The following is a 138,432-nucleotide window of genomic DNA, read 5'->3' on the forward strand; positions in this document are numbered from 1 at the left end:
TAGCACAGGTGCTGTGTAGTGAGATGGGGTATACCAGGCCACCTCCCTGATTTCTTTCTGATTATCCCTGTCTTGTTCCTTGTAGCTGTTTGTCTAAGCTGTTCTGTGAATGTTCTAGTGGTTCAGTTATGGGGCCCTTTCTCCCTAGTGTAGTGTGTTGGGCTACTTGACCTTGGAACAATCTAATGCTGGAGGGTGCCACCTCTGCTTCAGCTGCTAACTGCCTGCAAGTTAGGTATATAGCCATATTCCTGCTTCAGTTCCCAGGCTGCATGGATACCCAGGTGTCCTGTGAATTTGCTTCCTGGAGCTGCTGTAACTAAGTGCCAAAAACTGGATGGACTAAAGTGAGAGATTACTGTCTGCTGGGTCTGTTTCGTGGTTTAATCTAGCTGTTTGCTACCACAGACACTGCAAGTGCTGGGTAAAGGTGCTGCAGGGTCAACATCTGGTCACATTCTGGGCTCACTTACGCATTGTTTCAGACTGCAGAGGGCACACATTAAGTCCTCTGCATGTTTCCAGACTTCCTCTTACATGAAGAGCTCTGTAAAGACCACATATCCAAAAGTCATGAGTTACTGGGAATTGAGTTCAAATACACATATTTTTGCCACATAGTTGGATCCACAAGGTCTTAAAAATCTGAAGCCTGTTACAGGAATTTTCTTGAGGGCTTCTGCATCTATTTGAGATCGTGTTTTTCTTTCCCTAAGCCGAAACTTCTTGGTCCCAGTACTTAGCCTGACTCTATCGGGGTTTTTGCGGTCCTCCGGTCGGTAGGGGGCGCAGAATCTCGGAACCGGAAATGTCTTTCCGAGGGTGGGCCGTGTCAGGGAAGTGGAGAACCTGTGCAGTGGAAGCACCTTTTAGTTCTGGTTCAATGGCGGGCAGCCGCGTGGGCACCCTGCGGGCGCTGCAGACAGTAGACACTGAGCTTACTGCGGACTCCGTGGAGTGGTGCCCAGTAGAAGGCTGCCAGCATCTAGTGGCCTGCGGAACCTACCAGCTGCGAGCGCCGCAGGACCAGGTGCATGGCTGGGAGGGTGAGGGCCGGGCAGGCGGAGAGGGGCTGCTGACTGGGCCCAGAACTGTGAAAAGTAATGGGAAGGGTAAAGTAGGACCTTCAGTACCGTACCTGTTTCCGGAAGGTCTCACAAAACCAGCCTGTGACCGCAGGCACTGTCAGGACTGTCCTGGCTGCACTGGGTCTGGATGAGGTACCTTGTTCAGGAAGAGGTTTTTTTTTTTTTTTTTTTTAATCAGAACTGAGAGTTTCTACCTTAGACGCTATTCTCTGCCTTGGCCCTCCTTTTTGTCCTAGTTAGGTGGCCCATTCTTTGTGGTCTCAATATCTGTTAAGGTAATCAGGACTATATATGTGTTCTGTAGCCGGCACCGGACGCCAGTGAGCCTGCAATTCGCTTAGGTCGTCTCTACCTGTACAGCTTCAGGGCGGACAACACGGCTAAACCTCTGGCTGAGGTCCAAAGGAGGGATTCTTCTGCCATCCTGGACATGAAATGGTAGGATTTGGGTAACCCCTCCTGGTCCAAAAGCCCGGTGATGCCCCAGGGGCCTGCAGTGAAACAGGCAGCAACTGGACTCTGGGTTCCATCTTTTGCTGTCCTTGGGAGGTAGTCACTCGGCATTTCCCTGGTCCGTTTCCCAGCTCCAGAGTCAGGATTAGTCTGGGAAGCAATGTGAGTTCTGGTTTTATAATCTAGAAAGCCTTTGTGTTGAGACAACTGTTGGCTCTAGCCTCGTTTCGGAAATGAAATATAATAAATCACTTGGATTCATGAGGTGCTTCCAAGCTGTGAGTGAGTGCATACTCTTCTGTGTTCTCCCATCAGGTGCCATATCCCAGTGTCTGGCCACGTGCTTTTAGGCTTGGCAAATGCCAGTGGATCTGTAGAGCTGCTCCGACTGACAGAGGATGAGGTCAGTGATGGACCAAGCTTCATGAGAAAGGGACTGCAGTGGAGAGTGTTGGTGAGGAGGCCATGCTGTCTTCCCTGGCAGACTTTGTCATGCAGTCAGCTGGGCGGAGGTAGCACACCTCTTCAATCCCAGCACTCTAGTGGCAGAGCTAGGCAGAAGACAGCCTGGTCTATAAAGCAAGTTACAGTATGGATGGTGCTGACTGAGGGCAACTGAGCACCTGGGTAGAAAGTTAGTTGTCTTTCAGGTCTGTACAGTGCAGCAGGAGGACTTGGCCCAAGGATCAGATTTCAAGGCAGGAGCACAGTAGTGGCCTGTTGAGGAAGTCAAACACTGTTCAGGTGGTTTAGATAATAAAACTCACAGCGATCCTTGCTTTTGAAACAAGGGTTTCTCTGTGTCACGCTGGCTGCCGTGGAACTTGCTCAGTAGACCAGGCTGGCCTCGAACTCACAGAGATCCGTCTCCCTCTGCCTCTTAAGTGCTGGGATTAAAGGCGTGCGCCGCCACCACCTGGCTGAGAAGCAACATTATAATCGCTGTTTTGGCTTCTGAGGAAGCAGTAGAGTGTCTCTGTTTTCCTTCTCTCTGGGAGGAGAATGTACCAGGATTCTGAGGGCACGAGCGATGCTGAGCGTGTCCCAGCCGCAGCTGTGGAGTCCACAAAGGTGGCTGATGTGTCTAGGAGCACACAGATGCAGCACTGAGGAACCTTTGCCCAGAGGTTACATATATGGCGAAGTTCTTCTTATGGTCTGAGCTCCCCATGTCCTCAGGTCCTGCCCTGTGCTTGACACATAGCAAGGGCTCACAGTTAGACGAATTGTTCGTTGGGGCTGACTCGTGGCAGATTGCTTGCCTAGTGTATATGAGGGAGGCCTCCAGCTCCATCTAGCACTGGTGGCACATGCCTTTAATCCCAGCACTCGGCAGGCAGATCGCTGTGAGTTCGAGGCCAGCCTGGTCTACAAAGCGAGTCCAGGACAGCTGAGGTTAACACTGAGAGACCCTATCACGAAAAACAAAAACAAACAAACAAACAACTATAAAAGCATAAATAACAACAACAAAAACCCAGACCAGGTCAAGCCCACCTCTACTCCCAAGTACATGGGGATCTGAAGTCAAAGGACTGTTTGAATGTAAAGTTCAAGGTGAATCTGAGCAGCTTAGGAGACCCTATCTCAAAGACCAAACATTAGTAGCTATCTGAGCAAAGTCCCTGTTCATATAGGGAGCACCTCAGGGAACGGTGGCTGCCCAGACAGTAGTCTCCCTTTTCTTTCCAGTAGAAGGACAGTTATGCCCTACAGCCAATATCCAGCCTTACCCTGGAGGAGAGGTGCTTGTCCTTGTCACTGGATTGGTCCACTGGGAAATCTATAAGGTAAGGCCAGGTTTGGTGGGGATCTCAGTCTCCTGAGGAACAGTTCCTGTTTCTGTTCCAGAAAGGATTAAAGCTACCTTCTGCTAGTTTGGTTCCTCAAACTTGTATGTCACTGTCAGTCCTAATCTCTCTCTCTCTTTTTTTTTTCTTCGAAACAGAGTTTCTCTGTGTAGCCCTGGCTGTCCTGGACTCAAACTCACAGAGATCTGCCTGCCTCTTCCTCTCAAGTGCTGGGATTAAAGGTGTGCGTCACCACCCAGTCTTCTTCTTTTTTTCCTGGCGGGGGGGGGGGGGGGGGGGGCAGGGAGTGGTCAATCCTAATCTTAAAAACATTTTAGATAAGTTGTGATGATGCTATTATCAAAAGAGGCCAACCATGCTTTCAGTGATGAACTGTGTGATAGTTCTGTCCTTTGCTAGATACCCAAGAGGCCATCTTGGAAGCTTGGTTACATGGAAATATCTCCCGGGACGTATATAGGAAGTAGAAAAAGATGGTTGTGATGTGTTACAGTAAAATGTATTGGTTCGGCCTAAGATGGCTAATAAATGACACAGAGTCTGAAGCGTACTTTAAAGCCGCGGGCACTACGCTGGGCAGAATCTAAAGTGATACAAATCTACTCCTAAACTAACGTAAACAAACTACTCTAAACCTCATAACATACATATACCCCGAGCACTTGCCACTATGGTGATCTCGCGCCCTTTCCTGCCCCCCCACCTCCCCCAAATGCAAACTGTCCATCCCTCCCAACTCCTCTCCAGGAAGTCCTGCCTTCCCCCTCCTGTCCTTCTGCCCAGCTTATTGGCTAAACAGCACTTTATTGACAGTTGTTACATTCATTCAAGACATTCCTCCACAGGCTCTTGTAGTGCCATCATGCAGGAGGCTGAGGAAGGTGGATTTCATGTTTAAGGCCCACCTGGTCTGCATGGAACCTGCCTCAAAAACAAACAAAAAAACCAGGAAAGTATGGTAAATGGAGTTTAACAGCCTTCCCATTGGCTCCTTGTTTCTAGGGCCAGAGGCCAGCCCTTGAAGATCATTAGCAGTGACTCTAAGGGGCAGCTGCACCTCCTGACGGTGAGTGAGGGAGCAGCTGAGCTGCAGCAAGTGGCCTCTTGGCCAGCCCATCACTTTGAGGCCTGGATTGCTGCCTTCGATTACTGGCAGACAGAACTAGTGTATTCAGGTGAGTACTCCTGGACATCAGTGTAGTCATCTCTGAGGAAGACTAGTGAAGGCTGGGAGAGAATGGGGCTAGGTCCAAGTTAGGGGGCCGCAGAAGGGACACCCTCTGGCCAGTAGCACAGCCTACTCCTCAGGGAGTGTGTGCAGTTGGCCTTCGGCACTGAACGCTTGTGCTGAGTAGGTGCTCTTGCTAAGCTGCCCTGCTTTGTGTGCTCTCACCGTGATATCTGTGACCCCTGCTCACACTTTTGCTCACTCTCTGGAGACTTTGGCACGTTGATCTCAGGTCTGTCCTCCCCAGAGCAAAGGAAGCATGAGGGAAATAGGCAGATTTCCAAAATTCTGAGGTTTATACTTTGGAGCTATTTGTATGGGAAAGAGAAATTAGTGAGATTGGCCATTTTGGGTGACTTTTCTCCCAGGTGGAGCTAAATCATGTGAACTGGGGAGAGCTGGTCTTAGAAAAGACAGGATAATAAAATTTAAAATATTTTATACTTCCAAGGCCTTGTGTGGTCTGGTCCCAGCTTCTCTTTGTTTTTTGTATTTTATTTATTTATTTATTTTTTTTTTGAGACAGGGTTTCTCTGTGTAGCCTTGGCTGTCCTGGACTCACTTTGTAGACCAGGCTGGCCTCGCGCTCACAATGATCCACCTGACTCTGCCTCCCGAGTTCTGGGATTAAAGGCGTGTGCCACCACTGCCCGGCTCTATCTTCTTTTTGGACCTTTTTGCTTCATTTTGTTTTGGTTTAGAATTTATTTTTATTTTATTTGCATTGGTGTTTGCTTACATGGGTGTCTGTGCGAGGATGTCAGATCCTGGAATTGACAGTTGTGAGGTGTCATGTGGGTACTGGAAATTGAACCCAGGTCCTCTGAAAGAGCAGTCAGTCTTCATCACTGAGCCATTGTCTTTTTTTTTTTTTCCAGACGAGGTCTCTCTGTGTAGCTTTGCCTGTCCTAGACTCACTTTGTAGACCAGGCTGGCCTCGAACTCACAGTGATCCACCTGCCTCTGCCTCTCAAGTGCTGGGATTAAAGGCGTACACCACCACGCCCGGTGAGCCATTGTCTTTTTGAGTCAGGGTCTTTTTATATAGTCCTGCTGTCCTGGAACTCACTATGTAGCATGGCCTTGAAGTCAGAGAGATCCACCTGCCTCCGTCTCCTGAGTGCTCGGGTTAAAGGTGTGCGCCACCACACCTGGCTTTTGGCTCTGTCCCTAAAGAGGGGCCTGCGTCAATGTGACCTTCACCAGCTCAATCCGTGTATTAACTCCTGATAGGCAGCATTCAGCATCATTATTATTATATGTGCAACACTTATTTTTATTTTTCAAGGGTAGGGTCCTTACCTGTGTTATTTTCTTCATACTCTTGACTGCCTTTTTTTTTTTTTTTTTTTTTTCTCTCTTGACTGTTTGGTTTTTTGAGACAAGGTCTCTCTGTGTAGCCTTGGCTGTCCTTGAACTCACAGCGACCCACCTCTGCCTCCCGAGTGGTGTCGAGGGTTAACACTTTCGGAAAAGACGGACATGGAGATGCAGGCTGTTCTCCTCTAGTATGTCCAGTGAGTAGTGTGGGCCTGCGTGAGACAAGAGCAGCCAGACGGGAGGCAACAGGGCAGCCGCAGGGCTTTGCAGGCTCCAGGACGCACGGCAATGAAGTGCAGTGACTTCAGGGAAGAGACATTTTCTGATCCGCTATCTTACATTCCCCTCATATCCAGCACCTGCACCCATCCACTTATTTTGTTTAGTTTTTCTTTCTTTCTTTCTTTCTTTCTTTTTTTTTTTTTTTGATTTATTTATTTTATGTTATGTATACATTGTTCCACCTGCATGTAACTAACACCTGCAGGCCGGAAGAGGGCACCAGATCTCATTATAGTTGCTGGGAAGTGAACTCATGACCTTTGAAAGAGCAGGCAGTGCTCTTAACCTTTGAGCCATCTCTGCAGCCCCTATTGTTTAGTTTTTCAAGACAGGGTCTCTCTGTGTAGCCCTGCTGTCCTGGACTCGCTTTGTACACCAGGCTGGCCTCAAACTCACTGCAATCTGCCTGCCTCTGCCTCCCAAGTGCTGAGATTAAAGGTGTGCACCACTATCCCCAGCTACAAATTATAATTTAAGAGGCTTTCTTGTTGGCTCTGTTTTTTTTTTTGACAATTAAACTGTATTATAAAACCCAACTAGCTTACACAAGAGGGAAAAGAGGTTAAAGGGAAAAAAGAGTGAACCTTCTGGTATCCATTCCACAGGATGGCTCCCTTGGTGTTTCTGGCCTGTGCGCTGGTCCGGCCTGTTCACTGATCCTCTTCCTGATCCATGTGTGCTCAAGCTCGCTCTGAACCTGCTGCTCCTCTCTGTCCTCTCCACCTGCCTGTCTCTCACTTGCAAGAGGCGGTCTCCCTCTCCCATTGAGGGTCGATTAGAAACACAATAGTCCAGGTGGAGTCCCTCTGGTCCCCTTCCTGAATTCCAGGCCCAGGATGGCTCCACCCAGTCTATCTGAAGGTTAATCTCAGGGAGTATCCGTGGTATGTCCAAGGGCAAAGCCCGCCAAGACTGCTTTCACCTGTGACAAAGCTTACAGTCCCTTCCCACAGTCTCTGGTTAATTATAGATTATAAGACAGGAGGACAGAGAGCCTGGAGCCTGTTAGCCAGCGGAGGATAGGAGTGGCTAGTGCTGGAGCCTGGCAAGATGACTGCGTGGTTAAAAGTACTTGCTGCTCTGGCAAGAGGATCTGTGGTCAGTTCTCAGCACTAACATGGCAGCTCACAACTGTCTATAACTGTCTATAAGCCCTTTTCTGGCTTCCATGGGCACTAGGCCACAGTATGTACACACATACTCACATGTAGGAAAACACATACATAAAACTTTTCTTTTGTGAGACAAAGTTTCACTATGTAGCTCTGGCCATCTTGTCCTGGAACTCACTATGTAGACTAGGCTGGCCTCAGATTCATAGAGCTCTGCCCACTGTGACTCCCAGTCCTCTTTTGGGATTAAAGGCATATACCATCAAAGAGAAAAGAGAAAGCGTGGTTCATACTAAGTTGGAAGAAGTGGGATCCATGTGAAGGTAGATCTAGTTGGATATTTTTGATAAAGATGGGATGCGTGTCTGTGCTAGTGTATAAATGTAGTAGAGCAAGGGCAGAACATAGTCCTCCATACAGCAACCATGACTTGTACCTGACGTTCACCTGACTTCATGCTTAGCTCGGCTTCTCTGCTGTTCCACTTAATGACAGACCATGTGCTTGCTCCATACCTTTTGTGTTTATTACAGAGATCTACAGCATGTAAAAGCCTGTTCATTAGATGGGTATATCGATGGTGGGTGGGTGGTAAGTGGGTAGGTGCTGGGTTTGTGGGGAATAGATGAATGTAAGATGGCAGATGCTGCATGGTGGGTAGACTGATGTGTGGGGGTGATGGGTGGGATCCTGGGTGGATAGTGGATGGATGGGTGAGTAGTGAGCAAACACTGCCCAGCATTTTCCCTCTGCTCTTCCTCACCCTCCTTTTGGGCCCTGCTCTTGAGCCTTTCTTCCATGCTTCTATCCAGGCACCATTTTTTTTACCTTCTTCTTTGGCATTGCTTTTCTTGAAATGCTACTTAGTTGTTGATCAAGAAGCAAGTTGCCAGCCGGGTGTGGTGGCACACGCCTTTAATCCCAGCACTCGGGAGGCAGAGGCAGGCGGATCGCTGTGAGTTCGAGGCCAGCCTGGTCTACAAAGTGAGTCCAGGATAGCCAAGGCTACACAGAGAAACCCTGTCTCGAAAAACCAAAAAAAAAAAAAGAAAAAAAAAAAAAGAAGCAAGTTGCCTGGGCTGGAGAGATAGCGCAGAGGTTAAGAGCACTGTCTGTTCTTCCAAAGGCCCTGAGTTCAATTCCCAGAAACCACATGGTGGCTCATAACCACCTAGAAAGAGATCTGATGCCCTCTTCTGGCCTGCAGGTGTACATGTGGGCAGAACACTGTATTTATAATAAATCTTAAAAAAGAAAAAAAGAGGCTAGTCATCCTGTTGTTTCTTTTAGTTTTCCTAAGACTAGCAAAGGGTTTGGTTTTTTTGTTGTTGTTGTAAGATTGTAATGTGTGGCCTAGAGGTGGTGGTACATGTCTTTAATCACAGCACTCAGCTCCTGGGAGGCAGAGGCAGGCAGATTTTGTAAGTTCAAGGCCAGCAAGCCAGAGCTATACAAAGAAACCCAGTCTCAAAAAAACAGAAAAAAAAAAAAAAATCGTGTGTGTGAGCATGTGCAGGCCCTGTGGCGGCTGGATGAGGACATGGCATCTCCTGGAGCTGATGTCACAGGTGTTTTTCAGCTACCTGCTCTGGGTGCTAGGGATTGAACTTGGGTCTTCTGTAAGAGAAATGTATGCTCTTTTATTTTTGCAGGGTTGGGTGGGTGTTTCTCTGTGTAGCCTTGGCTGACCTGAACTCAATTTGTAGATCAGGCTGCCCTTAAACTCACAGTGATCTGCCTGCCTCTGCCTCCTGAGTGCTGGGATTACAGGTGTGCCACATCTGGCTGAGATACACATGCTCTCTTTTTTTTTTTTTTTTTTTTTTTTAATATTTACTTATTATTTACACAGCATTCTGCCTGCATGTGTGCCTTCACACCAGGAGACACTAGATCTCATTATAGATGGTTGTGAGCCACCGATGGTTGCTGAGAATTGAACTGACAGACAGTGCTCTTAATCTTTGAGCCATCTCTCCAGCCCCTGAAATACATGCTCTTAACCACTGAGATACCTCTCCATCCCCTAGGGTCTTTTTTTCCCTTTCCCCTTTTAAACTCGAATAGAACATTTCCTTTTACAGCCCATAAGAGTGTGCTGAAGGATCCAGAAGGAACTACTGCTTCTTTCATGCTGCTTCTTGGCAGGAATCTTGGATATGAACACGCTGGCCGTTGAGGTCATGATACTAGAATCTTCCTTGAAAGTGGTATGCCCGGGCTGGAGAGATGGCTCACAGGTTAAGAGCACTGACTGTGCCTCAAGAGGTCCTGAGTTCAATTCCCAGCAACCACATGGTGGCTCACAATGTGATCTGGTGCCCTTTTCTGGCATGTGGGCAGAGCAATGTATACATAATAATAAATAAATCTTTAAAAAAAAAAAGAAAGTAGTATGGCCAAATAGAACTCAGCAGTCATTCTCATGATTAGGACACCTGTATCGTACCACCTTTTTGTTGTTGTTTTTTGGTTTTTTGAGACAGGGTTTCCCTACGTGGCCCTGGCTGTCCTGGAACTGACTCTGTAGATCAGGCTGGCCTCGAACTCACAGAGATCTGCCTGCCTCTGCCTCTGCCTCCCGAGTGCTGGGATTAAAGCCATGTGCCACAACTTGGCTAGTCCACCTCATTTATGGGAACCCTTATCCCAGGTCCAACTGCCTCTAGAGCAGTAAATAGCACTTTGATCTTTTACCCAGGTCCCCTCAATTAGAAGATCGAGTGCTTGGTGACTGTTCTTGATGTCCTCTCTGGGGCTTTCCTAACTAGTGCTACCACACAACCACACGAGAAAGGCACATGCCTTAAGAGACTTTCTTGCAGATTCCTTATCATTAATGTTTTCTTTGATGACATCTGTCTTTCCACAGGGGGAGATGACGGTCTTCTGAGAGGCTGGGACACTAGGATGCTAGGCACATCTGTCTTCACTAGCAAAAGGTAGAGGTGCCAGGGTCAGGGCTTGGGCGTGGCCCCTCATGCTCCTGTCTTCAGATACTTCCTTGTTTGTACCCTTTTGCCTGCAGACACTCCATGGGTGTGTGCAGCATCCAGAGCAACCCCCATCAGGAGCACATGCTGGCTACCGGCAGGTGAGTCCCTGGCGTGCGCTTGCTAGTCTGTGCATTTCTCACCTCTCCATGAGGACTCCAAAATTCAGCCTACAGCTCTCAACCAACCCAGTCCAGAAAGTAGGCTCACCTATGTCCTTAGAGATAAAGGGACAGACAGGTTGTGTAAGACTTTAACCTCAGGGCCACTAGGGAGGCAGAGGCAGGGGGATCTCTGAGTTGGAGCCAGCCTGATGTGTATATAGTGAGTTCCAGGTCAGCCAAAGGTACATAGTAAGAGCCTGTCTTTAAAAAATAAACTTAGTGGGACAGGACTTGCTGCTACCATGAGGTCTTGGGAGAGGTGGGAGCATGAGCTTTCCTGTATGCCAATGTCTGGGTCGTTCCAGTTATGATGAGCACGTTCTGCTGTGGGACACCCGGAACATAAAGCAGCCACTGGCAGATGTACCCGTGCAAGGAGGCGTGTGGAGACTCAAGTGGCACCCGGTTCACCACCACCTACTTCTGGCGGCCTGTATGCACGAGGGCTTCAAGATCCTCAACTGCCAGAAGACCAGTGGTAAGTGGGGACAGGAAGCTGACTCCAGGGGAGGGAGCTAGGAGATTTTCTCCACAGGCCACACACACAACTTGGCCTTGTGCCTGCTGCATTGGACCTCAATTTCCAGAACCCACTTTCACCCTGGCTCCCCTGTGCCCAGCTCACTCGTAAAGGTCTTCCATATTTTGCAGTTCTCTAGCCCACTGGGACCCTGTCCAGGAGCATTGCCACTTGTCACATGACCCTCCTTGCCCTGCCTTCTCTGATTTTCCTGCCTTTAAACAGCTTGGACTCTGGTTAAAGGCCTGACTCGCACATGTTGTCTTCCCCGGTTCCTGCTCTCATAGAACCTGGCATTAGTTAAGCCCAACTCTACCTGTGGCTGTAGGGTGTGCTCTAGGATCTTCTTGGATTTGCTTGGTGACCCACAACTGAACTCACATTTTCAGAACTCTCTCTCATCCCTCTCTTTCCACGCCCTAACTCCTTTCTCTCTGCAGTCTCAGATCAGTGTCTCTTGTGTATCCCCTCTGCTTCTATTCTCCCTCTGAAAAGAAGCAATTGTCTACCTCTGCCTCCCGAGTGCTGGGATCACTGCCATGAGCTACCGCAACCTGGGTTCCTTATATCTTTTTAGTTGTCTTTCTTTTTCCCCCATCCATCCATCCATTTATTTATTTTGGTTTTTCAAGACAGGGTTTCTCTGTGTAGCCTTGGCTGTCCTGGACTCACTGTGTAGACCAGGCTGGCCTCGAACTCAAGTGATCCACCTGCCTCTGCCTTCCGAGTGCTGGGATTAAAAGCATGCACCACCACGCCCAGCCCCCCTTTCTCTTTTTAAAATAGGTACATTTTAAAATTGTGTGTGTGTTGCAGACAGGGTCTCATTTAATACAAGCTGGCTTCAAATTTGATAAGTATTTGAAGCTGCCTCCTGAATGCTGGGATTAAAGGTATGCGCCACCATGCCCGGCAGAATGCATAATTTCTTTTTTTCCTGCCCACCTGTCCACATCTCCGCTGTTCTTATAGTCTTGCCAGTTACGCAGGGAATGTGTGCTGACTGACTGGTGACGTTTAGGAAGCCACAAATGGAGGCTGATTAGCTTTGAGTAATGCTGTTTTTCCTCTTGTGTCTCTTGCTGCAGAGAAGCAGGACGTGACTGTCTTAATCTCCCACGAAATGCCTAACTCATTAGTATATGGTGCTGACTGGTCCTGGCTTCCTTCCCATTCCATGGAGCCCACACCTACCTGGTCCTTTGACCACTATGACATGGGAGCCAGAACAGCAGACCGCTACAGCTTGAAGGTTGCAGAGGAGCCACCAGCACCTTTCAGTGAACAAACAACAGTGGGCCACCATGTGGAAGGGCCTGCTAAAACTCACAGAGTTGAATCTAAGGCCTCTCTCCTTCCATTAACTGAGGACATGAAAAACAGCAGCCAGCTGTACTCCTCAGCCAAGGCCTGTCATCTCAGCCTCAACTCTAGTGGACACAACTTTGACAACACCCTCCTGGCCACCTGCTCCTTTTACGACCATGTTCTCCACCTCTGGAAGTGGGAGACAAAGCAAGCTTGAGGCTCCATTCTTTGCAGCTGTACTAGACTGTGACTTGGCGAGTGCTGGCCACTGAAAACAGGCAGTAAATGGGGGTTTTCCAGCTCTACAACTAAATGTCTTGAGTATATTTTATCTTTCAGTTCATTTGTATTTAAATCTGTTTATATTAAATAACTTCTCAAATTTTTTAATTTTTAAAAATTGTAATTGTGTGTTTGCGTGTAGTGTGTGTAGATGCTGGAAGAGGCCGGAAGAGAACCCTGGATCCCCTGGAGCTAGGGTCAAAAGTGTTTGTGAGCCACCATGGGCGTTCTAGGAAACAAATTTGGGTCTCTCTGCAGGAATATATGCTCTTACCTACTAAGCTCTTCAATCTTTTAGTTTAAAAAAAAATTGTGCCAGGTAGCTGTGGTACACACTTTTAATCCCAGCCCTTGGGAGGCAGAAGTACAGGCAGATCTGTGAGCATGAGGCCAGCCTGGTCTCCAGAGTTCCAGGGCTGAACAGAGGAAACCCTGTCTCTAACAAAACAAATTATTTAACGTGGATAAGTGCTTTGTTGTGCCCATGTGTGCCTGGCCCTTTGGAGTTGTAAGGATGTTGGATCACCTGGAAGTAGAGTTAGCTGTAAGCCACCTGTGAGTGCTGGAAGAGCAGGCAGTGTTCTTTTTGTTAGTTTTTCAAGACAGTGTTTCCTGTATAGTAGCCCTGGCTATCCTTTATAGACCAGGCTGGCCTGCCTCTGCCTCCCAAGTGTTGGGATTAAAGGAGTGGGCCACCACACCTGGCCGCAGGCAGTGCTCTTAACCTCGAGAACCATCTGTAGCCTGTAGCCCTGAGTCCTTCCTAGAGTCGAGACTACCCGTGTGGGCCACCTGGCTCTTCACGATTGCATGGCAAGAACTCTTGAGCTGAACTCTTCCCCAGTGTTCCTGGTATTTTCTGATGAAAAAAAAATAAAATAAATTTTTTTGGGGGGGTGTCATTAAAGGGATCAATTCTCAGTTACTGGCCCAATTGTTTTCAAATAAAAGGTGTTAAATGAGGGTTAGCTACGTTTTATAAACGGCACATATAATGTCACAGGGATTGTGACAATCAGGTAGACAGCTCATGAAAAAGCAGTATGGTACTAAGTGCTCTTGTGGCTTCCATCTTTACGTTTTCCTTGGGTATAGTCACTTTCACCAGACAGGAACTACCCTCTGCCTTGGAGCAAGAGAGGCGTTTTCCCAGACCTGACTTGGTTGAATTTGTTATTGACTCTAACGCTACTGCAAGGAGTCTGCCTGCCCTACAGAACACTCGAATGGCTTGATTAAAAACACGCATTGTACGTGATACTAAAGACATTTAATATGAATGAACAAGGGAGCTGCCCCTACTCTTCGAGACACTCAAGAGTCCAGGCCTTGGTCAGTACTGTCCCCACTTTGTAGGCAAACCTTCGGTTCCTGTTTTCTAGCGCGGGAAATTCTTAGGATACAACTGGAACAGCTTGCCTTCCTGTGTGGGCTCAAAGCCGTATTTCTCCAGGTTGTTAGCATCAAAAGTCCCTTCTTTAAAGTCTTTTTCAATAGCAGGTGCAACTGTTTCTAGGAAGAGCGCTTTGGCCGTCAGGGGTGTGTCTATGCCTTCAGGAGCTCGGTAATTAACGTAGGGCTTGAGCTTGAAGCCGGTCAAGTCCGGGACAACAAATTCCGGGACCATTTCTTTTATCAGCACAAACTTCCTGTCGGCGGTATAGATGCCCGTTCTCTTGGCACCCCGGCCCTTATTGAAGGTGCGTGGGCCCCGCTTGCTTGTCCACTTGCTCATCCTGTCGGCTCCCCGCACAAGGCCTTGAGTCACAGCAGTCAGGAAACCCATGCTGGGCTCTGAAAGAACAAAGCAGCTAGAAGAGGCAATCAGAGCCGGGGGGGAGTGGGGGACTCAGCACCCTAAAGCCCACGAGCGAGGAGGTTGTAGGCGCTGTGGGTGCAGATGATCGGAGAAACGAAGGGCGCAGAGGACCCAAGACTTTACAAGAGAAGAGACCCCTGGCCCCCGAAAGATCCCGGACCCCGAATAACCCCGCGCGGGGGACGCCAACCGGAAACGCTCAAACCGACCTGGGCTGATGGCTCTTGAGCTCGGCCTGCCTGCGCGAGCCTCTTCTCGCTCTTGACCCGAGACAGTTGAGACACGGATCCCGCGGCCAGGGCCGTTTAAAACTCCACCGCAATGTCCTCACTGCATTTCCGGCTGCCGGCCGGGGGAGGTCAGTGACTCCGCAGCAAGCGCTTCGCGGACTGGTCGCCCAGGCGCCCAATGCCCAGCCCCAGCAGGGCGGAGCACGTCGGGGCTAAGCCTATGGGTGCAGCCGCGCGGAGCCGGACCCGGCGGTGCGCGCGCAGCCGGATGTGGGCGGTGAGCGCGCGACCGCGCACGGTCGCCCAGAGCCACCGCGAGGTGGCGGTCTAGGTGTGGCCCGTGGAGAGGCGTCTCGCAGGAGGTCCGCAAACCGCTGCCCCGTAGGCTGCCCGCGGGACGGGCGTGGGGGCTTGCGGGGCCGTCCGCGTCACTTCGGAGCCGTGGCTTCCGGGACTTACGTGCTATCCCCCACGATGTGGCGCGTGGCCAAGTCTACTTGGGTCCCAGTGGTCCTCTAGTTAATCACCTTTGGTCCCTCCACACCCGCCATGCCTGCGCTGACGACTGTCCACACGCTGCCTGCTGTGGCTGGGCCCCTCTCCGTTCCCTCCCTTTCTGTCACAGCTCGCTCCGGCGATCACTCCTCGGCTGTCACCACCTCCTCCTCCTCCCTCACTCCTAATCGAGACCCCTTTTCTGGGCTGTGACCCCCTCCTGGCCCAGATCTTTGCTGAGCCTCTATGTCGCATTCCTCACTTCTCCCCTTGCCCCACATCACGCCTCCGGGCTGAGGCCAGCCTGTCACCCTTACCCTACTGTCGCCACTATTCCCCTCGCCTCCCGCCTCCGCGCCTGTCGTCCCGCCTCCGCGCCTGTCGTCCCGCCTCGCTCCCGAACCACTGTCGTCTCAGCTGCCCCGCCTCCCTGAACTGTCAGCCTACTTACACGTCGGGTCTCCTCCCACAGTCCCCGTGTAACAAGCTTTATCTCTGGCTGTGCCGCTCAACTCCCCTACCCCACCCCACCCCCACCCCGGGCCACAGTTGTGGGTTCCCCTTTAGACCACGTGGGGGTTGTTTACAGGAGACGGAAGCACGGAGAGAAAGCACACGCTTCTGGGAAACAACTTGTTTTGGAGCACAGAGTTCTGGAGTCCCTTCCAAATAAGAGCGATTGACTTGGAAAGGAGCTGCCAAGGCCGGAACTACAGCTGTCCTGCTGTAAAGGGTCTGGTAGAGCAGTTTGTCTCAGCCTGTCTCCTTTTCGACCTCCACATTGCTTTGCTTTCAGTCATGCAGAAAGAGGAAGATGTCTGCCCTGAGGTAGGTAGACCAGGCATGGGTGAGAACACTCAGGCCAGCTTTTCTAGAGAACAGAAGGATCCTTTGCCTCAGCTTTCTACTGAGGCGTCTTGAAGACCCAGGGAGCATGGGAGTGGTGACTCAGTCTATTTCCCTATCAGAGCTCTGACACCTGTTGCTGTTCAGTGGCTCCTCACAAGTGTGGACGATGGAACCTGGTTGTTAGGTCGTTCCCTTAAGGTCACAGTTGTTACTGCCTGTTTTCTCTTAGGACTTTAGTATTTGAAGAGTCTTTTTCTCAGTCCAACACTAGCCACATTACTATTATTATTATTATTATTATTATTATTATTATTATTATTTTGAGACAAGGTCTCTCTACATATCCCTTGAACTCAAAGAGATCTACCTGTTTCTGCCTCCCAAGTGCTAGGATTAAAGGCATGTGTCACCATACCCTGTGCCTTTATTTTTAAGCCAGAAAAGTAGATGCATTAAAATAACTGTACTAAGCTAGACAGGCTGACACAGTCCACGGTGCCTTCCCTTAGATAAGCTCAGAACATAGAAGGTGCGGTTGCTGTGCTCTTGTGCACCCACCCTGTTGATACAGTCTTGAGAGCTGAGCTGGGCCAGGGAGGAAGGGAGGTTGAGTGCCTCAGTTTTGAAACCAAAAGGATACCGGCTATCTATACACTGCACAGCAGGGTTCCGGTCAACAGCAGACCACGCGCAATAGTGACCCCTCAGATTTTATCGCTTGGTCGGGTAATGGTGCTTCTATAGATGCACTCTGTGACATTCACACCATGATGAAGTCACCTAAGAACACACACACAGGCCAGGCGGTGGTGTCCCATGCCTTTAATTCCAGCACTGCCAAAAAAGCAAAACAGCCGGACAGGGTGGCGCACGCCTTTAATCTCAGCACTCGGGAGGCAGAGGCAGAGGCAGAGGCGGGCAGATCGCTGTGAGTTTGAGGCCAGCCTGGTCTACAAAGAGAGATCCAGGACAGCCAAGGCTACACAGAGAAACCCTGTCTCAAAAAACCAAAAAGAAAAGAAAAGAAAACAACAAAAACACACTTTTTTTTTTCTTTTTGAGACAGAATTTCTTTGCGTAGCCCCTGGCTGTCCTGGAACTCACTCTGTAGGCCAGTCTGCCCTTGAACTCAGATCCATCTGCCTCTGCCTCCTGAGTGCTGGCAGAGCATACTTTTTGGAACATGTTCTTCCTAACCCTTAAACAATACTCAACCATTTGCCTCCCGAACTAAGATCACAAGGCTGAGTTTTCTAGGCAATCCACTTATTTTGTTAAACTGCAAAACTATGCCTTTGGGGTTCTTATTTTGCATTTTTGGTTTTTTGAGGCAGGGTTTCTCTGTGTAGGCCTGGTTGTCTTAGAACTCGCTCTGTAGACCAGGCTGGCCTGGAACTCACAGAGATCTGCCTGACTCTGTCTCCAAAGTGCTGGGATTAAAGGCGTGTGCCACCACTGCCCTGCAGAGATTATTTATTATGTATACAATATTCTGCCTGCATGTGTGCCTGCCTGTGAGAAGGGGGCACCAGATCTCATAGATGGTTGTGAGCCACCATGTGGTTGCTGGGAATTGAACTCAGGACCTTTGGAAGAACAGCCAGTGCTCTTAACCTCTGAGCCATCTCTCTGGCCCAGAGTTCTTTCTTGAGTGGGCTTTGGTTCTTGCGTTTTCTGGCAGGGATTGCTGAGTCTGAGTCAGGTTTTTAGGTTATGCACTTGCTTTTAAGGCTAGGCCTTGGTCCTTGGCAGTTAGCTAGAAACTGCGAAGGATGAGTAAGTGGGCCCCTGTCCTGTTGAGTTCCTAACTGCTTGGGAGAAAGGGGTGGGTGGGTACTGGAGGATGGAGAGACAGCTGCAGGTCTGGTGAACCAGCTTCCCCTGTGGGTTACCCACTCACCCTTGCATCCCGAGCCCTTCCTCATTGCCTCCTTTGCTCCTCTGGGTCTGGTCCTTGCACATCTGAAGTCCTGTCAGTGCCTTCCTGAAGGCAGCGGGGCCAGGGACAGAATGCTCTCTGCCATTTCTTCCTTGCCATGTGAGCTGGAATTGGACGTCTCCAAATCCAGGTGGATCTTCCCTTGGGATTTCTTTTGGTCCTTTGTCGTTTTTTTGTTCTTAAGACTGGGTCTCACTGGTTGTCTAGGTAGGACATGGACTCCTGAGTGCACATGATCCTCTCGCCTCATCCTTTAAATACTGGGTGTCAGTCACCTCACATACTCTTAGGCGTTTCTGTGCATTCATGTGCAGATCCATGTGCTCTCATGGATCTTGGGGTTTGTGTATCCGGACGGTAGCAAAAGATGGCTTTGCTGCCCTGCTCCCCACCCCCCACCCCAGGCTTACTTCTTGAGGACCAGTGAGCCAGAAGTCAGATTTATTAGTGTACCTGGCATTTGCCGGGAGCACAGCTACCGCGCTTGCTCATTCCAGTGTCTTTTCTGTCTTTGCTGTTGAGCTCAGAGGCTCTCGGCACCCATGGCAAGATCGTTTATCTAACATTAAAAATAAGGTGATTACATTTCTATGTGTATGTATGTAGCTGTGTAGACGTAATGGTGTGAGTGTGGAGGTAGGAGAGCAACGCACGGGAGTCTGTTCTGTCACGACCATAGGAGTTTCTAGGATTATACTCGGGTCATCAGACTTGGCAGTAAATGCCTTATCCATGGAGTTAGCTGGTAGGCCTCGTTTCTCAAAAATTGTCAGGACTGCTGACCTCCTCCCCGGCTCCTGACTTACCGCTGTTCTCTCCTCAGGCTGGCTACTCTTTGGGTACCGCCCTGAGCTCCTGGGGACTTCACTTCATGGAGGCGCATTCACAGTCCACCATGGTAACCACTAAAGGCTTCCCGGGGGGGGGGGGCCCTGAGGGGCCTGCGGCCATTTGGCCTTGCTGACCCTCCTGTTCTCTCCCATCCTGTGTAGCTGGTGGGGATTGGAATTGGAGCCCTCCTCACACTGACCTTTGTTGGCGTTACCATCTTTTTTGTGTACAGAAGGGTGAGCAGATTGCGTAAGTATCTTGGTCTGGACTCTGGCTGAGCAATGGGGGTTTTGCATCGTTTGTGTTGCTTCCCTCAAAGCCTTGTTGGCATGTAGCCACCTTCTGGGGCTCAGGTTGAGGTTCCCAGTCTGTCCTTAGCAGTTTCTGCTCTTTGCAAAGCTAGGATCCGGTAAGATGAATCAGCTCCGTTACTGCTCTGCCTGCTGTCTAGGAGGCAGCCAGGGGCAGGGCAGCTGCCCAGAGCAGGTTTATTGTTAGCGTCTTCATCTTCAGGGCTTGTCTTGTGCTCCAGCCATGTTCACTGCCCACCCATTTAATCTTGCCATCTCACCACATCCCTTCTCCCCTCTCACAGGACAGTCAGATCCCACGCCTCAGTACAGGTTCCGGAAGAGAGACAAAGTAATGTTCTATGGCCGGAAGATCATGAGGAAGGTAACTTGTGTGGGAGCCCTGGGTTGCACAAGACAGCGCTGAGCGGCTCTTCTAACCAGGCCTTTTGGGAAGGGGGGCCTGCTGCTTGCCAGGCCCTCACACTCCAGATACATGCTGCCTTCTCCTCTGGGGCTCTGGCTCCTGCCCCTGGGTACAGGATTTGGGAGGTGTTTTAAGTCATACTGGATGTTACCTGCCTCCCCAGCAGAACAAACACATTTTGGAGGCCTCCAGGGGGCCATGGTGCTAGTGGGTGTGTATCTGGCTCGAAACACCTGAACTGCTTTGGCCAATGCCAAGCACAGGGACCCTTGGGCTCTCTGAAGGGCAGGTTTGTGTTAACGAGAACTAGGATGGGAAACTGCTTTTCAGAAACATCCTGGATACAGGATGGACAGACACAGAGGGCATATGTTTGCCCCAAGGGGCGTGGCTACTGCCAGATTTGGAAGGCAGAGCCAAGGAAGGGCCCTAGCTCCTGGGGACTCTGATGGATCAGTGCAGTTCCCTAATGACCACAATTGTCCTAAGGCTCCTTTTCTGGGTGGCCTCTGTTTTGTTTGTGAGATTTCAGATCATAAATCTATGATCCTCCTGCACTGAGGGTCAGGAGCCGCTGGCTACATGAGCCGACTCATTTGAATTTTTGCTCACCTTTAGTTAATCACCACAGCTGGTCCCTTCTGCTTTCTCTCACTCCCCTCAGGAATTTTACCTGAGGCACGGAGCCACAGGGCTCTGAAGACTTGGCCACTTGAGGGCAGGGAGGCCACTGTGCAGTTTATAGGCTGTGTGGTGTGTCCTTGTCCAAATAGCATCCCTTTGTCCTTGAGTGCCGTATCTCCTTCAAGAAGACAAGCCAGTGGGGGTTGATGAGAGTGGGCCCCTAGTCACTGAGGACAAGCCAGTGGGGGTTGATGAGAGTGGGCCCCTAATCACTGAGGACAAGCCAGTGGGGGTTGATGAGAGTGGGCCCCTAATCACTGAGGTCAGGAAGGTAACAGCTCAGGGTCCAGGGGACACAGCCTGAGGCTGAGGCCTCAGACCTTGCCAGTCACAGGGCCAGCACTCCATCTTTCTCTTGGTTCTGCAGGTAACCACACTCCCTCATACTTTGGCTGGGAATAATGCTGCACCTCGTCAGCGTGTCAGAAAGAGGACCAAAGTGCTCTCTCTGGCCAAGAGGTACTGGGTATTCCCTTACGGTCCGTCATTGTCACTGCTGTGGGTTCCTCCCGTGTCAGGACACACCACGGCAGAGCCTGATCGTCAGGCTTTGGAGTGCTCACAGTGTTGGGTTGGGGCTCCTTGATTCTTCCTTAAGTGTCTCTGCTTTATAGGATTCTGCGCTTTAAGAAAGAATACCCTACTTTGCAGCCCAAAGAGCCCCCACCCTCCCTGCTGGAGGCCGATCTTACAGAATTTGACGTGAAGAATTCTCATCTGCCATCAGAAGTCTTGTACATGCTGAAAAATGTCCGGTATGTGAGTGGCTTGGCTCCAGGAGGGCCTGCCTGGGGCGTGTCGCTGGGGCCACCTCCTGAGCTCCGGGAGGGCCTGCCTGGGGCATGTCGCTGGGGCCACCTCCTTTCTGTCCTCTGTTGCCTTTGACTTAGCTTTCCTATGTCAGGGATGGTTGGCAAGGCCAAGTGGCTTCTGTGCTTCGCCGTGGTAGCAGTGTTCAGCAAGGTTGGGGTGCTTCTGGTGTGCAGAGTCCTGTGGTCAGCTCACCTTCTTAACTGTTCCTTCCTGTTCTAAAACACAATTCTCAGGGTACTGGAGAGATGGCTCAGAGGTTAAGACCACTGCCTGCTCTTCCAGAGGTCCTGGGTTCTAATCCCAGCGAGCACATGGTGGCTCACAACCATCTATAATGAGATCTGGTGCCCTCTTCTGGTGTGCAGGTGTATATGCAGGCAGAGCACTGTATATGTAATAAATAAATAAGTAAATAAATCTTTAACAAAAAAGACAAGGCCGGCTACACAGAGAAACCCTGTCTCAAAAAACAAACAAAATAAAGACAAGGCCAGGCGCCGTGGCGCATGACTGCAATCCTAACGCTTGGGAGGCAGAAACAGGCAGATCTCTGTGCGTTTGAGGCTAGCCTAGTCTTCAGATCATGTCCAGGACAGCCAAGGCTGTTAAACAGAGAAACTCCATCTTCAACTAACCCCAAACACCACCCCCAGTTTTCATTACTTCTATCCTTAGTGGCAAACTCAAGAACAAGTGTGAGAAGTGTGTGCAGGTTAAAATCTGCAAGTGTCCCCCCATCCTTTTCTTGTTTTTTTTTTTTTGTTGTTGTTTGTTTGTTTGTTTGTTTTTTGAGACAGGGTTTCTCTGTGTAGTCTTGGCTGTCCTGAACTCCCTTTGTAGACCAGGCTGGCCTCGAACTCACAGCGATCCACCTGGCTCGGCCTCCGGAGTCCTTTTCTTTCTTGACAGCATCTTGCTATGTAGCCTAAGCTGGCCTTTAATTTATAGTCCTATGCCTCAGTCTCCTGAATGCCGAAATCATAGCTGTGTACCATTATGTCAGCTTTCTTTTTTTAATGATACATTATTTTTAATTTTTTTTTTTAGGATTTATTTATTATGTATACAGTGTTCTGCCTACCTGTACACCTGTACACCAGAAGAGGGCGCCAGATCTCATTCTAGATGGTTGTGAGCCACCATGTGGTTACTGGGAATTGAACTCAGGACCTTTGGAAGAGCAGCCAGTGCTCTCAACCTCTGAGCCATCTCTCCAGCTCTATTTTTAATTTTTGAAGTCTATTATTATTATTGTGTGTGTGTGGTGTATAAGTGAGGGCAGGTATGCATGTGCCACAGCACCAGCATAGAAATCAGAGGGCAGTTTTGTGGACTTAGGTCTTGCCTTCCACCTTATGTTGTGTCATGGTTTGAATGAGAATGGCCCCTCATTAAGGGGTGGCACTATTTGAGAAGGATTAGGGGATGTGGCCTTTGTGGAGGGAATGTGTCACTGGGGATAAAGTTGAAGGTTTCAAAAGCCCATGCCAGGGCCAGGCAAGCTTGTACTATGTTTTCTCTCTCTGTCTCTGTCTGTCTCTCTAGGCAAGCTTGTACTGTGTTCTCCCTATAAATTTCTCTCTCTCTCTCTCTCTCTCTCTCTCTCTCTCTCTCTCTCTCTCTCTCTCTCACACACACACACACACACACACACACACACACACGCCTGTGGATCAGGATGTAGCTCTCAGCTGTTGTGCATGCACCATGCATGCCGCCATGCTCCCTGCCGTGCGTGATCATATGGACTGTCAGGAAGCCCACAGTTACAGTTTTCTCTGAGAGTTGCCATGGTCCTCCTGTCTCTCCTCAGCAGCAGAGCAGTGACTGAGACATGTGGGCTCTGAGGACAGAGCCTCAGGCTGTCAGGCTTGTGTTGCGATGGCTTTCCCTGCTCAGCCCCTTCCCTGGCCCACTTTCTGACGCTAGGCCACCATTCCAGGGGGCCTCTGCATTGCCGCTTACCTTAATAGTCACAGTCTGAGAAGGTTTCCAGCTGATGGTGATCTCAGAAGTTTAAAGTTCTGACTGCCTAGGATGCCAGATGAGCAGCCTGGGGAGGTCTAGGCCAGCCCTGGCCTGACTGCTGGTGGGGACAGTGACCTCTGTCCCTTACTCTTCCTTCCTCGGAGCATCGTGTCCTAGGAGCAGTGTGTATTCTGTTTGTTGCAGGGTCCTGGGCCACTTTGAGAAGCCGCTGTTCCTGGAGCTTTGCAAACACATGGTCTTTGTGCAGCTGCAGGAGGGGGAGCACGTATTCCAGCCTGGGGAGCCTGACACCAGCATCTATGTGGTTCAGGATGGCCGGCTGGAGGTCTGCATCCAAGATGCTGTGAGTCGGGGGCCAAGGGCCAGGGTGGGCCGGGGGTGGGCCTACTGTGCTCTCACTTAACCAGCCATCAGTTTAAAGCTTTGAAAAGCGCCTCGTCAAAAAGTTAGTGTAGGATTTTAAATCTTAGTTCTTTGGTAAAAATACACACTCCTACCCCGGTGTTCAAATACAGCTGTTATTTTTATTTTGGCAACACAATACACACACCTGCACCCATTGAGACAGTTTCATTCGGTAGTCCAGGGCATCTGGAACTCTCTATGTAGCCCAGGCTGTCCTGGAATTCATGGCAGCTCTCCTACATCAGCCTCCCGAGTGCTGGGATTACAGGCCTGAACCAACACACCTGACACATTAGCCTTATGGTTAGGCACACACGGGTCTCTGATTCAAAAATGTTGTAGTGTTTTTTTTTTGTTGTTGTTGTTGGTTTTTTTTTAACAGGGTTTCTCTGTGTAGCCCTGGCTGTCCTGGACTCGCTTTGTAGACCAGGCTGGCCTTGAACTCACAGAGATCTGCCTGCCTCTGCCTCCCAAGTGCTGAGATTAAAAGCGTGCGCCACCACGGCTGGCTCCTACTATGTTTTTTAAGAACAGTGTTTCTGAACTCACCAGGTAAGCTAAGGAGACTTGTCAGGGACCCACAAAGATCTGCCTGTTTTCATCTTCCCAGCACTGGATTATAAGTGCATACCACCAGACCTGACAGTTGACATTTTAAATTACTACTGTGTGTGTGACTATGCCATGGTGTGTACTTGTAAAGGTCAGGGAACAAGTTTTGGAGATCTGTTCTCTTCTTTTAGTGTGGGGTTCCCGGGATCAAGCTGCAGCTGCCAGTGTTGTAGCACTTTTAAACTGCTCAGACATCTTTTTTTTTTTTTTTTCCGAGACAGGGTTTCTCTGTGTAGCCTTGGCCATCCTGGACTCACTTTGTAGACCAGGCTGGCCTCGAACTCACAGCGATCCGCCTGCCTCTCTGCCTCCCGAGTGCTGGGATTAAAGGCGTGCGTGCGCCACCACGTCCGGCTCTTTTTTCTTTTTTCTTTTTTTTCTTTTTTTTTTTTGCTCAGACATCTTGATGGGCCATACTTGACATTTTGGGGAAGGTGGAGGATGGAGACAGAGTCTCACTATGTGTGGCAACTCAATATTATGAAAATAGATGTTACATTTTAAGAGACCGGAACTTCTTCTAGACTGTGAGGTCACTTAAGAGAATACTAATGCCTTACTGTGCACTCTGCCTTTAAGAGAGCAATGAAACAGCCAACCTTACTAGCCTTCATTCTCATGTGTCTCCAATTAAAAGCTAATGTATAGCTGTAGTCTCCCCTCCCTCCCCCCCAGACAGGGTTGCTCTGTGTAACCCCAGCTGTCCTGGACTCACTTTGTAGACCAGGCTGGCCTCGAACTCACAGAAATCTACCTGCCCCTGCTTCCCGAGTGCTGGGATTAAAGGCGTGTGCCACAATGCCCAGCCTGTCTTTTTTTTTTTTTTTTTTTTTTTTAAGATGTGTTTATTTTACGCATATGGGTTTTCTGTCTATATGTACACCTGCATCAGATCCCAGTATAGATGCTAGTGAGCCACCATATGGTTGCTGGGAATTGAACTCAGGACCTTTGAAAGAGCAAACAATGTTCTTAACTGCTGAGCCATCTCTCCAGCCTATAGAGCTATAGCTTTAAATTGTATGCCCCTGACCCACAAATAATGCTTGTTTGACTATATGTTATGGTAGCTAATGTTGGAAACAGTAAATATAGGCTGAAGGCAACCTTATAAAAATGAGTATCTGCCATAATGTTGAAGGCAACATATGAATATTACTTAATAGCATTTGTTCATTTTTAAAAAATATTTATTTATTTATTATGTGGACAGGGTTCTGCCTGCATGTACAGCTGTAGGGCAGAAGAGGGCATCAGATCACATTACAGATGGTTGTGAACCACCATGCAGTTGCTGGGAATTGAACTCAGGACCTTTGGAAGAGCAAGTAGCGCTCTTAACCACTGAGCCATCTCTCCAGCCCCATTTGTTCATTTTTCTGGGTCAGTTGGAGTCAGTGACGTCATCCCTTGTAAAACTCTGCTACAAGCTTCTGTGAGGTAGCCCATTCCTTCGCCGTGTGATGCTTTCTGTGCTGTTCAGTAAAAGAAAGAGAAGAGCCCCTTGTTGGGGACATAGAGGCCCATACAGGACGGGGACAGGCGCGTTCATAAGATTGTTCATTTAGGCTCAGATTCAGGCTCATCCAACAGACAGGAAGGAAGGGAGAAGCAGGGAGAGAGAAGCAGAGAATTGAGACTCACTCTTTGTGAAATTATAACAAGGGAAAGTGCTTTTTAATTTCTTCTCCTTAACGCGACATTGACACATTTTGGATACTCCAAGGCTATCGCTAATGTGTTCAAAGCAGTGTGTAACCCTGGCTGGCTTGGAACTCACCATGCAGAGCAGGCAGGCCTGGAATCCTCAGAGATCCACTGCCTCTGCCTCCTGAGGACTGGGGTTAGGGTTGCGAGCCTCTGCCTCTGACTGCTTGACATGTTGTAGATGGGTTCTGGGGATCTAACTCTGGTCCCTGTGCTTTTAAAGCAAACACTTCATTGGCTGAGATGTGTCCCCCACTCCTATCTCATTTGGTTTTTTGGTTTGTTTGTTTGTTGTTTTTTGTTTTTTCAAGACAGGGTTTCTTTGTGTTACCTTGGCTGTCCTGGACTCACTTTGTAGACCAGGCTAGTCTCGAACCCACAGTGATCCGCCTGCCTCTGCCTCCCAAGCGCTGGGATTAAAGGCATGTGCCAGCCCTCATTTGGTTTTTAAGACAGGGTTTCTATAGACCAGGCTGGCCTTGAACTCAGAGATATCCGCCTGCCTCTGCCTCTTGAATTCTGGGATTAAAGGTGTGTGCCTTTTTTTTTTTTTTTTTTTTTTTTTTTTTTTGAGACAAGGTTTCTCTGCGTATCCTTGGCTGTCCTGGCCTGGCTTTGTAGACCAGGCTGGCCTCGAACTCACAGTGATCCGCCTGCCTCTGCCTCCCGAGTGCTGGAATTAAAGGTGTGCCCCACCATGCCTGGCACATCATCATCTTCTTTTAAGCTTATGGCATCTCTTTTTTCTTTTAAAAGATCCATTTTTATATATGAGTGTGTATGTGTTAGGTGTGTGGGATGGAGGTCAGAAGATGGTATCCGAACCCCTGAAGTCAGAGTTACAGGGGAGTGTGAGCCCCCTGATGTGGGGCTGGGACCCAGGTGGATCCTCGAGGAGAGCAGCAGATGCTCGTCACTGTTGAGCCCCTTCTCCAGCCCTGCTCATGGCATCTCTGAGCCCTGCCGGCTCCAGCGAGGTTCTTTATCGTCCTCTGAGATGCCCACTTTATTGATAGCAACTCGAAGATGAAGTCTGGCATGGCAGCTGTCCTGCGTGCTGGCTGGGCCTCTTTGCCCTGCCCTGACACCTGCTGTTCTGTTCTCTAAGCACAGGATGGCACCGAGGTGGTGGTCAAAGAGGTTCTGCCAGGGGACAGTGTCCACAGCCTCCTCAGCATTCTGGATGCGATCACCGTGAGTACTCACACGCCTTCCCTGCCATTGGTGCCCAAGCATCTCTGGTGAGCCCTCCAGGTCTGTTCTAACCATCTTGCTGGCCAGTGAGTCCCTTACTGTCGTGTCTGCTTCTCTGCAGTGACACAGTGGGGAGGTTGCCTCGGCTGAGAACAGCTCCCACTCTCTAGCGAAGGAGGTGTCAGTGGGAACAACTTTGACATTGTGTTTAACATAGAATGTATTTAGTAAGGCTTTGCAGTCCTTTCTGTTTCTTCTTTGTCTTTCTTTCTCACTCTGGTTCTCGGATCTTACTGTGTATAGCCCAGACTTACCTCATACTCCTGATCTTCTTGTCTTGGCCTTCAGAATCCTGGGGTTGCAAGTGTGAGCTACTGTGCCTGATAGTCTTCACTCTGTATGTTTTACTGTATTTGTTCACATATAGAAGCCTGTATAGCTTTCACTAGCTGGGACTAAAGGTGTGTGCCACCATGCCTGGCTAATTACTTCTTTTGTGGCTAGGACAAAAACACCTTACAAAGAGCTAGAGAGATGGCTCAGCAGTTAAGAGCACTGACTGCTTAGCTGACCAAAGCAGTGGAAGGCCGGAAGGGTTTACTTCAACTCCCAGTTAAGGTGTAGTCCATCATGGATGAGAGGGAATGTCAGCAGGAGTCTGAGGGTCACAGTCACGCGCGCGCGCGCACACACACACACACATACACACACCTCTCTCTCTCTCCCCCTCCCTTCCTCCCCACCTCTCGATTTGTCACAGTTACAATGTTCTGCCTGCATGTACACCAGCCTGCCAGAAGAGGGCAATAGATCTCATTATAGATGATTAAAAGTCACCATGTGGTTTCTGGGAATTGAACTCTGGACCTCTGGAAGAGCAGTCAGTGCTTTTAACTTCTGAGCCATCTCTCCAGCCCCACTCCCTTTCTCAGTTACATGCAGGTCACTGAAGCAACTAAGTCCTTGCAAATATGCTGAGATGTCTTGTGTGTCTACACTGCTGCCTATCAGATAGGCAAGACTGCTTAGTCTCCTTTGGTGGCCTGGAGGCATAAATGGGATCTCTGTGTCTTACTGTGCCCCACTTGACCTGAGTTCTGAGTTGGGGAGGCCACTTGCCCAAGGGAAAAAGACACCCATCTTTGAATCTTGAATTGTCTTTGCTCAGCTCTGAGGAAGCTACCAACATGGGTGGGGTTGGACCAGAGCTGGAATCCAGGCCAGAGTCACCCTTGTGCAGCTCGAAGGGCGGCACTCATTGTTGTGTGTTCCTGGTGTGGTAGCTGGCTCTGAGGATGTTGCCTGGATGTGTAAAAGGGCTTGGCAGCCCTTGGAAGGGATAGGAGTAGCCTAGGGGGACCACGGTCTGTGTGGGGGTAGATCGCTTAGCCACGTGACGACTGCACCCTTCCTCCATCCTCCTAGCTAGTTTTTCTTTTGTTTGGTTTGGTTTTGTTTTGTTTGGTTTGGTTTTTTAAGACAGGGTTTCTCTGTGTAGTCTTCACTGCCCTGGACTCACTTTGTAGACCAGGCTGGCCTCGAACTCACAGCGACCCACATGCCTCTGCCTCCCGAGTGCTGGGATTTAAGGCGTGCACCACCATGTCCGGCACCCTAGTTTTTCTTTTAAGCAAAAGATTTTATGTAAACTGGGGCATGGACTTTTCTTTGTTGTTTGTTTTTTATCCTGATCTCACTGTGGTTTTAAACTGACCATCATTTATTCCAGCATGGGATGGATATGGCAGGAAGTAGGTTATGGGCAGTGGCCAGGGTCACTGCCTCGATATCAGGATGGCCCCCTTCTGTAGAGGAGACCCACACCTTCCCTGAGCCTGGCGGGCTAGAAGACATAGAGGGATGCCATTTGAGAGACTACTAGATTCCTAGTAACTGGTCATTTTTTAATCTCACCAAATGTTTGTATTTATTACATTTTACAATTAAATTTTTTGTTTGTGTTTTGTGTTTTGTTTTGTTTTAGACAGTCTCTTTACTTAGCTCTGGCTGTCCTGGAACTCCGTATGTAAACCAGGCTGGCTTCCAGCTCACAGAGATCCACCTGCCTCTGCCTCCTGAGTGCTGGGATTACAGGCGTGCGCTACCACACCCAGCCGTTTTGAAGTTTTAGAAAATGACACGTGCAGATATTTTAGGATGTACTGGATGGTTCATAAACAACAGTTGTCTGTTCTCCCCGAGAGCTTCCAACTGGCAGGTTCTTTTAGCACACGTTTTCCTTGCTTTGTTCACGTTCCATCTTGGATGCACTGGCTTCCGGTCTGGAAAAAGACAATAAACGCCTCTTCATGGCCCATCTTGCTTTCACCGTTCCTCCCAGACCCCTTGTTGCTAAGACATCATGCATGTGTTTCACAGCTGAGCCACATGGTGTCCTAGGGAAATTGTTTTCTTGTTGGCTTTTGTTTGCTTGCAGTTAACAATTTCTTCATTTTTTGTTGTTAGGTTTTATCTGTGCAGCCATTTAGAGGTCTGTCCTAGCTTATGCGCCATTAGTGGCACTTTTCTCTGGGAAACCCTTGCACCGTCCCATCCTGCCATCCCTTGTTCCCTGGGAGGCCGTGGACTCTGTGGGAAGGGCCTCTGGCTTCCTCCTCCAGGTCCGCTTTCCTGTCTTGGTGGAGCAAACCCTCTGTCAGCTTCCTGAAGAAGGTGCAGGAGAGCTGTAATGTGAAACCTCATAAATGTACAGTCTCTCCCCTATCTTACTACCAGATATTTTTCAATGTAGTGTCTCTGTGTGTCAGAGTCAGCCTTGTTTTCTAAATCTCCAATTTTTTTTCATTACCCTTTTTTTCATGGTTTTTTTTTGAGACAGGGTTTCTCTGTGTAGCCTTGGCTGCCCTGGACTCACTTTGTAGACCAGGCTGGCCTCGAACTCACAGCGATCTGCCTGCCTCTGTCTCCCGAGTGCTGGGATTAAAGGCCTGCGCCACCAGGCCGCCATTCCCAGCTCAAAACAGTATTTTCAAATCATGTGATGGGAAAGTTTGGCCCTGGGCTGCTTTTTGCCAGCCCTGTGGTTGAGATCAGTGGTTTCCAGTTAATGGGTTCGTGCTGACTTATTGACTTGGTGTCACGAGACATTCTGGTTGCTAGGAAAGTGCTTGCTGGTTTACACAGCAAGCTTCTTGCTAGATAAGGCTACACAGTGAGACCCTGTTTCAGAGGAAACAAAACAGAAGAAAGAAACAAAACACCCCACAAACAAACAAACAACAACAAAACTTGGACCAGGGCCAGGGAGGGTGGCTTAGTTGTACATGCCTGACAACCCAAGTTCGATCCTGGAACCCACATAAAAAGCTGGTTGTATTGGCATGACTCTAAGCCTGAGGCAGGAGGGAGAGGCAGGATGATAGGCCAGAAGCTTGAAGGCTGGCTAGACCGGAGTAAGCTGCACAGAGGCAGAAGCAAGGCGGTGTGATCAGAGAGCTCACTCCCAGTGCTGTTCTCTGACCTCCACATGCACAGCGTACCATGTGTGCACTTGTGTTCACACATGTGTGTTTGTGTATGCACTCTCACATGTTAAAAGAGAAAACTTACCTTTAGTCCCAGAACTCAGGGAGGCAGAGGCAGGTGGATTGCTGTGAGTTCGAGGCCAGCCTGGTCTACAAAGTGAGTCCAGGGCAACCAAGGTTACACAGAGAAACCATGTCTCAAAAGCAAAACAAAAACAACAACAAAAACCAAATAAAAAATAAATAAGAGAGACAAACTTATGCATATGGATGGTCCTGATTGTCAACTGGGGATTCTATTTTGGAGACGGAACAGTAAACTGGATTCTTCCTTCAAGAATTGAGAGTCCTAGCCACTGTGTCTGTAGGCTTTGGTATGTGTCTGTAGGATCTTATGTACCCACGCTGGCCTTAAACTTGCTGTGTAGTCAGGGACGGGTGGTTTGTAGCTCCTGATCTGCTTTCTCTGTGTAGCCGTGGCTGTCCTGGAACTCACTTTGTAGACCAGGCTAGCCTTGAACTCACAGAGACCCACCTGTCTCTGCTCCTAGGTGCTGGGAGTAAAGATGTGTGCCACCACGCCTGGCTTTCACTTCTTAAATGCTAGGCACGCGCCCCCATGTGCAACCTTCCTTTTGTTTTTGAGACAGTCTCACTGAACCTCTGACTGGCCTAGAACTCACTCTCTAGCCTAAACTGGCCTTGATGTGCAGCGGTGCTCATGCCTCAGCCTCTACATGGGTTACAGGTGTGTGTCACGACCGTTCTCAGCTGGCACTTGTTTCTTAAATTGCTGTTGCATTCCTCATGTACTCTTAGTTTTTCTCTTTTTCTCAGACAGGGATCCAACCTTGGGTGTTCACATGCCAGGCAAGGGCTCTGGATCCTTCTGCTTCTACTTCCCAAGTTCTGAGCTCACTGTATCCGCCATACGTAGCTGGCTTTTGTCTTAGTCCTTGGGGTTAGAGAGCAGAGATGAGCTTGGAAACAGGAGATCCTCTGCTTCTGTGCACGAGCATCTTCAAAGCTCAGGATGAGCCCTCACAGAAAGCAGAGGCAACGAGAAATAGTTCAGACTTCAGTCCAAATCTCAGACTAACTCCTCAGTGATACCTGATAGCAGAGCAAGACAGCAGAGCCAAGGCTCTAGAAACGAAGGGGTTAAAATCCACTGCCCACAGGCTTGTGCTGTGGTGTGGGCCTAAACAGACCAGAGTAAATATTCTGCCCAAGCACGTAGCCTGTGGACCACTGAGTTCATCTGGCTTCTGTGTGAGAACACGGATGACCTGTCCACCACAGACAGCTGTGTATAGTTCGTTTCCTCCCTGCTGTGGCACAGTCCCTGACAAGGGACCATCAGGGAGGCAGGGCTTATTTGGATTGTACTTTGAGCTCCATCCTGGTAGGGAAAACATGATGACACCACGAGTGGGGAGGTAGCAGAGGGAGTGCCTCTGGGCTACAAAACCTCACGGCCTACCCTAGTGATCACACCCTTCCAGTGAGGCCCTGCTGTTCTGGAGCCTGCTTTGTAGATGGATGGGGTTGACCTCAAACTCTCAGGGATGCGCCTGCCTCTGCCTCCAGAGTGCTGGCCTCACAGGCGTGTGCCACCATGCCCAGCCTCATTCAACCTTTTCTAGCCTGCCATCAGGTCTTACAGGTCTTACAATCCCCAGGACTCGGTAATTCTGACACTGAGGATACGCAGTTCATTGCTGGTGGGACTGCAGAATGGTGCAGCCACTCTGGCAGACAATTTGCTTGTGGCTTTGTTTTGTTCTGATTTTTACAGAGTTAAGGCTGCAGATACCATGCGACCTAGGAACACTCCCCCACCACACATACACCCTGATATTTAGCAAGAAATGTGAACACAGAGACCTATGTGTGTGTGTATGTTACGGCACCTTACAGTTGCTGTACTCGGGAAATAACTGAGCCTCCATGGGGATTTAGGATATGCATGGCAGGTTGAGTGTGTGGCCATTTGATGGTAATGATTTCTGCTCTCTGACTTGTTAAGAAAGTACACATGGGAAGGGCCTTTTAACCCTTTTGGCAAGGGTTTATAGACAGGGTGGGACGTTGAAGGGCCAGGCCCCAGAGTCTCAGGAAAGAGCATATAAAAGCATCACGCAGTAAGCGTACAGGTTAGTAAACAACTCCTGCCACCCAAACCTTTGCTGCTTTGTGGTGACAAACTCTGGTTTACATTAAAATGACCAGCGTCCACAGCACGCCTGGTAAGATGACAGTTGTGTGAGTAGGAGCCAGGTGGGGCCTCCAGAAACCTCGATGGGTTGCGGGAATTGCCCTGGAGCTTTCGAGGTCCTTCGCGCAGGCCTAACCAAGTTGTTGTTACAGGGTCACACTGCACCGTACAAAACAGTGTCTGCCCGTGCAGCTGTTGCGTCCACTGTCCTCTGGCTTCCTGCAGCAGCCTTTCAAGGAGTTTTTGAAAAATATCCCGAAACTCTGGTGAGGGTGGTACAGGTGAGTCTCTTCCCAGCTGGCTTCTCCATCCACAAAGGGCCCCCTCAGGCACTGGAGCTGTGCACAGGCATCGATCCACTTAGGGCTGTCTCTGGTTTATGTGTCCTCTCTGAATTCTGCAATGTGTGTGAATCCAGAGAATACAGAACTGCTTTGCTGGAAAGATTTACTGCTGGTCATATGGATTCTAGGAAGAGCTGTTGTTCAAGATTTGTAATAGAGGTCTGTGGTGGTCAAGCAAGCCTTTAAGCCTAGCACTCAGGAAGCAGTGGCCGGAGGATCTCTGTAAGTTGAAGGCCACAGCTCCATAGTAAGACTGTTGTCTCAGAAAAGGGGTGAGGAGGACATAATCAATATAATACTGCATGAGACTTTCTTTTTTCAATAGAAAAAAAGCTTTTTATTTTGTTTTTCCAGATAGGGTTTCTCTGTGTAGCCCTGGCTGTCCTGGAACTTGCTCTCTAGACAAGACTGGCCTCCGACTCAGAGATCCACCAGCTGCTGCTTCCCAAGTGCTGGGATTAAAGGCACGGACCGCCACTGCCTAGCTAGAAAAAAGTGCTTAGAAAAGCATAGCCATAAATTAGACAGAGTAGCCAGACAAGGCTGTAATCCCAGCCCTTGGAAGGCTGAGACAGAAGGTTATCCTGAGATCAAGGCCACCTGGGCTTCTTAGGATGCGCTAGGGTAGCCAGAGAAAGACTCTGCCTCAAAACAAACATACAAACCACAAGATAGGCTTGTCAACATGGCTCTACAAGTCAGAGGATCTACGTGGTGGAAGGAAAAAGCTGACCCTACACATTGTTTTCTGAGTGCCACCTGTGTCCCATGTTCTGTGCATCCTCATACAAATCCACAAAATAAGGAAAGAAGTGTGTGTGTGTGTGTGTGTGTGTGTGTGTGTGTGTGTGCGCTCGCGCGCGCACGCGCGTGCTGAGGAGGTCACTCAGTCAGTGCAGTGCTTACCTTGTAAGTGTGAGGTCTGAATTTCATTTCCAAAACGCAATGTAAAAAAGGGGAGATGGCCGGCCAGCCTGACCCACTCAGTGAGTCCCAGGTCCCGGTGAGAGAGAGCCTGTCCTAAAACGAACATGGTGACTGAGTCCTAAGGAGTGACCTCTCTGCTCGCCATGTGCACGTACACACACCTCTATCTTGTTCACACACACAGACATGCGCACACACAGACAGGCACATTTGCACAATGCCCGCAAACACACAGTAATATTAACAACACTGCACATGCTTTCAGACCTCCCATTCTCTCAAAAGAGATTTTTTAAAAAAATGTCTTACTAAATACTCCATTTTAGAGTAACTCCTATGTGTCCCACACTGTCCTTGTGTTAGCACCCTGCTCCACGGTGGGGGGCTGTTGGGCCCTGGGAAAGGTGAGCTGTGGTCTGTGGCCTGTGCTATGGGAATCAGCAGGCACTGCTGTGGCATTGCTGGTATCCGGCCTAGACCCCTCACCTCTCAGTGTCTCTTACAGATCATCATGGTGCGGCTGCAGCGGGTGACCTTTCTGGCTCTGCACAACTACCTGGGGCTGACTACGGAGCTCTTCAACCCCGTGAGTGCAGGCCGCCTACAGTCAGGACATGTGTCTCAGCACAGTGCCTTGCGTGTGCTCCTGGCTCCGGGCTGGGCCTGAGGCGAGGTGCTGGGCTGAGTTCCCTTGCTTGCTTAAGTGTGTGCACATGGTGCAGTGAGTGACTACTGACAGGCTCGGGCCCTGTAGCTGATGAAATGTTAGAGACCTTAGCCTGTCTTGTTGCTTGCCAGTAGTAGTCCTATTGTGCCCCTAAGGTGGGAATTCTAGAGGAATCCGCTGCCCAGGTACTGAAACTGTGGGCTGGTCCATAGTTCACTTCCACCTATCCCTCCTGCTGGTCCTTGGCTGTGTCCTGCCCTTGACGTAACACCAAGCTGTGACTTGGAGGGTGTGGGGGCACTGCCAAAGGTGCCAAGGCCTTAAATCCTCCTCAGTTTTGAAATTCCTGGTAAATCCTGACCAGTCAAAGCCTGTGAAACGGGGTAAAACTGGTTCTTATCTAGAAGGCCTGAGTAAGAACTGAGCCATGGCCAGGACTGGTGGTGCGCGTCTTTAATCCCAGTACTCGGGAGGCAGAAGCAGGCAGACCACTGTGAGTTCTAGGCCAGTGGTCTACAAAGCAAGTTCAGGATAGCCAAGGCTAACACAGAGAGACCCTGTCTCAACCCCCCCCAAAAACAAACAAACAAACAAACAAACAAACTGAGCCGAGGCTTCATTTGCTCCAACACCTGAAGCAAGGACAGAGGAAGTCACTGGGTAACATACAGTAAGCCCCAGCAGGACTCCTGGGAGTGAGTTAGAGGTGCTTGGTACCCGGGAGGTGTGACGTCATTTCCACGTTGGGTGACACTACAGCTCAGCGTGCTCAGCTGCTGGTGTTCTAGGGAAGGTCCTTCGGGTTGTGTGCGTTTTCCTATTACTGAAGAGCTCGGCTTTCTGAGGACATGGGCTGTTTGTCCCGTGGTATGAAGAGCTGGAGGCAGAAGCTGAGAGAGGGGTGCTCAGCCTTACTGGGCTCCTCCTCTTCCAGCTGCGTGGGTTCTGGGTTGCTTCCTACCTTCTTGGTAGTTGAGACATAGTTGACCGCTTCGGATAGCATGCTTAGAAGGAACCTGGGGATTCCTGGAGCTGACCTAATGTTCTTCTCATTCCCCCCAGGAGAGCCAAGCCATCCCTCTCTTGACAGTAGCCAGTGTGGCAGCTGGGCGGGCCAGGAGACAGATGTCATATAGCTCAGAGGAGCAGCCTGAGAGGTCCCCAAGGTCCCTGGAGTCCTCGAACTCAGGTACTCCACCAGCTCAGGACCTGCTCACTCTACTGTCCGCCTGATCTCTTCTGCCTTCAGGCCTCTTCACCTGCCCCTAGGTCTTATTACATGGCCCCAAGTGTTCTGACCTGGGGTTTCCTCACAGGCCCTCGGATCTCTCTGTGTAATCCCAGGTCTCCCCGCATGGTTCCAGCTCTCCTCACCTGCCCTCAGCTCCCATCATATATGCCCAGATCTCACGCTCTAGGATTACCTCATCTGTCCTGGGGTCTCATAAGCTTCCCTCAGGTACCTCCCATGCCCTGGGCCAGGTTGCATGTGGCCAAGAAGGTCACCTTCTGTCCTTTGGTACTTCCTAGTGGGGGACTTGAACCACGGGAATGCTGCTGTTCAGGAGAGCAAGTTATCAGCTTTGCCTTCTCATCCGCATGGCTTTTACTTCTCAAGAGCAGATTAGCCCGGGGGAAGGACCGTCCAGGAGTTCTTGAGTAGCGTATACTGTCAGCGTGGCACTATTACCTCAGCACCACTTTGTTAGTAGATACACCTTTAGTGTCTTAACAGTCAGCGGTGCTCTGAGAGGGGATCCAGGGGACTAAAACAGTGTGTGAAATTGAGTGATGCAGCCTTGGTGTCTAATAGAACAGAACTGTCCATTTGAGCCAACCTAAGACAAGGTTTGGACGTTAATGACCTTGAAACACATCCCCAGATGGCCTGGTTTCCTGAGTAGTGCTTTTCTCTCTGAAATCTTGGTTAAGTGATAGGATCTTGTCCTCTTGAAGGTGCTTGGTTCTGGGCTGTCTTCACAGAGGTGGGGGCGAGGAGGTTTACAGGCCTGGAAGTGGAGACTGTAGCAGCAGACAGTGTCCTATGTGGCAGGTGAGGCCAGGGTCCTTGAAGCTCAGGCGGAACATTAAAGCCCTGTTTTGCCCCAGGTGTGCTAATGGTCATCTCTATAGAAGAAGGCCATGGGAAGGGGACAATTGGTAGATTGCCCCACTTCAAGGTTTACTACCTTCATAGCTCAGGTGGATGGCAGCCGCAGGTAGTCAGTTCAGGAGGCCCATTGAGGAGGATGGCCAAGAGGGGTGCACATGTGGGGGAGCAGCCTGGGGCTAACATTCTTGCATCACTGTCCTGCCAAGTGCCAACAGTGTGCTTGCCTAAAGGGCCTGTTTGTGGGTAAGTTATCTGCAAGTTCACAGGGGACCTGGGAGGGCCTGGTCATGTGCTGTTTTCTGGGGACTCTGTTCTCTGAGCTGGAGTGGCTCATTCCTGTTTTACCCAGATCATGGCAGCAGCAGCCGCTCCACAATCTCTGGACCCCTGCTGAAGAGGAGCTGCTCCGTGCCTCTGCCTTCCATCCATGGGGAGATCACAGACGAACTCAGACAGTACCAGGGGAGTGGCTCTAACCCTTCAGCCTCCCAAGGTAAAGATCCCCTGTTGCTGTAGCTGGCTCTAACGACAGCTTCTCTTTGGAAGACGAGTCAAGCTGTCCCGTCCCCCAGTGTCATTTTGTCCTGACCATGCAGGTGGATATCTCAAACTTGAGACCACTTAGATTGGCACTCCTCCTGGGGCTGCCGTGCATGTCCTTATGAACTCTGCACACTGCTTCCTTCTACCAGTCCTCCTCTGCTGAGCCTGGACCTACTCACACCATCTGCCACCACGAGGCGCTACCTTCAGTGTCAGGTCACCTCTGTGAGGTTCTGGTCCCAAATTGACATGCTCTGTGTCCTGCGCAGCCCTCTGCTCATTTGCAGACTAACACCCAGAGCTGCCTGCTCTCGCTGCTCCCATCCTCCAGTCTGCCTTTGTTTTGTGTAGTTTGTTGGTGTCATGCAGTCTTCACTGGGCCTTTCATCGCCACCAGTCAGTGTGCAGCACTGTGCCTTTGCTTTCCCCTTCCTTCCTCGTCTCCTCTGATGTCGCTGCTTGTCATTCATGGATAACTGGCAGCTTTATGGCTTCCTGGTTCATTTAAAGGGCGTCAAGAGTTTATCTTTTCAGACCTGATTGATGGCTACTGTGTTCTAGTGGAGATCTCACCTTCAGGTTTTTGTTTGTTTGTTTGTTTGTTTGAGGTGTTACTACATACGTACTTACACACTGGCCTCAAACTCACAATCTTCTTGCCTCTGCCTCTTTAATCTTTTTTTTTTTTTCCGGGGTTTTTTGGTTTTTTTGTTGTTGTTGATGTTGTTTTTCGAGACAGGCTTTCTCTCTGTGTTAGCCTTGGCTGTCCTGGACTCACTTTGTAGACCAGGCTGGCCTCGAACTCAGAGCGATCCACCTGCCTCTGCCTCCTGAGTGCTGGGATTAAAGGCATGCGCCAATACCGCCGGCGTGCCTCTTTAATCTTAATTTTTGCAAACATTTTCTCCTGTGTCCATCTGTCAGCCTAGGGGGCCTTTTCTTTAGCAGGAAATGTTCCTTTACTGAAAACAAGTCAAGTTTGCTGTGCTCAGTGCCTCATGCTCCTAATCCCAGCACTTGGGAGGCTGAGGCAGGAGGATTGCCTTGAGTTTGACGCCAGCCTGCACTGCAGAATAAGAATCTGTCTCAAAAGCCTTCATCAGCTGGGTATAGTGGCATGTGTCTTTAATTTTTTGTGTCTTTGTGTTTAATTTAATGTGTCTTGTTTGTTTTTCAAGACAAAGTCTCTCTGTGTAGCCTTGGCTGTCCTGGACTCACTTTGTAGACCAGGCTGGCCTCGAACTCACAGCGATCCGCCACCTGCCACTGCCTCCCAAGTGTTGGGATTAAAGGCATGTGCCATCACGCCTGGCATATATTTGTTTGTTTGTTTGTTTTGTCTTGAGATGGGGGTGAGATCTCACTCTCTAGCCAAAGCTAGCCAGTGGGTTCCAAGGTTCTGCCTGTCTCTGTCTCCCAGCCCCGGGATTATACACATGTGCTGTCTCACCGGTGGGCTTACGTGGGTGCTGCAGCCTGGGTCACACCCGTGTGCTGTCTCACTGGCGGGCTTACGTGGGTGCTGCAGCCTGGGTCACACCCGTGCTGTCTCACCGGTGGGCTTACGTGGGTGCTGCAGCCTGGGTCACACCCGTGTGCTGTCTCACCGGTGGGCTTACGTGGGTGCTGCAGCCTGGGTCACACCCGTGTGCTGTCTCACTGGCGGGCTTACGTGGGTGCTGCAGCCTGGGTCACACCCGTGTGCTGTCTCACCGGTGGGCTTACGTGGGTGCTGCAGCCTGGGTCACACCCGTGTGCTGTCTCACCGGTGGGCTTACGTGGGTGCTGCAGCCTGGGTCACACCCGTGTGTTGCTGTCTCACCGGTGGGCTTACGTTGGGTGCTGCAGCCTGGGGTAACACCCGTGTGCTGTCTCACCGGTGGGCTTACGTGGGTGCTGCAGCCCTGGGTCACACCCGTGTGCTGTCTCACCGGTGGGCTTACGTGGGTGCTGCAGCCTGGGTCACACCCGTGTGCTGTCTAACCGGAGGGCTTACGTGGGTGCTGCAGCCTGGGTCACAACCCGTGTGCTGTCTCACCGGCGGGCTTACGGGGGCTGCAGCCTGGGTCACACCCGTGTGCTGTCTCACCGGCGGGCTTTACGTGGTGCTGCAGCCTGGGTCACACCCGTGTGCTGTCTCCACCGGCGGCTTACGTGGGTGCTGCAGCCTGGGTCACACCCGTGTGCTGTCTCACCGGCGGGCTTACGTGGGTGCTGCAGCCTGGGTCACACCCGTGTGCTGTCTCACCGGCGGGCTTACGTGGGTGCTGCAGCCTGGGTCACACCCGTGTGCTGTCTCACCGGCGGGCTTACGTGGGTGCTGCAGCCTGGGTCACACCCGTGTGCTGTCTCACCGGCGGGCTTACGTGGGTGCTGCAGCCTGGGTCACACCCGTGTGCTGTCTCACCGGCGGGCTTACGTGGGTGCTGCAGCCTGGGTCACACCCGTGTGCTGTCTCACCAGCAGGCTTACGTGGGTGCTGCAGCCTGGGTCACACCCGTGTGCTATCTCACCGGTGGGCTTACGTGGGTGCTGCAGCCTGGGTCACACCCGTGTGCTATCTCACCGGTGGGCTTACATGGGAGCTGCAGCTCTGGACTCAGGTCCTGCTGTTCGCATAGCAAGTACTTTACCCACTTATCCACTTCCCAAGCTGCCGTTCACAGCTCTGTGCCTTTGGTGTGTGACAGATTATAAAGGGCATAGTTCCCCCAGCTTCTGCCCTCCCGAGCGGCCGGGCTCTCGCTCTCTCAGCAGTAGGGTCTTGCTGTGTAGTTCTGAACTCGTAGGCCCCCATCTCTGCCTTCTGACTGCTCAGGTTACACGTGTGGTCCTCCTGCACGGCTGGCTTATGTAGTTTCATGGAACCACAGGCCCTGCCACCCTGCATGGGTGGCATGTGCCATAACTCAAGGGCTTCTCACTGGGTTCTTTGTACCTTCCTCTGGTTCTGTCAGCATGCCCTGAGGCTGACTGCTCTGGACAGAATGTAGCTTCTCTTGGTGCGGGTGTGTAACATCTGCCTGTGGGCTCCCATGCCTGGGCCACACTTTCCAATGGCTTTCCTTCCAAGCTGAGCAGCCCTGGTACTGACACTTCTGCATAGATTGATGCCACCCTCAGTGACTGATCTCCATCTTATTTTGAACAATTATTTGTGTGTGTGGCTCTGTGCATGTGAGTGCTGGGGTTTGTGGCGGTCAGAGCTTGGGCACCTAGAGTGGGCACTAGGGACTAAGCTCATCAGGTCTTTTGCAAGAACAGAGCAGTACCTCGTACTGGGCCATTTTTCCAGCTCCCAAAACTGGTGTGAACCGGTGACTATAGTCCTTAAATTTTCCTCTCTGATTGGAAGACCATCTGGACAATTCATTTCCTAGGAGCCTATTTTTTTTTTGGTTTTGTTTTTTATTAATTTATTCTTGTTACATCTCAATGGTTATCCCATCTCCCTTGTATCCTCCCATTCCTCCCTCCCTCCCATTTTCCCCTATGACTGTGCCTGAGGGGGACTTCTTCCCCCTTTATATGCTTATAGAGTATCAAGTCTCTTCTTGGTAGCAGTTTTGGTTTTTTTTTTTTTTTGAGACACACTTTCTTTTGTAGTCCTGTAGCCCTGGCTGTCCTGGCCTTGAACTCACAGAGATCTGCCTCCCTCTGCCTCCCTAGTGCTGGGATTAAAGGGGTGCACTACCACACCTGGCTACCATTGCCTTTTTTTTTTTTTAAGACAGGATTTCTCGTGAGGACAACGGGCTAGCCAAGTTGGCAGCTGGCTAATGAGCAAACACCCAGGGTTTCCTGTCTCCACTCCCAACTGACTTCTTAGTTATTTAAAAAGATTTATTCATTTTTAGTTTTCACGTTTATTTACCTTATTTATATGAGTGTTTTGTCTGTGTGTATAAATGTGCAACGCATGTGTGCCCGGTACCTGAAAAGGTCAGAAGAGTGTGTTGGGTCCCCTGGAACTGGAATTGCAACCAGCTGTGAGATGTCATGTGAATGCTGGGAACCAAACTCATATTCTCTGCAAGAGCACCAAGTGCTCTTAGCGCTGAGCCAGCTCTCTAGCCCCTATTTATTTTATGTGTGTGATTGTTTTGGCTGCATGTATGTAAGTGAACTGCATGCATGTGTAGTGCTCACAGAGGCCAGAAGAGGGTGCTGGTTGCCCTGGAGCTGGAGGCATCGATGGCTGTGAGCTTCCATGTAGGTACTGAGAGCTGAGCCTGGTTCTCTGCAAGTGAAATAAGTACGCAAAACCACAGAACCTTCTCTCTAGTATAATGCCTGACCTTTAATGTGGTTGTTGGGGGGTACAAATCAGTTCCTCATGCTTGGGTGGCAAATACTTTATTGACTGAGCTATCCCCCGAGTTCCAAGGCTGTTAATTTTTAAATTATTATTATTTTTTTAGTTTTTTTTGAGACAGGGTTTCTCTGTGTAGCCTTAGCTATCCTAACTTTGTAGACCAGGCTAGCCTCGAACTCACAGCAATCTGCCTGCCTCTGCCTCCAGAGTGCTGGGATTAAAGGCATGTATCACCATGCCCGGCTTAAATTAAAAAAATTTTAAATAAATTATACACACAAAGAATATGCACACAAAATACATAAATAAAAAACAGTTTTAAAAAGCAAGGCCTCCACATTTGTTTGGCTCTCTCTGCATGTAACTGCTTTTCTTTCTGCTGTTTTGACTTACTATAATGGGACAAGAAGAGACCGTCACTGGAGGGTGACCACACAGGCAGGCAGCCCTGACTTCCAGCTGCTGGAACCATAGCTAAATGAACACTTCTGGGGTTTTGGGCTTCTCTCTCTCTCTCTCTCTCTCTCTCTCTCTCTCTCTCTCTCTCTCTCTCTCTCTCTCTCTTTCTCTCTCTTTGAGACAAGGTTTTTTGAATTCTCCTGGCTGTCCTGGAATTGGATCTGTAAACCAGGCTGGCCTTGAACTCAGAGATCCACCTGGGATTAAAGGTGTGCGCCACCACGCCCAGCTGCATCTTTGCTTTCTTCTTAGTACCACCTTCAGATGTCCAAACCAAACGGACTAATGACATTGTAACAGAAATGTCAGCAATGCAGCCTTGCTGGCTAGAGATCTGAGTCTTGTCTACCCAGTTTATGCCGTCAGATGTTCACTCAGCCTGCCCTTCTGTGCCTACATATGGGCTAGCAGGTGGGCAGTGAACTGACTCTTCTTTCTGTTTGTAGAAAGCCATAAGGGGGCCACCTCAGACCTGGGGATGGCATACGACCGTGCCAGGGTTTTGCCACACTCAGATGAGCAACTTGGGAGCTCTGTGGCCAGCAAGGTATATACCCCTGCCTCTCCTGACTGTCCCTCAGGGCCTGCCCGCTCCATGCTCACTAGTGCTTTGGGGCGTGGTCCATACCTGGCCTCACCAGTGTCAGCAGCGCCTCATGGAGATGCACTTCCGGATGTTCCTGGCCATAGCTCTTCTGATGCCTTGTACCTTCGTTCTTTTCTAGTCCAGGAAAAGTGTAGTTCTTGCAGAGATCCCCTCTGCCATCTTCCACTACTCAGAAACTTCCAGGGATGAGACTGAGGCCGGTGGAAAGACAGATGCTATCTTCAGAGCTGCCACAAAGGACCTCCTGACCCTGATGAAGCTAGATGTGAGTGTGTGGGCTCGGAGAGAGGGCGGGGACAGCTCCGGATCCCCCATTTCGTTTGGGTAGCACGTCCTTCTAATGCTTCCTGGGGTACCCATGACCTGCACTGTTGTAATCTTCTTTACCTAGGCCTGCCAGTAGGGGGCGTCTACATCTGCAGCCGTAGCCTTGGCCAAAGGCACTGCACCTGGGCACCAGAAGCTACATCTTCCTCACATATGTGTTCTTGGTTATTTTTTCTTCTTTATTTATTTCATGGGGGCGGGGCATCGTTTCTTGTTGTTTTAGTTTTGGTTTTGGTTTTTGGAGACAGGGTTTCTCTGTGTTAGCCCTGGCTGCCCTGCACTGACTTTGTAGATCAGGCTGGCCTTGAACTCACAGAGATCCTCCTGCCTCTGCTTCCCAGTGCTAGAATTAAAGGCGTGCGCCACCATGCCTGGCTATTGTTGTTTTAAAATCTAGATCTTTTTGTGTAGTCCAGGTTGTCTTCCTGCCTCACCTTCCTGAGTGCCCTAGTGAATAGGCATGCGCCACCATGCCTCTGCCTTATGAGTGCCAGGATTTTTTGTTTTGTTTTGTTTTGTTTGTTTTTCGAGACAGGGTCTCTCTGTGTAGCCTTGGCTGTCCTGGACTCACTTTGTAGACCAGGCTGGCCTCAAACTCACAGCGATCCGCCTGCCTCTGCCTCCTGAGTGCTGGGATTAAAGGCCTGCAGTAAACAGTAGAGAAGGTTACCTGATGCCAACTTCTTTCCTTCCCATACACATGTATGGGCACTTATGCAAACATGCACGCACGTGCACACACACACACACACGTTTCTAGGTATTGCTAAATGTCTTAGAGTTTCCTTTTTGTTGAGTAGGGTTCCTTGTAAGAGGTCATTCCATAAAGCCAGGTCTTTAATCCCTTCTGAGTCTTTTTTTTTAAAGTGGTCTATCTGCATGTACCTTGAATGCTAGAAGAGGGCATCAGATCCCACTATAGATGGTTGTGAGCTCAGGAACCTCTGGAAGAGCAGACAGTGCCCCTTAACCACTGAGCTGACTCTCCAATCCCCTTCTGAGTCTTGCTCAGGCCCTTCTCTGGTTCTGCGTCTAACACTGGAGCCTTCACTATTGGCATCATGGGAGTGCTAAGCTGATGCTCTTTTTTTCTGCAGTACACAGACTGTCTAGCTAGTATCCAACTTTCTGGTTATCCCAGTAGCCCTGTAAGTGCTGAGAGGTCCATGTTGGGCCAGCTGATGTGTCCCCACAGATTTTCACCTTAGTTCCCTTCCCTTTCTGCCTTGTATTTTTCAGAGCTTCTTTTATTGAGCTAGCTTTCTTCCCTTGAGTTTAGTAAAGGTTCAGAGATGGCCTCTGTTGATTGAACCTCTATATCGGTGCTTAGAACTGGACCTAGGTCCTCTGCAAGAACAACAAATCCTCTTAAACACTGAGCCATCTCTCCAGCCCCTTCCTGACATTTTTTAATGGTGGCCAGTGACCTTTCTTAATACTTTTGTTTTACTGTCACCAAGAGCTGTGACTTGAAATGCTTTGATTTTTTCCTAGGCCTTTGCACATGTCATGCAGGCTCCTCCATGTTCTGGCAGTCCCCAGTCATGCTGGATTGCAGGCTGTCCCCACCTCATGTGGCATGTCGGGAAGCCAGACTTTGCAGCTGGAAAGGGAGATGACACCCTGGTTGGATATATCTAAGTTGGCTTTGTAAAAGGGCGCCCCGTGTCTCTAGAAGGAAAGGAGAAGAGAAAGATGAAGATGTTCTGCGTCGGGCTCCCACGGGTTCGGCTTGTAGGAGCATACATACCACTATGCTTGGCAGGTGGCTGGCTTTGGTAATGAGTAAAAAGGGTGTCCTGGCTTGTTGTCTTGCCTTTACGCTGGTCACCTTTAATCTTACGGAAATTAAATTCCGCCTCTGCCCTGTATAAATTCATAAGCATATTAATCTGCATCTCGGCCTTTTCTGCTGTATTCCACTGATCTTTTGTGCAGAATGCTGTCCCATCCGTATTAGTGGACAGTCCTTAGGGAAGCGTTTGATAGAGCCACACCCACGTGGCCTCTGTCCCGTCCTCTCAGGCCCCAAGCATCTCCTCATGTTCCTTCTTGAAATCTGTTCTGTTTTAGGATCCATCCCTGCTGGATGGCCGGGTATCATTTCTTCATGTTCCAGCAGGCACCATAGTGTCAAAACAGGGAGATCAGGTGAGTGAAGACGCTCAATTTTAAAGGACCGGCCTGGGAACTGCCCAGCCCTGCAGCTCTGTGCTGGCTGGAGTGTGGCCGACGGCACAGTGGTGGACGTTGTCCAACTACCAGCCTGCTGGAGCTCTGGGCACTGTCTTAGTGTCTGGGTAGCTCAGGGCTTAGTCACCGGGCTTCTCCATGGCCGTGCCTGCTACCCTAGCTCCTTTTCTGGGATCTAAAGGGTTGGGGTGAGAAGATTTACAGAAAGTCCCACAAAGAATTTGGGATGTGGTCCTGCATGTTTTTGTGGAAGTTGGACTCTAAAGGGTTCAGAGGTATCACACTCTACAGAGCATCAAAGGGATGGGCTGCCCCTTCACTCCTGCATGAAAACATAGAGCAGTAAAAGGGCGTGGGAGGAGGGAAGGCACCTGTATCTGAGACTAGAAAACAAATAATAAAAGCCGGGCATGGTGGCGCACGCCTTTAATCCCAACACTCTGGAGGCAGAGGCAAGTAGATCTCTGTGAGTTTGAGGCCAGCCTGGTCTACAAAGTGAGTCCAGGACAGAGAAACCCTGTCTCAAAAACAAAACAAACAAACAAACAAAAAATAAAGTAAATAATAAAGCTACAAGACTGCCATAACGTTCTCAGTGGATATGTGCTCAAGGCTAGGTTACATATAACCTAGAATTGGCACAGAACCAGCTGCTCGTACCAGGTGTGACTCTGTGGTACTCAGTAAACTTCCCTGGGTTCTGAGCCCATGGGGCATCCTGTGACCCTGTTATGTGCATCTTCTTTTTTTTTTTTTTTCTTCTTTCTTTTTTTGTTTTTCGAGACAGGGTTTCTCTGTGTACCCTTGGCTGTCCTGGACTCACTTTGTAGACCAGGCTGGCCTCGAACTCACAGCGATCCACCTGCCTCTGCCTCCCGAATGCTGGGATTAAAGGCGTGCGCCACCACGCCCAGCTATGTGCATCTTCTTGAAGGCCGCCTTCTCTGTTTTTATCAGGATGTCAATATCTTGTTTGTGGTCTCGGGGCTGCTGCATGTATACCAGCAGAAGATTGACAGCCTGGAGGATACTTGCCTGTTCCTCACACATCCTGGGGAAATGGTAGGACAGCTGGCCGTGCTCACTGGCGAGCCGCTAATGTTCACCATCAGAGCCAACAGAGACTGCAGCTTTCTGTCCATCTCGAAGGCCCACTTCTATGAGTGAGTCATCTTGTTCCCTTCCTGAGCCATTCTGAATGCTGGAGGCACTTTCTGTTCTGCTCACCTGCCTCCTGGGTCCTCCGACCCTGCGGCCTCTCAGGGCCAGGCCTGCTGCTGGCCACACCTGCCTCTTTAGCTCTTTAGCTAGGTGGTGTACATTGGTACCGATACACAGGCGCAGTCATTTGCTCCGAGAGCTTCCACTCAGCTTGTGCTACTTTCTCTATTGATGTCTGACTCTGGCCTGGTCCTATCTCTGTCAGGACATTCTGTGGCCACACATACTGGGAGAACAGCTGGCCTTACAGTCTGGGCTCATAGCCCATCAGCCTGCTCACAGTAGACCAGGTCTGGGTGGGAGACAGGATGGCAGTCATGGAGTGGCCTGCTCACTCTCCTTCCTTAAGTTAGTATAGTTGGTTTTTTTTTTGTTGTTTGTTGTTGTTGTTTTGGTTTTCCAAGACAGGGTTTCTCTGTGTAGCCTTGGCTGTCCTGGACTCACTTTGTAGACCAGGCTGGCCTCGAACTCACAGTGATCTTCCTGCCTCTGCTGGAATTAAAGGAACGCACCACCACCACTCAGTATAGGCTGTTATGTAGCTGTGGAACCAGAAACTTGTATCTGTCTGTCCATCAAATGTGTCCTTCAGCCCCAGTGATACCCTCTTCAGCTTGTCTGAGAGGCTGCAGGCTGCAGCCTCTGCTGGCCTTCCTGCTTGTCCCTGTGAGTCCCAGAGTACATGATTAAGAATTATCAGCTGGGTGGTGGTGGTGCACACCTTTAATCCCAGCACTCAGGAGGCAGAGGCAGGCAGATCACTGTGAGCTCGAGGCCAGCCTGGTCTACAAAGCGAGTCCAGGACAGCCAAGGCTATATAGAGAAACCCTGTCTTGAAAAATCAAAGCCAAAAAAAAAAAAAAGAATTATCATTTTTTTCTGTCGCGCTGCCTCCCCTCTCATGCCGCAGCCACCTCTCTATCCATATTGCTGGACGGCCTCTTGATCCATGCCTGACGTCTGCTATGACCTTGTAGCTCTCCTGCCTGAAAGTTGGGTAGGTGCTCAGACAGAGAAGGTAGGTCAGGGGCCAGAAGGCAGTGGAAACACAGCAGCTTAGACACCAGGTTTCACCCAAGGTGCCTTCAAAACAGTAGTAGGCCAGGAAAGGAAAGCCTCCTCCGGATGTGCCTTCTCTCCTGGGACCTGCCTGGATGCCTCTGACCTGGTACCCTGATGCTGTGTCCTCAGATATTTTCAGTACACTGAGGGTGAGAGGACCTCATTTTACAGATGGAAGACATACCCAAACGGGCCAAACTGTGCCTGGATCCCTCTGCTAGCCAGGGGCCCCGGGATTTGAGCTGCATGGGTCTTCTCAGAGATACAGAGTGTGCTCTCTGTCTGCTGTCCCCTGCCCCTGCCTTGCCCGTCTGTACCGAGGGAAAGCTCAAGAGGACAGTCAGGAGGATAATCAGGAATTGCCTCATGTGCTTTTCAGGATCCCATGGCCTGCTTGCTTGCTTGCTTTTTTTTTTTTTTTTTTTTTCAAGACAAGGTTTCTCTGTGTAGCTTAGGCCATCCTAGACTCCCTTTGTATACCAGGCTGAGTTTGAACTCATAGAGATCCACCTGCCTCTGCCTCCCAAGTGCTGGGATTAAAGGCGTGTACCATCGCGCCCAGCGACCCTGCTTTCTTCCTCTTTGTTCCTTTGACTTGGCATAGCCTGATCCTTCTGTGTCCATGCACGTATGTGTGTTTGATCCTCCAAGTCTGTGTAGGATGTCTGTATAGTCAGTACATGTCCTCGTCTGAGTGTTCAGTCATGTCCATATGTTACTGTCTATGTATGCACGTCTGTGTTTCTCTCTGTGTCCTTAGTCATATTTCCCTGTGCGCCTTTTTGTACATATGTGTCTGCATATCCTTGTCATCCTTGTCTATGCTGTCTGGTGTGCGTGCGCATATGTGGACATCCTTGCTTATATATGTACGTGCCTTTTTTGTGACCTGTTAATTTTGACTTATGTGACCTTGTTCATGTGCTTTTGTCTGTATGTGCATGTGTTACATGTCCTTGTCCCTGTATATCTCTGTGTGTGCGTGCCTTTGAATGTCCCTGCCTGCATGTATGTGGTTATATGTGCATACAAGCGGCTGACGCGGGCACTTCTCACTCTGCAGACCTAGTCCAGCAGACATCATGGGGATTGTCATCCAGTCTTACCCAGTCAGCTCCTCCGCCGCTGTCATCATGTAGTGTTTACTGCCCTGGGATGGGGTCATTACCTAACGTATGAGGCGACGATCCATGCTCCTGTTGCTAACAGGCCGGCGGCTCCATCTCCTGTTACTTGGCTGAGACCTGGAGTCCCTCAGCCTTGGTCCTTCTCTGCCTAGTGTCTCTAAATAGCCCACAGGCTGGGCAGCCCCAGTCCTGGGCCTTCCATGATGTGCTTGCTGTTTCCTTGCCTCCCCTAGTCTGTCCACACAGTCACTGCAGAGATGACACTGTTCTTGGCTCAGAACCCTAGGCACTGTGCAGCTGACAGCAGAAGGCTGCCTTGGCACCATCCTGCCTCAGCCCTCAGTGTCCTTCCCTCAAAGTAAACTCAGGAGTCCTGTGGTCCGTGGGGTAGAAGGCTGCCTGGTTTCAAACGCTGTGACTCTGTGGCCTAGTAGGGTTGGACGTAAGGTGGGGAGGCCAGAGGAGGCCTCGTGGGAATGGAAGTGACCTGTGCTTGTCTGACAGGATCATGAGGGAACGGCCAGATATTGTCCTGGGCGTGGCACACACGGTTGTGAAGAGGATGTCGTCCTTTGTGCGGCAGATTGATTTCGCTCTGGATTGGATGGAGGTAGAGGCTGGACGTGCCATATACAGGTGAGGCTCACAGATGCACAGTGTACAGAGAAACCCACAGGTAGACAGTATATATGGAGAGGCCCAAAGGTGTGCACCGAGCAGACCCGCAGGTGTCTACAGCGCTGGACTTCCCTATTGATATATAGTGGCTTTCCTAGTAGACCAAGCTCCATGCCACGAAGATCGTACAGCGAAGAGGGTGAGTTTCCTTATCCACTCCCCGAGGCCTGGCACCCATGGGAGCATACTTTGACACCATCCTGGGTTCTATGCATGGACACGGACACAAATGCTTTTTTTTTTTTCTCACTCTTCGAGACAGGGTTTCTCTGTGTAGGCCTGGCTGCCCTGGACTCCCTTTGTAGACCAGGCTGGACTCGAACTCCCAGTGATCCACCTGCCTCTGCCTCCCAAGTGCTGGGATTAAAGGCGTGCGCCACCACGCTGGCAACATAAATGCATTTTTAATAGTCATCTTTCCATATGCATACACATAAACCCACACCACCCTATCAAAAGACCTGCGAGTTGTTTGAGGTGGCTTTTGTAAGGGGCTGCTGTGCTAACTGTTCTTGGGTCTTTCCCTCTGACCCTGGCTGGGATGCCTTTGCTGGCCTCATTTCTGCTTAGGTCACAGACAAACCTGGATTATAGCTGTCAATTTTTTTTTTTTTGATGCTTAAATTTTAAGCTAAGAAAAAGTTAGAATACTAATAATAAACCCACATGTGTTAGCACAAATATTTCCAAGTGAAAAGCAATTGCACTTACTATTATTTATTTATTTGCTTACTTATTTGAGACAGAGACTCACTATGTAGCCTTGGCTGGCCAAGAATTCACTATGTAGACCAGGCTGGCCTCTAACTCGTAGGCATTCACCTGCCTCTGTGTCCTGAGTGCAGGGATTAGATGGTGTGCCACCATAGCCTGGCAAAGCAACTGTACTTCACAAACCAACCAATTCAAACCAACCAATTACCAAGAAGTCTATAGTCTTACTTTGTTGCATCCTGGGGTCGGCTTGGCTGTTGTGAAGCCGGTTCTGGGAGCAGCTTAGACTGCCGACCTGAGCACCTTTGTGTCTCTGCAGGCAAGGGGACAAGTCTGACTGCACCTACATTGTCCTCAGTGGCCGGCTGCGCTCTGTGATCAGGAAGGATGATGGGAAAAAGCGCCTGGCAGGGGAATATGGCCGAGGAGACCTTGTTGGTGTGGTAGGTGCCAGCTACCCTCTTTGCTTTTCATGACACTCTGGAACCCGCTTCTCTGGCTACCTGAAGAGGAGGAGGAAGCCCGAGTGGCCCGCAGAAGGATGCCCCCCCCATGTCTCCCTCCACGTCCTCCCACCCCCCAGCTGTCCCTGTCTTAGCCTTATGGGAATTCTAGATTCTGGTCTCTGGTTTCTGGCTGCTTATTTGCACACAACCGATGCTGAAGGCCTTGTGGACTGAGGGTAGCTAGCAGCCCACCCTGGCTTCCCAGTGCTGCCCATGGAGGCAGGCTTCTGTGTCCTAAGCTGGTACTGACCAGCCCCTGAATGTTATAGTGTTGGTCTTGTAGAGCCTGTACTTCTGCCTTCTGCTGTTTTGGTTTCTGTTTGTTTGTTTCTCCCTTGAGACAGGGTCTTACTCTAGCCCTGGCAGGCTTGGAACTCATCATGGGTTTTGAGCTAGCCTTGGACCTGTGCTGGTCTTTTTGCCTTGGCTTCCTGAGTTTGGATTATAGACTTCTAAAGTAGAAAATCTGTATCTATTTTAATATACATAAGTGTTTTGCCTGCAGGTATATCTGGGTGGCTGGTGCCCAGAGAGGCCAGAGTGGTAGCATATGCCCGTAATCCCAGCACTCAGAATGCTGAGGCAGGTGCATCTCCGTGAGTTCTAGGCCAGCCTGGGCTAGTTAAAAAAGAAAAAAAAAAAGATTTAAAAAGAAGGTATCAAATCTCTCAGTACTAGAGTTGTAAATAATTGTGAGCCATTTTCTTGGTGCTGGGAATTGAACCTAGGTCCTTTGGAAGAGCAGCAGCTAGTGTTCTTTTATTTATTTATTTATTTATTTGGTGAGGGTGATTTCTGTTTGTTTTTTTGAGACAGGGTTTCTCTATGTAACCTTGACTGTCCTGGACTCACTTTATGGACTATGTTGGCCTCAACTCAGAGATCCACCTGCCTCTGCCTCCTGAGTGCTGGGAATTACAGGCGTGAGCTGCCACCACCCAGCTTGTTGTTTGTTTGAAGACAGGGATTTACAATCCAGCCTGGGCTGTCCTAGAACTCGTGCTGCAGCTGGCTCTCCTAACCATGGAGGCATTTCTTTAGCCCAAGCACAGATATTTGTAAAAAAAAAATAACTGTACTTTACAAACAAAAGTTACCTAAAGGACTATATTTTTCTAATTCGTTGTATCCTAAGGTCTGGTCTGATTAGCTGTTGTAACCCCACCACATCCTGCTCACTCTGCCTCCCCCCACCTCACGCTCACCCCATCCCCCAGCTCACACTGCCCCCCACCCCCTGCCCTTCTTCTTCTTTGAGATAGTGTCTCACGGTGTGGTCCAGTGTCTTCCTGTTGCTGTCGTACGTCATCCTGATCAAAAGCATCTTGTGGGGGAAAGGGATTATTTCACTTACCTTCCCACTGATAGCCCATCGCTGAGGAAAGTCAGGGCAGGACCTGAAGCAGAGGCTTGGAACAGCGCTGTTTGCTGGCTCGGTTCTCACAGCTTGCTCAGCCCGCTTTCCTGTACAACCCAGGAAGCTTTAAACCAGTATTTTGGGCAGTGTAGGGGATAGCAGGGTCTTAGGGAGGCCTCCTGATGTTGGCGAGCACGTGCTAATGGCCACGGCCCTCCTGTGCAGCCTCCATTCCAGCGTTGCTCCCACCCTGCCTCCCTGAGCTCTGCCTCACAGTGGGTCTTAATGTCAGAGTTTGGGATTACCCATTGGGTAGCCATGCTGTGTGCAGCCTGTGAGTCCAGTCGCAAAGTCCTCCTTGGAAGCTTTCACAGCTGGCCAGATGCTGGAACAGGTGCCTCCATGTCCCGGGACTCCCTCAGGCTCGGAGGGACACATCTGATTTGGGCCCCTATGATGGCGTCTTCTTTAGTGGCATCTCAATCTGAAGAGTGTTCAGAGTTCCCTGTGGCAGCCCATGCCTGTGTCTGAGAACTGTCAGGGTTACTAGGATGCCTGGAGTGTCCTAGGGCTTTGGACAGTAGTCACATGCGACAGTCCACTAGCTTCATGCAGCGTAAAGGCTTGGTAAGGTCATTTTGTTCTTTTTCTTGCTTCCTGAGCACACAGCTCCTATAGGCTGCTGTTCCAGCTACTTTTACGTCAACTTGACCCAAGCTAGAGTCATTTTAGAAGAGGGAACTTCAGTTGAGAAAATATTCCCCACACCCCCACACACATTATGGGGCATTTTCTTGCTTGATGACTGGTGTAGGAGGGCTCCATTTTCCTGTGGGTGGTTTCAGAAAGCAGGCTGAGCAGCCGAGGAGCAAGCCAGTAAACAGCATCCCTGCCGGCTTCGCTTAGGCCCTGCCTGGCCTCCTCTACGGTGGCTGATCGCCCCTTCCCTCCCCAGGCTGCTTTTGGTCATTGTATTTCATCACAGCAATAGAAACTCTAAGGCAGCCTGTGTCCACCTGACCTGCACATACACTGGGCTCCAGGCGTGGTCAGTCTGGCCCCCCTAGAACCTGGACTGATATGTGAGACCCCAGAGTTTGGCTCTTCTTCCTTAGGTGGAGACACTAACCCACCAGGCCAGAGCAACCACAGTGCATGCCGTTCGGGACTCAGAACTGGCCAAGCTGCCAGCAGGAGCTCTGACGTCCATCAAGCGCAGGTACCCACAGGTAAGGGCACACAGGGCATAGCTGCCCTTCTGGCCCAGGGGAGGACTTAGGCAAGTGTGCACAGTGGGAACTTGGGACACATGAGGTCATGCCCTCAGGCAGGGAGGGGCTCTTTTACTTACTGTTGTGTGACAATATTCCTGGGGAAACATGAACAAAAACCAAACTTCCCCTAGATGTGGCACTGATGGCAGACCAAAGTAAAGGATGACTGGTGTCACCCAAAGTGCAACTTGATCCACCAGGGATTTTTGCTGGGGCTCCTTACTGTCACTTAAGGTGCAGATGTGACCCAAAGACAGCTGCATCACCGAAAGCCCAGCCCAGCACCGTGCCAGCTCAGAAAACAGGGAACCTGAAGCAACTGCACAGCCTGCAGGCAGGCTCAAAAAGGTTGGACAGTGAGATGAGATGAGCCTCCGTCAGGCAGCCCTGCTGGTCTGAGGATGCTGTTCAGCAGACCTTACTGTTTATATATGCTTCCGTACGAGGCCAGGATGTCTCTCCAAGGTGGAAGGCTTTATAAAGGAGGGAATGTCTACACTGTGCCTACAGCTTAGGACTGCAGCTTGAAGAGAGCATTGGTAGTAGCCAGGGGTTGGTGGAGGAGGAATACTTAGGGTCAGCTGCCTTCCCTGGTTGTCCACCCCTCATGTGAGTGACAAGGTTACCACAGACCTGAACCCCCAGCTAACCCCGAGGGGCTGCTCCCACGCAGCAGTCTGCCCTTAGTCTTTTTTTTTTCTCTTTAATTTATTATGTATACAGTGCTCTGTGTGCATGCACACCTGCACACCAGAAGAAGACATCACATTATAGACAGTTGTGAGCCACCATGTGGTTGCTGGGAATTGAACTCAGGACCTCTGGAAGAGCAGCCAGGGCTTTTAACCCTTGAGCCATCTCTCCAGCCCACATGCCCTTAGTCCTAAAACTACTTTCCAGTGTCTATTTATGCTGTCTTTCTCTTCTCCTCCTTCCTCTTTCTTTCTTTCTTTCTTTCTTCTTTCTTTATTGTGGTACTAGGGATGAAACCCAGGCCTTGTTACATATTAATTTTATATGAATAAACCAGTATAAAATGTGTTTTTTGTCAGTGGTCCAGCAGTATCCCACTGTGCACCTCAGTCCATTTGTCTTTTCTCCAGTTGGTGGATGTTGGCATGACTTCTATTTGGGGACTATTGGGTTTAAGAGGCTGCTGAACACATCCCTTTTTTTTGTTTTTGTTGTTGATTGTTTTTGTTTTTCAAGACAGGTTGTCTCTGTGTAGCCTTGGCTGTCCTGGACTCACTTTGTAGACCAGGCTGGCTTGGAACTCAACAATGATCTGCCTGCCTCTGCCTCCCGAGTGCTGGGATTAAAGGTGTGCGCCACCATGGCCACATCACCTTTTTTTTTTTTTTTTTTTTTTTTTAATATTTATTTCTTTATTTTAAGTACATTGGTGTTCTGCCTGCTTGTATGTGTGTGTGAAGTTGTCAGATCCCCTGGAACTGGAGTTACAGACAGCCACCAGCTGCCATGTGGGTTCTGGGAATGGAACCAGGATCCTTTGGAAGAGCAGCCAGTGCCCCGTCCTCCCACAGGGTTTCTCTGTGTAGCCCTGGCTGTCCTGGACTCTGTAGACCAGGCTGGCCTTGAACTCACAGAGATCTGCCTTTCTATGCCTCCTGAGTGTTGGGACTAAAGGTATGCACCACCACTACCTGTCTGCTGAGCACTTTTTTGTTTTGTTTTGTTTTGTTTTTTCGAGACAGGGTTTCTCTGTGTAGCCTTGGCCATCCTGGACTCACTTTGTAGACCAGGCTGGCCTTGAACTCACAGAGATCTGCCTTTCTATGCTTCCTGAGTGTTGGGACTAAAGGTGTGCACCACCACTACCTGTCTGCTGAGCACATTTTTTTTCTTTTTGTTTTTTCGAGACAGGGTTTCTCTGTGTAGCCTTGGCCATCCTGGACTCACTTTGTAGACCAGGCCGGCCTTGAACTCACAGCGATCCACCTGCCTCTGCCTCCCGAGTGCTGGGATTAAAGGCGTGCGCCACCACGCCCGGCTACTGAGCACATTTTTGACAAATGTCATTATCAACAGATTTATTTCCCTTGTTTAGTTGCTAGGTCGCAAGATAGATGTGTGTTTTGGGAACTGCAGACTACAAAGTGAAGAGCACAGCCCTGTAAGATGTGGTCCCTGAGCCTAGAGTGCTAGCTGGCACCCAGGCAGTTGCTTACACTAGTTCTCATGGGTACATCACAGTGGTGGGAGTTTGTGCTTTCTCGGGTTTCTGTGATGCCAGATAGCTTTTTGTGGACTTACTGGCCTATTTTGAAGCTGTGCCACTTGACATAAGAATAATCTTTCAAAAATTAGCTTTAATGTGCCTGCGTGGTGGCCTTGTCAGCTGTCTTTGCCATGCCTGGGGGTCATGGGTGGGCTCCTTGGGTCATTTGCTACCTGGAGTGAACGTGAAACCTGGAGCTCAAGGTCACAGGGGGTTGGAGCTCAAGGTCACAGGATGTGCACTTTTTACATCTTTGGTGTTTCTATTTCTTTACTGTCACCCCTGGACTAAGCAACAACCTCATTTCCCCCTCTCCCCCCTCCCCAAGCCAAGTCCTTTTTCCTGGCCACTTCAGTTCTTTTCCTTTTGTTAGGTTAAAATACTTGACTAGGGGCTGGAGAGATGGCTCAGTGGTTAAGAGCACTCTCTGTTCTTCCAGAGGTATTGAGTTCAAGTCCCAGCAACCACGTAGTAGCTCACTACCATCCCACTTTTGGCAGGCAGGTGTACATGCAAATAGAGCACTCATATACATAAAAAAAAAAAATACCCTGACAAAAGAAACTCAAAGGCAAAACGTTTTATTTTGCTCACAGTCCCACATTACTGTCCCTCATCGTATGGAAACCGTAGGGGCAGGAGTGAGAGGACACATTTGTCCTATTCTATTCATAATCAAAAATGGTGAGCAAGGAGGGCGCGTGTGATGCTGCTCATCTCACTCCTGCCCACAGCTGAGATGAGTCTTACTACATCGGTGTAAACAGGACCATCCCAGTAGGCATGTCCAGCGGCCCTTCTCTCAGATCTCCTATTAACACTGCCTCATCTGGCTACTGGAGAATTGTGTAGCCTGTGTTGATTTCCAGACACTGACAGTTTTGAAAAAGCAAGTCCAGCGCGCTGTTTAATATCATTGTGCCATTTCAGTTCCCCGCATTTCACCATAAAGACGTGGTTTGGGATTTTCCTTCTTTCTCTATTCCAAGGTTGTCACCCGGCTGATTCATCTCCTGGGTGAGAAGATCTTAGGCAGCCTCCAGCAGGGGTCGGCAACAGGTGAGTCTCAGCTCCAGTCTTGGAGAGCTTCCTCAGCCCACCCACTGCCCCACCCTTCCCCCTGGCAGGGATAGAAGAAGGTAGCTGCAGAGGCCAGGCAGGCAGACGGCTGGAGCTGTGGGACACTGGGAACTCCTGGCACACACAGCTCCCAGGAAGGAGGGCTCAGATTTTGACAGTGTGTAGGCAGCATGTAGGGGAGCTCAACTACTTGTGAAAAGAAATGTGCCATAGCCGCCTTCTATTTTTGTCAGCTGATTAGGAAGAGGACTGGAAGAGTAGAATAGTCAGAGGCTGCTGTTGTCTGTCACGTGCTAAGGGCACAAAGATGGTGACATAGCCGTAGGGCATCAGGGACTAAAGCTCTAAGGATGTCCATGATTTCAGAGCCACCGGTTGCTCTGTGTCCCAGGGCTGCCTTCTTTCCCTGATTCCCACATACGCGGGCGCTCTGACGTTGCTCCTTGGTTCCTCATGGCTCTGTGCACACCGTGCCCATGGCTGTCTCCTGCCTCCCCCTCCAGGTTCCCTGCCTCTGTTAGCAGTCTGCATTTCTGTGCATGCCCCTTGGCCTCCCCACCTTCTGCTTATCTTCTCTCAGGCTGGCTCATTTGTGGGCTGTCCCTCTTCTGTTTCCGTAACTGAGACCGGGGTACAGTGCTGAGTGTTCATTGAAAGGACAAGTTCATGGGTAAACACGCTATTTAACCCTTTACTCTCAGGACACCTGGTCACTGGCTCACACCTAATATTTTAAGTATTATGTTTAGCTGTCTGTGCTTGCAGTGTGCGATACAGAACGAATTCAGCCTACCTTCATCAATCTGTAAGGTTCTATTTCCATATGAGGTCATATTCTGAAGTTCTGAGTGGACATGGATTTTAGATGATACCCATACTGCTCAATCATACTATTTCTCTCTTACTTTGCTTTCAGCCAGTCTGAATGTTAGGTTTGAAATAAGTTTCTTTCTTTTTTGTGTTTGTTTGTTTTTGTTTTGTTTTTTGAAACAGGGTTTCTCTGTGTAGCCTTGGCTGGGTTTTTTGTTTTTCCAGACAGGGTTTCTCTTGTAGTCCTGGCTGTCCTGGACTAGCTTTGTAGACCAGGCTGGCCTCAAGCTCACAGAGGTCCACTTGCCTGGAGCACTGGGATTAAAGGCGTGCGCCACCACGCCCAGCTGCTTGGAATAAGTTCCTTAAAGGAAACATAGTGAAGCCTAGTTTGTAGTGAGCTCCTCTACAGTCTTTGCCTTTTACTTCAACTATTTAGACCACTTACATCCAACTAAATACTCTGTTAGGATTTATGTCTACTTTCTCTCTCTCTCTCTTTTTTTTTTTTTTTTTTTTGGTTTTTCGAGACAGGGTTTTTCTGTGTAGCCGTGGCCATCTTGGACTCACTTTGTAGACCAGGCTGGCCTCGAACTCACAGCGATCTGCCTGCCTCTGCCTCCCAAGTGCTGGGATTAAAGGCATGCGCCACCACACCCGGCTCTATGTCTAGTCTCTTATTTTTCATTTTCTTCCAATATTATTTCTATTTTTGGTTACTTAACCATTTTTAAGTATCCTGGTTTTTATTCTGATTTCTGTACTCTCTTTGTTGGATGGTTTCTGTGGTCACTCCAGGGAGTAGAGTATTTTATTCTTATCCTCATCCATTAATAGCAATGATTTTTCATTGTAAGTGGAATAAGTACCTTATTAACTGACTGTTCAGGTCACATTGTTCTGTGACCTTCTCTTGATGTGTTGTGGGTTTTATTGTTGTTGCTTGGTTTCTAAAGATTTGTTTATGGGCTGGAGAGATGGCTCAGAGGTTAAGAGCACCACCTCGCCTTCCAGAGGTCCTGAGTTCAATTCCCAGCGACCACGTGGTGACTCACAACCATCCATAATGAGATCTGGTGCCCTCTTCTGGCCTGCAGGTGTACATGCAGGCAAAATACTGTATGCATAATAAAAAATAAACCTTTTAAAAAAGATGTGTTTATTTTTATTTTGTGTATCTGAATGTTTTGCTTACAAGTATGTCTATGCACTACTGTATACAGAGCCCTTACAGGCCAGAAGAGGGGGTCAGATCCTCTGGAGCTGGAGTTACAAACAGTTGTGAGCCACCATATGGGCGCTGGTAATTGAATCTGGGTCCTCTGGAATAGTGGCTAGTGCTTTTCACCGCAGAGCCATCTTGCAAGCCCTTGAGATGTGTCTTTTTTTTTTTTTTTTTTTTTTTTTTTTAAGACAGGGTTTCTGTGTAGCCTTGGCTATTCTGAACTCACTCTGTAGACCAGGCTGGCCTCAGTGATCCTCCTGCCTCAACCTCCCAAGTGCTGGGATTAAAGGCATGCACCACCACACCCAGCCTTGAGGTATGTCTTAACCATTACTTCTGCATGCCTTGAGAACCAAACATTTGCCTTGAAAAATCTGCACTCCAAAATCCAAAACTTTTTGAGTGTCATGTCAGCATTCGGAAGTTCTGTATGTAGGGACCTTTGCCGCTTTCAGGTAGGCATGTTTAACCAGTGATCTGGAAATGCTCCCAAATCTGAGAAAATCAGCTCCCCAAAGCATCCTGGCTTCTGTGATTTCACACACATGACACTTGACCTGCCTTTAAATTGTTCTTAGCTTTACTGTTCAGAAATTTGGAGATCTTTGGACTGCTGCCTTTTGGGGTTAGTTTTGCTTTATTCTGTAGATTTATATCTTTTAGCAAATTTGGGAAAATTGCTCACTTTTCTTTCTTTACATCTTCTTTCAACCTTGTAGTCTTTCTTTTCTTGTAAAAACAAAATGTCACAAATGCTGGGCCTTTTGTTATTGTCCCAAAGGTATCTGGGGCACTGTTCCCTTTTTTATCTTTTTGTCTCTATGATGTCCAAATAGAATTGTTACTGTCCTCAATATCACTTGCTCTTTCCAGTCACCTTGATTCTCCTGTTTAGCCTATACAAAGTGGTTTAATTTTTTTTTTTTTGGTTATTATTATTTTGAGATCTTGCTGTGTATCCCAGGCTGGCCTCAGACTCATTATATAGCCCAGACTGACCTAGAATTTGCCATCTGCTTGCTCTAATCTTTTGACCATGACTCCCCTGCTAGGATGACAGGTTTATGCCACTATCACTCCTGGCCTCAGAGAACTTTTTATTTTGGCTTGTCTTTGTTTTGCTAAGGTTTTCTGTTTCTGTTTGTTTCAGAAATGTTTGTGATTTCACGGTTGGTTTATTTCCTTGTTCTTAGCAAATAACCCCAACCTCTGGGCTCTTGTTTTCTCTCACTTTTCTCACTGAAATTCAGACTCCTTGCTCTAGGAGCTCACGCCTTTATTCCCAGCAATCAGGAGGCAGAGACAGACAGATCTCTGAGTTTGAGGCCAGCCAGGGAGCACCAAGACAGCCAGGGCTACACAGAGAAAATGTTACAAATGTTCTCTGTCTCAGAGTGTCCCTGTCTCAAACAAACAAACAAACAAACAAACAAACACTGGTAATTCAGTGTATTGGAAATTTGGAATATATACAATATATTGAATAAAATAAGTATATAAGTATATAACTTTGAATATTATATTCTCATTTAAATCTTCTGTGGTTGTCGGTGTGCTGGTATTTACAGCTCAAGGCCTGCCCTAGTTTTGTGGACTGTGATTTAAATGTTCACTCTGTTGTCCAGGCTCTAGTAGTTTGGTCAGCCTGTGCTTCCTGTGTCCTGTGATTGCTGGAACTCTGTACCATCTTTTGTTCCATTCCTCTGTGGGGACTCTGGAGAATGAGGCACCAAAGACAACCCATTGTAGGCTTTCTGACCAGAGCAGTGAGAGGCTGTGTGCTATATTTCCAGAGCTACCTCCTAAGGCTGAGGGTTGTGTGAGGGGCAGGGGGTGGTGCCAAAGAGCAGTCACTGAGGGAGCTGGTCAGAGAAGACCGGCTGTCTAGTCCACAGTGAGTGGACCATGCTGGGCCGGCCATGTCTGTTCATCTTTGTTTCTGTTTATTAAGAGATATAGGTTCTTTGGTTTTGAAAGATTTATGATGTTTGTTTAGTAATGGAATCTTATTTTCATTTTATTTTTTATTTTAATTTATTCAGATTACATCCCAATTGTTAGCCGCTTGTATCTTCTCATTCTCACCCTGGAATTATTTTTTATAAAGTAACTATAGTTATTTCACTCAATAGCTTTTCTTACCATTATATAAAGATATGTTTTCTCTTTCTTTCTTTTTAGTTTTTCTACACAGGCTTTCTCTGTAGTCCTGGCTGTCTTAGAACCCTGCAGAGCAGGCTGGGTGTTCCACCATCACCAGGCTAAAGATGTGTTTTAATTTTTGATAGCTAAGAGGGACATTCATTTAGCTGTTTTTCACACTACCAAACATCTCCCCAGCTTTACTTTTGCTTTTGTTTTCTGTTGTTGTTCCTTTTTTCATTAATTAATTAATTAATTAATTAACTTTACATCCTGGCCACAGTTTACCCTCCCTCATCTCCTCCCAGTCCTTCCTCCCCACATCCACTGCTCTGCTGTTTCCCTTCAGAATAGGGCAGGCCTCCCGGGCTCTCCACCAAGCATGGCATACCAAGTTGCAGTAAGAGTAGGCACCTCTCTTCGTGTTAAGCCTGGACAGGGCGACCCAGTAGGAGAAAAGGAGTCCCAAAAGCAGGCAAAAGAGTTAGAAATAGCCCCTGCTACCACGGTTAGGAGTCCCACAAGAAGACCAAGCTACACGATTGTAACATATATGTAGGGGGCCTAGGTCAGACCCGTGCAGGCTACCTGGGTGTCCATTCAGTCTCTGTGAGCCGCTATGGGCCCAGGGTAGTTGATTCTGTGTGTTTTCTTGTGACCCGTTTGGCTCCTACAATCCTTCCCCTCTCTCTTCTGCAAGATTCCCCAGGCTCCACTTAGTGTTTTTGGCTGTGGGTCTCTGCATCTGTTTCCATGAGTTTCTGGGTGGAGCTTCTCTGATGACAATTGGGCTAGGCACCAATCTGTGAGTATAGCAGATTATCATTAGGAGTCATTTTCTGTCCTAGGTCTCTGAGCTATCCAGCCTCTGGGTCCTGGCCCTCCAGGCAGTGTCAGGGGGTTCCCTTTTGTGGTATGGATATCAAGCTAGACCAGTCATTGCTTGGCCACTCTGGGTCTCCTCTTCCCTGGGGTGGGAAGAGGCTTGTTGGTCACGAAGGCAAGAGGAGCAGAAGGCGAGGCACAGGGCTCGGAAGACCATGAGCATGATGGAAGTGACTTCCGGGAACCACTTCAGGGAGATATTCAACTGTACTGGGGAAAGCAAAGGCTATGTAGTCCTTGACGAGTGGGGGGAGGGGGCTCCCAGGATAGGTGAACGTGATTGGTTGGAACTAGGCATTCTAAGGATGCTTGATTTGCATTTGTCAGCATGTTGCTATCATATGGACAGGAACGCAGTACACAATTATCCGATAGACACAAAGAGGGGAGCGCTAGCAGGGAGCTGTGCCAAAGGCTGTGTGTCAGATGTGGTTAGAGGCCTAATGACACGCTCCAGATAAGGTCAGGCAGAGAGTAAGAGGCGGAGAGAGAGTCCTCCGTTTAGTGCTGAGCTCAGAAAGGCTGTCTGCACTGCAGCCTCAAACAGCTGGGTCCTCCCCATAGGCCATGCCCACAATTTCCATGCTGCCTCTGCCTCAGTACATCTTGTAGGCAGGACAAATTGTGGGTTGAAGGTTTTGTGGCTGGGGTTTGGTGTCCCAGTCCCTCCACTGAAAGTCTTGCCTGGTTACAGGAGATAGCCAGTTGAGGCTCCACATCCCCCAGTGCAGGGAGTCTGAGCTAGGGTCACCCCCCCCCCCCCAACCCCAATTCTAGTTGTCTTTCCTTCCATCCTCCCTCCACCTGATCTCTCTTGTTACTTAGCTGCTCTGGGTCTGTGGATTGTAACATGGTTAAGTGAATACACACCATGTTTGTCTTTCTGGGCCTGGGTTACCTCACTCAGGGTGGGTTTTTTTTGTTTGTTTGTTTGTTTTTTGTTTTTCCTAGTTCCACCCATTTGCCTCCAAATTTCATGATGTTATTTTCTTTAACAGCTGAGTAATGCTCCATTGTGTACATGTACCACATTTTCTTTACCCATTCTTCTGTTGAGGAACATCTAGGTTGTTTCCAGTTTCTGACTATTATGAATAAAGCAGCTGTGAAGACAGTTGAGCAAGTGTCCTTGTGGTGGGGTGGAGCATCCTTTGGGTATATGCCCAGGAGTGGTATAGCTGGCTGGATCTTGAGGCAGCTCAATTCCTGACTTTCTGAGAAACTGCCATATTGATTTTCAAAGTAGCTGTTCACACTCCCACCAGCAATGAAGAAGAGAATTTCTCTGTGTAGCCTTAGCTTTCCTAGAATTCACTCTGTAGACCAGGCTAGCCTAGAACTCAGAAATCTGTCTCTGTCTCCCAAGTGCTGGGATTATAGACAATGTATCCCCACTGCTTAGCTTATTTTTTTTGTTTTTTGTTTATATTGTTCTGTTTTGTTTTTTGAGACCGGGTACCTCTCATGTGTCCCTGGCTGGCCTGGAGCTCATTCTGTAGACCAGGCTGGCCTCAAACCCTCAAAGATCCTCCTGTCTCTGCCTCCCAAGTTCTGTGATTAAGGCAGGCACCACTATCCCTGGCCTTCTCAACGCTTTCAAATAATGCTGTAGTGAATATTTTTATGTATGTGTGTAAGATGTGGCGCACACACGGTACATGTAAGGTACATGTATGAGTTATGTGTATGGTATATGCATGGTGCCTAGGTGCTATGTAATGAGTTTTGTATGTGTGTGTGGCATATGGATGATGTGTGCGAGATATGAAGTGTGTGTAATGTATGCGTGGTATAGGTGTGATGCTGGAGGGTGTATGTATTACCTATGTATTCTGTGCATGTAGTGTGTGTGAGAGGCACATGTATCCTCTTAATGCAGACTTGCTTCTGCCTGTCGTCATCCCCTGAGCGTGGCTCCTCATCTCTCACCCTCTCTCCCTGTTCTCAGTTTGCTTGGAATGGCAAGCTCTTCCTAAAAGTTCTCTCTCACTGTCCTGTGTCCCGTGTCATCTGGGAACATGGAGGCTGTCTTGGCTGTGGCCCAGCTTCACAAGTTGATTCCTGGCTCTCTGCCTGCAGGTCACTGAATGGGGCTCCACATAGCCACGGAGCTCCACCTGGACCTCCAAGTCAAGTCTGTGCAGACACACGTCCAACCATTTGGACTCATGTGTCTGATAGTTTCTGGGACCTGTCCCGGGGTGAGGAACAGAGAAGCAGCCAGGCATTTGGAAAGTGCCTTTAAGGGAGACAGGCGGCCCAGGCCTGAAGATGGGTCTGTGTCAGAGTAAAGGGGACGGTCGGGCGTGAGAAGGACATTGCAGAGGAGGTGGGCCACTAGTGGCCAGGGAGTCCATAGCATGACGGTGCCACAGGAAACCCTGGTCAAGTGGGCACATGCCTGCCAGGTGTCATGAGATGAGCTTACCGCCATCAGGGAAGCAGGGGAGGGGACGCACTCCAGGAGGAGGAAAATGTAACAGGATCTTTTGCAAAAATGAGAAAGTCTTTGGTCTCGCACTTGTGTTGGTTGAGTGGCCTCTCGTCCCTGCAGCTGAGGAGGGCCCGGGAGGAGGTCCAGGCTCTCCGGGTTCTAGGTGAAGCACGATGAGACCCTGGATGGCATGGTCTCAGGGAGGCTGTGCTGCCTCAGTGTCTCCTACAGTCACCTCAGGACACCCCTGCCCCACAATGCCCTTCCCTATCTAGTCTCTTCTTCCTTTGGGCTTGAAAATCCCATATGGATAAGAGATGATAAAGGCCTGTTTGTTCTCTTCCGAGCTAACTGTCGCTCTGGGTGTGGTGGTAGGAATAGTGTCAGGACGGGTGGATCTGGGGCTAGCCTCTGCTACTAGTGAGGCGGGTGGGGGTGGGGAGTGTGCTCTTGTCTGGCACAGTGTTTTCCAACGTATCTTGCTCCTTGAATTCCCAAGCTGTGGAAGGTCAAGATAAATTGAAGTGCCAACAGCAGTTTGGGTGTTGATAAAAGGCCTGCTTTAGTCATTGTGAGACTGAAAGCAGACCCTTGTCCTACTGGGTGGCACCTGTACCATGGAAGCTGTTTTGCTGGTGGCCCAGCCCTCCCAAGTTGATTCCTGGTTCTCTGCCTACAGGTCACCAGCTTGGACTTTACACAGCAAGCAGCAAATGGGACTTGGGGAACCCACCTGGCAACTTGTCCACGGTGGCAGCCATGCCTGTGTCTGAGGATGTGCCCCTAACTGCCTTTGCTCTAGAGCTCCAGCATGCTCTCAGTGCCATCGGTAAGCCACACAGAAGTCCTCAGGAGCTGGGGCTGGACTGGAGCTAGGGGAGGCTCTATTCTAAGGAGCTCTCCACATTGAGGGCTTTCAGGCTCGAGGGTCTCATGGACAGAGAATACAGTAATGTAATAATATGCTAAAAATCCCTAAGATGGGGACCCAGAGACATTAGGAGGCTCCTCTGTACAGACCATCCCGCTCCATTACAGGACCGTATTGTTTGGGTCTGAGCCTGCTGGCAGTGTATGCTAGCACTCTGCTTGCTGGGGTGGGTGCTGGGGTAGATGTCCACTGGGCTGCTGACCTGATGGAAGATGCCCGTGCAGGGACCTGTGGTAGGGGAGGCAAGAACAAGACCACTCTCTGGGTGAGCAGCTGGAGTTTATTAGTCCTGGGATGAAAGCAGAGCTAACCAGCCATCAGGAGGAAGCTGTTACATTTTAGAGCCCTGGGTTGGCAAGATGGCTCCGCAGTTAAAGATGCCGATTCCAAACCTGATGGCTTGTGTTTGATCCCAGTACCTACGTGGTGGGAGGAAAAACCAGTCCCTACCAGTAAGCAGACCTCCATACTCATGTGCACCCCCACACAAATAGATAAATAAATACATGTTTAAAATTTTGGAATCAGCCAGGCATGGTGGCACACGCCTATAATCCCAGCACACGGGAGGCAGAGGCAGGTGGATCGCTGTGAGTTCGAGGCCAGCCTGGTCAACAAAGCAGGTCCAGGACAGCCAAGGCTACACAGAGAAACCCTGTTTCAAATCACCAAAAAAAAAAAAAACAAAAAACAAACAAACAAAAAAAGAAAACAAAAAAAAAAACAAGAAGAGACTTGATACCCTATGAGAATATACAGGGGGAGGTAATCCCCCTCAGTCACAGTCATAGGGGAGGGGAATAATGGGAAAATGGGGGGGGGGAGGGAGGAATGGGAGGATACAAGGAATGGGATAAACATTGAGATGTAACAAGAATAAATTAATAAAAAGAAAAAAAAATTAAAAAAATAAAATAAAAATTTGGAATCTAAGAACACAGAATTAAAACCAAGGAGAATTCTTGAGAATTTAGAAGTTTGTAAGATATTCTGTTTTTCTTAACATTTTATTTACAAGTGCTTATGTAATTTTGAGTGAAAATATGATAAGATACTCATTTTCTTTGGTAGGTTATAGTAAAAGTTTAAAGATTGTCTCTGTAAAATGTTGTAATAATGAATGCAGACAGTATTTCCAATAATCATAAAGATACTATAAGGCCAAGTGTGGTGGCAGAGACAGGTGTATCGCTGTGAGTTTGAGGGCAGCTTGGTCTACAGAGTGATGCCAGGGTGACACATAGAAACCCTGTCTTGAAAAAAAAATATTATTAGATTATCTATTTCAGTGTGCCACAAACATATCCTCTACCCAACACAGACTACATAAAACAATGATTCTCAGCCTGTGGGTTGGGACCCCTCGGGGGTCATATTGGATACGCTGTAGATCAGATATTTATCTTATAATTCATAGCAGTAGCAACATTACAGTTATGAAGTAGCAATGACATAATTTTATGCTTGGAGGTTACCACAACATAAGGCACTGTATTAAAGGGTTGTAGCTTTAGGAAAGTTGAGAACCACTGATACAAGGAATTAAATAGTGCAAACCAAAGACTTGTAAAATTGTAAGATACCACAGTATCTATCAATCTATAAGTTATTCTTAAAATAAAAACTTAATGTAGTAGTTTGTATAGTTTAAAATTATTACTTTTGTTGTTTTGGCTTTGAGTCCTGGAATTGTTCTCTTTGTAGAGCAGGCTGGCCTTGAACTCACAGAGATCAGCCTGTCTCTGCCTCCAGAGTGCTGGGATTAAAGGCATGCGCCATCGTGCCCAGCTTGTTTGAGAATCTTGATTCATATTATATAGAAAGTCCCAGCAATTTCTGGTGACACTGGTCTGGTTGTTCAGGCTATAGGCTGAATCCAGTGCAGTGTCAAGTTGCTCTGTAGAGAAAGATTTTTTATTTCAAGTTAATTGTAGAATTACAAGAAATGGCAAGCTAGTGAAGAAAGGCCCTTTCCCAGGCTCCACAAAGATAATATGAAACATGATAGCAAGACTAGAGTGTGTATACTCTAAAGGGCAGCTCCAGATGCACTAGCTGTTCCTGTGCATGCATACATACACATGTATGTATGCGAATGCCCCTGTGACCCCGCCTTTGACACAGCTGTAGCCTGGTCGCCAGGACCAGACCAAAGCTGCAAAACTCTCATTGCCATAGAAACCTTCCAGCTGCCACTTTAAAGGCGCCACATTCTAGCAAGGCCCTACTTCGCAGCATGTGAGCAGCTGTCCTTAATCCCCGATTTCCTTCCTTCTGAGACATTTACAAAAATAGAATGATAGCATGGGCCCATGTGAGATTTTCTTTCTTTTTAAAAATATGGAGCCCTTCACAAATTGGCATCATGTCATTCTTGTTCGAGGGCCATGCTAATTTTGTGTTATTTTCGCTTTAGTGTATATGCTGCCAAAGCAGGCACAACTTTCTTTTTATGGCTAGGGCGTATTCACACCACTAAAGGCACGTTTTAGTTTATTTTACCACTCATTATTGAAGGGTGTTTGGATAGTTTCCAGTTTGGGAATATTGTGAATTAAACTGCTGTGACCGTTTGTGTAACTGATGGATTTTTTTCATACATATACATTTTCATTTCTCTGGAGCCTAAGAATATATTCAGTCTAGTAGGAAACTGCCAGGCTCTCGCTACAATATCTATATACTGTTTTGTTCTCCCACTACCAATGTGTGAGACCAATTTTCTCATATCCTTGCCAATATTCTATATCATAAGTATTTTAATTTAAAATATCCTAATAGGGGCATAGTGTTAACATGCCCTAATTTTATTTATTTATCTTTTTTTTTTTTTTTTTTTTTTTTGAGACAGGGTCTCACTGTGTTGTCCTAACTAGCCTGAAGCTCACTATGTAGACTAGGCTGGCCTTGAACTCACAGAGATCCACATGCTTCTGCCTCCTGAGTACTGAGATTAAAGGCATGTACCACTATGCTTGGTCCATATGCCCTAATTTTAATTTTTCTTTTTTTTTTTTTTCCTGTTGGTTTATGACACTAAACATTTTTTTTTTTTTTTTTTTTTTTTTTTTTTTTTGTTTTTTTTTTTTGGTTTTTCGAGACAGGGTCTCTCTGTGTAGCCTTGGCCATCCTGGACTCACTTTGTAGACCAGGCTGGCCTCGAACTCACAGCGATTCCCCTGCCTCTGCCTCCCGAGTGCTGGGATTAAAGGCATGCGTCACCACGCCCGGCTAAACTGTTCTTAATTTTTTTTTTTTTAATTTATGTGCATTGGTGTGAGGATGTCAGCTCTTGGAGTTACAGACAGTTGTGAGCTGCCACGTGGGTGCTGGAAATTGAACCCGGGTCCTTTAGAAGAGCAGGCGGTACTCTTAACCACTGACCCAACTAACTCTCCAGCCCCTAAACATTTTGTTTTTAAAGATTTATTTATTATTATGTATACAGTGCTCTGCCTGCATGTACATCTGCAGGCCAGAGAAGGGCATCAGATCACATTACAGATGGTTGTGAGCCACCATGTGGTTGCTGGGAATTGAACTCATGACTTCTGGAAGAGCAGTCAGTACTCTTAACCGCTGAGCCATCTCTCCAGCCCTGACACTAAACATTTTTTTCATGTACTGATTTGTTCTCTCTCTCTCTCTCTCTCTCTCTGTTCTCTTTGGTGAAAGGTCTAGTTGCATATTCTTCTTGCTTTCTTTCTTTATTATTATTATTTTTTTCTTTCTGATTTTGTTTTGTTGAGTGCTGGGATAGAACTCAGGGCCTCACACATGTTAAGCAAGTGCTCTGTTTCCAACTATATCATACTCAATTCGTCTCATTTTCTTTTCTTTCTGTCTTTCCTCTTCCTCCTTCTCCTTCTCCCCCACCCCCAAACAAGAGTTTCTCTGTTTTATCTCTGCCTGCTCTGAACTCACTCTGTAGACCAGGCTGGCCTTGAACTCACAGAGATCTGCCTGCCTTTGCCTCCCAAGTACTAAGATTAAAGGTGCAAGGTACCGCCACGCACAGTGGAAACTGGTGGAAAAGGGAACTTTTTAAAGCCAAATATGGTGGTACACACCTGTAATCTCAGTACTTGGGAGGCAGAGGAAGAAAGATTGATGCAAATTTAAGGCCAGCCTGATTTTCATAGTGAGTTCTAGGCCAATCACAATTACATAGAAAGACCTTGACTCAAAAGAACCAAAAGCACCAGGCATGGTGGTGCATGCCTTTAATCCCAGCACTCGGGAGGCAGAGGCAGACGGATTGCTGTGAGTTCGAGGCCAGCCTGGTCTACAAAGTGAGTCTAGGATAGTCAAGGCTACACAGAGAAACCCTGTCTTGAAAAGCAAAAGAAAACAAAAAGAAAGAACCAAAAGCAAACCCAAACAACGACAATAATAACAAAACCAATAAAAACCTTTGGTTTCAGGCCTGCAGGGATGGCTCAGTGGTTAAGAGCACTGTCTGCTCTTCCAGAGGACCTGGGTTCTCCCTGGCCCTCCCCATGCACACCTGACTCCATTTCCATCCCTACCAGAATGGAACTCCTGCCCATTGCCACTGCTCAGGGTGCAGAGGGGACACAGGCGTTCCTTCTGTTGTAGTTCTGTGGTTCAGATGTGTGTGATGACGTGCACTCACTGCACAGTGTCTGTCGTTCAGGAGTCTCCAGTGTCCTAGGGTCTTCTGTGCTCTGTGTACTCACTCTTCTCCCACACGGACCCTGGCAACCGCCAGCCTTTTATTGTTTCCCTGATTTAGCTATTTCTTGAGAATGACACACGGTTGGGATTACATATTTGAGTTCCCTCCACGTTTTTGGTAGGTGACTTGATAACTTTTTGTTTGTTTTATCTTGTATTTTCAAGACAGGATTTCTCTGTGTAGCCCTGACTGCCTGGAACTTCCTCTGTTGACCAGACTGGCCTCGAACTCACAGACCCACCTGCCTCCCTGCATGTGCTATAACCGCCCAGCTTGATAACTTTTTTATTTTATTGTTTTAATTAATTAATTAATTAATTGCATTTATGTGCATTGGTTTTTGCGTGTGTGTGTGTGTGTGTGTGTGTGTGTGTGTGTGTGTGTGTGTGTGTGTGTACACATATCAGATCCCCTCAAACTGCACAGTTGTGAGCTGCCATGTTGCTGGGAATTGAGCCCAGGTCCTCTGGAAGAGTAGCCAGTCCTCCTAACCACTGAGCCATCTCTCCATCTCGAGAGTTGGCTTTTAAAAATCTTTTTTGTTTTTTTTTTTTGTTTTTTTTTTTTGTTTGTTTGTTTTTTTGAGACAGGGTTTCTCTGTATAGCCTTGGCCATCCTGGACTTGCTTTGTAGACCAGGCTGGCCTCGAACTCACAGCGATCCGCCAGCCTCTGCCTCCCGAGTGCTGGGATTAAAGGCGTGCGCCACCACGCCCGGCTCTAAAAATCTTTTTAAAAAAGGAAAGATGAGTAGTATCCTTTGTTTGGTTAGACCATGGCTTGTTTATCCACCCGCCTCTTGAAGGACTCTTACCATTTTGGTGATAATGACTGTAGCCATCTAAGTGCAGATTTTTCTGTGGCGTATGTTCAGCTCCTTTGTGTAAATAGCAAGGAATGTGATTCCTGGGTCATATGGCAAATACATATTTAGTTTATAATGAAAACTGCCAGACTGCCTTCCCAAGTGGCCTTACCAGTTAACTGGCAAAGAGCCTCTGTTACTCCGTGCCCCTCGTCCTACCATCTTCCAGGAGTTGGGGCTGTGGGTTATTAAACCATTACAGTAGTTTACAGTGGTGCCTTGTTTTAATGTGTGTTTCCCTTATGGTATGTGATCCAGGATCTTTCTTCATGGCTTTGCTCATCTGTATACCAAGTGCTTTGCCAACTGAGCCATCTTCCCCAGACTCCCTGGTTGTTCTCATTTGTATATATTTTAGATAACAATTTTTTTCTTTTCCTTTCTTTCTTTCTTTTTTTCTTTTTCTTTTTTTTTTTTTTTTTTTTTGAGACAGGGTTTCTCTGTGTAGCCTTGGCTGTCCTGGACTCACTTTGTAGACCAGGTTGGCCTCGAACTCACAGCGATCTGCCTGCCTCTGCCTCCCAAGTGCTAGGATTAAAGGCGAGCGCCACCACCGCCCGGCTAGATAACAATTTTCTATTAGACAATTCCTTTTGTGAATATTTTTCCTGGTCAGTGTCTTGTCACTTCATTAACTGAACAGTGTCCTTCACAGAGCAGGAGTTTTTCATAGAGCGATAAACACAACACACTGGTTATTTATTTCAGGGGTCATGTCTTTGGGTTGTCATCACCCAACAGTGCTCTGCTTATCGCCTGCTCTGGATCTGGTGAGAGAAAATACTCACACGCAAGGTGCACACATACATGTGCACTGCTCCTGGGGAAACATGAACTGCTTAATCCAGATAGGGGACCCCTGACAAACTAAAGCATGGGTGCCACCAAAGTCTCCCTCGGTGAGCCAGTGAGTTTTCTTGGGCTTACTTACAGGTGCAGAAACGAGTCAAAGGCAGCTGCTTCCCCAAGGCCCACCCCAGCATGGGTGACAGCCACAGACACTGGGAACCTTGAGCAAACTACGTAACATGCTAGAGGGGGTTTTTTCCAGGTAGCTCAGCTGGTCTCTGCTTCTTTCAGGCAGCTTAGCTGACTTCTCTCTTCCCAGCCAGTCAACTGGTCAGAGGGTCTCTCAGTGGTCCTGGCTGCTTAAGAGCTGGTGGCAAGGGAGGAGCCTAGCGCCTCTGGTTGTTTACTTCCTTAGCTTCTAGAACTCCCATACAGGCCAGAGTACCTCCTCACCCCTTGTAGCATCCTTCATCGCCCATTACTGTCTTCTGTCTTGATGAGCTTCCCTCTAGGTGGACAGTTTATCCAGGAGGAAAATGCTATACAGCACTAAAACACATTTATTTGAGAGGGCAGCGAGGCCCAACAGGCACACCGGTTCACTGCCAGCTGCTGTCTAGGGCTCAGGAACCTGGAAAGCAGCGTGTCCTGGGTGTGACACCCTCCAGGCGACAGGACTAGCTGGGTCAAGGTGTGTAAGAGCAGGAGCTGAGGCCAGCTCTCCTGACCTGCCCCTCCCCACCTCAGGAGCCAGCACGACCCTGAGGGCTACAAGTAGCAAGCGAGATCCCATCTGTCTAATTCAGGGTGGCCGCTAACCAGGAGGAGACAGAGAATGTGCTGCCCCATCTGCTAAGGTGCATAGAGGACCTGTCGCCCTTTGCTCCTCACCTCTGTAATGGGACAGATTTGCCGGCTTAAAACGTTTCTACTTGTGTTTGTCTGAGACAGGGTTTCTCTGTACCCTTGGCTGTCCTGGAACTCACTCTGTACACCAGGCTGGCTTCAAACTCAGATCTGCCTGCCTCTGCCTCCCCAGTGCTAGGATTAAAGGTCTGTGCCACCACAGGGACACTTTGTATCTCTGACTAGCCTGGAACTCCCACAGATGCAGCTCCCTCTGCAGGCCAGTCGCCACGTTTGTATGGTTCAGCATGGCGTTATGATAGCCACACTCTCTGTAGCCTTCCCAACTGGAAAAAGCCCCTTATTCTGTGCGTCTCTAAGAAGCAGCTGCTAATTACAACATGGTACTGTCGCCAGGGGCAGTGGCGCTTGCTTGTAGTCCCAGGTACTTGAAAGGCAGAGCTGGGCCAATTGCTTCAACTTAGGAGTTCAAGGACGGCTTGCGACCCTGTGTGGGGGGCAGCAGAGACTCTTATGGATTAGCTCTTAGTTGCACACTCTTGGAAGAGCTTGTTGAGAATGATTTTTTTTTTTTTTTTTTTTTTTTTTTGGTGTGGCTTGTATTTTGAGACAATATCTAAATGTATAGCTCTAACCTAGCAGAACTGGAAGCATGCAGACCAGGCTGGCCTCGAACTCATAGACATCCTCCTGCCTCGGCCTTCTAAGAGCTGGGATTAAAGACTGGATCACCATGGCCAGCTTGTTAAGAATGACTTAAGTCTCCTCATGTATTGTTATTGGTGCTGCCAATGCTAGGCCCTTTCCTACCTGTGGCTAGTGTACTCCGGGGGCAGCTTCCTGGGAGTGACCATTGCTCTCCACTCTGTGTGGCCTCTGAGCCACCTCTGACCTTTCCTTGGCTGATCTGAGATACGCGGATGTGAAAGCTTGGCATCTGCATGCGAACGGACTAGACTTAGGTCCAGGCCACTTAGATGTGCCTTTGAGGAATAACAAGATTTCAAAGTTGTGCTGTTGCACGCTGTCCTGCCACCAGCATGTGTCCTCACACCTGATGGTGAGATTGCACAGACTTGGTTCATATGTCAGTAGGAGACCCGGATTTGGAGAGGCAGCCTAAAAACTTGGCTCTTCCCCATTGCAATGACCTCTCCCAGGGAGCTGGCCTCAGGACAAGGTGTAAACACTCTGGTCCCCTGCTTTTCCTTTGAGGTGGGTGGTGGGACAGATTTCTGACATGGATGCATGTTTTCAGGTCCTGTCTTGCTGCTGACCAGTGACAACATCAAACAACGCCTTGGCTCTGCTGCTCTAGACAGGTGCGCCGCTGGCCCGCTGTGGTCCATGTAGAGAAACTAGCCAGCCTGACCGTGTCCCTTGGCTGTCCTGGCGTGGTCCTAGGTGGACCTCATCACCCCTGTGGTCCATGTAGAGAAACTAGCCAGCCTGACCTTGTTCCTTGGCTGTCCTGGCGTGGTCCTAGGTGGACCCCATCACCCCCGTGCTGTGATGTCTGCACATTCCAGCATGTTCCTTGTCCAGCTATACTCTCTACACTATACATGGACTTGGGTACCACCAGAGGCCCCAGGAGGCAAGCATGCCCCTACTTCACATGCAAGCAGCTCTGCACCTCACGTTTTCTCTTAAGCCCCCTGTTCTAGGCCTGACCACAGCCTCTGTTCAGCTGTGGCCCAAACCCCTTCTGCTGCTCTGTGGGAGGGGTGCTAATGAAGATGATTAGGAGACCCCGTAGACGGTCAGGTGCTAACACTCAGGAGGCAGAGGAGGGCCATTCTCTCTGAGTTCAAGGCTAGCCTACTCTACAGAGTGAGTTCCAGGCCAGCCAATGCCATATAGTGAGACCCTGTCTCAAAAATTAAAAAAAAAAAAATTAGGGGCTAGTGAGATAGCTCAGCGGGTAAGAGCATTGCCTGCCTTTCCAGAGGTCTTGAATTCAATTCCCAGCAGCCACATTGTGCTTCATGACCATCTATAAAAGGATCTGATGCCCTCTTCTGGCCTGCAGGTGTACATGCAGATATACATTAAAAAAAAAAAAAAAAAGAATAAATTAATTCTGAAAACATTTTAAAGAAGGTGAGGTGCGGCCCCGTGTCTTGCAGTATCCATGAGTACCGGCTATCCAGTTGGCTGGGGCAGCAGGAGGACATCCACCGGATTGTGCTGTACCAAGCAGACAGCACACTCACGCCCTGGACCCAGCGCTGCATCCGTCAGGCTGACTGCATCCTCATTGTGGGCTTGGGTGACCAAGAGCCAGCAGTAGGTGAGGTGAGTGCTCAGAGGGGCTTCATCCCCAGAAGAGGGCCCACCTGTCTGCCATATGCTCTTTAGAGACCTAGAGAAATATAGAAATAGTGACCTGTTTTATATCTTTTTTTCCTGTTTAAGACAGAGTTTTGCTATGTAGCTAGCCTTGGCTGTCCTGGAACTCACTATGTAGACCGGGCTGGCCTCAAACTCATAGAGACTTACCTGCTTCTGCCTCCCAAGTGCTGAGATTAAAGGCGTGTGCCACTGCCCAGCTTGAAATTTATTTTTTCATCAATACCTAGGATTTTGATAAAGACCCCGTAGTTTCATCCATTTTTGTTTGTTTGTTTGTTTTTTCAAGACAGGGTCTCTCTGTGTAGCCTTGGCTGTCCTAGACTCACTTTCTGGACCAGGTTGGCCTCGAACTCACAGCGATCTACCTGCCTCTGCCTTCTGAGTTCTGGGATTAAAGGTGTGCGCCACCACGCCCAGCTTTTCATCCATTTTTATGGCTGTTTGGCTTTCCATTTGTGAGCACCCCACCGTCTGTTCATGCATGCGTTCTCTGCCAGGGACTTCATGGTAACAAGCCACATGCAAGTTGTCTTCAGACACTTTGAAGTTGCGGACCCCAGAGGATGTGTGTACTTACTAGATGCTGCCAAACTGTTTACCTGGTTTGTTTGTCTGTTTGTTTTCCAGTTTTCCTTTGTGAATGGCTGCAGGTACGGCTGAAGAGCTTCATGCCACTCCCCAAAATGAACACTTTCAGGCCACTCATTTCCTTTAACTGAGCAGCATGAGGTGGCACCTCTCCGTTTTAATTAGTGTTCGCATCTCTACTCTGTTCTGTCTGCTCTGCTTTCACTTCAAGCATCTGTTCTGCCTGTCTAATCCTGGAGCAGCTAGAACCATCCCCTCTGCTGCCGTGTCCCCATTATGCAGGGGCACTGCTCTTCTGTAAGGGCAATTGCGCAAAAGGTGCATCATCTGTGAAAGTCGCAGCACAGAGTCACAAGGCGGTGTGAAGGTCGCAGCACACAGTCACAAGGCAGTGGTTGAGACGCAGGAGGATGCCCTCCTGTCTCATACCCTGAGCACCCTTGCAGCCATGTTGGCCCCCCCAGCACACACAGTTGAATGGACCATGTGGTCAGGGTGTTAGCAACCTCAAGATGGGCTAACCTTATAGCCCGACTATTAACTAGACCCATCACATGCTTTCCTGCCTGGGGCCGGCTATCAGGGCAGTGCTGGGGACAGCTCTGTGCTGGTCCTTGGCTCCGTACTGTGCTCAGTCCTCAGGCTTGCCTGCATTGCTGACCAGGCTCTGCTCTCCTCCAGCTGGAGCGGATGTTGGAGAGCACAGCTGTGCGTGCTCAGAAGCAATTAATCTTGCTGCACAAGGAAGACGGTCCGGGGCCCGCCCGCCGCACGTGGAGTGGCTCAACATGCGGAGCTGGTGCTCTGGCCACTTGCACCTCTGCTGCCCACGCCGTGTCTTCTCTAAGAGGAGCTTGCCCAAGCTGGTGAGGCCACGTGGGCTGGTTCAGCGGGACTTGGCCCTGACTACATCATCTCTGGCCTGCTGCTGTATATTTAGAACTGTCTTCTCCTTTATGCAGCCTCAGGGCTTGTGGGTTCTGGTTAGACGTTGCCTGTTCTGCTTCTGAACTCTGGCTGTGACCTTAACTTTCGGATTCTTGGGCTGCCTTGCAGATGAAGAAAGGCACACCATGGTGGAGGCACACAAGCACAGGGAGGCCGTCAGGACCTGGGAACCAGTGAACCCAGGACTCTGGGTTTGACTTAGGCTCAGGGGCCAAAGCTGAGAGTGCCACATTTAGCTGAAGCTCCAAAGCGATCTCATGGTCAGGTTGCTGCACTGCCCCTTCAGGGCAGAAGCACATGTGATCCTGAGATTCCTCCCTCTCAGGTCATCTTTAGATCTTTGGGCCCAGTGTGAAAACTAGGTGGTGGGAGCACTGGGGCTGCCCACATCCTATAGCCAGTTCAGCCCCCACAGCTCAGTGGACAGCACCCTGCTAGCTGCGTCTCTGCTCGGGCCCATATGCCCTGAGAGCGCTGTGTGCACAGGGGCCAGAGGAGAGACTCTGTAAGGACATCCTGAGGGGCTCTGTGCTCTCAGGCAGTGTGGAGGCTCCCTCTAGGTCTGTTTGTCCTCTGCCAGCACCCTCAAGGTGACCCTGGCCCCTTTCAGGCACTTCGGTGCTAATGAGGCCGTGTCCTGGAAAGGATGGGGTTTGAATCAGATCAAGGTATATAGAATGTTAGTCGAAGAAATGCACAAACCACTGTCCCTTTGGCCCCTCTCAGGTTGAGATGTACACTCGTGTTTTCCAAAGACCACCAGACCGTCACTCGGACTTTTCTCGCCTTGCACGGGTGCTGACAGGCAATGCCATTGCCTTGGTGCTTGGAGGGGGTGGAGCAAGGTGAGCCCCTGTCGAACTGTGTGCTGCGTCGTGTGGGGGTGATAGTTGGAAGATGGGGGTATGGTGCCATAGGTGAAAAGACCCTTAGACCAACTCCAGTGTCCTCAGGAAAGAGTCCCCATGGATCACAAGAGTGTGGTGTGCATGCCAGAGTATCTGGGTACGTGTGTGTTTATTGTCCAGATGTCCTGGATTTTACTGTTGCCAGTTTGGTAGAAGAAAACGTGGGTATTGTCTGACTGTTTGTGCTGAGAAGTGTCTATCTGGTTAGCTATGTCTCCTCTTTGAATGTTATCTGCTCCGCAGTGGGCCCTCCGTGAGGTTCTTCCCACTCTAACACGTTGTCGATGGAAGAAGGACCTCATCCATTCCTGAACTAGAGAAACATCCTGTAGTTGTTTGGGCTCTGAGTTCTTTAAAAACCCATGTAGTTCCTGTCTTAGCTGTCATCTGAGCATCCTGAGCGGAAAGAAGTGGAGGCCAGGGCATCCTCAGCAGGAGGGTGAAGCAGTGGTCCAGGGCACAAAGGGGCCAGTTTGACTCCATATCTCCCGGGAAGGGGTGCTCTGGAGCTGGCCCTTGGAGCTGAGTCCTGCCTCTGCTCGGTTTGGTGGTGAGTCACACCTGTGCTCACCGCCTAGAGGAGCGGCGTGGCCGCACCCCCTGCTCTGTCAGGTAGCGAGAGGCCCTGGTCCTTCCTGTCGGTCTGGATAGTTAAAGCTTCGAGACCTGGTCCTAGTTTTCAGGTCAGGCCAGCAGCGTTTTTGATGAACCTACCACTTTGCTCAAGGCACGCTTAAAAGCCATGTGGTTCTGCAAGGCACACAAGACCCAGTCTTCTGCCTGCCCCTCCCGGAGCCCAGTCTGCAGCAACGATTTTCAGCTCTCTTTGGGTATTGACTTTTCTGTGATTCTAAGTAGTATTCCTATTTGACTGTTTTGTGTCTCCTCAAGTTGTAGATTACTGGTTCCCTAACCCTCCAACAATCTACACCTGTGGCTCTCTGTGCATGCCGTATGCCTGTGGCTCTGCCTCTGTGTGCACTCTCAGCATCCTCATGAGGTTCGGGCACTGGTACAGCCAGCACTGACAGTGTGTGGCGTTGAGTGTTTAGCTCCTTCAGAGATACCGCAGATCCCTGGGACTGATACCATTTCCTTCTTAGGAGTTTCTGACTGTTATGGTTGCATCAGCTCCATTTCTGATATTATCAGTGCACCAGCAAATACTGCCAGAACACTCATGCCCTTAGACGAGGTCATCTCTGTCGGCCCACCAGCCCCCTCCTCTTTAGTGATTTATTTCCAGCTAACTGTTGGAAAGTTACGCTGGAATGTTCTTTACCAACTTCCTAAAAACTACCTTTGTTCAGCTCCATTTTCTGCATCTCATGTCTTCTCTATGTAGAAATTTCCTTTCGAGAGGCTGTGCGGGAGGTGAAAGTGTTAACACTGGGCCCATTAGAAGACGTTCTCACTCTGCTCTCACACTTGAGTGCTGGTTTGCCTGGGCAGAGAATTCGAGATGAAAATACTCTGAGAAATTTTGTAGCATAGTTGTATTTTGTGTGCCGCTTCGGTATTGTTGAGATAATCAATGCTGTTTCAGTCACTGGCCTTGCTTTTCTTTCTAGAGCCTTTGGGGGCTCTTTACATCTTGGTATTTTTGGGAGATGTGGTAGTGTCTCACCAGCGCTGTCCTCGCCAGGACTCTGGATTCTTCTAGGCCCTTTCACATTTGGAAACCCATGAGGCTGGAACTCCAGGAAATGTTTCACTTGTAACCATTTCATTTTATGTATATGGGTGTTTTATTCACCTGTATGTCTGTGCACCACATCCATGTGTGGTGCCCACAGAGGCCTGAAGAGGGCGCTGGAGCCCCTGGAACTGGAGTTACAGACACTTGTGAGCTGCCATGTAGGCGCTGGGAATGAAACCCAGGTCCTCTGTGCTCTTAGCCACTGAGCCACCTCTCCAGTCCTGAAGTGTTTTTCATTAAAAAAAAAAATCTTTGCTCTTCTTTGCTCTCTCTTCCTAGAGCTTAATAGTTGTATCCTAAAAGAAGCTTCTGATTTTCATATCTTTTCTATTTTTTTTTAAAGATTTATTTATTTTATTTATTGCATATGAGTGCTTTATCTGCAGAAGAGGGTATCAGATTGCATTACAGATGGTTGTGAGCCACCATGTGGTTGCTAGGAATTGAACTCAGGACCTCTGGAAGAGCAGGCGGCGCTCTTAACCACTGAGCCATCTCTCCAGTCCCTCATATCTTTTCTAAACCTCTGTTTTCTTGGAGATTTTTTTCAATTCTATCTTTCAACTATTGTTTTTCTACTAAAATATTTTTACACTTGTAATTTTATTTCTGTGTACTTTGTTTTGTGTGAGGCAGGTTCTCCTTACATGGCCCAAGCTGGCCAGGAGCTTGAGGTTATCCTGCGTCAGCCTCACAAGCGCTGGAGTTCCCTGTGTATTGTCACGTGCCAGCCTGTGGCTAGCCTGTCCCTCCCACAGCGTTTTCTGCTTCACTGACTTCATTGAGGCGATCAATGACACAGCTTTTGTCCAGTTTTGTCCACTCAACATGACTTGAGGTTTGTGTTCTAGATGGGCCCATGAGGAAATCCCATCATCGCCCTATTTTGCACAGCCTTCCTCCTGATAAGATGATGGGGTTGTTTTCTGGTTTCTGTTATAAGGAACAAAATTATAATTATCCTTTTTGTGGGTGTATGTTTTCTTTCCTCTGGACAAATGCATTGGAGTGGAATTACCTGATCGTGGGGTAATGGCACTGTTCACACCCCCACCAGCCAGGTGTGAGAGTTCAGTTTGCCTTCTCTTGTTTACCTTGGTCTTGTCAGAATTTAACTTGCAGTCTCTCGAGTGGCTGTGCAGTGGTCCTTCTTGTGATTCATGTTTGTAATTCTCTGAAGGCGAATTGATCGCAGAGTCGCGCGTGCCTTGCAGCGATGTGAGCCTTTTCATTGCTGCTGTTGTGAAGTATCCATCTGAAGTTGTCACCCATTGTGAATAGATTTTTTTTTTTAGTATTGAGTTGCGAAGATTATTTATTTATTCTTTTTTAAAAAATATTTATTTATTTCTTACGTACACAGTGCTCTGCCCTGCAAGTATACCTGCAGGCCAGAAGAGAGTGCCAGATCTTATGATAGATGGTTGTGAGCCACTATGTGGTTGCTGGGAATTGAACTCAGGACCTCTGGAAGAGCAGTCAGTGCTCTTAACCTCTGAGCCATCTCTCTAGCCTTTATTTATTTATTCTTACTGAGCTCCTTTCTAGGTGCATTTATGCCAGTGTGTCCCTTAGTCTCTGGTTCTCTTTCAGTGACATCTTTGAATGAAGGTATTGATTTTTGTGTCATTCTGTCAGTATCTCTCTGCATGTCTGCCTCTCTCTGTCTCTCTGTCTTTGTCTCTCCCCCCCCCCCATGTGTGTGTGTGCGCGCGCGTGTGTTTGTGCCTGCGTGCACGCACATGTGCACAGTGGGCAGTGGTCCCAGAGGATGACCTCAGGTGTCGTTCTTCAGGTGTCAGGTACCACCTACTTTGTTTTTTGAAACAGGGTCTTTTACTAGCATGGAGTTGGCCGTGTAGGTAGCTGTGCTCCCTGCAGCTCGCTGCTCCATAGGCCCCAGCAGCCCAGTGACCGTGCAGCCCAAGCCTCAGGACTCACGTCTGCAGTGATTGTCTGCATCTGTATTGACTCTACTCCCAGTAAGGCCTCCTCAGTCCTCTTGTGGCTGTTCTGTCAGACACACACACACACACACACACACATTCAATGTGTGATTTGAGAGTTAATTAGTAATTAAGTAAGACTGGAGTAAAACAGCGTGAGGCAGCCAGCTATCAAGGGAAATCAGGGTTACTTGATAAATTGCAGTCAACGAAACCAGGGTATCTTGTGAGTTTATTGTTAATTAGTAAACTCTGACACACTGGAAAGACAGCCCTGTCTGTGTTCAGGAACAGTGTGCCTATGGCAGGAGGAAGAGGTGGAGGACAAGGGTAAATTTGAGGCCAGCATGGACTATGGTGTCTCCAAAACTAGACAAGAGCAGAAATTAAAGACCCACAAGCTAAGCATACATTAGAAAGTATCAGCAAAGGAAACGTGTGGGCTTTGAAAGGACAATCAAGGAGAAAAGAGTAAGAAAGGTGCGGGAGGCCCTGCTGTGGGAGAGAGTCGCATATGCTGTCCTAGCTGCTCGGATTTCAGGACAGCACTAGCCATCTTATGGTGGCACAATAGAGTTAGACACCTCCCTCCCCCTCTCCCTCTCCCTCTCCCTCTCCCTCTCCCTCCCCCTCTCCCTCTCCCTCTCTCTCTTTTTCTCCCTCCCCCCCTCCTCTCCCCAGCCTCTAATCTGCTGTTGAGCTCACTTGGTGCCTCCTCATTCCAGTTTCGTGTCTATAATCTCCCTGCCTTATCCTGCTTACAGGGTCCCATTCTATGTTAGTTATCACTCCTGCTTTTAATTTCTGTTAGTTATTTGAGTTTGGTTTGCTGTTATTGGTTTTCTTTCTTCTCTTTTCTTTTGAGACAGGGACTCAGTATATAACCCTGGCTGGCCTGGCTTTTTTCTTTTTTTTTTTTCTTTTTGGTTTTGTTTTTTCAAGACAGGGTTTCTTTGTGTAACAGCAGCCCTGGCTGGCCTCGAACTCACAGCTATCTGCCTGCCTCTGCCTCCTGGGTGCTGGGATTAAAGGCGTGCACCACCATGCACAGCCTGGCCTGGCACTCTATATGTAGCTGGCTTTCAGCTCACAGAGAGCCACCTGCTTCTGCCTCACAAGTACTAGGATTAAAGGCATATGTCATTATGCCCTGATCGCAAAAATAGTTTTTATGTTTTGTTTTGTTTTTGTTTGGAGGAAAGAGAGTCTCTCTGTATCCTGGAACTCAGGTTTGAGGCTGGAGAAATGGCTCAGTGGTTGAAAGTACTGGCTGCTCTTCCAGAAGACTCTGGTTCAATTTCCAGCACGCATATGGCAGCTCACAACTGTCTGTAACTCCAGTTTCAGGGGATCTGAACTCTGCGGGCACAGCATTCACATGCTGCACAGACATTCATGCAGGCAAAACACTCATACACATAAAATATAAAGAAGCCTGCTGGCCTCAAGATCCCTGAGACCCACCTGCCTCTGCCTCCCAAGTCCAGAAATTAAAGGTGTGCGTCATTATACCTGGCTCAGCTTTTGTTCTAAGACTTCTACTTATTTAGGTTGTTTTTTTCTGGTGGTATTTTAAATTGTTCTTTTTCATTGTAAATATGCACACAATAAATGAGCGAGTCACCCATGTTAGTGCAGTGAGATGTGTTCCCACTGTCGTGCAGCTGTCAGGCCTGTCTATTTCCAGACTGCCTCATCATCCTAAGTAGCCTCCGTGTTCACTACACTGTCACTCCCATCCATCATGGCTTCTGGTACCTCATTCTCTGCTTTCCATGCTGCTGGATTCGCCCGTTGTACACACGTCATGGAGCTGGAGTCATCTGTCGTGTGTCTGCCTCTTTTACTAAGCACATATATTCGCTGCAGGCACACGCACAGCACTTTGTTCACCGATGCTGGACATAGGCAGTTTATACCTTTTTTAATGTGTGTGGTTCCGGAAATCAAACCAAGTGTGCACACGGCAGGCAGGTACTCAGTAGCCATGAGGTCTTTTCTTTTCCTGTGACTTATTGTGTTTTAGTTTGAGGCTTTAGGTCATAACTTAGCCTGGTTTGAAGACATTGGGAACTCAAGGCCTAGTCTTTATGGGGACTGACTCATTTCTGTTTTACGTTGGCTCCTAGGGCAGCCCTCGGGGAGTTTACCAGAACCCTTTTTTTCTGGGGGGGGCGGCTCTCATTTCCACTTTTCCTCCTATGGTGGAGCCCGCTGAGCCTTTCAGCGTCTGGTGCTCTGGTAGAATCAGCAGTGCATAGAAACACCACCCACTGGCTCTCCTGAGGAAAACCTTCCTTCCCATCTCAGCCCCACAGGCACCCCTGGACCTCCACAGAGAGGGGGTTTAAATTATATCAAGACATTTCTCCTAGCCTTTCCTCTCTTTGCCCCATTGTCTGTGGTTGTGCAATCCTGGGGCTCTGAGGAGGGAAGGGTGGTTAGCTGTTGGGGATACAGCTCAAGGGCTGGCCTCACCGTGCTGCTTATTCTTTCTCTGTATTCTGACCGTGAAGAGGCTGCGCCCAGGTAGGCATCCTCAGGGCGCTGGCAGAGTGTGGCATCCCCGTGGACATGATCGGAGGGACATCCATCGGCGCGTTCATGGGTGCTCTGTTTGCTGAGGAGCGGAGCTACAGCCAGATCCGGATTCGGGCCAAGCAGTGGGCAGAGGTGAGCGGGCCAAGCAGTGGGCAGAGGTGGGCAGGCCCCCTCCACCGTCAGGGGGCAGGCGTGGGGGCCAGAGCATGGCCTGTGTGCCAAAGGCAGCACATAAAGCAGGAAACGACTGAGAAATGGTGGGAGAAGGCCAGGAATAGGTGGCAGGAGGTGACCTGTGGCAGGTAAGGGGAGGAGGCCCTAGGGCAGGTAGTGGGAGGTGGTCTGCTTTGTGCTCTAGTCTTAAGTGGTAAGAGGTTTACCAGGTGACAACACAGAGGGCCAGTGTCACTGAAGGGGGAGCTAGTGGTTCCTACAGTCCTTGGAAACAAGAGGCACAGCTGCACCAGCGCCTACCGTGGGCAGGAGAGAGAAAGCCAGAGTCAGTCAAGATCAGGGACGAGTACAGGCCTCAGATTTTTTTTCTAAAAATAATTCTTGAGAATTTTGTATGCGTATATAATATGATCTTATCTGCCTCCCACTCACCCTCTCCAACCCCCCTCCATAGTCCCCAACATGTGCATTTTCCCACTTCATGTCCTTTTTACCCTTTTATTAGTTGTTTGAGAACTTCATACGGTGTGTTTTGATCACATTCAACCCCTCCTTCAAGGCCCCCAATGTACTCTCCCCCTCCTCAGCCATGCTGTGGGCTTCTGAGGCAAAGGCAAGGCAGGGCACACAGCCTCAGCCTGGTTAGCATGAGCATCCCAGCAGGCTTGCCTGGCCCCTGGCCCTAGGTGATGTAAGAAGAGTATTGCCTTGGTGTGAGTCAAGCCAGGGCGGGGCTGAGTGTGGGCTCGCGGTGGTAGCGGCGGCGGCGGCGGCGGCGGCGGCACAGACGTGACTTCTCTGCTGTTAGTCCAGCCTTGTCATAAATGGACAGCAGAGCCAAAACATCAAACAGAATCAAAGGCAGGTGGAGCGGCTCCCTCAGCTCCGCATTGCCAGCAGGCAGCTCATAGCCCTCTCGAGGCTGGGCCGCTCCTGCGGGACAAGTGGAACCCCACTGAGACCATGTGTGGCATCAAAAGCCTTGTGCTCTCCTTTTCCAAAGAAAAGAAAATTGGTCATCCTTCGTGCAGAGGCTGAGGAGTGGGCTCTCTGCGGCATTCGCAAAGCTAAGGGCAGCCTGCGGCTCTCTGCCCAGAAATAGTTCTAACACGGAACGAGTGGCCATCAAAAAAGAGAGCCTAGTGGCATGTCCTGTCCTGTCCTTAGTGATATGCCAGCCATCACTGGGGGTTGCCTCTGACATCAGCAACCACAGGACAGCTTAGGATGTAGTCCTGGGCTGGGAGGACAAGCACAGGACCCGTGCAGAGTGTTTTCGCTTCCCTCCTCCTGTATGTCTGGTGCTGAGGATGGGCAGTGAGAAGAGCCAGGGCACTTGGGGCTGGTCCTCCCACCATCCTGAGAGTGAACTACACTGTGGTACCCTGTCGAGGTCCACACCCTGCAGGAGGCTGCTGTTGGACATAACGGAGATGGAGCTTATGGACATAAGTGCCAACCTGCCATGCTGAAGAGATGGGTGACAGTGTCCAGCGGCTCCCCTGGCTCAGGCCCTGAGCCGAATCTTAAGCTGTCTCGGTCACTCATGTGTCTTATGGAAAGGTCTTCACAGAGCTTCTGAGCTGTGGGCTCTTCTTATTGTTAACCTTCCCAGAGCTGGTGACTCTATCCAACCCTGTGCTCCCTCAGCTAGCTATATAGGACAACTTAAAGCACAAAGGTCTGCTGGAGTCCCCAGGGGATCTCAGGCCTGGCTGGGTGAGGAAGGACAGAAGGTATGGAGCTATGTGAGCTATACCTTAGCTTCTAAGCCCGGGAGCTGTTGCTGCCTCAACCCCACAAGGGTGCTCTCATGACACTTCAGGCAGTTGGACCTGTGGGTTCTCTTAGCTGCCTGTGTTCTGAGGCACAAAGCGTGTGCTGTGCCTGTATCCTGCTTTAGCAGGGTCCCACAGGCCAGAATGATTTCTTCAGGAAGCATCTCTCATATCTCTAGGATATGACGTCGATGGTGAAGACCATAATGGACCTGACCTACCCAATCACGTCCATGTTCTCTGGCACCGGCTTCAACAGCAGCATCAGCAGCGTCTTCAGAGACCGGCAGATTGAGGTGTGCCCTACAACACCTGGCTCACATGGGCTGCTCAGTGGCCTTGGGCACTTGGTCTTACTTTCCATGTGCATTTGTCCCTAGATGGACAGGGACCAATGTGGGAGGATGTTTCTCCTGATCCCTGTCCTTCCTACAGGACCTGTGGCTCCCCTACTTTGCCATCACCACCGACATCACAGCCTCTGCCATGCGGGTCCACACAGATGGTGAGAGCCTTCATCAACCAAAAGCACCATAGGGTCAGCAGCTCTAGGATCTTAGGAAGGTATGGCAGCACGGGCAGGTGGCGCTATGAGATTGGTGAGGGCACTGAGGGTCTTTCAAAGGAAGCAAAGTCACAGGCGCATTTGTGCAAGGTAGGTAGAGGATTTCTCTGCCACAGGCATACTAGGTAAAGTAGAGCACTTGGGAGCAAGATACCAGGTGGACAAAGGGGCCTCCGAGGAAGGAGCAGGAGAGAAGCAGACGAGGCTCTGATTCTCCAGCGCAGGACCAGGACCACAGAGGGCAGAGAAGGATTCCTTCCTGGCCACTTTCCCCACCAGACCTTTCTGATGCTCTAGGCTCGCTGTGGAGGTATGTCCGTGCAAGCATGTCCTTGTCAGGCTACATGCCCCCACTCTGCGACCCCAAGGATGGACACCTGCTGATGGACGGAGGTTACATCAACAACCTCCCAGGTACTGCAGAGGATGCCGGAGTGCCCTCCCCCCCTCATGCTGGTACATAGCTCTTTGGTCATTCTGCCCTGTGGCTGCCTGCCACAGCCGCCTCCACACCAGGAAGGCTGGGGTGGTACACGTTTTCCTTAGAGTATGCCAAGAGAAAATGTCAGGCTGGCATCAGCTCATGGAGAACACATGCGCATGTGCCCATGCGTGCACATGCGCACAGCCTGCTCCTAGCATATGGCTCTGCCTGTTAGCACAGCAGCCGCCGAACAAAGGCCAAGGAGACAAACCAGGAGCAATTGATTTCCATCTGTGCCCACAGTGGGAAACTAAGAGCCTGCAGGTGTTGAGTGTGGTATGCGTGAGGCCACGCCTGCTACCTGTTGGTTGGCTACATGCTCAGGAGGTATTGCACACAGTTCTGTGCACTTCTCACACAAGCTGAGACATTAGATCTACTGCCTCCATAGGCCCAGGGAGAATACTAGAGAGGGTCCCCTCCCTGGTGGAGCCACCAAGAGAAACAAGGCCCTTGTAGTGCTTAGGAAAGCAGGGTCTGCCTTCCTGCTGTTTTTCCCATTCCTCCTGGGGTACCATCCTATACCCTGGTTCTGCATTCTTGACCTGGGTGGTAACCAGACTCCCTTTTTCTCTGTAGCGGATGTGGCGAGATCCATGGGGGCAAAGGTTGTGATTGCCATTGATGTTGGCAGCCGGGACGAGACGGACCTCACCAACTATGGCGATGCGTTGTCTGGATGGTGGTTGCTTTGGAAACGCTGGAACCCCTTGGCCACCAAAGTCAAGGTAGGCTTGGTACCAGATGGGCTAGATGGCCCGTCATCTGCTCTCAGCCATCCCCGGCAGTAGGGCTGTGGAAGCAACTCCCAAGTTGAGGGTTCAGCAGATCTGGGCCACTTGCCTGTACTGCTCCCCGGAGCCTGGGACTAACTCTGGGACGAGGGGCAGAAACGGGGCTTCATAGCTCTCCAGTCCAGGTCACACCTTCAGGACTCAGGCTCAGGGCTCACCCTCTGCCTGGGCCAGGAGGCACGAGGAGGGAAGGCCAGGGTAGGAGGCTCAGGCATTCTTGGCAGGTGTTGAACATGGCAGAGATTCAGACTCGGCTGGCCTATGTGTGCTGCGTGCGGCAGCTGGAGATGGTGAAGAACAGTGACTATTGCGAGTACCTGAGGCCTCCTATCGACAGCTACCGCACCCTGGACTTCGGCAAGTTCGATGAGATCTGTGTGAGTGCCGTCAGCTGGTTCCAAGGGAAGAGGGACTCGGGGATCTGTCGGTTCTGACGGTTGGTGCCTCTTCAGCCTCTTCTCTAAGAGCACGACAGGGGGCTCCCTCAAGTTCCTGATGGGGCTTCCTTCCTGCACAGGGAGTTGGGTATCAACACGGGAGGACAGTGTTTGACATCTGGGTTCGGAGTGGTGTGCTAGAGAAGATGCTGCAGGACCAGCAGGGGACAAGCCAGAGGAAGGACTGTGGGGTGAGATGGCAGGATGGGGAGGGGCCACCGCACTGGACCATCCACTCCGCCTGTGTGCAGCCAAGACAGGTGACGTGCTGTGCTGCTCCCTGCCTCACCCCAGGTGCTCACGTGTCCCAATGCCTCCTTCACCGACCTCGCTGAGATCGTGTCACGGATTGAGCCGGCCAAGGTGGCTGCAGTGGATGGTGAGTTAGCTGGTCCAGAAAGTGGGCCTGCGTAACAGAGGCTGGGCAGGCAAGAGGTGGCCAGACCTCGCTGCTCTGGACCCCTCACTCTTGCCCTTGAAGAAGTCACCAACACTTGAGCTCTGCTGACCAAGAACCAAACTATGGCTTCTCCACTGTGTCAAGACCCAGGACTATCTGTCTAGCTCAAGAGTTGCCACAAGAGTGGGGCTGTCTCCTAGGCCACTCCACATAACGTCCTAGCCACATCACAGGCCTTCAGGGGAGCCTACTGGCAGAGCTTACAGAAGGCCTGAGGGCCACTGCTCTCGGGCCATCAGCCACCGTCCCCACCCCCACCTTGCAGTAGAACAGCATGTTCTGCAGCATTGCCTGCTGTGTGTTTCATCTTAAAGAGGAACTTGAAAGATGCCCTAGGGCCTTTCTCGGGTAAGAGCTGCAAGCGCTGAGCTGACTTTGTGCTGGCCAGACCCCTCCCTCTGTGTGCTCAGGGAGCAGGTAAAGAGGGCCAGCTTACTCCTTGTTTTTGTGAAGTGGAGAAAGCCAGCTGTGAAGTATTATTGCTGGGTCTGCTGCAGCTTCCTCTGCTGGCCCTGGGAACTGTGTCACCATGGGGTGGGGGATGGAAGGTCTGTGGCCACATTATGCCTCAGTGCCAGCTGTGCTGGGCACAGTCACTGTCCTTGGGGAGAGGACCAGTGTATTCCTTTCTTCTGCTCCAGATGAATCTGACTATCAGACAGAGTATGAGGAGGAGCTGCCTGACAACCCTAAGGAAACATACGCTGACTTCCAGAGCACTGGGACCGAGTTGGACTCTGACTCGGTGAGGTGCTGAGCCCTGCCCTGCCTGTGCCCCTTGCTTGTGCCCACTCTGAGGTCCCCAGACAGGGCCTGCTCCTGGTCCCTGAGTCTGAGCTAACTACTCCCTCCTACTCCAGGTGATGCAGCCTGGAGCCTGGCAACCCCTACTTCACATTCCTTGACCATGTATGATTTGCTTTCAGGAGGATGAGCCTTCACTGTGGCAAGGGCCCCCTGGCTTGACTTCCTCGGAACAGTCCCGGGACTCCTGCCCTTGGCTTCCTGATCAAGAGGACCAGGTCAAGAGGACCAGGAGCCAAGACTCTGATGCCCTTCCTGCCCGGCTTTAAACAGAGCACAGTGCTCCCGGGAGCCCCACCCTTAGACCGAGGCTGCACCCACTAGGTGGCTACTTCAGTTGCCTGAGATCAAGCTGGGTGGTGCATCCCTCTGGTGTCTTCCAGGGGCCTCGCCTGTGTTAGAGGAGTCATGGGCCTCTTCTCTTCACTGGCACCCTTTGTATCCCCACAGTAATAGTGAGGGGCTCTAAAGCCTCTGTGAGGCATGGGAGCGTGGGATTGGCATCTTAATAAAAGTCAGTCTGATTGTGTGGATATCTCACTCTGGTGTAAAGGTGGCAAAGAGCTAGATGGACTTGAGGTACAGAGTCAGTGGGGTGGTCACATGTTCTCTTAGGACCCTTTTGCTGGTTCCTGCAAACCCCAGGCAGCAACTCTAGGCTAGGCAGGCAGGATGCTCCGATCTGGACGGACCTAGGCTTCCTCCCCCCGTGCCCCACTCCCAAACCTAGGTGAGCTCCCGGGTTTCTTGGGCAGTCCTCACCCCCAGGCATACCTGGGCGCTGCCTCAAGTGGAAGGGCTTCACTTTAGTTTTGGGAGGGTCGCCCCACAAAGAAAGCCTCAGGGAGGAGCGGCTTTTAGTCACGCCCATACCCGTCATCATGGGGGTGGTGCCAGCCCAGGCTTGGCGTCAGGAGGCGGAGCACCGCCCCCGGGTCCAGCCGCGCTCTCCTACCGAGGCTGGACGCGCTGGGCGCTGGGTGCGGCCATGCGGGGCCCGGGCCTGAGTGTGACCCTGACCCTGAGGCCGAGACCTAGCGCGACCTCAGGCGCGGTACGGCTACCCCGGCAGAGGCGGCGGGCGCGGGGCGCGCTCTGAAGCCCGGGGGATGCGCGGGCGCCGTGACCATGGGTGCCGCCGCCTCCAGGAGGAGGGCGCTGAGGAGCGAGGCCATGTCCTCGGTAGCGGCCAAAGTAAGGTGAGTGCGGCGGGCTGACCGGGAGGTTAGGTAGCCGCTGCTGACTTCCGCCTGTGCTGTGTGCTGCTGCCCCAGCGCCCTGCAGCTTTTCCGTTACGACTGGAGTGGGCCTTGGGCCTTAAAACCCAACGCCCACAGGCTAGGCAGATTGAACAGAAAGCAGTTGGAGGTCTGTGGTCAGGATGCTCTGTGGTGGGTTGAGCGAGCCCATTTCTTCTCATGTTGATGTGGAGGGTCTGGATGGGGGTAGGTCTGGTAGGGAGGGTCTTGCCAGTGTCGAAGGCTGGTAGCCAGCATGCACTGACCGTGTTCTCTCTGTCCACCCTCCAGAGCAGCCCGAGCGTTTGGAGAGTACCTGTCCCAGAGTCACCCTGAGAACCGCAACGGTGCAGGTAGGGACACAGGAAACAAATGGCTGTGTAGGGTGAGCCCTCTGCCCCAGGTCAGGACTGGTGGAGTGTTGAGCCTGCAGCCCAGGTACCCTGCCGGCTTGTCTTTCTCACATCCCCTGCCCTCCAGGGCCCCGGAGCCCTAGGAGGAGCTTCAATCACCCATCTCCATGGCGCCCTCCCAGCCTGGGTTGTTGGCATGGCAACAGGCCTCTTGGCACCCCCAGGGCTGGCACCACTGTCTGGGGGCCAGCTGGTGGGGGGGAGGGGAGAAGTTGGCACCAGGCAAATGGGTGTATCTGCAGGCTCCTGGAGGGGGGATATGGGCCTGTCTGTTCTACACCCCCTCCCCGTGATTATGCACAGGTGGTAAGGCCTGCCTGTCACCCCAGGCCACACTCTCAGAAGGGCCTCAAGCCCAGATGAGAAGAGAAATGGTACACCTGGCAGGACCTTTTCTAGCAAGCAGAGCCCCTCATCAAGCGTGGTGCTTGCTGGCTTGGTGCCCTTGGTATACCACAAGACCGGGTGGGTAGACCAGCGGGCTGAAGGCTCACCTGCCGCTGCCTTTCCCTTAGACCACCTGCTGGCTGACGCCTACTCTGGCCACGACGGGTCCCCAGAGATGCAGCCTGCCCCCCAGAACAAGCGCCGCCTCTCCCTCGTCTCCAATGGCCGCTATGAGGGCAGCATCTCAGATGAGGCAGTCAGCGGGAAGCCGGCTCCAGAGGGCCCCCAGCCCCGTGTGTACACCATCTCTAGAGAGCCAGCCCTGCTGCCGGGCTCTGAAGCTGAAGCCATTGAGCTAGCCGTGGTAAAGGGGAGGAGGCAGCGGGAGCGGCACCCTCACCACCATAGCCAGCCCCTGCGTGCCAGCCCAGGCAGCAGCCATGAGGACATCAGCAGGCCCTGCCAAAGCTGGGCAGGCAGCCGCCAGGGCTCCAAAGAATGCCCAGGATGTGCCCAGCTGGTCCCTGGTCCCTCCCCTCGGGCCTTTGGGCTGGAACAGCCACCTCTACCTGAGGCACCTGGCAGCCACAAGAAGCTGGAGAGGATGCACAGTGTTGACCGAGTGTCTGGTGAGGGGCCGTATCTCTGGGCCTGGGCAGGTTTTTTGGGGGTAGCCGTTAGCAGCAGCAAACATTATGTGTCATGGTGTGATGGCAGTCAGGATGAAATCCCTTCGGTTTGAGCTCACCCCTTCCCCCAAATCGTACACATTGTAGCCTCCCTCAGATCAAAAGCAAGTCCACCAGGCAGTTTATTAAGGATGCTTCCTGGAGGAGGCGCATGGGAGGGTCTTGAAGACATAGAAAACATGGCTTAGTGTCTTAAGAAACTACAAGGGGTGGGAAGCAGTTTGGGCCCTGAGATTGATGTCAGTGTGAAGGGAGGGGTTGGAATACCCAAAGAGTGCTGTGTTTAGAAATTGTCCTTCCCTACAGAGCATCCCCCTTAGGACATCCCAGGAGCCCCGTGCCTGGGCTTCAGAGAGTAGCTAGCTCTAGACGTCTCCACTCTAAGGACCTCGCGCTCACTCTCTTGTGGGGATACAAGGAGGGATGTGTCTGGCCAGCTGGGAGCTGGGAAGAGCTCCCTTATGTCCAAGGGAGACAGACCCAGAGGATGTCCCTCACACTCAGAACAGCTGCAGGGAGAGCCTCCTCAAGCCAGGGCGTAGGAGGGGGTGGCTCAGTGGTTAAGAACTTGCTGCTCTTTCAGAGGACCAGAGTTTGTTTCCTAGCACCCACATCAGATAGCTCACAACCACCTGTGAGCTCCACCAGGATCAGACACCTCTAGTACCCCTCCTTCTCTCAAAAAAAAAAAAAAAAAAAAAAGTTTTTTTTGTTTTTTTTTAAGCCGCAAGTCAGAGAGTCTGGATGGGCAGAGTTACGTCCTGGAACCCCACCCTAGCCAGCCTTTTCTCTGCCCGGGGCCTCTTCCCCATAGGGAGGGATCAGGCTACAGGATTCCTGCCCTTGCCAGCCATAGTCTCTTCCTTCTTCCAGATGACGTCCCCATCCGTACCTGGTTCCCCAAGGAAAACCTTTTCAGCTTCCAGACGGCAACCACAACTATGCAAGCGTGAGTCCAGGGCTGGGCTGCCTCTTCCAAGGGCTTAGGAAATGCTGGGCTGTCTCTTCCTAGGGCTTAGGAAGTGCTGGGCTGTTTCTTCCTAGGGCTTAGGAAGTGCTGGCAGCTCCTGCCCGGCCTCTGGCTCAGCTGGGGCCTTCTGAATGGCCTCAGGTGCCACAGCCACACTGCTGAGTCTGCTGACCGGCCAAGCCGAGGCTCTCAGCCCCAGCAGCATGAGACTCCCTGCTACCTCAGACCATATCCTACCCCCGCTTCCCCTGCCCCTTTCTGTACCCGTGTCCCCTATGGGCATACCTTGCATGCAGCCTACCCACTTACCTGTGGCCCTGTTGTCTTCCCTTTTCCCAAGAGACCTGCCCCAGAGTTACAGCTGATAGCAACTTCCCAAGTGGTTTGAGGGGTGGGGGGTGGGGTGGGCGTTGGTCCTCATGCACACCCTGAACTCTAGCCTCATTCTGCGTCATGTGTGATGGGTGACTGTCACCAAGGGTCTCTTAGAAGTCTGCTCCTCTTTACCTGACATGCTTCTATGTCTTCCTCCCAAGGAGATGCCTTTGAAGCAAAGTCCCTCACCAAAGCAGTCCTACTCCACCCCTAATTGCTATGACAAAGTGGGCAGGGCACAGGCAAGCTTCTGTTGGTCCAAACCCCAGCTTTGCCTGGCTAGAACCCAGCACCTGATGACATGGGCCAGTGGCTCAGCCTCTGGTGCCTATTGACTGCTGGCCTTGAGTCCAGGAGACATCCTTTTGGGAGGAAACTACCCTCGGGGGCCCCCGGGGATGGGGGAGGGGACCTGAAGGAAGCCGGAGATCCACACTCATTTTGTTTTCTTTCTCTTGCTGCCTCTTCGCACCGTGACTTCAGCATCTCGTAAGTACGCCATGCAGTGTGCACTTAAGGGCACAGCCATTGTCCTGGGGGACCCTCCCATCCATGGATAGACTTCTGCAGGTCAGGGACCCTGGGCCTGGGCAGCGAGTAGTGCTGAGCTCCCTAAGGCCTGCTGGGAGCTGGGCCTGGGATGCCCCACTGGGCCCCTCTGTCTCCACGTCTGTGTCCCTCCTGCCTTCAGCCAAGGGCAGTGCTGACTTGCGGCGGTTTCTCAGGGTATTCAGGGGCTACGCGGAGAGGAAGCGCCGGAAACGGGAGAATGATTCCGCGTCTGTAATCCAGAGGTAGGGCCTGCCAGCCACTCGCCACCAGGGTCTGTCTCTGGTCTGCACTGGCCTGGCCAGGGCCCTCCTGGCCCTGGAAGACCTAATGGGGGAAGGGTGGTGGCGACCACTGGCCTGGCCCTGCTCTGGGGACGTGGCAGGCAGGAGGCCATGTGGCCAGGCTGTATTTCAGCCCCTGAACCTATACTTTGAGGGTACACTGACAGTCATATTGAGGCTAGCTGGCCCATCCGTGTCTGTCTAGCCATGGAGCCCAGAGTTACTCAGCCAGTGGCGTGGCCTACCTACCCTCCAATCCTACCAACCTCAGAGGTGTTTCTAGGAAACTGGACATGGGGTCTTGGCACAAAGCCAGTGTCCCTAGTGGGGAAGGGACACCTGGACATCCCCAGACCATCTCGTGGGAGTATGGGTGAGGGTATTAGGATATCTTTGCGACAGAGGAAATGTCTGCCAAAAGCCTCAGCAAGAAACACCCTGAAAGGAGAGATTCAACGTGCCTGTGTTCTGCAGTTCTGGAAGGGTCTCAGGAGGAGGCAGGCCTTGAATATGAGCCTTGGGGAGATTGTTCTGTGTCCAGCCTCAGCGTGGTCAGGGACTAGGTGGGCAGGAGCCAACATCCACCCCTCTACGGACCCTCATCACCCGACGCTTTCTCCTTCAGGAACTTCCGCAAACACCTGCGCATGGTTGGCAGTCGGCGGGTGAAGGCCCAGAGTAAGATGGGCCCTGGGGAGGCGGGCAGTGCTGCGCTTTGCAGGCTGGGGCTTTGCATGTTGCCAGTCCACCTCCCCTTTCCCCGCATCCTGCCTTTCCCCCTCAGATACCTCCCGTTGGCCATGTCCTGCCTTCCCCTCAGGTCTTGCCTCCTCTTTGGTGTTCCGCTCCTGTCCACCCCGTCTCAGTGTTCTGTCTCGCTTGCCCAACAGTGTTCTACGTCACCCAGGCCCTACTTGACCGGTCCCTTAACCCAGTGTTCTGCCTGGCTTAGGCTCTGCCCTGAGCCCGTTCAGTCGTCCACACTGTGCCTTTTGCCTCTGCCCTAATGTCCTCCAAGTTGAGACTGCTCCTAGTATTTTGTGCCTCTACACGAACCTTCCCATTGGTCTTAGTCCACTGTATGTGACCTCAGGCCTCGTCCCTGTCGGCTTCTGCCTCTCCACACACCCCAGGCCCCAGCCTAGGGCCTGAGTCTGCTCTGTTCTTGCCCCCTCTGGCTAATGGGGCTTTGCTCTCACTGCAGCGTTCGCCGAGCGGCGCGAACGGAGCTTCAGCCGGTCCTGGAGCGACCCCACCCCTATGAAAGCCGACACTTCCCAAGACTCCCGAGACAGTAGGTGTCCAGATGCAGCTTGTCCCACTTCCCTGACAGTTCCTTAGGCCCACATCCCTGCCAGGAGTCCCATGCCAGTACCGCTAGGCTTCTGCGCTTTTGCTCTCTGAGCCTCAGTTTACCTGTCTATGAGATGGGCATACCTGGTATCTCCTATCTCTTAGGTGGGGTTAACTAATGGCTAAGCAATGCTGATGGGGCATCTGTAAGGTGGTACCCACTGTCTCTCAGGGCATACTCGGCCACAGCTGACACTTGTGCTGGGTCCCAGCTTCACATGTCTCTCTTCCTACACGGGGCTGCTTCCCACTGGTGTCAGTGGCCCAGCTCTGCAGTTTGCGCGTGACTGTAACCTTCTTACCTACCCAAAGACCCTCCGGGGCATGGTTGGGCTCTACGGGTGGTATGCCACTCTCCTGGTGACCCCTCCTGCTTCTAGGTAGTGACCTGCAGAGCTCACACTGCACCCTGGATGAGGCTTGTGAGGACCTGGACTGGGACACAGAGAAAGGCCTGGAAGCCATGGCCTGCAACACTGAGGGCTTCTTGCCACCCAAGGTCATGGTGAGGCCTGTCCCTGGGTGCACCTCATGGCACTTAGGTGGAGCGCAGCCTTGTCCTCTGGTCCTCCCCACCATGCCCACACTCCATCCTTGGCTTGCGGAGGGGTCTCCAAGGCTCTCCTCAGTGTAAAGGTCCTTAGGGTCTTAGCCCCCTGCTTCCTGGGGGAGTTTCAGAGGTCAGGGTCATCATAAGGCTCCCTCGTGGCTGTGAGTGTGCCTCATAGGGCTTTCCCTGTCTCCCACAGCTGATCTCCTCCAAGGTGCCAAAAGCTGAGTACATCCCTACCATCATCCGCAGGGATGACCCCTCCATCATTCCTATCCTCTACGTGAGTGTCCAGAGCTCGGGACCCCCTCCCACTTGGGGTCCAGCTACTGTTGCCTGAATGCCTGGGGGGCGGGGCGGCTAGCAAGGGCTCTGATGGGCGGCATGTCTGTTCTCAGGACCATGAGCATGCGACGTTTGAGGACATCCTGGGTATGTATCCTGCTCACTTGGTCTGGTGGCTGGCAGGGAGGGTGGCCTGGGCGGGGCGGTGCGAGGCAGGGCGGGCGGTGCTCAGAGCCCTCTGTCCACAGAGGAGATTGAGAAGAAGCTGAACCTCTATCACAAGGGGGCCAAGATCTGGAAGATGCTGATCTTCTGCCAGGTAGGCGGAGAGGTCAGTGTGGTCGGGGCAGAGGCCACGACTCCCGCTAAGTCTGCTGCCTATGTTCACACGTGGGAGTCAGCGGGTGGGCGCACCTGTGGCCTGGGGGGGTACCCCGAGGCCTGACCATGACCTCTTACAGGGCGGCCCTGGACACCTTTATTTGCTCAAGAACAAGGTGGCCACCTTTGCCAAAGTGGAGAAGGAAGAGGACATGATCCAGTGAGATGGGGGTGGGGGTTGGGAGTGGGGGAGCATGGGGGGGGGGTGGGGAGGTACAGGGGTGGGGTTACTCTGGGTTGTGGGAGGGCAGTCTTGAACCTGCTCTATTGCTCCCAGTCCCCTCCCCCTCCACCGCGCTTCTCCCTGGGTAGCTCGGTCAAGGGGCCTCGTCAGCCCTGAGCTGAGGCCATCTTGTAACTCCCACCAGCTTCTGGAAGAGGCTGAGCCGCCTGATGAGCAAAGTGAACCCAGAGCCGAACGTCATCCATATCATGGGCTGCTACATTCTGGGGAACCCCAATGGGGAGAAGGTAGGCGCTCAGAGCTATGAGAAGTGGGGGGCAAGGCTGCCCGCTGGTCCTGGCACGTCCCTTCTGCTTCAGCCCGAGGTGGGTCCTGCCCTGAACCCCACACTCATGGCCTTGCCCTTCTTGAAGCTGTTCCAGAACCTCAGGACCCTCATGACTCCTTACAAGGTTACCTTTGAGTCGCCCCTGGAGCTGTCTGCCCAAGGTCAGTTACCTCAGCTGATTGACTAGAGGGCTGCGGTAGGCCTGAGCCTCCCAGTCAGGCCTGAGCCTCCTGGCCTTTGTCTTTCCTGCCCAGGGAAGCAGATGATTGAGACCTACTTTGACTTCCGGCTATATCGCCTGTGGAAGAGCCGCCAGCACTCAAAGCTGCTGGACTTTGATGACGTCCTGTGAGAAGCAAGGGTCATGCCCAGGCACCGCCAGGCCAATTCCTCTGGACTGGGGACCTAGGGCTGGGCCATCACTTGCACCCAGGACCGCGTGACCCTGGCCTTGCCCACAGCCACTTCAGGGACCCTCAGACATTGCTCAGGTTCTCGTAGGGTCTGGTTCTTGCTGCACCACTGGGCTACAGAGGCCATAGTCCTGGGGGCCTGGAGGAAGAAACTCACCCCATGGCCAGTGGCCTCTTAATGGCCAGGGCATTGGCCTGTCATGCCTCGCCTGGAGGCTGCAGCATTGGGAATTCCCACCATGGGGTTCATAGAAATAAGTGCAATTTTTTTATACCCCTGAAACAATTTGAAGGGAAGCAGCATTCCTGCTTAACTAGTTGAGCACTCGGCTACTAGTTAGAGTCTAGGACGAGCAGCTCGGTGTGTGTTCAGGTCCTCCTGTCCCCAGCCTCTCAGCCCTGCTGTATCTGATCACCAGCACCAGGATGGCCCGTCTCTGTGGGGCTGGCTCTGCCAGGCTGCCAAGCCTGGCCCGGGCTATACTGGCCAAATATGTCTGCTTTCACCCCCTCTTGTCACCCCTTGCGTACTTTGACCTCATCGTGGCAAGGGGTAGCCCGAGCAGTAGGAGGGAGGAAAACCTCACCTCCCCTCTGCTCACGGGAGGCACTGGGTTGCCAGCTGTTGCCCACTCACCTCCTCAAGCCACTTGTCTCCCTTGCTGCTGTTGAGCTCAGCTTTTTCCAGCCTCGATCTGGAAGCCACATCCCAGCACAGAGGCTTAGGGGTGTGGTGGGGCCAGCTGGGGATGGGCCCTGGAAAGCAAGAACCTCACCATCTTCGTAGTGGGGGTCTGGATCTGTCACTCCAGGCTGGAGAGTCAAGTAGCTGGTGAATTTGGAGGTCCCCATGACCCCTTCACGGTCTTGCCCAGGGTCTAGCAGGGTGGGCTCTCTTGTACATAGTTGGAGCTTGGGGGCAGGCCCCCCTTTTATAGAGCCTGGGGTCTGAGGACACCTGGCTGTGTCCCTGACCAAGGGGAGGTAGGATTGGGCTCTGAACAATGTACGATATCCCTTAGAGTGACCATTAAACTTGACCCTCTGCTGCAGCTGCCCTGTGGCTCTTCTCATTTGGTACTGATGCCGGCCTGAGGCCACTGCCACACGGCTTCCTCCACACCTGGGTCTGTGCAGAACATCCACCCTTAGGGTAAGGACCACGAGAAGATGATGGTAGGGATCTCCCATAATGTCCACCAACCACAGGAGAAGGTGGAGACACTACCTTCTCCCTGTAGTGATAAGAACCAGGGGTTGTGGCCCTAGAAAAGGACTAAGTAGGGTCTGAGAGGCATAGGAGGGAAGGCTGCTCCAGGCCTCTTCCAGGCCACTCTTCGTGTGGCCAGGGCAAGAAGCCAGCGTGAGCACAGCCTCAAGTGTCCAAGGTACAACTAGACTTAGCAGTGTTAGGAGCAAGAGCAGCTGGGCAGTTGTAGGGGTGGGGTGGGGGTGCAGTATGCAGCACGAGGGCCTGGCAGGCTGGAGGCTGGAGGCTGGGGACTGCTGTTCTGCATGCCCGAGGGAAGACTACAAGGAAGAAGGCATGGTTTGGGGGCCACCATGAACAGTTTTGGGAGGTTGGATTAGGTTAGTCTGTATGTTCATTTGGCTACACATGTTCTCTGAAGTAATGCGAATCACACTGTGTGTGTGTGTGTGTGTGTGTGTGTGTGTGTGTGTGTGTGTGTGTGTGTCAGTGTCACTGCAAGCCTAGAACAGGCAGACACTTGCTCTGGGAGGCCGTGCAGGCTCAGCCTGGGCTCTAGCTGGGGGAGTAGAGGTGCCTGCCCATGTCCCTGAAAGTTGGTTAGACCAGTAGGTTGGGTTTGTGGGGTCCACAAGGTTCTTTTCCTCATGCCCACAGCCCCCAAGACAAAACATGGCAGAAAGAAAACAAAACCTAGACAGCACCTAGGGCCAAACATGGGAAAAGTCTAGGATGGCAAAGACGTGGCCATACTGGCTATGAGCAGACAATGGCATGGGGACATGTGCCCAAGATCCCTTGTGCCTTTCCCACACATCTGCCCACCCACTCTCCTCAATCAAAATTAGTAGACAGCTACCAAAAACAGCTGGGCAGAAATATCTGGAAAAAAATACACAAAATGTCAATATCTCTTTTTTTTTTTTTTTTAATTCCCAGATAGAGTCTTACTATGTAGCCCTGGATAGCCTAGAACAGGCTATGTAGATCAGGCTGGCCTCAAACTCCTCCCTCTGCCTCCCAAGTGCTGTTTTTTTTTTTTAAGGTTTATTTATTTATTATGTATACAGTGCTTGCCTGCATGTACACCTACACACCAGAAAAGAGCACCAAATCTCATTATAGATGGTTATGAGCTACCATGTGGTTGCTGGGCAGCCAGTGCTCTTAACCTCTGAGCCATCTCTGCAGCCCTGAAGTGCTAGGGTTTTTGGTTTTTTGAGACAAGGTTTCTCTGTGTAGCCTTGGCTGTCCTGGGCTCACTTTGTAGACCAGGCTGGCCTCGAACTCACAGCGATCCGCCTGCCTCTGCCTCCCGAGTGCTGTGATTAAAGGCGTGCGCCACCACGCCTGGCTCGAAGTGTTAGTATTAAAGTCATTCAGCCCTACACCTAGCAGGAGTGTTTTGCTACTTTTTTTTTTTTGGTTTGTTTTGGTTTTGGTTTCTCAAGACAGGGTTTCTCTGTATAGCATTGGCTGTCCCAGATTCACTTTGTAGACCAGGCTGGCCTTTAACTCACAGAGACCCACCTGCCTCTGCCTCTGCCTCTGCCTCTGCCTCTGCCTCTGCCTCTGCAGTGCTAGAATTCAAGGCGTGTGCCACCATGCCTGGTTATCCTTTTTTAATTTTATTTTGAGAGAGGGTGTCACTAACTTGCCCATGCTGGCCTTGAACTCATTCATTCTGTAGCTCAGGCTGACCTTGAATTTGCAAGGGCTAGCCAGCCTCTCTAGTAGCTGTTAAGTACAGCTTATTAGCCTTAATATATAAAAAGCCTTTTTATTATTATTTTTTAAAGATCTATTTATTTTATGTGTATGAGTGCTCTGTCTACATATACACCTGCAGGCCAGAAGAGGGCAGCAGATTTCAGATGGTTGTGAACCACCATGTAGTTACTGGGAGTTGAACTCAGGACCTCTGGAAGAGCAGATCCATCACTGAGCCATCTCTCCAGCCCCATAAAACTCCTTTTTAATTAAAAATGTTTTATGGTTATGTATGTCTGTGTGGGTACATGCATATAAGCGCAGGTACTTAGCAGAGGTCAGAAGCCAGCCAGAAGTAACAGTTATGAACTGCCTGACACAGGTGCTATGCTCCCTAGCTGTATGTCAGCTTGACACAAGCTAGAGTCGGAAAGGAAGGATGCTCAGTTGAGAAAACACCTCTATAAGCTCCAGCAATAAGGCATTTTCTCAATTAGTGACTGAATGGGGAGGACCCTGTCCATGGTGAGTGGTGCTATCCCTGCGCAGGCGGTCCTGAGTTGTGTAAGAAGCAGGCTGAGCAAGCCAGTGAGCAGCACCCCTCAGTGGCCTCTGCATCAGCTCCTGCCTCCAGCCAGGTTCCTGCTCTGAGTTCCTGTCCTGACTTCCTTTCACAGTGAACAGCAATATGTGTTACAGTATTTTGTATCCGTTAGGCCTACAAAGCAAATAATTGACACAGAGAGACTGAAATGTACATTAAAGCTGCCAGCACTTCGCCGGGCCAGAGTCTGAACTGATTCTAATCTACTCGTAAACTAAACAAACTACTCTAAACCTTATAACATACGTATATTCCAAACACTTGCCACTATGACCCCTGGGCCAGTCTGCATCAAGTTCCCACCGTCTTCCTCCAACCATCAAAAAACCTCGTCCCTCTCCAACCCTCAAATTTTCTGCTCCCTACCAGGAAGTCCCGCCTTCCACTTCCTGTCCTTCTGCCCAGCTGATTGGCTAACCAGCGCCTTATTGCCGGTTGATACATGCACTTAGCATTCCTCCACAAATATGGAAGTGTAGACCCAATAGATCCTTTCTTCCTCAGCTTGCCTTTTGGTCTTTTGTAGCAGCCATAGAAGTCCTAACTAAGACAGATGCTAGGAACTTAGAGCTCAGTCACCTCGACAGCCCTGAAAAGGCTTTTATAGGGTGATAACACAAAAGCCAACAGAAGAAAATGAGCCAAGGCCTGAAGAGACGATACCGGGAGAGCAAAACCCGTCAGATAAGTCCTGAGGGAAGTCACTGCCAGCAGTAGTGAGGGGCTCCCTGTTACCTTGGCTTGGCATCTGTTAAAAGAGGCCAGCGCGGAGGGCATCCTGGAGACTTAGCAGCTAACAGCCGTGCAGGTCCAGCCGACAAGCTCTACAGTCTCCAACTGGAAGACCCTGTGGCACCTTCTGTGAAAGACACTGTGCCAGGGTCCGTGCCGTGCCCAGTAAGCAGCGCGGTGCCAGGTCGTCCAGGCTGTGTCTTGAAGGAAGTGCAGACTGATCATTCAAAGTTGTGTTTTGTTGTTGATGTTTGCTGCTTTTTTTTTTTTTTTTTTCCTAAGCCTTGGATGTCGTGGACTCAGAGATTCGCCTGCCTCTGCCTCCCCAGTGCTGAGATAAAGGTGTGCGCCACCACTGCTGGCCATCCAGTGTTCCTCAAGCTTGCTTCCTGGTGTATTACAAAAGATGTGACAGAGGATACTTAGGAAGAGACGTGCAGCACAAAGCTAAGGGAGGGACATTGAAGTGCCATGTGCTTAACTTTCCCAACGTTATCTATACCTGTGCTTTCATGTTTTTAGGCAACGACTCTTAATTTCTTTCTTTTCTTTTTCTTTCTTTCTTTGTTTTTTATTTATTTTTATTTTTGGCAGGGTGTGTGTGTTAGTTTTTTTTTTTTTTTTTTTTTTTTTTTTTTTTTTTTTTGCTTTGGTCTCTTGAGACAGGGTTTTTCTATGTAGCCCTGGCTTTCCTGAACTCGGTTTGTAGACCGGGCTGGCCTCGAACTCACAATGATCCACCTGCCTCTGCCTCCCAAGTGTTGGGATCACAGGTGTGCGCCACCACACCCAGCTTGCAATTCTAACTTCTATAAGCTTGTGTTGGGATTTTATAGGAACAATAGATGAAAACCAAAACTACATATAATACCTACCCGAGGCCACCTCTGGCTTTTGAGCACAAACTCCTCACATCAAAGGGATGTGTATATCCAAAGACTCTGGGATGTTAGTTGAATACCATTCGGTCCATAGTTAGTCACACCCTTCATTATGGGAAGCACGGCTCCCCAGGCGAGGCCACCAGGGGTTGCAGGTTTCCTTTGATCTTTTTAGGTCCCAGAAGCTGGAGTAGTTTCGGCAAACAGCCTCACCTTTCCATCATCTGGCACAACTGAGCGAAGACAGTGCTGTGTGCTGCTCTGTGCCTCTGAGAACAGTAATGCAGCTTTTGGTTTCCCTCGTTTATTATCTGTCCCATCTCTTCACTGTTGGCTACCAGTCTCGTTTATTAATACAAAACCCACCTTTTTAAGGGACAGCAGGTGTGGCCACTGCTGGGCCAGACTGCAAGCAACAATACTCACTGGGCAGATGCCTCTTGTAAGCCTATGCCTTCAGATAAGATGGGCTGTGTTCACCACCAGGTAATACAACTTCATCCAGTGCAGACCTGTTTCCCCTGAGGAGGGTACACAGGCTGTGGTGTTCTAACAAAGGACTAGGAATATATCTGTATCTGCCTGTTTAGAACTCACCCCAAAGCTGAGTGTTGATGCCACACACCTTTAATCCCAGCACTCAGGGAGGCAGAAGCAGGAGGATCGCTGTGAGTTCGAAGCCAGCCTGGTCTACAGAGTGAGTTCCAGAAGAGCCAAAGGTACAAAGTAATCCCTGCCCCCCTCCCCCAACAAAAAAAACAAAAACAAAAAAACAAAAAACAAAGTCACTGCAATCTCCTTTGCTTGTGGATTCAAGGCCTGGGTTCTTACACCTGGCAAGAGGGAAGAAAGCACGGGCCCCCTTCAGTACCTCAGCCTGACTCTGTGGCCACTGCCCACAAGTTAGTAAGAACCCAACACAAGATCTGTCTAGGCCTCCACAGGGCTGCCTTGGGTTATGTGGTTCTACCAGAGCAGAAACATTCACAAGCCTAAAAGCCTTCACTGGTCAGGTCCTATTGGACAGGACACTATGTAAGGACAGATGGAACCCAGCCACAAAGTCCTGGCTGTGAATGGCTCCCCATTCCTGAGGACCTCCTCAGATCTGGCTATATCTAACCCTGTGCAGCTATCTCCCCTTTTCTATGGAGCTCCGCTGGGCATGGGAGTTCCCCTGAAACCCCTGAAGAAATCTGGTCCTTCTGGCTTCGGTTTCAGAATTACCGTGGCCTTCCCTCAGTGAGTCTCAGCACCAAAGCAAAGCCCCAATAATTGCTGCTGGCCTCCACAGGCTCTTATTGAAGTCCCAGAGACTCATCCCCTGGGGGCTGTGAAACGGGAGTCTACCCGCTGCACCTTCTGCTCCGCACTGTGGCCTCTCAAGGATCCCTGGGCCTGCGCAGCAAGTGCGGTTAACTTTATGTGAAGGGCAGTTCACACGCGTTGCGTTGCTCAGTGCAGGCTAGACACAGGGCCCAGTGAGAAGCCATGTCCACCCTACAGTACAAGCAGGGAGGAGGGATGCAGCAGCCATGTACATGCGTCCAAATAGAGCGGCTCCTGAACGACTTCCACCTTCCTTCCTTCCACCCTCACTCGCTAAGTAGTCTCCTCAGGACTCAATTGCTGTCCATTTAATTCACCAGATGTCTCAACAATAGTCTAGAGATTTCCACCATGGAGGGATGCTACAACTCTCCCCTTCTCTCTGAGTTTCGTTCCCTCAGTGTTTTCTTTATCTCATTTCTTCTTTCTGTGGTGCCTGTCAGGGGCTCGCCACAGGGCTTCCCGTATGCCTGTCAGGGGCTCGCCACAGGGCTTCCCGTATGCCTGTCAGGGGCTCGCCACAGAGTTTTGTCTCCATTCCACCCCATGTCTTCATCATAACATTTACAGCACAGCTACTCTGAGCTAGCCTAGGACTCGCAAGGCTTTTCCCATCTCTCGTTAATTTAGTTGGCGTCCTGTGAACATCTTTAGGCTCCAAGGAGGCTGAGATTAAAATTTTAATAAGACTTCTTGAACTGCCTTCATTTTACAGACGGGTCCTTAAGCTGAAGTGCCTTCCTTGTCCACAGCATTGGCCATGGTCCGAGGCCCTCGTTTTACAGTGCGCAATCTTACCTGACTTGTGCACTGTTCAACCAAACATTCAAAACCGAGGGATCTCTGACATAAAGGGTTTATTGACTCATTAGAGGTGCTGGTCAGAAAGGGGACAGGTTTAAACCGGTTCTGCAACTTCCAAGGGCAGAGCAAGATCACTGTGAGGCTTATCTGCAGGGTCAGTGCCAGGAACATTTCTACCTGGTGAGAACTGGGAAACGGAGCAATACATGGAATTACAAGGCGCCTACACTGATTATCAACTAGCGGATGTGGCAGCACGAGGAAAGAGCTGAAGAGATGGCTCAGTGGTTTAGAGCACTTGCTGTCCCTATGGGGGACACAGTGTCTTATCAGGGCTACTATCGCTGTGATGACACACCATGACCACAGTGGGAGGACAGGGTTTATTCGGTTCACACTTCCATGCCACCGTTCATCAAAAAGGACAGGAACTTGAGGCAGGAGCTGATGCAGCGGCTATGGATGGGAAATGCTTGCTGGCTTGCCCTCTGTGACTTGTTTGGACTGCTTTCTTGTAGAAGCCAGGACTACCAGCCCAGGGATGGCACCACCTATGATGGGCTGGGTTCTCCCCTGTGAACCACTAATTAACAAAATGCCTTACAGCTGGATTTTTATGGATTTTCTCAATTGAGGTTCCCTCCTTTCAGGTGACTCTAGCTTGTGTCTAGTTGACATAAAACTGGCCAGTACATTCAGGTTTTATATCCTGCTCCTGCATGACAGCTCACAAGCACCTGTAACTCCAATTCCAAAGGATCTAACACCCGCTGGCCCTCGTAGCACCAGGTGCACATGTGATGCACAGACATACAAAACAACCATACACATAAAATAAATATATAACTAATTCCCCCAAAGTAAGAGTCAGATATGGTGGCACATGCCTTTACTCTCAGAGCTTGGGAAGTGGAGGATGTGGAAACAGGTAGATCTCTATGAGTTCGAGGCGAGCATGGTCTACATAGTAAGTTCCAGGATAGCCTAGGCTACCTGGTGAGACTTTGTCTCAAAAAAGAAAAAGGGGAAAAAAATGGTTTGGAGGTAGGATAGCCATCACAAGTACTGTAGCTCTAGGCTGGCTGAGTTAGTACAGCACCTGGAGGTCTCCAGTAAGATTTCAGGACACTGGAGACTACAGTCTGTTGCTGGCTTTCTTTGACTTCCCTTATTTGTTTCCCAAATACCCCTGGGCCTTTGTAATTTGCATTTGAGATGTCTGGGGTGATGATAACAATGATGATGACGTGATGATAATGATTATCAGTGCAGAACATACTATCCACTGCTTCATATTGGTGCACCGTTCACAGGTGCCAACAGTGGTCCTCTTCTTGGAAGTTGGCTTCTCAATGCTTCTGTTGAGTCTTCCTAGCTAGCAGCTTGCCTGGATAACCCCGGGTGTCCTGACCACACTCAAGCTCACTAAGGTCAACCCCAGCTCTTCGGGTCCCAGACCTTTTCTAAATCAGTTACTCTACTGTCTGCTTCAGTGATTGGTGGCGTCTTTATACAACCACTGGCTTCCTGGTTCCTAGGTTTTGTTATTCCCGCCCCTGTTCCCCAGGCACACTGGCCATCTTCTTGATGACCAGACATCTTAGAGGCACTGTCACTGTTCTAGAGGTGGTGGGACCTGGGAGAATGGAGCCGATAAATGAGACAAAGACTCATGCAGTAGCCAACTTTACTGAAAGCCCTAGACAATTTATACTCCGGTTGCTCAGAGTGGACACATGAGTGAGGTTCTCATGAGTTCAGGCTGTACACAATCACGACACCACCTGCACATGGCAAAAACATGTTTTGCCATAGAACCATATAAGGGTCTCTTTGAATATTTAATTGAATAACAACAGCAAGCAATAATGACAACCTGAAGTAAACTCCCTCCTATCCGCTACCCCTGGGAGGAGCACACAAACACATTCCAATAACAATTTTGTGTTTTGAAGAAACTGAGGTCACAAGACTTCTTGTTGTCTCGGAGTTTTCTCACAAGCACTCAGAAGTCTCAGACAAGTCCTTTCCTGGACGGTGTTCGGACAAGATACTTTCTATTGTTCCAGGAAAATTCCCTTGTCTGTGGGCGGCTTTGAAGTTGGTGTCTTGAGCCCAGATAGTCTTCTGGGTGTGATGCAGCCCAGACTCCAACTCCCTCCCCCCACCCCCCCCCCTCACTTTCCCTTTTAGCCATGATAGATGCTAATAACCACAACCACAGAGGCCACCAGAGGGCATTGGATTCCTTGGAGCCAACATTACAGGCCATTGATTTGTTTGTTTTTCAAGACAGGGTTTCTCTGTGTGGCCCTGGCTGTCCTGGACTTGCTTTGTAGACCAGGCTGGCCTTGAACTTACAGAGATCCACCTGCCTCTGCCTCCCGAGTGCTGGGATTAAAGGTGTGCGCCACCACGCCCGGCATCCTCTCTTCTTAAGACAGAATTTCACTACAGGCTTGGCTATGTAGATCAGGCTTGCCTCTGTGTCTCCCACGGGCTGGGACTAAAGGCGTGTGCACCATGCGTGGCCGCTGCTTCTGCTTCCTGACCTGAGACTCAGTGACTAGCTGCCTCAAGCTCCTGCTGTCAGGACTTCTCCAACATGAGCTATGAGCCAAAATAAACCTTCTCCCTTAGCTTGCTTTCGTCAAAACAAGAAAATAACATTCTGCAAGAAAATATTTTAACGTCACTCAAGAACCCTGTATGAAGACTATACAGTTCCTCTAAACGGAGGTATTTTGTTTGTTTGGTTTGTTTTTTTAGTGGTTTTTCGAGACAAGGTTTCTCTGTGTAGCCTTGACTATACTGGACTTGCTTTGTAGACCAGGCTGGCCTCGAACTCACAGCAATCCGCCTGCCTCTGCCTCCCGAGTGCTGGGATTAAAGGCGTGCACCATCACCGCCTGGCTTAAACAGAGTATTAAAGTAAGTACTTGAATTAAAGCACAAACAGAAGAAAACAGTTCAGGAAGGGTTGTGATAAACAGATGTAGGTAGGTCTGTGGACAGATGTCCATCATCTCAATCCTGAGATAAATGCAAATTAAAATCTGCACTGATGCCTTATGCTCAGATTGGCCAGAAGCAAAAACTGACTCTAGTTTTGAAAACTGGGTCTTTTGTGATGAATAATTTTATATCAGAGCAAACAGATTTTGCCAAGTATGGCAGTATTCCCTTCTTGAGTGCTTTTTTTTTTCCTCTTTCTTTTTTTCTTTTTAATTTAATTTAATTTAACTTATGTGTACTGGTGTGAGGGTGTCAGATCTTGGAATTACAGACAGTTGTGAGCTGCCATGTGGGTGCTGGGAATTGAACCCAGGTCCTTTGGAAGAGGAGGCAGTGAGTGCTCTTAACCACTGAGCCATCTCTCCAGCCCCGTCTTTCTTTTTAAAAACAACATCTATGTAGTCCAGGCTGGCCTGGAACTCACAGAGCCCTACCCACATCTGCCTTCGGAGCGCTGGGATAAAGGTGTGCACCACCACCCTTGGCTTTGGGCTGTCTTGAATAAATGAAGCTGAAATCTTCAAAATATCCCTGCAAGGATGTTTACAGCATTCTCAGTCAGTCAAAAAAAGTAGGGACCTCCATCTCCTCCCATGGGACAGCACACTGAAGTCCCTCTGCACAGGGAACACTCGGGAGGCATAAAAAAAGGGACCTTGTGCAGCACGTATGAGGCAAACCGGTGGGGAAGGGGAGCTTGGGGGCATAGGTAACAGACTATATGCTATGTAGAAGTGAGAAAATTGTGCCCTTTTAATTTGATTTTTATTTCATGTGTATGTGTGTTATGTGTTTGTATTTATGTGTACATGTGTAGGTATGTATTGGTCAAAAATAGATGCTGGATGTCTCTTCCTCTGAAGCTTTCTCTGTTCATCTGTCTGTCTGTCTGTGCAGTCTTGTTTTATATTAATTTGACACAGCTATAGTCATTTTGGAAGCAAGAATCTCAATTGAGAAAATGTCACTAGTTTGGTCTGTGGGCAAGCCTGTCCTGCACTTTTGTGATTAATGATTAATGTGGCTTCGAACTCACAAAGATCCACCTGCCTGTGCCTTCCAGAGTGCTGGGATTACAGGCCTGCATCACCACAAAAAATTTAAAAAGCATAAGTACATATTTTCTTACCCCAAGAGAGAAGAGTCAGGACACAGTCACAGTCAAATCAAATTAAAACCAAAATTTAACAGTTTATACAGCTCAGTGCTTGATGTCAGGACCTGTGGTCCTCCAGGCTCTGGGAAGAAGGAAGAGGAAGGGGAAGAAGAAGAAGAAGAAGAAGAGGAGGAGGAGGAGGAGGAGGAGGAAGAGGAGAAGAAGAAGAAGAAGAAGAAGAAGAAGAAGAAGAAGAAGAAGAAGAAGAAGAAGAAGAAGAAGAAGAAGAAGAAGAAACAGCCAGTGTCAATGAAGCAGAATCTTCTGGAAGTGTTTTCTCAGGGTCAGCAGCACACAGAGGCTGTGGCCCAGAGGCAGCCAGGGCAGTCTCCTGCTGGCAGTCACATTTGGTATTGTAAAGCCAGGCAGTGGTGACACATGGAGAGGCAGGTCAGCTGAGTTTGAGGCTGGCCTGGTCTATCGCAATTTCCAGGGCAGTCGGGGCTATATAGAGAAACCCTGTCTCAAAAACCAACCAATCAACCAATCAACCAAAAACAACAATTGATGGCGCACACCTTTAATCTCAGCACTCAGGAGGCAGAGGCAGGCAGATCTCTGAGTTCGAGGCCAGCCTGGTCGACAAAGTGAGTCCAGGACAGTCAAGGCTACACAGAGAAACCCTGTCTTGAAAAACAAAAACAAACGTGTGTGTGTGTGTGTGTGTGTGTGTGTGTGTGTGTGTGTGTGTGACTCAGGTGTACTGGTTTTGGAGGCATGAAGGAGTCACGGAGAGCTGCTGAGACCTGCACTGGGTGGCAAGGCTGAACTCCTGAAGAGATGCCAGAGGAAGCCATTGTTGAAGGTGCTTCCTCACTTCAGTCAAAGCCCCAGGAGAGAAGTTGACGCTTGGCACTGTGTGACAGGTCAGAGGCTCTGAAGAGAGCCTACAAGAGATTATTGGTGAAGATGCAGGCCAGTTGCAGAGGGCCCTAGTGTTTTTAGAAATGCCAGGACCCAAGCAGATCGTGGTGATGTACACTTTTAATCCCAGCACTGGGGAGGCAGAGTCAGGCAGATCATGACTTCTAAGGACAGCAGCAGCCATGCAGTGAAGCTGACCTGAGCTTACTAGATAAGTCGTGTCGGCTGCAGATGGCGGAGCTCACGGCTGGGACTCGCAGAGCCTGGAGCACCACAGGTCCTGACATCAAGCACTGAGCTGTATAACCTGTTGAATTTTGGTTTTAATTTGATTTGACTGTGACTGTGCCCTGACTCTTCTCTCTTGGGGTAAGAAAATATGTAATTATGCTTTTTAAATGTTTTTGTGGTGGCGCAGGCCTGTAATCCCAGCACTCTGGAAGGCACAGGCAGGTGGATCTCTGTGAGTTTGAGGCCAGAGCGGCCTACAGAGCAAATACAGGATAGCCAGGGCTACACAGAGGAACCCTGTTTTGGAAAAAACAAAAAACAAAACTTTGAAATTTTAGAGAAACTTTGGATATTTTAGAGAGAGTTTGTGTGTGTGTGTGTGTGTGTGTGTGTGTGTGTGTGTGTGTGTGTGTGTGTGTGTAATTTTGTTTTTTCAAGACAGGGTTTCTCTGTGTAACCTTGACTGTCCTGGACTCACTTTGTAGTAATCCCTGAGTGCTGGGATTAAAGGCATGAGCCACTACACCTGTCTTACGTTGTATATTTTAAAGAGACTGAGCCAGGCATGGTGGCGCACGCCTTTAATCCCAGCACTCGGGAGGCAGAGGCAGGCAGATCACTGTGAGTTCGAGGCCAGCCTGGTCTACAAAGCGAGTCTAGGACAGCCAAGGCTACACAAAGAAACCCTGTCTCGAAAAACCAAAAAAACAAAAACAAAAACCAAAATAAAAAAAACCCCAACAGGTCTAAAAGAGAGAATGGCTTCCTTTGGCCCGCCTACATTTGTGGCTTTGCGGCACCCAGCCCTCTAGCCTCTGGACTCTTTTAGTCACCTGTTACCTGACTTCACTCTGGCCTGGCCCAAGTGAGCAGGGCAGAGGACAAGGTCCACAGTCACGGCGACGGGGTGTCCCCAGTCCTACCTCCTCCATCAGTCAGGACACTTCCAAAGTCCAGCCTGAGCACCGGTCGGCGGGGCGGGGGGGGGGGGGGGGGGTGGGCGGGGGGGGGGGGGGGCGCTCTGCTCTTCCTCCCTCCCCAGCAGCAAGGCGAAAGTGTGGGGGGGGGGATTGACAATGTAGAGGAAAAGGAGGCGATGCCAGACCCCAGCAGCAGGCAGAGAGCAGATCTGCCCCTCCCACCGCAGCCCCAGGTTCAAGTGGGTGGAGACAGGGTGTGGAGGACAGGCTGAGGGAACTTCCTCCAGCAATCCTTGAAGGTTGACTTCCAGCTCAGGTGAGGGGCCCCAGTGCTGTCCTGGTCTTGTGGGCTGGCTTTGGTAGGGGGCTGCCTGTCCCTGGGTGAGGGGAACCTGCCCTGCCCGGCCTTCTGTATGCCTACACAGCCTTGGGTCCTACATTCCTCGAGGTGAAGGAGACGGTGGGTTTTGTGTTTTCTGGGTTTCCTACCTGTGACCCAGTTGTCACTGTGCTTTGGGTACTGATTAGGTTCTGGGCAGGTAACTTGTCCCCTCTTTCCTCAGTCTCCCTTCCTTCGGATGCCTGGTGCCCCATTTAGCCTGTTCCCAGGAGTACTAACCTCTCTTTGTCACCCATGAAACACTGAGAATGTCTTCCTTTTGGGGGGCTATGCCTCAGGATACGAAGTCGCAGAACTTCAAGGTGCTGGAGGCTCGGGTAACGCTGTGGCTTTGACGAGTCCAGCGGGCAGTATCATCCACTGTGAGGCTTGCTCTGAAGCTGAGCTGCCCAGGAGCTGCCTGGCATCCTCTGTACATGGGGGGCTGGTGCCTGTGAGGACGCAGGATCCCTGCTGGGCTCCAGGGTTATGGAGAAGGGTGCAGATGTCCTGGGTACCGTGGATAATGGCATTCCTTGGTCAGGTGCCCGGGTTCATCTGGGGTCAGCTAAAACCTCTCAGATCCCCATTAGACAAATCTGAGTTTAGGATTTCAAGAAGGAACAGATGTCTTTGATAAAATACAAAGAATGCTACCTGGCCCCTGCATTCCAAGTAGCATGGCTCCGAGGCTCCCAGGAAGTCGTCCCGCCCTGAAGGCTGGGGTTGGGATAGCAAATGGAGTCCCATGCCCACTGCTGCCCACCTGACCTTGCAGCTCAGCCCCTCCTGCTATGGGACTCTCCTGGAAGGAACGGGTCTTCCTGGCCCTGCTGGGAGTTGCAGCAGCCTCTGGCCTCACTATGCTCATCCTCATCCTGGTGAAGGCAACCAGTGTTTTCCTGCCTGCAGACACCAAGGTTTGTCTCGGATAGCAAGGAGGGTGTTGGGCTGGGTGAGCAGGATGTTGGCCTCCAACGCCTTTCTGATCTCAGTGTTGTCCTTAGTTTGGGATCGTGTTTGATGCCGGCTCCTCCCACACATCCCTGTTTGTGTACCAGTGGCCAGCAAACAAGGAGAAGGACACAGGCGTGGTCAGCCAGGCCCTGACTTGCCAGATAGAAGGTCAGTGGGCAGTGCCAGGGCAGACCATTGCTGCCTGGCTTGGACTTGGAGGTGCTGACAGGAGGCCCAGTGTGAGAGACCACCCGGCGACAGGTCCTCAGGAAAGCACATCAACCTAACAGAAAGGGGCTTAGACTATTGAAGTAGGAAGCAGGGTCACACAGTTGGGCTGGCTCAGATGAGAGCACACACACAGACCTCAGACAGCGTACCTCCCCCAGGGCCTTATTCGGTCCCCACTTTTGCCCTCTCGCTGGCATCCCGAAGCTTCCTGTGTAGGTACCACACTGCACTGGTGATGACGGAGGTCACCAAGTGCTAGACCCTGAGTTCATTTCCTGAGGTTCCTCTCCATCCCAAGCATGGCAGAGGCAGACTCCCCAGAAGCCCCAAAGTGGGAGGAACTCGAGGGTTCCTGCCTTTCCCTCACTGGACTTTGGGTCCACTGTGCAACCACACTAGCTTTGTCTCCGGGTCTCCTTTGATGATATTTGAGACAGGGTCTTGCTGTGCCTTCCAGATTGACCTCGAACCCTCAAAGCCCCTACCTCAACCTCCTGAGTACTGTGATTACAGGCAGGCACCATCATGCCCCATTCAGAAATCCCTAATTTAACCTGGGAATGGCCTTCTTTCTTTAAAAAAAAAAAAAAAAAAGTCATACACACAGGCTCCAACACTAGGATGTGACCACACTTTTGAGGGCCACCGTTCAGCCCTAGCCTTTAGATCTGGAGCCTTTTCCTAGGATACTGTGTTTCAGGACCCGGAATCTCTTCCTACGCCTCTGACCCGACACAGGCTGGGGAAAGCCTGAAGAGTTGCCTGGAGGAGGCAGTGGCATTGATCCCACAGACCCAGCATCAGGAGACGCCCACATTCCTGGGGGCTACAGCAGGAATGAGGCTGCTGAGGTGAGAGAGCCACAGGTCGCATCTGTTGGGGGTCACTCCCAGAATTCAGGCATGAACACCCAGTGGAGTCTGGGATGAGGTACCACAGAGGCCAGCACAAAGCTTTGCTCCAGCCATGCTCTTTCTGCCCAGCCAGAAGAACAGCTCTCAGGCACGAGACATCTTAGCTGCAGTCTCCCAGACACTGAGCAAGTCTCCTGTGGATTTTTGGGGTGCCAAGATCCTGGATGGGCAGGATGAAGGTGCCTTTGGTTGGATCACTATCAACTATGTCCTGGGGATGTTCCTTAAGGTGCAGGGGCAGCCTAAGGGTGAGGGGCTGGTCTGAGAAGCCAGCACCTGGGGCTGGCTGGCCTGCAGCTGGGGCCAGTGTGGCTGCCCGGAGCTAAGTGTGTCATCTGTGGTCAGTATTCCTCTGGACAGTGGATCCTGCCTGAAGAGGGCATGCTGGTGGGTGCTCTGGACCTTGGTGGGGCCTCCACCCAGATCAGCTTCGTGCCTCGGGGCCCCATCCTGGATGAGAGCACCCAGGCCACCTTCCGCCTGTACGGTGCCAACTACACCGTCTACACTCACAGCTACCTCTGCTTTGGGCGGGACCAGGTCCTGAGAAGGCTCCTGGTTGAGCTGGCACAGGTTAGGCTGGTGTTTGAACGGTGGGAAGGTGGGGTGGCACTGGCTGGAGTGTGGGAATGTGTCAGGGCTTAGAGTTAACGCCCTTTCCTCTCTCTGCAGAACAGCTCAGTGGCCCGGGTCAGACACCCATGCTACCATAGCGGCTACCAGGCCACAGTGCCACTGGCTCCTCTGTATGAGTCACCCTGCATCCACACTAAGGATTCCCTGAACATCACCCAGAATCTCACAGTTGAAGGGTTAGGCAACCCTGGAAACTGTGTGGCAGCCCTCCGGAGTCTCTTCAACTTCTCCAGCTGTAAGGGCCAAGCCGACTGTGCTTTCAACGGGGTCTACCAGCCCCCTGTGCACGGCCAGTTCTATGTAAGCACTGCTCCCCAAGCCCAGGCTTCTCTCTGGTTCCCCAGGTACCCTTTTGACCCATGGGCACCAAGAGCAGGTTGAACAGGAGGTGCCCTGGCTGCCTCTTAGGGACTCCGACACCTGTGGGAAAGCCTGACTAAAGTGTCCCAGGCCTCCTTCAAGCACGCGCAGCCTTCTCTACCTCCCCCAGGCATTTTCCAACTTTTACTACACGTTCCACTTCCTGAACCTCACCTCCAGGCAGCCACTGAACATCGTCAATGACACGGTCTGGAAGTTCTGTCAGAAACCCTGGAAACTGGTGGGTGACCCTGCGTACCTGCCCTAGCCCTGTCCCCATACTGTACGGTAGGCAAGCATTGCCTCTGGGGTCTTTATTGAGTTTTCCTTGGACAGAGATTTGTGCTAAAGATTCATGTAGGTAGCAGGGGAAGTTGCCTGCTTTGAGTAGAAAATGGTCCAGGGTGCCGAGGGGATCAGCCTCTGCACCCCAGGCCCTTTCTAGGGTGGAGGACAGTGTCCACAGGGATTTACGAAAGGGCTTCCCAAAACATGTGACACTGCTGTCTGGAGACTGTTTGGATGTATGGAGTCCCACCATAGCCGACAGGAGTGCTCCAAGGTCACTTCTTCCTCACCTTCTGGAACCTAAGGTGGAAGCCAGCTACCCCGGGCAGGAGCGCTGGCTGCGAGACTACTGTGCCTCGGGCCTCTACATCCTTGTATTGCTGCTGGAGGGCTACGGGTTCAGCGAGGAGACCTGGCCCAACATCCAGTTTCAGAAACAGGTGCCCCTGCCACCGAGAGCCTCAGCATGCCTGGCTCGGGGTGAGAACGGGATGGGGGCCAGGACAGCGTCCTCCCCCCTCTCCGCCCCTCCGCCCCCGCCCAGCAGCCCTGAGCAGGCACATGTCTCACAGGCCAGCGGTGTGGACATCGGCTGGACGCTGGGCTTCATGCTGAACCTGACGGGCATGGTTCCAGCCGAGGCGCTGACCGAGTGGCGGGCTCAGAGCTACAGCATCTGGATGGCTGCAGTAGTTTTTGCAGTGCTGACCCTCGTGGGCGTACTCGGGGCGGCCGCTGTCCAGCTCTTCTGGACCGAGGACTAGGTAGAGACCAAGCTGGGCTACAGCACAGACTGTGGCGTGTCTAAAGCAGAAACCGTGTTGGGATTCAACAGGAACGACTTACATGTTTGTGCTGTCTGCCTTGTCAGCCACTGTCAGCTGCCGTTAGGAAAGAAAAGCATTTGGCACACAGGACCTTTGGCCACGGGGACTAGAGTCGTCCAAGGGATGGACACAGGAAGGTTTCTGGGGAGGGGCAGATGTGGGAATAGGCCACCTCTGGAGGCTGTGGCCAGTCCATCAGAGACCCCCTGCTTCCTCATTATAATCAGACTGGACCGAGGAGTCAGACTCCGGGTCTGTGTGTCAGCTCATCTTTTTTCATGTGAGAACCTTTTGTTGGATCCTCTTTTCATCAATCCCAGAATATAGATCAAATTGAGGTAAAGGGGATAGCTTTTGCTTGTTCATTTCATTTGTTTAAATTAAAACTGTGTGGGGCTGGAGAGATGGCTCAGAGGTTTAAGAACACTGCCTGCTCTTCCAAAGGTCCTGAGTTTGATTCCCATGCAAACACATAGTGACTAACCACCATCTATAATGAGATATGGTGCCCTCTTTTGGTATTCAGGTGTACATGCAGGCAAAACACTGTATATTTAATAAATTAAAAAGGCTTTTTAAAAAATTAAAACTGCTCTTGTCACAGTATTTATTGCTAGTGCTGGTCTCCTGGCCAGGGTCCCGGAACAGGTGTGGCTTCCACACGGGCACCAGCTGGGACCACAAAGCACTTGGGGAAAATGCCAATGCAGCCATCTCGGTGCCCCTCCAGCCATGCTTCGTCCACTGTGGAGACATGTTGGCGCTGTGTCTGCTTACAGCAAAGGAAGAGCCCTAGAGAGCAGAGCCCCCACCAGGCCCGGGCGATCCAGCAGCGTGGAAAAGGGTAGCCCGGTTCTACCTTCACAGAGAACATCCACTGTGTCCCCTTGGCGGAATCCCAAATCCTCAGGTCTTTGGGCTGGGTAGCTGTGCTGAGCTACTACTTGGTAGAGGACTGGCCGGCCCCAGGCCCCCTGTGGCAGAAGAGTGGGCTGCAGGGTGGCATGAAAGACTCCTGGGGCGGCCAGCAGTAGCGTCACAATCTACCTACACACACACACACACACACACACACACACACACACACACACACACACGCAGCTCACCCGGCACTGCAGCTGCAGTCCTCTTGGGCCCGTGGCCACATTCCTCCACACACTCTGCAAGGACTCCTCCGAGGGGATAGGGATCCAGGACTCCTGCCCTGGGGCTTTGTAACTGCAAAGAGAGTCCTGAGGGTGGGGTACACTGTGTAGGGGAGTGTGCCCAGCCCTTACTTCAGTGGCTGCCTAGCTTCGTAGGCATGGAGCTAAGGAGGCCTTAGCTTTGGTCCCTTCCTGGGCCTGAAAAGTGACCAGTTCAGAGGAAAACAACAAACTTCATCTATACGGTTCAGAACTCTCACTTCCTTGTAGCTCAGGCCCACCCTTTTCTCCTGCAGCATAGGGTCCCCACCCCTACAGCTGCCTAATTCACCTGAGCTGCCCTGTCTGGGCCTGGTGAAGGAGCGCTTGGGCCAGCAGCGTCCGAAAACTGGACAGGCCAGTTCCTCTTGCGGCCTTCAGGGGCACAGTAAAGTGGCACTGCACAGTGACAGCCTCCGAGGGCTCAGGGTCCTTTGCAGCAGCTCCCTGGGGACAGAAGACGGCTTCCATAGTCTTTAAAGGCAACTTGGTCCTGGGACCCAAGGGGACAGAGTACAGGCTGGGAGGAATGCTAGAAGACAGAATCTGAGGTAGGGCCTTCCTTGCTTCAAGGGACCGGAGAGCAGGGCAGCTCTTACCCCAGCTCCTGAGGAATCTTCAGAGGGGCCGGGCCCTCCGGATGCCAGCAAACTGGAGCGCAGAACAGGGCGTATGTGACCACCTTTCCATAAAGGAGATGCTTTAAAGTAGAGGAATGACTGGAAGGTAGCTGTCCCTGTCCCCACACTTTCCTTAAGGGACAAGTGCCCATGTCCCAGCTCTCCTGAGGCGGCCCCTCCTACCCCTATTGCTCGGGGCCCTCTTACCCATGGCTGGAGGAGACTGTTGGCCAACTTGCTCCACCTGGGACCTCTGCGAAGGAAGACAGAGCTTAGCAAGACCTTAAGAGTGTGGGTCCTCAGTGACAGTCATAGGGGACGGGAGTAGGGGGAAAGCAGGAGGGAGGGAGGAATGGGAGGACACAAGGGATGGGATAACAATTGAGATGTAATATGAATAAATTAATTATATATATAATAAATAAAATAAAATAAAATGAAAAAAAAAAAAAGACTGTGGATCATCACACACACACCGTCTGCAGTCATCTTGGCACTCCGACTCCTTTGAAGCGTTCTTACTTAAGTTGGCACCCTGGCTATTTTCTAGTTGTTAAGTTTTGCATCTGTGAGCGAGGTTGTTGCACAGTGGTGTTTCCTAGACATTCCTTGATGCGCTTTTACCTTTGTTGGATTTTTTGTTTGTTTGCTTGTTTGTTTTCCAAGACAGGGTCTCTCTGTGTATCCTTGGCTGTCCTGGACTCACTTTGTAGACCAAGCTGGCCTCAAACTCACAGTGATCCCCAAGTGCTGGGATTAAAGGCGTGCGGCACCACCGCCTGGCCTTGTTGGATTTTTTTATTTATTCATTATGTATACAATGTTTTGCCTGCATGTACACCTGCAGGCCAGAAGAGGGCACCAGATCTCGTTACAGAGGGTTGTGAGCCACCCTGTGGTTGCTGGGAATTGAACTCAGAACCTTTGGAAGAGCATCTGAGACATCTCTCCAGTCCCTACCTTTGTTGAATTTTTTTTTTATAAACAATTATTTTTTTTTTAAAGTGGTCCTGGGAGTGGGACCTGGACTAAAGGGGTCTGAGGTGGTGGGTCTGGACTCAAGGGAGAAACTCCCCGGGCTCCGCCCTGGCAGTCAGTGGTGAGGGACATAATCTGGGAGCTTGGCCAGCAGTTAGCAGGAAGTCATTAGCAAACCTGTTTGGGAGTAAATTCATGGTAGGCCCATCCCCTGGACACACCTTGGGGCAGGGTTGAGTCCCCCCAGGCCCTGAGTCCACAGTTTGCCCAGCATCAACGGGGAGCCAGGCTCTATCAATCCCCAGCTCTCAATGGGTACCTTCCCCATCAACCTTGAGGAGAGCAGGACAGACTCTAAGGAGGTGTCCAGCCTAGGGCACCCTGAGTTGGAGAGGAGGTAGAAACCTCTGCCCTCTGTCGGGCACCCATGGGTGTGCCTTGGGAAGTGGTTTAAAGGGAGACTAGGAAAAGGCAATATGTGGCCCTAGTGAGGCTTAGCACGCAGGACAGGAGCTGGGAGCAGCAGGTTTTGGTACCTGGGGGTTTTGAGTACAGCTGTGAAGGATGGTGAACTGTGGGATTGGAGAGAACTGAATACCAGAGAGAGAGAGAGAATGTGGAGGCGACTGTCCTGTGTCTTTTTTTTTTTTTAATGTATACAGTGCTCTGTTTTCATGTACACCTGCAGACCAGAAGAGGACACCAGATCTCATTAAAAATGGTTGTGAGCCACCATGTGGTTGCTGGGAATTGAACTCAGGACCTTTGAAGGGACAGGCAGTGCTCTTAACCTCTGAGCCATCTCTCCAGCCCTGTCCTGTGTCTTGTAATAAGCCTATGTCAAACCTTCTCAAAGTGCTCACCATGGCTCCTGGGGCTGCTACAGGGCAGCAAGAGTTCCTGCCTGAATCCTCTCCACCCAGGGGCTCTGGAGGCTTGCAACAGCCAGGAAGGAAGGTTGAATGGCTTGGGCCTCCTGCTCTGTCTCCTCCCAGTCTGTCAAGTGTGTGCCAGTGAGTTGCCCTGCTAGCCATCCTCTGGTATGGCTGACTCTTACCAAATCCCTGGCTGCCTGTGCTCCCAGAAGCTTACTCAGACTTATTCTTTGGCTCCTGACAGGTGAACTAATGAGAGTGACCAGCCATCCCTGCCTCGTCAGAGCTGTCTCTCAGGAGGAGTTGGGGACGTGGTGGGTGCCAACTCTTTGAAGGTCTCAGGTGTCAGGCCATAGGAGGAGAGGTACCCACATTCTCAAGGCCTTCCCACCATGGGGCTCAAGCCCCTGGCCCATCCTGCCTAAGCCTTGCTTCCCTTATCAGGGCCACAGTTGTGCAAAACCAGGCCAATACTGCATTCATCTGCTCGACGCCCACCCACCTACCTGCTGAGGCCGGACGTCTGGGTTGTGGTTGTCAGGGATGACAGAAGCCACCACCTAGTTGGGGGGGGGGGGGAGGCAGGGATGCAGCTGGATTAGGGTCCCATCGGGTCTGCTCCTCCAGGTCCCCAGTTCCCAGCACCCCTGTGTGTGGCTGTACTCTGCAGAGTGTGTGTTGCGTAACTAGCTCAAGGCTGCTGGACCACTACAACTAAAAAAAAAAAAAAAAAAAAAAAAAAAGTAGGATGGAGAAAACCATATGCACTAATAGTATCAACTAAATTTTAGTACAACTTGTTAAACACTCTTGTTTCTGTGACCAGAGAACTCTGATGGACGCCCGAGTACAGTGTCCCCACCTATGCTCAGTCTGCCTGAGGGGTCACTCACAGGCAGTGTGCACCTCAGGCAGCTGCCCGCGGTCACACAGCGTTGGTAGGTCCAGCACAATGCTGTCTCAAATGACCATGGGTGTGTGGCCAGCCCAGGGGTCATGAGCGGCCCTTCTTTGTGACACAAGTGACTGTTTTCTTGGATTCCTCTTTTACATTGGGAGGTGGGGACACTCCATCACAGCCTGTGGTTTAGGGGCACTGATATGGCCTTGGCTGGGCACCCACTTCTGGGACCTTGCTGTCTGTAGCAGAGGTGCAGGAACACATGGAAGCGCACAGACACTGGATGCATCTAGAAGAGTGCAGGCGGAGGGAGCACTGCCAGGGGTTCCTGTCAAAAGGCCTGAGATCCCTTTCTTTTTTTGTTTGTTGTTTGTTTGGTTTTGGTTTTTTGAGACAGGGTTTCTCTGTGTAGCCTTGACTATCCTGGACTTTGCTTTGTAGACCAGGCCGACCTCGAACTCACATCGATCCACCTGCCTCTGCCTCCTGAGTGCTGGGATTAAAGGCGTGCGCAACCACCGCCTGGCCTGAGCTCCCTTCTTTAAAGCTGACTTCTGGTAAGTCCTGCCTCCAGGTCTACAGCTTCATATATAAACACTCACCCCAATACCTGGAGCCTTGTGCCCACTTTCTACCCATCTGACTTTCAAGTGGCCGAGGCTACACCCAACTGTCCTCATAAACACACTAGATGCCCAGTGCAGGGGCTGCCACACCGTGAGCTTGACACAGGCTGGTAGCCAAGCTGGAAAACACCCTGGTGCTTTACCTTAGCCTTGCCGAGGAAATCCACAGGCTCCAGATGCTTTAAGTGTTGCCTGGGAGGTTGGAAGACCTCCCCTTTGGGGACTTGCCGCAGCTGTAGGGGTACCTGTTGCTGGGATGGAGCATGTAAACCTGGGTGGCCATGGCTGCAAGAGCCCGGGGCCTAGAAGTCAAAGGAGGTGCTCGGACTTCCATCATCATGTGTGACATGCTACAGGAAGTGGGGGCACCCAGGCTACCTCTCTCCGCGTCATCCAGTTTAGTCTTGAAGGAGAAGCTATAGAAGATGACTCCAGGCCTGTCTCTCACCTGCACTCGGTCCAGGGCAATGTCCAGGCTATCTCGGGCCCCCTCTGACCATTTGGAGATGGCCTCCGCTAGAGTCTCGGCAGCCTTGGTCCAGAGCCCTGCCCGGCACTGGGCCGACGCCATGTTGTATAAGACCTAGGAACAAGGACAGACAAGGCAGCAGGGGCCAGTCCCCTGCCCTAGATGGTCCTCACTGGAGCTCCCCAGTCACAGTAGCTGAAGGTTATTCTGTATGTTCACCTGACCCTTGAGGTAGGGACCAGGCCACCTGTTGCCTGGATGGCTTTATTTTCAGATGCCGAGAAGTCACGCCCTGTATCTGTTCGGTCCTGATGTTTTACTTTGGGCTTTTTTGTTCCCCCCCCGAGACAGGGTTTTTCTGTGTGGCCTTGGCTGTCTTGGACTCACTTTGTAGACCAGGCTGGCCTTGAACTCACAGCGACCCACCAGCTTCTGCCTCTCTAGTGCTGGGATTAAAGGCACACGCCACCATCGCCTGGCTATTTTGGGCTTTTTTTTTTTTTTTTAACTTGGAACAGCATAAGTAGCTTTCCCTTTTAAGCATCTTCCTGTGGGGCCATGAGGGGCAGTTGGAGAGATGGCTCAGTGGTTAAGAGTACTTGCTTGTTGCTCTTCCAGAGGACTTGGGTTAGAGTCCCAACTCTCACATGGTGGCTCACAAAGTATCTCCTTGGCTGACACCCTCCTAGTCTTACACCCTGCCACCACCATCAACTGTTCCCTGTAACTCTGCGTCTAAGGCTTTCCCATTGACAGTCCACGGACACTCAGAACCGCACAGGCAGCGAAACAGAGCACTCTCACAGGTTCCTCAGTAATGTGAACTCACATGATGCTGCAAGCCCATCCTTCCTTTACCCCGGAGAGGTAAACACAGCGGACTTAGCTCCGCTACAAGGAGAGAACTCTACCTGACCTTCCTTTGGCTCTCTGATGCTACTATTTCCTCTGGCGCATCTGAGCCAGCCCAGTTGCCCCCAAGCTGGTCTGTCGCCTTGTCATGATGCTCAATTCTCTCCTCCTTTTCTCTCACATGAGCCCATGTTAGTCCCTTCCCCTGCCGCTCCAGTCTCCTTGGGGCAATCAAGGAGCTCGTGGACTTCAGGGTTCCAAAAGTCGTTGGCTGGACACCTCATTCCACATGGCTGACCGTGACAGTAACACCATCACAAAGGTGACAACCCTGACAACACTCCAAACTCCAGCCAGAATCTTAGACTACACTATAGGACCCCCTCCCCTGTTGCAATCCAGGGCCATGGCAGCAGAATCTTAGAACTCCTATGAACCCCAGGTCCCCCCTCCCACAGTACCCCAGGGTCACAGAGCATATCTCAAGCTCCAGTGACACTGCTTGGCCTCTGAACTCTGCACGAGCCGAATGCCCACTTACCTCCCAGGCTTGCAATCTGAAGCACAGGCCCAGTTGTGTGTAGTCAATGGCAGCATTGCCCCTCAGCTGTGCCAGGGCCAGCTGGAAGTCAGACACGGCCTCCTGAAACCTGTAGGCATTTGAGGCCTCTCAATAGCCACAGGGGAGGGGCTGAACCCAGGGAGGGTAGCTTCTGGGTGCCCTACCCATCCTTCTTTCTGTGTCAGCTCTGGGAGACTGGGAGGCAATAGTACCCAACTAGATATTAGCATTTCATGGGTACTCAAATCCAGACCAATGTGCTTAGTGGAAGTTTAATTCCGCACAGCCTCCTGAACACCTGCGCTCTGTGCCTGACAGGGGCCCTGGCCTACGCCCCAACTCCCTTCCTACTGTCCTGTGCTCTCTCTTCCTGCCTCTCCAGGTCTAAGCTTATGAGGCCCTTTACTAGTCTCTGAGCTTGCAACTCTGGATGAAATCTCTGTTCCCCACCAGACACTGCACTTCCCCCAGTCACCCTCCTGGCTAACTGGAGCCTGCAGCCCTGACTATCCTTGCCTCTCAGAAAGCCGCATGGCCGTCCATATGCTGGGAGAAGCCCTGGTTTTCACATCTGGAAACTGACTAGAAACAGTGTTCTCACTATGAAAGACATGAGGAGAAAACCAGGCATGTTGAGAAAGTACTGCGATTCTTGACAGAGGCAAGGACCGTGTGTGCGCGCGCGCGCGCGTGTGTGTGTGTGTGTGTGTGTGTGCGCGCGCGCGCGCGCGTGCGCGTGTGCTCCAGCCAATCCAGAGAATCCTTATCCAGGCTGTCAGAGGAGACAGGGAAGGAAGTGGGTGCAAACACGGGCTTTGCAGAAACACCGGGTTTACAAGAACCATCCAATAAGGAACCCGGGATCCTGCTGTGCTTACCTTTCCAGAAGGAAGCAGGCCACCCCTCGCTGGAAGAAGCCGACAGCCATGCAGGCATCCTTGGCCACTGCTTGCTGAAATGCCTAGAGGCAAAAATGCTTGTGGAACACCAAGCTCAGTAACCAAGAACCCAGTGCCACAAATGCACATGGAAATGTGCGAGCTCGTGAGAGCTGTGCAGCAGCTTCCTGCAAAGCCAGAGGTGGAAGGATGTGCTGCTGTGCCCGTTTCTCAGCTGCCCCAGGCCGCACCTCACAATAGGCTCAGGGCCACATCCCTATGGTGTAGAAACCGAATTTGTACACAGTGAGCACGGAGCTAGAAGGAAATGCTCCAAAATGTAAGTAACAGTTAACTCTGGGAGACAGGCTTGTGTAAGATTTTTGGATTTTTAAAGTCTCTTTTCAGGGGCTGGAGAGGGCTGCTCTTCCAGAGGTCCTGAGTTCAATTCCCAGCAACCTCACGGCATTTCACAGCCATCAGTAATGGGATCTGAAGTCCTCTTCTGGTGTACAGGCATACGCGCAGACAGAACACTCACGTACATAAAATACATAACTACATCTTTTAAAGTCTCTTTTGGTAGCTGACACAAAAGCACAGCTTCTCAAATCAGCCCCAGAAATGTGTGTCCCCGGCAGGGGAAGCGGCCACCACTTAGCCCTGACGCCACATCTGGCCAGGTGGAGGACCGACTGTTGAACTGGATGTGGCTTTAGAGTTTTCAAGTCCCACAATCAGCCTGGCGATGGGGTGGTTGCTTGCAGATACAGTCCACAGTACAAGTGGCACACTGACAGGTCAAAGTGCACGCTTAGACTTCCTTATTGCAGTTATACCCCCCGCCCCCGTGTCTTGTGTTTCCGGGTCTAGCTGATACGCCCATGCTTGTACTCACTCAAGGCAGTGCCCGGTCCTCTCTGGCAGACCCTTTCAAACCCCTTTCTAGTTACAGTGTGAGGAGGTGAGGGCGTGATTCACCAGGGAACCACCCGGTAACAGACCAGTACATTTCTTTTTCTGAACAATAACCCTTTTGGTTTTGGTTTTGGTTTTGGTTTTGCTTTGTTTTTCAAGATTGGGTTTCTCTGTGTGGCCCTCGCCGTCCTGGAACTCACTTTGTAGACCAGGCTGGCCTTGAACTTAGAGATCCGCCTGCCTCTGCCTCCAGAGTGCTGGGATTACGGGCGTGCACCACCGTGCCTGGCTCAAATGGTAACTTTTTAGTGACGAAACAATTACTGAAGCAATTGTAGGCACAGATGAATATGTAAGAAATAATAGAAGAGCCGGCAAGATGGCTCCGTGGGAAAGGTCGCATTACCAGGGCTAAGGACCTGAGTTTGATCACAAGGCCCACATGGTGGGAGGAGAGAGCTGACTCACACAAGTTGTCTCCTGACCTATACACATATGTAAACAAACAAATAAATATATAATATTAAAATTCCAAGAAAGAGAGCTGGGTGTGGTGGCGCATGACTTTAATCCCAGCACTCAGAAGGCATAGGCAGGTGGATCAATGTGAGTTCAAGGCCAGCCTGGTCTACAAAACGAGTGTCCAGGACAGCCAGGGCTGTTACACAGAGAAACCCTGTCTCGAAAAACAAAACAAAATGAAAAACAAAACAAAACAGAAAACAAAAACACACCAAAAAAAAAAAAAAAAATCAAGAAAGGGACTGGAGAGATGGCTCAGAGGTTAAGAGCACTGGCTGCTCATCCAGAGGTGCTGAGTTCAATTCCCAGCAACCTCATGGTGGCTCACAACCATCTATAATGTGATCTGATGCCCTCTTCTGACCTGCAGGTGTGCACACATATACACAAAATAAATAAATCTTTAAAAAAATTTTTTTAAGAAGGAGCTAATAGAAGAGACCATCTCCACACAGTGCAGTTTTTCTTCTCTCACCCTTGGTGCTGGGCACGTTTGCTTCTCATCTGTATGGTGTCCACGTGAACAGTGAGAACATCTGCATTGTAGGCTGGGTGTATGGGGTTTGCATCTCACAACCCGGAATAGCTTTCATTAATGAACACGAACCAGGAATGCCCTGATGCCTCCTCTAATGTGTGCATCCTTTGATTTTTTTTTTTTTTTTTTTTTTTTTCCGAGACAGGGTTTTTCTGCATAGCCTTGGCTGTCCTGGACTCGCTCTGTAGACCAGGCTGGCCTCGAACTCACAGAGATCCACTTGTCTCTGCCTCCCGAGTATTGGGGTTAAAAGCTTGCGCCATCACACCCGGCATCCCTGTTCTTTGAGAAGCAAATGAGGAGACATGTGAGTGCTCAGAATTGGGAAGGCAGACTGTGTGCGCCACCATCACCCACAAGCATCTGTCGAAATCTGTTTCCCCACACATATACTTTCCTAGGACCAGCAGAGCCCCTACCTGCTGACTCCGACCTGGCCTCCAGCCTGCCTTGGGTTATATATACCCCTCCCGCGGTGTTGAGCATCTGAGCCTGGGCTGGCCTGACCTGGAACAGGACTGTTGCATTTGGCTCACGTGCCTGTGGAGACTGCCCCATTCTAGCCTCAGCTAAGAGCAGTATCTCCGCAGCTCATAGCTCCTACTTGTTTCATACAGCCGGTAAGAGGGAACATTAATTAAAGAACAATTTCTAGGTAATCGACAGCGTAAAGGGATTCCAGGTTGACTATGAAGTGAAAAAGGGTGTCCTTTTCCGCGGTGTCCGCTGGAAGATAAGGAAGGATTCAGGCCTGCAGTCGCATCTTCCCGGGGGGGGGGGGGGGCGCTTACCCGTAGAGCAGCTTCGGGATCCCCTGCCATCAGGTGCACGCAGCCCATGTTAAAGGACATCTTGGCCGACGGCTCCCGGACGACTGAGAAGAGGCGCAGCGCGCAATCCCAGTCTTTGCGCGCCACGGCCAGTACCCCCTGGTGCCAGTCGCGTACCTGATCCCCTAGAGAGCTCATGGGGCTGCTCTGCCGCGAAGGAAGTTAGCGATTATAGCCCGAGAGAGCGGGGCAGGAGGAGGATGTCCCACAGAAACTGGGGGGCCGTGGGACAGGGGCAAGGTGGCCTCGGGACCAGGACAGCAGCGAGAAGCAGCTGGTGCCACCCGGCTAAGGCGCGCCAGACGACTGGAGTTGTGACACTCTGAGTTGAGACCGAGGCTCCGCCCCCGCCCCAGGCACCTGTCTGAGGCCCCGCCGCCTTGCACCACCTAACCCAGTCCCCAGGACTGAGGACCAGGGTCTCCGATCACATAGCCACGCCCCTTCATCCGCCAGGCGTCTCTGTCCACACCCCGGGCCAGCTCAGCGCCAATAACGCCACGCTCATCCCCACATGGACACTCCTTCTCGCCTACCCCGCCCCCCAGTTCTTGCCTCCCGCTCGACGTGACCACTCCCCTCCCTCAAGCCGGGCCCACCCCATCACAGCTGCCGCGGGACCAGCCAAGGCCCTCAGAAGCCAGGTTGGGGCCTCGGAGTAAGGCATAAGCTTTTTGGTTCCTGGCGTGCCGCCGGGGAGGCCTTTCTCTGGCAGTGGGCACTGGACTGGCTGCTCCTCCCCGCTGCGAGTGTGGCCACTGGGACTGGGTCTTCTTCCACACGCTCTTTACCCAGTGTGATCACAACTCTCCAGAAAAAAACTACCCGTTGGACTGTGCTTGTGTCCTTGTATATACAGGTGGGACAGCCCAGTATGGACTCTGCAGGACACCTGGAGGTTGAAGGCCACCTTAAAAAAATTCTGCTTGCTAGCCGGGCGTGGTGGCACAGGCCTTTAATCCCAGCACTCCGGAGGCAGAGGTAGGCAGATCATTGTGAGTTCAAGGCCAGCCTGGTTTACAAAGTGAGTCCAGGACAACCAAGACTAACACAGAGAGACCCTGTCTCGAAAAAAACAAAAAACAAAACCAAACATTCTGCTTGGATGAGGCTCACCCACACTATGGGGGTCGTAAGCCTTAGCCAAAGCTGTTGATACAAATGTTAATCTCTACTGAAGTTTTCTCCCCGACACTTGGGGCACCATAGAATGGCCAGGTTGACTCGTGAAATTAAGAACCACAGCACCAGGGCTGGAGAGATGGCTCAGAGGTTAAGAGCACTAACTGCTCTTCCAGAGGTCCTGAGTTCAATTCCCACCAACCACATGGTGGCTCGCAGCCATCTATAATGAGATCTGGTGCCCTCTTCTGGCCTGCAGTTGTACATGCAGCCAGAGCACTGTAGCACTGCATGCTTAATAAATAAAATTTAAAACAACAACAAAAAATCACAGCACCCAACCCACTGTAGCTTAAGCCCATTACCCCTGTTTGTCTGCTGGTTGACCCCATATGTGACCCCGGAACCGCTACTTAACTTTTCATCCCTTTATCCTTATGTGTAACAATAGCAGTGACCAATTCGGTCCCACCAAGGCCTTTATGAGAACTGAACAGGGATCCTGTAGATGGATGGTGTCAGCCTCCTGTTGGTGCTCAGCAGAGCTTGTACTCCTGAGCTCTCTGGGGCTCTGTCCCTTGGCATTCCTCTGCCGCCTGGGTTTCCCCTAACTGCTGCCTGGAGTGGGTGGAAGTTTCTAACCTGCCTTCTTTAAGTTCTGGTGCAGCCATTCTGCCTCAAGACTCAGATCCCATACTGTTCTGAGCCGACTGGGCACTCCCCTTTTTTTTGGCTCTTCCTGGAAGCCCAGCCTAGCTTCCATCCCTGCCATCCCAGCGCCACCTGCCCATTTTCTTTTCTGTGGATTCTTCCTACAGTGCTCATAGGCCATGCGGTGGTTTGAATTGGAGTGGCCCCCACATGCTCATATGTTTGAGTGCTTGGCCCCCCCCATTGGTGGAACTGTTTGAGAAGGACCAGGAGGTGTGGCCTTGTTGGAGGGGATGTACCACTGGGGATTGGGCAAAAAAGCCTGCACCATTCCCAGCTAGCCCGCTTGCTTTTTTTTTTTTTTTTTTTTTTTTTGTTTTTGTTTTTGTTTTGTTTTGTTTTGTTTTTTCGAGACAGGGTTTCTCTATGTAGCCTTGGCCATCCTGGACTCACTTTGTAGACCAGGCTGGCCTCGAACTCACAGTGATCCGCCTGCCTCTGCCTCCCGAGTGCTGGGATTAAAGGCGTGCGCCACCACGCCCGGCTCTAGCCCGCTTGCTTTTTGTCTCATGCTTTCAGATCGAGATGTAAGCTCTCAGCTACTGCTGTGGTGCCATGTCTGCCTACCTGCCACCATGCCTCTGCCCTGGTGCACATGGACTCATCCTTAGAACTGTAAGCTCCAACTACGTTCTTTGTTCTATAAGTTCCCTTGGTCATGGTATCTACGCAGCAATAGAAACTAACTAAGACGGGCCATTTTCTTATGTTGCATCATGGTTGTCCCAAGTTCTGCAAGGATTCTCTGATGAGCCCTAGAGGCCAGTCACGGTGATTTCCCCTGAGTGTGTACGCTGTGCTCTCTGTATGATGGTCACATGGATCATCACCACGGCCAGGTGCCTTATGCTTGACCAGACAGAAACCTTCTTAAGCTGTAGTTGTGGTGTCCTGTCCAGAGACATGCCAGTTGGACAGGCACATGGCTGGTTTTCTTTCTTTCTTTCTTTCTTTTTTTTTTTTTTTTTTTTTGGCTCTGTGTAGGTCCATAGTGTTTGTGATACCAACATCTGAGTGGCTGAGCATCCTCTGGGGATGATTTCAAATTTACTGATAAATGCTGAAGGAGAAGGTACATTTTAGAAGTCAGGTGGGAAACAGACCTTTGTCTCTATGTTAGCTAAAGAGTCCAGGGATAGCCTGTGTCTGAGGCCAAGCCCCAGTTTCTTTTTAGGACAGGCTGTTCAAAACACTGAACCTCAACATTGTGAACTGTAAAACCCCTTTTCTTATTGGTGTAATTGAACCCTAACACACACCTTTATTCCAAGAACTTTGTTGATTGTAAATAGATTATTACGGTGTGGCTCAGCCCTAGCACACACCTCTAACCCAAGAGTTCACTGAACACTGAACACATGATTTAGTAAAGTTCACCCTAGGTCAAGAGGTAGAGCGAGAAAACAGCTGACAGGGATTAAGTGGGAGGGACTTTGGGAGAAGGGTGTTTACAACAGCATGGAGAAGGAAGAACTTTTGGGGTTTCCCTCTTGGGCCATAGGGTGAGCTGGCAGGCTTTTGGCCTTGAACTTTTTCCTTTTTCCTTCGGGACAAGGGCTGAGGAGGAAGGTCAGCTGGGTGCTTTCTCTGCTTCTCAGAGCTAGCAGGTTTTCCCTCCAGCATCTGGCTCCTGAGTCTTCATTGGTAAAATGGAATGATTTGGGCTTTTCACTTTTTATAACAACAGAGGTGAACAGGTGAAATGGGGTCATTTATCTTCTCTGGCCTTGCAGGGTCTGGAGGGCAGGTGGCAGTGAGCAGGGGAAGGGTGCCTGTGGGTGTCTCCTTTGTGTACCTGAGACAACTCTGTCCTAGGCAGCTGGTGTCACCCATTTTCCAGTGTCTCCACTGAGGGCCAGACCTGGTGCAACCCTGCAGTATGCATGAGGAGCCAAAGCCTTCATTAGAGAGGAGGCCTCAGCTCTTGCTCCTTGAGTTTGGGGACCCACAGAGTGTGGGAGAAAGGCACTAACAAATGTGGATGAGGTTGTGGGGAGTAGGCCCCTCATACTGCAAAAGAAAGCCTCCAATGATGCCACCATTACTGCAAAAAATAGTCTAGCGATTCCTCAGATGAATGCAAGTACATCCACACGAAACCGGGAGCAAAACTTTTTTTGTTTTGTTTTTTGTTTTTTGAGACAGGGTTTCTCTGTGTATCCTTGGCTGTCCTGGGCTCATTTTATAGACCAGGCTGACCTCGAACTCACATCGATCCACCTGCCCCTGCCTCCCAAGTGCTGAGATAAAAGGCATGTGCCACCACGCCCGGCTTTTAAGCTGGGCATATTCTTAGCACTGGGGAAGTTGAGGCAGGAGTGAATCACATGCCAGCCTCAACTACATAGCAAGACCCTGTCTAAAATAAATAAATAAAAATAAAAATAAAGAAACAATCAAAACATATATACAAGTATTCACAGTAACTGTAGTTATAATAGAAATAAATAAATAAATGTGCTTCCATTTATTTATTCAGTTATCAGATAACTGAATGGTCCGTTATAGAAAGGCCTGGGGTTCCAACACAGCATGGATGGACTTTGAGGAAATGTGCCATTCATAAAAACACAGACACCCTATGATCTTGATTGTGGAAAATATCCACAGCAAGTGAATTCACAGAGAGCAGACGTAGCTAGAAGAGGAGAGGAAGTGCGGATGGGTTGGGGTGCTGTCTGGTCGCAGATGAAGCATTCTTTAGTGGAAGTGTGCACTGAGCATGCTCTTTCAGACGGTAAGCTTTATTTATGTGACTTCCGTTGGTAAACTGCAGGGCATTTCTGAGATGTACACAGAACCAGCGTGAGAGTTTGTGAGTGGGTAACGCTGTTCACAGGGGAGCCCTGAATCAGCTTGACTGCAGAGGCCCAGCCATGCCTGCCAGTCTCTCAGTACCTGCCTTGTTCTAGGTACCCTGGAGTCTCTGGAGTCTGAGGGTTGGTGGGTTCTGTTCCTCGTAGGCTTTGGGTATTAGCTCTGTCACTCTATGCTGCTCTTCCTTCCCCCTTGTCTCTCAGGCCATGTGACGAGCCCAGAGCCACACACAACCCTGGTGCTAGGGGCTGAGGGACCTGGAGCCCATCTTTGGAGCCTTTGGGAGGAGACAGCCTAGCTTGGCACCGCATTCCTCAGACAAGCATAGCGCATCTACTAGGAATAGCTGATCTATATGTGCGATTCCACATTTTCTAATAGTGCATTTAAAAAGGGAGACATGAAGCCAGGCAGTGGTGGCGCATGCCTTTGATCCCAGCACTCGGGAGGCAGAGGCAGGGGGATTGCTGTGAGTTCAAGGCCAGCCTGGTCTACAGAGTGAGTTCCAGGACAGCCACAGCTACACAGAGAAATCCTGTCACAGGAAGAAAAAAAGCTTTTTAAAAAGGAAAAAAGAGTAATAAGATTAATTTGTTTTAAATTATATGTATAGGCATGTGTGTGTGTGTGTGTACTTATGGGTGCAGGTTCTGACAGAGGCTGCAAGAGGGCATCAGATCCCCTGGTTGGAGGTACAGGTAGTCACGAGCCACCTTGTGTGGGCGCTGGGAACCAAACTCAGTGCCTCCAGAAGAGCAGTTAACTGGGAGATCAGCTTTCTAGCTCCAAATATTTTTTTTCTAATTTATTTACCTTTACTTTATGTGCATTGGTGTTTTTCCTGCATGTATGTCTGTGTGAGGGTGTCAGATCTTGGATTTACAGACAGTTGTGAGCTGCCATGTGGGTGCTGGGATTTGAACCTGCACTGTCTGGAAGATCAGTCAATGCCCGCAACCACAGAGCCATCTCTCCAGCCCCTCCGAATATAATTTTAACATATTTTATTATTGTTTTCTTGTTTTTGTTTTTTGAGACAGGCTTTCCCTGTGTAGCCTTGGCTATCCTGAACACACCTGGCTTAATATATGTTTTTTTTTTTCTTTTTCTTTTTTTTTTTTTCCAGAGCTGAGGGCCAAACGCAGGGCCTTGCCATTAAGCTAAATCCCCAACCCCTTAATATATGTTTTAAACTGCAAATTACCTAAAACATTCCTACATGCAAATGACACAAGAAAGTCAACTATGAGCTCTCATATCCTGTCCTGCTACAGAGAGAAAGCACTGTGCTGGGGGTTCAGTGCCTCGGCCCTAAAGTCTTTCCTGTGGACACGACTTTCTGGGGGGCGCTCTGAGACCAATGCTGCCCAACCCGCCTGCCTCATAACCCACACCAACCTCTGGTGTCCAGTATCTTTGAGAGGAAGTGCGTAAAGATGGAAAATGAGGTTCAGGGGCTGTTCACTGGACCCACATTTTGGTTCCCATCCTGTGTCATCCCAACCGAGCCCAGGAATCTGGAGGGGTGATGCCTGGCCTTCTGCTGCCCCCTCGAGCCCTACCTGTAACAAACTTCAGTCAGCACCTGAAGCGTAGCCAGTGCTGTGCTCCTGTCACGGCTCTCCCTCAGCGGCTCTCATCAGGGGAGTGTGGGTTTGTTTTGTTTTTTTCGAGACAGGGTTTGCAGACCGGGCTGACCTTGAACTCACAGCCTCCCTGAGTGCAGGGATTAAAGATGTGCACCACCAAGCCCAGCTGGGAGTGTTGTTTTAAACAAAATCTCAGTCGTTTCATTTTACTGGTGAAGACTCGGGAGCCAGATGCTGGGGTGAAAGCTGGAAGCTCAAAGAGGCAGAGAAAGCACCCAGCTGATCTTCCTCCTCAGCCAACATCACCGAAGAAATTCCTCCTCCTCCTCCTAAACAGTTCCCCAAACCCCTCAAACTGAATGTTCCTCCTTTCTACTTCCTGTGCATCTATCTCTCTAGCTGTCCTCTTGACTTCTTCTTACTCTGTTTTTTTTCCCCCTTAATAATCCTATGTTCATTTCCTGTCAACTGGTTGCCTGCTCCACCTCTTGACCTATGGTTGACTTTATTCAATCCTGTTTACAATTTTCAAGCAGAAAGCTCTTGATTTAAAGGTGTGTGCTAGTGCTGAGCCACACCACAACTAGAAACAGATTTTTCCAGTAAATAACAGTCACGGAGTTCACAGTGTGATCAAAAATCCTGTGACAGGGGAGAGGAAGGTCATTGTTTTTAATATGGAACTTTGGGAGCTGGAAGCCAGCTGTTTTTTTGCTCTTGTTTTTGTTTGTTTGTTCTTCTGTCTTAATTTGGGTTTTGGTATTTTGAGACAAGGTATTGCTGTGTGGCCTTGGTTGACCTAGAACTTGCTATGTAGACTACGCTGGCCTCTAATTCATAGAGATCTGTCTGCCTCTAATTCCTGAGTGCTGGAATTAAAGGTATGCGCCACCATACCTGGCTTTGGATCCTGTATTTTAAGGGCCTAGGAGTAAGAGACACCCTAAATTTCCCAGTGTTGCCCCACCTCGAGAGAGGAGCACCGAGAAGTCTGTTGTGTCATCTAGTGGCTCCAGAAGTCCCCTGGGAGGCAAAAGGTTTCTCTGCCCAGGTAGGAGTGAGGTCTTCTGAGTTTAGGGCTAGCTCTAAGAGGTCATTGTCCAAGTACGCTGTTCCTCTGAGGAGCAGAGGGCCAGGTCCCTGAGCTGTTCCTCCGTGCTGCCCTCCCTTCGCTTTGTCTCCTAGGACATGGGGCAAGTCCAGACGCATATGCAACCTGGATGCTAGGGTCTAAGGGACTTGGAGACCTACCTGGGACCGGATTCAAGGGCACACCTGCTGCAAGTCAGAATACAGAGGGAACTGGGAACCCACTCTGAGCCAGGGTCCCCCTCCACCCCTGTACCACACCCATGCTAATCCCCCTTGTTAGACTCAGCAGGAGGACACAGGGAGGTCATCATGTCCTGCCAGCCATGGTTCCTGATGCTTCTTCCAGACAGAGCCAGCCCAAGGTGGCCTGGGGTTGGAAAGGAAAAAGCAGACATTCTGGGCAGAGCTGTTCTCAGTGGACCCAGTGAGGTCAGACTCTGCTGCAGTGAGGTCAGACAGCGGCCCTGGGCCCTGGGTTGTTGCTGCCATGTTCTGTGTTATTACAGTGGCCAGCTGAGGGCAGGATCTGCCTGGTGCAGAGGATTTGCCTGGTGTGAGACAGGAAGGCGCTCTGAGGAACAGTAGCTTTCAGCCAGCTGGGCCTAGGAGCAGCGCTGTTCCCACTGATACAGATAGCCGGGAGGAGGAGACGCTAGCCTTGGCCAGCAGGGGGGCCCAGAGACCAGCTTCTAGTCTGTGGCCTTTGCACAGACAGACTGAGTGCTACTAGGGTGGGGCTGCACAGCTAGTGGCAGCGAGCTTTCTAGGGTGGCTTTAGAGTCCTCCGGTCCCTGAGAGGCCAGGGGCTATGTCCCACTACCCATCTGCCCAATGTGATCGCTTGAGGGGACTCTGAGGGAAAGTCAGGAGATGGCCTTGGCTCTGAACCTCTCTGCAAGTCTAACCACATTTGTACAGAGCCCCTGGTACCGCCCCCGATTGCAAGAAAAGTCTGTAGTTCTCTGCTCGGTTTTGAAAACTATTTCCTGTGTGTGCATATGAGTTTTCAATGTGCATATTCATGTGTAAGTATAGGGAGCACACGTGGAGAGCAGAGGACAAGCTGTTAATCGCCGGTCACCTTGTGCCTACTGCATACATTAGGCTGCCTGGCCCACAAGCTTTTGGGGATTCTGCTATCTGTCATCTATCTCATCATAGGAGCAATGGGATTACAGACACACACGAGTGTGTCTGGTTGTGCAGGGGCGTACGAGTGTGTCTGGCTGTGCAGGGGCACATAGTGTGTCTGGCTGTGCAGGGGCGCACGAGTGTGTCTGGCTGTACAGGGGCACACAAGCATGTCTGGCTGTACAGGGGCACATAATTGTGTCTGGCTGTGTAGGGGCACACAAGTGTGTAAGGCTGCAGGGGTGCACAAGTGGTGTCTGGCTGTGCAGGGGTACACGAGTGTGTATGGATGTGCGGGGCGCACGGATGTGTCTGGCTGTACAGAGGCACATGAGTGTGTCTGGCTGTGCAGGGGCTCATGAGTGTGTCTGGCTGTGCAGGGGCGCACAAGTGTGTCTGGCTGTGCAGGGACACACGTGTGTGTCTGGCTGTGCAGGGGCACACGTGTGTGTCTGGCTGTGCAGGGGCTCATGAGTGTGTCTGGCTGTGCAGGGGCGCACAAGTGTCCCTGAATCCAGATCCTTAACCATTTGCACATCCAATGGGCAAATCATTTTACCCACTGAGCAGTACCCCGCGCCCTCCACTGTGTCTGTGGAATGGTCTTCATTGTTCAGGGATGAGGGGCCAGGAGAGCTGAGGAGAGTGCAGCAGTGGTGGGAAGCAGCAGGAAGTGTCTGTGGGAGTGAGCGGTCACCCTGGTTACCCTCGTACTGCCTGGATTAGTTAACTTGTTTCTTCCCTCGTTTGTTCATTAATATTCATCAAGCTTGAATATTCATCAAACACCTTGGGCAATGGCTTCTAGGCCAGCCAGAGTGGACCAAGCAGGGTCACGTGGGGCCTGCGGGGAACCTGTAAGAGGAGCATCGGTTGTGCCTCCTCTAGCTGCCGTCTTAGCAGCTTAATTTCTGCTCAGCTCCTCGTGACCAGGCTCCAGGCTCTTCATTGACAGGGAACATGCTGGAAACTGATCTCAAATTCCTGGATTCAAGAGATCGTCCCACCTTGGCCTTCCGAGAACCGGCACCACAGGTGTGTACTCCAGGTGTGGGCATGGAGATTTGTCTGTGAGCAGCGGGTCCCATTGAGGGAGTCCAGGGCTCTGATAGGTGAGGTGGGAGACACGGTACAGACCCCACTTCCGCTGGCATAAGGAGAAGTCATCTTACTGAGTTAAATTTAACATTTGCCAGGAGTTGTCCCTGCTTCATAGTAGGGCAAAAAAAACCTACTTTTGGGAAAGGTCCAGCAACAACCAACAGTAAGGTGAAGCCAGGAATTTACTATCTGATGAGGAGGGAGCTGTGTCCTACAGCATTTCCTTTTTGCCAGGCACAAGTGTGTCTCTTTCATCATAAAATAGAAACTGTATTGTTGGGAGTCTGGAAACCGTGGTTGCTGGGTAATGGGGGTTTGTTAGTGCCAGGACCTTGGGGAGGCATGCTCAAGGACTGTTCCCTGGGAAGACGCAGTGGCACCTGTCTTCCACCTGAGCGCTGCCCATCTACATGCCACTTGCTGGACTAGAGTGCAAGTAGGGTGGCCTGGGCTAATTGTGATAATAAACCCAGGCCTTCGTGTGACAGTCAGATCCTGGCCACCACACCACAGTGGGGTCCTGGATGCCACCTATGAAAGGAAATGACTTCTTTTTTTTTAAAGATTCATTTATTTATATATGTGAGTGCTCTATTTGCATGTACACCTGCATGCAGGAAGAGGGCATTGGGTCCATGTGAGCCACCAAGTGGGTGCTGGAACTTGAACTCAGGACCTCTGGAAGAACAGATAGTGTTCTTAACTGCCGAGCCATCTCTTCAGGCCCGGAAATGACTCCTAACCTGTGGCTTATATCCAAAGCAAGGCAACACTGGGTATAAACAGGTGTTGATGGATGTTTCTCTTTCGCATTCCTTGAGAACCAGGAGGCCAAGAAGACCAGGACTTGATGGTCCGGGGATGTTTGATGCCAGTGACAGAAGTGAGCAGTGGATTTGGGTGTCTGCTGGGGATAGCGGACCGAGACTGCAGCAGGACAGAGCCTGAGCCTCTATTGTGCAAAGGTTGACAAGGGGTGTGCAGTTGTATTAATGTGTTAGGAAAGATGGGGTGCTGTCAGAGTAACAAAGGTGAGAGGGGTGTGCAGACTGACCGTGAGGACACGATGTCATTCTTCTGTCACGTGCTCCTGAGATCTGAGCTCTGCTGCTTTCGGATTCACTGGCACCTGCTGTCTCCAACATAATGTTGAGCGGTCACTTTTTAAAGTTTGTGAGAGGGTACATGTGCGTGCACTCATGGATGCATGGGTGTGTGTGCATCATTGTGGATGCATTTGCAGGCCAGCTGTCAACTTCGGGTGTCTTTCCTTGAATGTTCTCTCTCTACCTTGTTTTAAAAATATTTTATAGCCTGGTATGGTGGTGCACGCCTATAATCTCAGCACTCAGGGAAGCAGAGGCAGGCAGATCTCTCTGAATTCCAGGCCAGCCTGGTCTACAAAGTGAGTCCAGGACAGCCAAGGCTATAAAGAGAAACCTTGTCTCGAAAAAGACAAACCAAACTAAACAAAACAAAACAGAAAAAAAATTTATTATATTTCTCTCCCCTCTCCTCCTGCCTCTCTCCCTCCCTCTTTCCTCCCCCTTCCTCCCCTCCTCTCTCTCTGTGGGCCAGGTGGCAACTTGTATTAATTGTCACACATATCCTGGAGTGTGGCTCTCAGCTGAGCTGATAATGTGCCACAAGCTTTCTCCATATGTCTGCGCTGGCCATGGGGATGACTGACCAGTGCCAGGCTGGTTCTCCCACATCTTAACACCGGACATTGTATTTTACGACACTAAGTTTTGGATAAGAAGTAGTGCCCTACGCCGGGCAGTGGTGGCGCATGCCTTTAATCCCAGCACTCGGAAGCAGAGGCAGGCAGATCGCTGTGAGTTCGAGGCCAGGCTGGTTTACAAAAGGCAGTCTAGGATAGCCAAGTCTACCCAGAGAAACCCTATCTCGAAAAAAATAAAATAAAATAAAAGTAAAGAAGAAGAAGAAGAAGAAGAAGAAGAAGAAGAAGAAGAAGAAGAAGAAGAAGAAGAAGAAGAAGAAGAAGGGCTGTGCCCAGTCAGTTCTCTGTCCATCATGTGGGTCCTAGAGATCATCTCAGGTTGCCAAGCTTGTCAGCGAACATTTGTACTTGTCAGCTGGGCCTTGTCTCCCTGGCCTTCCTGTTTGAGACAGTGTTTCTCACTGAACCCAGAGTCACTGATTGGCTAGACTGTTTGGCCGGCTGGTTCTGCTTCTGTCTTGGCCCCTTCAGCCCTACGGCACTACACCCATCTTTTACATGCCTTCTGGGGGCCTAAACTCAGGTACTCGCGCTTGTACAGTGGACACTTTGCTCACCGAGTCACCTCCCCAGGCCCTGGTAATATTTTTGGTGTTTGCTTGTATTTGTTTTGCTTTAGAGACAGGGTTCCTCTGTATAGCCCTAGCTGTCCTGAAACTTGCTCTGTAGTCCAGGCTGGCCTCGAACTCACAGAGATCCACCTGCCTCTGCCTCCTTGAGTGCTGGGATCACAGGTGTGTGCCACCACTGAACCCAGTTTCAACTGATCATTTTTTAAAATGTATTTATTTATTATTAATAAGGAAGGGGCACCAGATCACATTATAGGTAGTTGTGAGCCACCATGTGGTTGCTGGGAATTGAACTCAGGACCTTTGGAAGAGCAAACAGTGTCCTTAACCTCTGAGCCATCTCTCCAGCCCTCAACTGATCATTTTTTTACCCCTTTAGATAAGAGTCTGGATTCGACTGTCAAGCAGGCCCTGCTGTCAGTGTGCTCAAAGGCATAGCCATTCTATTGCTAGTCAGAAACCTTCCCTCTTGCCTGAGGTGGACTGCTGTCTGTCCTCGATACACAGTTGCCACTAGGGCTCCCTGTGGCCTTCCTACAGAGCACTGCCCTTAGATGCACTGCATCCTTGGCTTCTCCTTGGGGACTGAGGGAGACGGTGTCTATGGTGCCCCCTGTCGGGAAGCACAGTCCCGCCAGCCAGCCAGCGGAGTTTTTATACTGACCATAATTTGCATTCCAATAACCTTGATTCTATTCAGTCGTGGTCTCAAAGTACAAGGGTGGTATTCTGACCTTCCCAAGATGCTACAGAGACACTGAGTGCTCCCTGTAAGTCAAAAGGCAGGAGATTTCAATAGATGACTCTTAATGATGAGGTAGCCAAGAGCGACACTAAAAATTCTCTTTGCATGGAACGGAAAGAAATCTACACTAGTTCTGCCATCCAGCCTCAAACTGCAAGAGCTGCAGCCACAGCTGGGCAT

General features: G+C 50.5%; 6 protein-coding genes across 7 annotated transcripts; 4 read left to right on the top strand and 2 right to left on the bottom strand.

Moving 5' to 3' along the window:
• Positions 1-883: 883 nt before the first annotated feature.
• On the top strand, positions 884-12,851 carry Dph7 (diphthamide biosynthesis 7). The gene is made up of 9 exons (XM_051166301.1): positions 884-1,117; positions 1,393-1,526; positions 1,857-1,944; positions 3,237-3,331; positions 4,355-4,527; positions 10,167-10,236; positions 10,323-10,388; positions 10,757-10,929; positions 12,060-12,851. The coding sequence occupies exons 1-9, from the start codon at positions 884-886 to the stop codon at positions 12,494-12,496; spliced, it is 1,470 nt and encodes a 489-aa protein (XP_051022258.1). The 3' UTR covers positions 12,497-12,851.
• A 745-nt stretch (positions 12,852-13,596) lies between these two features.
• Positions 13,597-14,388, bottom strand: Mrpl41 (mitochondrial ribosomal protein L41). The gene has a single exon (XM_051166197.1). It carries the CDS (start codon positions 14,345-14,347, stop codon positions 13,940-13,942), a length of 408 nt encoding a protein of 135 aa, XP_051022154.1. The 5' UTR covers positions 14,348-14,388; the 3' UTR covers positions 13,597-13,939.
• Positions 14,389-15,634: 1,246 nt separating this feature from the next.
• Positions 15,635-88,647, top strand: Pnpla7 (patatin like phospholipase domain containing 7). The gene is given in 36 exon segments (XM_051166185.1): positions 15,635-15,933; positions 18,717-18,791; positions 18,886-18,973; positions 19,320-19,399; positions 20,493-20,584; positions 20,740-20,880; positions 23,111-23,270; positions 26,765-26,845; positions 32,701-32,829; positions 34,325-34,405; positions 35,549-35,675; positions 36,949-37,092; positions 42,363-42,463; positions 42,642-42,788; positions 44,924-45,001; positions 46,001-46,206; positions 48,958-49,089; positions 50,165-50,288; positions 52,824-52,937; positions 56,211-56,280; positions 64,477-64,626; positions 73,206-73,269; positions 74,077-74,245; positions 75,572-75,661; positions 75,664-75,756; positions 76,565-76,683; positions 82,908-83,064; positions 85,064-85,180; positions 85,320-85,389; positions 85,747-85,863; positions 86,513-86,661; positions 86,952-87,104; positions 87,245-87,355; positions 87,459-87,543; positions 88,266-88,374; positions 88,551-88,647. Coding segments are annotated over 36 exon segments (3,993 nt in total). The 5' UTR covers positions 15,635-15,903; the 3' UTR covers positions 88,591-88,647.
• Positions 88,648-89,331: 684 nt separating this feature from the next.
• On the top strand, positions 89,332-97,879 carry Nsmf (NMDA receptor synaptonuclear signaling and neuronal migration factor). Of its 2 annotated transcripts, XM_051166221.1 has the most exons (16): positions 89,334-89,627; positions 89,958-90,019; positions 90,595-91,095; positions 92,029-92,104; positions 92,984-92,989; positions 93,226-93,294; positions 93,959-94,011; positions 94,538-94,627; positions 95,067-95,191; positions 95,436-95,519; positions 95,635-95,668; positions 95,770-95,840; positions 95,983-96,062; positions 96,271-96,373; positions 96,500-96,575; positions 96,669-97,879. In XM_051166221.1, exons 1-16 carry the CDS (start codon positions 89,557-89,559, stop codon positions 96,764-96,766), a joined length of 1,599 nt encoding a protein of 532 aa, XP_051022178.1. In that variant the 5' UTR covers positions 89,334-89,556; the 3' UTR covers positions 96,767-97,879. The 2 variants fall into 2 exon arrangements, with proteins under 2 accessions (XP_051022179.1, XP_051022178.1); XM_051166222.1 differs by lacking the exon at positions 94,538-94,627 and having other exon boundaries at positions 89,332-89,627.
• Positions 97,880-110,429: 12,550 nt separating this feature from the next.
• On the top strand, positions 110,430-114,966 carry Entpd8 (ectonucleoside triphosphate diphosphohydrolase 8). The gene is made up of 10 exons (XM_051166731.1): positions 110,430-110,599; positions 111,441-111,582; positions 111,670-111,787; positions 112,551-112,701; positions 112,834-112,993; positions 113,110-113,337; positions 113,437-113,700; positions 113,891-114,001; positions 114,354-114,488; positions 114,621-114,966. Exons 2-10 carry the CDS (start codon positions 111,457-111,459, stop codon positions 114,810-114,812), a joined length of 1,485 nt encoding a protein of 494 aa, XP_051022688.1. The 5' UTR covers positions 110,430-110,599; positions 111,441-111,456; the 3' UTR covers positions 114,813-114,966.
• A 508-nt stretch (positions 114,967-115,474) lies between these two features.
• Positions 115,475-125,953, bottom strand: Noxa1 (NADPH oxidase activator 1). Its single transcript, XM_051166303.1, has 12 exons — positions 125,590-125,953; positions 122,821-122,903; positions 121,922-122,030; positions 120,508-120,642; positions 120,203-120,310; positions 119,039-119,092; positions 116,887-116,932; positions 116,659-116,710; positions 116,352-116,579; positions 115,982-116,093; positions 115,735-115,849; positions 115,475-115,619 (listed from the first exon to the last, which is right to left on the bottom strand). The coding sequence occupies exons 1-12, from the start codon at positions 125,764-125,766 to the stop codon at positions 115,489-115,491; spliced, it is 1,350 nt and encodes a 449-aa protein (XP_051022260.1). The 5' UTR covers positions 125,767-125,953; the 3' UTR covers positions 115,475-115,488.
• Between the last annotated feature and the right edge of the window lie 12,479 nt (positions 125,954-138,432).

This window comes from Acomys russatus, chromosome 24, assembly GCF_903995435.1.
Source record: "Acomys russatus chromosome 24, mAcoRus1.1, whole genome shotgun sequence".
In the NCBI taxonomy this organism is placed as follows: domain Eukaryota; kingdom Metazoa; phylum Chordata; class Mammalia; order Rodentia; family Muridae; genus Acomys; species Acomys russatus.

Bases quoted from the DNA above. Each gene is read 5' to 3' on its own strand.
- Mrpl41 (XM_051166197.1), bottom strand. From the start codon at position 14,347: ATGGGTTTCCTGACTGCTGTGACTCAAGGCCTTGTGCGGGGAGCCGAC.
- Nsmf (XM_051166221.1), top strand. From the start codon at position 89,557: ATGGGTGCCGCCGCCTCCAGGAGGAGGGCGCTGAGGAGCGAGGCCATG. The intron at 94,628-95,066 runs GTAGGTGTCCAG...TCCTGCTTCTAG, and splicing joins TTCCCAAGACTCCCGAGACA to GTAGTGACCTGCAGAGCTCA. The intron at 95,192-95,435 runs GTGAGGCCTGTC...TGTCTCCCACAG, and splicing joins TCTTGCCACCCAAGGTCATG to CTGATCTCCTCCAAGGTGCC.
- Entpd8 (XM_051166731.1), top strand. From the start codon at position 111,457: ATGGGACTCTCCTGGAAGGAACGGGTCTTCCTGGCCCTGCTGGGAGTT. The intron at 113,338-113,436 runs GTTAGGCTGGTG...CTCTCTCTGCAG, and splicing joins TCCTGGTTGAGCTGGCACAG to AACAGCTCAGTGGCCCGGGT. The intron at 114,002-114,353 runs GTGGGTGACCCT...CTGGAACCTAAG, and splicing joins GTCAGAAACCCTGGAAACTG to GTGGAAGCCAGCTACCCCGG.
- Noxa1 (XM_051166303.1), bottom strand. From the start codon at position 125,766: ATGAGCTCTCTAGGGGATCAGGTACGCGACTGGCACCAGGGGGTACTG. The intron at 116,711-116,886 runs GTAAGAGGGCCC...TCTGCGCTCCAG, and splicing joins ACAGTCTCCTCCAGCCATGG to TTTGCTGGCATCCGGAGGGC. The intron at 116,580-116,658 runs GTAAGAGCTGCC...CATTCCTCCCAG, and splicing joins AAGATTCCTCAGGAGCTGGG to CCTGTACTCTGTCCCCTTGG.
- Dph7 (XM_051166301.1), top strand. From the start codon at position 884: ATGGCGGGCAGCCGCGTGGGCACCCTGCGGGCGCTGCAGACAGTAGAC. The intron at 1,118-1,392 runs GTAGGACCTTCA...TGTGTTCTGTAG, and splicing joins AAAGTAATGGGAAGGGTAAA to CCGGCACCGGACGCCAGTGA. The intron at 3,332-4,354 runs GTAAGGCCAGGT...CCTTGTTTCTAG, and splicing joins TCCACTGGGAAATCTATAAG to GGCCAGAGGCCAGCCCTTGA.